Source organism: Dendropsophus ebraccatus, chromosome 10 (genome assembly GCF_027789765.1).
Source record: "Dendropsophus ebraccatus isolate aDenEbr1 chromosome 10, aDenEbr1.pat, whole genome shotgun sequence".
Lineage (NCBI taxonomy): Eukaryota > Metazoa > Chordata > Amphibia > Anura > Hylidae > Dendropsophus > Dendropsophus ebraccatus.
Window position 1 is genome coordinate 43151134 of NC_091463.1, and position 144179 is coordinate 43295312.

The window sequence follows — 144179 nt, forward strand, 5'->3', positions numbered from 1 at the left end:
TTTTGTGTATGTTGTAAAAAATCTACGCAAGATTTATTAAAGGCTTTTGGCCTTGGAGGGCGCATGTTTTTCGATTATCTACTTTTTTTCATTAGATTTATCTTGTATGAATTTTTATTTTTTATGTAAAATAATTCGCAGAATTATTCCACTTCTACCCTAGTGCCTTTTTTTATCCAAACTGTTTTAGGCAAAACTTGTGCACATAATTGCGCAAGATTTATTAAAGCACCTAATGATAATTTTTGTGCAACAAATGTAAACACGTTTAACCCCTTAGTGACCAAGTCTATTTGGACCTTAAAGTGACACTGTCACCCCCTTTGTGCATTCTGACATCTCTACACAGGTGTAAAGGGTAAATTCAGCGGTTTTTATACCGTATTTTATCTTTATACCCTAAGTCATCTTTTATCAACTGCAGATTGTGTTAAGTGGGCGGGGCCTCACGGCATTAGCACCACTTAGCCCCGCCCACAACACCACCGTTGGCCCAGCGCCCTTACCAGCCATTGGAACAGGCTGGCCTAAAGGTCTAGGCCCCACCCTCTCTAGGTCGGCCCACCAATGGCCACCGAGGGGGCGGGGCCAACGGTTTTGGGCGAGGCTAAGTGGCGCTAATGCCGCAAGGCTATGCCCACTTAATACAATCTGCAGTTCATAAAAGATCACTTTTTACTTAAACAAGCCCCATGACGTAGACGGCAGAGCCCATCGAAATAAAGCCCATTAGTGACCGCCGTTAAAATACATATTGGGGATAAAGGGGTTAAAGCCCTTTTAGAGCCCATTTTTAGACTTGAAAACAGGATCTAAGGGGTTAATCCATACATGTAGTAACAGGGGGCCGGCCTTGTTACAGTCAGGGCCGGCGTTACGGTAGATGGCGCCCTGTGCGAAACTTTCTTTTGGTGCCCCCCCGCCTCTGCTGATACCCCCTGACATAAACTAAATATTACAGCCTCCCACCCCTCCAGACAACCCCCACTGCCCTCCCCCCTTACTGTTATATATGTAACCTTTTCATCACTTTTTGAATTTTTTTCTGGGATGTGATTTCACTAAAAATCTGTAACTTTGGACTTCAGAATATAAGGGTATGCTGGGGGTAATAGTTATGCACCGTTTTGGCTGTTGGGAGTAGTAGTTATGCACTGTTTCAGCTGTTTGTGTATGCATGGGGTAGTAGTTATGCACGGTTTAAGCTATGAGGGTATGCTGGGGATAGTAGTTATGCACTGTTTTATCTGTTGGGGAATGCTGGGGATAGTAGTTATGCACTGTTTAGTTGTTGGGGTATGTTGGGCGTAGTAGTTATGCACTGTTTTAGTTGTTGGGGTATGCTGGGGCAGTAGTTATGCACTGTTTAGCTGTTGAGGTATGCTGGGGATAGTAGTTATGCACTGTTTAGCTGTTGAGGTATGCTGGGGATAGTAGTTATGCACTGTTTAGCTGTTGAGGTATGCTGGGGATAGTAGTTATGCACTGTTTAGCTGTTGGGGTATGCTGTGGTTGTAGTTATGCTCTGTTCAGCTGTAAGGGTATGCTGGGGATAGTAGTTATGCACTGTTTCAGCTGTAGGGGTATACTGGGGGCAGTAGTTATCCACTGTTTCAGCTATGAGGGATGCTGGGGTAGTAGTTATGCACTGTTTCAGCTGTCTGGGCATGATGGGGGTAGTAGTTATGCACTGTTTCAGCTATGAGGGATACTTGGAGTAGTAGTTATGCACTGTTCCAGCTGTCGGGGTATGCTGGGGCAGTAGTTATGCACTGTTTCAGCTGTAAGTGATGCTGGGGGTAGTAGTTATGCACTTTCAGCTGTTGAGGTATGATGGGGGTATTATCTTTTTATTTTACAAAAAACTCCTAGAAGGCAAGGAGAGGAGAGATGCCAGTGTCTGTATATACTGTGGCAGTGCATGTATACACAGCAGCAGGGTCAGAACAGTGTACATGAAGTAGATTGCCACAGTGTATACAGACTCTGCACAGAGAGAGAAAGAAAAAGAAGATAGAATATACACAGGTAGATAGATAGATAGATAGATAGATAGATAGATAGATAGATAATAGATAGGAACAGGGCCGATTCTAGCTTTTCTTCCGCCTGAATTGACAAAGCGTCCCCCCCCCCCCCCCCCAACCACCACTACCACTAAAGATCATAAGTAAGTGGACTGGATCCTCTGCAGACAATGCCCAGGGAAGATAAGAGCCTCCTGTGTCCTTTTGCTTAACCCCTTATTTACTGCAGTGTGTAAGTGACCAAGTGTTCTCTAACATGCTCCAAAGCAAAAAAAAGGGTTAATACAGAAGACAATTAGCTCTCTGCCTGACTACTCTGATAACCTCTGACCTCTGTTCTCTGAGTTCCTGCAGAGGTCAGGGGTTATTAGTGCAGGAGTAGCAGAGGTAATTGTTTTCTGTATTAACCCTTTTTTGTGTTGCAGCATGTAAGAGAACACTGGGTCACTTATACACTGCAGAAAATAAAGGGTTAAGCAAAAGGTAGTCTGCTCCTGCACCTATGTATATAACCATAGGATTCTGCCTCTGGCCAGAGAATTTTTTATTTTGGCCACATCACCGAGTATGTATATGTGTGTATATATGTATATATATTAGTGTGTAGGGGAGGGGGGCGCCCATACAGTTTTTTGCTATGGGGCCCCATGAATCCTAGCTACGCCCCTGGAGACACTGACTGTGCTGGGTGTCCTTGCAGCCTCTATAATTCATGATAGAGGCTGCAGGACACTTCCGGCACAGGCTGCGTCTCTGTCTCCCGCTGCCCGCACCGGAGGATGCTGGGAGTGCGCGCTCTGCCGGAACAGGAGCTGCTGGGAACAGGGAGAGGTGAGTAGCTGTTTTTTATTTTATTTTCCTACTGGGGGAAGTGCTGGGGATGGGGAGATGGGCAGGTGTCACTGGTGGGGGCATTGGATGCTATATGGGGACCTACTGGGGGGATTTAATGCTATATGTGACACTACTGGGGTACTATATAGGGCACTACTTGGGGCATTGGATACTATATGCTGCACTATTGGGGGGTTGCATACTATATGGGCGGATTGCATACTATATGGGCACTATATGGGCGGATTGCATACTATATGGGCACTATTGGGGGGATTGGATACTATATGGGCACTATATGGGCGGATTGCATACTATATAGGCAGATTGCATACTATATGGGGCACTATTGGAGGGGATTGGATACTATCTGGGGCCCTATTGGGGGCATCGGATACTGTATGGGGCACTATTGGGGGGATTGGCTCACGTATTGGGTGCTATGGCGGGGATTGGCTACCATATAGGGCACTATAGGGGGCCTTACAACTATATGGGCCACTATTGGGGAGTAACTACTATATGGGGCAGTACAGGAAGGAGTTAGCTACCATATTGGGCACTAATGAGAGGATTAAAAACTATAGTATATAGGGTACTATTGGGGGGCTAACTACAATAACTACAATATACAATATAATCTTTTCCCTCCCTACCCCACCCTGGGATGGTGTCTCAGAGGAGCAGCTCGCATCCTTCATCTATTACCTGCTGCCTGTTGTGCTAAGGTAACCTGGTGGGAAGACCTGTGATAGAGACAGGGTAGTCAGGGTAGGCGGTTGATAAGAGCCTTCTATATGCTGTGCTTCGTGTTGTGCGTAGGGGAGGGGGGGGGGGGCCCTTACAGTTTTCCTTGCTATGGAGCCCCTTGAATCCTAGCTACGCCCCTGTCTGCAACTGCTGACCTCTGACCTCAGGAGCCGGAGAAAAGCCATAAAACAGGCTGCTCTGTTAACTCTTTCATTACTGCAGAATGTAGAGTATTACTGTGCATCACTTACATTCTGCAATACAGAAAGAGTTAACAGCAGAGCAGAATGTTACTTTTATGCCTCTTCTCCTGCTTTTGTACTGTGCTGAGGTCAGCTGCTGCTGTTAACTTTTTCTTTTCTACAGTGTGAAAGTGATGCAGAGTATAATAACTCTGCATTATTGAAAGGGTTAACAGCAGAAGACACTATATCTATGTCTTATGTGATGTGAATACCTATGAATACGAAGCTTCCAGTGCCTCCTTAGCGCTTCTCATAAGGCAACTGACAGGAAACACGGCTGGGCACTGAGCCATAACTAGTTGTAATGATAATGACGCAGGACGCTGATGCTGCCCCCCTCAAGGGCTGTGTGATCTGCCGCCTGAGGCGAAGTCTTCACTTCGCCTCATGCAGATACAGCCCTGGATAGGAGATAGTAGAGATGAGCGAACCTCGAGCATGCTCGAGTCCATCTGAACCCTAGCGCTCGGCATTTGATTAGTGGTGGCTGCTGAAGTTGGATAAAGCCCTAAGGCTATGTGGAAAACATGGATATAGTCATTGGCTGTATCCATGTTTTCCAGACAACCTTAGAGCTTTATCGCTAATCAAATGCCAAACGATCAGGTTTGGATAGCCCAGGAGCTGCCAGGTTCTCGCAGCATAATGAAAAATCTACTGCAAGTATGTAAAGCCATAGAAAATTACAGGACAGAGAATTGCAGTGAATTTTGCTGCTGACCTCACAGAGTGAAATCCGCTGTGATAAGGTAAGTGAGAAAGCACCCTTATAAAACGTGTCTTTGTCTTCTTTGTGCTCAAAAATTGCTTTAGTGGCATTGTCCATCAATAGTAAAAGTACACATGAAAACCGAGGTGACAATATCACTTAAACCCCTTTAGAACTGGACTGATTTTGGCCTTCAGGACCAGAGCCCATTTTTTTAAAATGCAACCTGTCTCACTTTATGCGGTTGCAGCTACACGATGCTATAACTTTTCTTTCGGATTCTGAGATTGTTTTTTGTGACATATTGTAGGTTAGAAATTTTGGCCAATTTGCAAAAAAATTTTGTCCAAAAAGCAATTTTTTCATGAAAAAAAAATTAAAAAAATTGGCATTTTTCTCATTTACAATTTAATTGTCTTGCCAGCGACATTTAATTGTATTGCCAGCGACATTACGCACGTGGCGGTACTAAATATGTGTACTTTTTTCAACATTTATTATTGTATTGGGGCTAGGGGGATTAAATATGAATTTAACTTTATTATAAATATTTGTGTGTGTGTGTGTGTGTGTTTTTTACACTTTAATTTATTGCCCCATCATGGGGACTTTACTGTACAATTGCCTGATTACAGGCATATTGCATTGCAATGCTGATCAGCTAGGGGGCTCCCTCTCCCACCTCACTCAGAAGGAGCAGTGGCAGACATATTGTTTGTGCTAGAGCAGAGGGCTCAGTGTCTAGTGTGCCCCTACATGCAGCACCTGGCTCCTGGGAGCACAATCTTTTATGTCCTGGAAGCTGGTTAGATTGTCCTGTGAAGAGTAGAGTGGAGCAGAGCAGGGATGGTGTGACCCTGCACACAGGCAGCAGCCCGGGAGTGAGAGCGTCTCCTTCCCTGACCCTGCCACAGCATGAGAGCCCCTGCGTAAGTCCTGTTCTCTCTCCTTTATCTACTTACAGCTGATTTGGGGGGGGGGGGGGGGGGTCACTAGGAAGACAACAGTGTCAGGGTCCTGATGTGAGTGGGGAGTGGGAGGGGGGATGGGCAGCTTCTCTAGTTTCTCCCTATTATGACTTGTATTTTACTGCTGAAAGTTTAACCCTTGCACTGCCTTCCCATGGGAGTGTGCATGGTGTCCATGATGAGAGTGTGCATGGTGTGCATGATGAGAGTGTGCATGGTGTGGATGATGGGAGTGTGCAGGGGCGTAACTAGAAATGGCTGGGCCCCATAGCAAACTTTTGATTGGGGCCCCCCCCTACCCCCAAATCCACCCCCACGCCCGACCGACCACTACGCCATCAACACCCCCAGATCTACACAGACTCTGTACTCCACATAAATTACAGTGCAGTTATGTTAAGTGACTCACAGGGGACGTCTTCTCTCATCAGAGTTGTTTCCTTTTCATCATCTTCTCCATCTGCCCTGGGCCATCATGAGAACTTCTCCGAGCCACGAATCCACAGAATCTGCCAGAGAAACATATTAGGCTCCTCACTCTGGCACCATCCTCATCTCTCTACAAACTGCACATCTGTTTTGGCCCCTTTTTGCCCTCTTTCAGTGGGTAGCCCTGACTCGTTGTAGTATATGAATATATCTATCCTTTATAATATATGCCCCCCTCTGTGTAGACACCTTATAGATGGTCCCTTGTTCAGTCCTCCATATAGATGGCCCAATGTGCATCTACTATAGTAGAGATCCCCCTCTGTGTAATCCCTTTATAGTAGATGACAACCTCTGTGCATCCTCTATACCAGGGGTAGGGAACCTCAGCTCTTCAGCTGTTGCACAACTACAATTCCCATCATGCCTGGACAGCTAAAGCTGTAGTTTTTCAACAGCTGGAGAGCCAAGATTACCTCTGTGTAGTCTCCTTTTAGATGACCCCTTATGTTGTCCATTCCCTCATATAGCCCCTTATGTTGTCCATTCCCCCATATAGCCCCTTATGTTGTCCAGCTCCCCCATATAGCCCCCTTATGTTGTCCAGCCCCCCTTATGTTGTCCAGCCCCCCCATATAGCCCCCCTTATGTTGTCCAGCACCCCCCATATAGCCCCCTTACGTTGTCCAGCTCCCCCATATAGCCCCCTTATGTTGTCCAGCTCCCCCATATAGCCCCCTTATGTTGTACAGCCCCCCCCATATAGCCCCTTATGATGTCCAGCTCCCCTATATAGCTCCCTTTTGTTGTCCAGCCCCCCACATAGCCCCCTTATGATGTCCCCTCTGATAAAAAGAAACAAAACACAACTCACCTAACCACACGCTCCCCCGTCGGTCGCCGGTCTCCTCTTCTCTCTTCCTCCGTCCGATGTGCAGCTCTCTGGTGAAGTCCCGGGCAGCGCCACCACTGAGCTCAGTGTGTGCGGTGACGGCGGCTGGGACTTCCAGTACAGGGAACGCAAGCCGGAAGTCCCAGCCGCCGCGGCGCACTCTAAGCTCAGTGATGGCGCTGCCCCGGACTTCAGCAGGGAGCTGCTCATCGGGCAGGGGGGCGGGCAAGAACTCTTGTGATCACAGACAAAACGCTGCTTGCGGTCACAAGAGTGATTGACAGCGCGGGAAGCCTATGGTTTCTTGCGCTGTCAATCACAACACTGAACACCCGGGAGGCCCCCAGGTGCTTCAGGCTGTCAGCTCTGGGGAGCCCAGGCCACAGGCCCCCTGGTGCCAGGGGCCCCGTAGCGGCCGCTACGGCTGCTACGGCGGTAGGTCCGCCCCTGGGAGTGTGCATGGTGTGCATGATGGAGCACATGATGGATAATCAAAAACTGTCTAATACAAAAGACAAGTAAATGCACTGAGTAGCCATTGAATAAGGACCTACATTTCAGAGTTCAATCAACATAATTAATTTGTAAAAATTCTTAGATCTGTCTGTAAATTGTAGTTGATTTCAGATAGAACTAAGTTTCCTATGAATATATTTCAAAAGTTTATGAACAGTAAACTTGCTTCCTTATGATTGCAGAAGTAATAAATATGTCGACTATTAAAAAATTGTATTCTATTGTCACGGCCGCGGCGGCTTCCCGCGTTCCGGGTCGCCGCCGCGACCACCTTCTGTCCCATGCAGCCGCCGGGGTCCTTGTGTAGGGACCCGGCACTGCTGCTGCTAGTTCGGCCCCTGGGGCGCCTCACCTCTCCTCCGTTCCTGTCTCGGTCTGTGCCGGCCGGTGCGCGCGTCCCCGCCACCTAGGGCGCGCGCGCGCCGGCTGTCTCAGATTTAAAGGGCCAGTCCGTCCCTAATTGGTAGTTGCACCCAATCACTCCCTATAAATCCCAGCATGCCCTGTCCCTCGGGTTGGAGCCTCTACATGCTTTTCATAGCGTTTGGCCCAGCTCCCTGTTGTTCCTGACCTTAGTCCCTGTCCCTTGTTCCTGTCTTCTGTCCTTGTCCCTATCCTTGCCCGCTGCCTTCCCATTGTTCCTGAGTCCTGTCCGCCACCTGCGAGCACGTCTTCAGTCCTCTGCCTGTACGATCTCCTGCCTACTGCTCCTGCCACGCCTCGCCTGCCGTCACTAGCAACCAAGCCAGGGGTAGCGACCTGGGGGTCGCCTGCCGCAGCAAGTCCATCCCGCCTTGCGGCGGGCTCTGGTGAAAACCAGCGGCCCCTTAGACTCCGCTCCCTGGTAAGGTTAGTGCTATCGCTAGTGACGGTCCAGTGGATCCACTACTCCAGGCGTTACAGTAGGCTCCAACCATGGATCCCGGCGAGGTGCCTGATCTCCGTGACGTCGCCAGAGTGGTCGCTCAACAGGCTCAGCAAATCCAGCAATTGACTGCCGCCCTACAGCAGCATACTACAGCCCAGCGCCTATCACCACCTGCAGCTACCTCGAGACTTCTACTGGCTCTCCCAAGCAAATACTCTGGTGACTCCAAGTTGTGCAGAGGATTCCTGATCCAATGCACTATGTATATCGAACTTCTAAGCAGTCAGTTTCCCACCGAGCGCTCTAAAGTGGCTTTCATCATCAGCCTATTAGAGGGTAGAGCTCTGGCCTGGGCCACGCCGCTGTGGGACCGAGATGACCCTGCTGCTGCCAATCTCCGAACTTTCTTATTCGAGTTTCGCTCCGTCTTTGAGGAACCTGCCCGTGCTTCTTCAGCTGAAACTGCTCTCCTCAACCTCTCTCAAGGGAGCTCCTCTGTTGGCGATTACGCCATCCAGTTCCGTACCCTGGCGGCTGAATTGGACTGGAATGAAGCCGCTCTAATAGCCACCTTCAAGAAGGGCCTGTCTAGTCGGGTGAGAGACGTGCTTTCCGCCCAAGACCTACCCACCTCCCTGAACGAACTCATCCTACTGGCCACCAGAGTTGATACTCGTTTTTCGGAGAGGGAGCAGGAGGTTCGGCATGAACATCTACTAGGCTTGTCCCGTCGCCATCACCAGCTGGCGCCGGTTTTCCAGAATCCTGACTTTCCGGTGTCCCAGCCCTCTCCTGAGATTCCTATGCAGGTGGAACGGGCTCACCTGACACCTGATGAAAGAATTCGTCGTCTGGAGCTGAATCTCTGCCTCTACTGTGGTGGTTCGGATCACTTTCGGCTGAGATGTCCCCTACGTCCCCAAACGTCCGGGAAATGCTCGCACCTAGGTCCGGTGGGACAGGTGTCCCTAGGTGTGAATGCTACCTTTCCAAGTTTGTCTATGCCGGTTTCCATCCAGACACCCTCAGGACAAAATCACCAGACTACTGCCTTTCTCGATTCTGGGTCAGCAGGCAGTTTTATTGCGGCAACTTTGGTCCAAAGATGACGGCTACCCGTGATCCAACTAGCCAGGCCCCTGACTATCTCCTCGGTCACGGGCGAGATTCTTACCGACCAGGTATATTATCAAACCGCACCTCTAGCCCTCCAGGTGGGTCCTTTACATCAGGAAAAGATATCCTTCTACGTCCTGCCCCATTCTTCCCCCGCCATCCTCCTGGGACTCCCTTGGCTGCAATTACATGCTCCTAAGCTGGACTGGAGAACCGGGGAGATTATCAGTTGGGGTCAGGACTGTTCCAACCAGTGTCTCAAGTCACCTCAGACCTGTCTCGGTCTGTGCCGGCCGGCGCGCGCGTCCCCGCCTCCTAGGGCGCGCGCGCGCCGGCTGTCTCAGATTTAAAGGGCCAGTCCGTCCCTAATTGGTAGTTGCACCCAATCACTCCCTATAAATCCCAGCATGCCCTGTCCCTCGGGTTGGAGCCTCTACATGCTTCCCATAGCGTTTGGCCCAGCTCCCTGTTGTTCCTGACTTTAGTCCCTGTCCCTTGTTCCTGTCTTCTGTCCTTGTCCCTATCCTTGCCCACTGCCTTCCCATTGTTCCTGAGTCCTGTCCACCACCTGCGAGCACGTCTTCAGTCCTCTGCCTGTACGATCTCCTGCCTACTGCTCCTGCCACGCCTCGCCTGCCGTCACTAGCAACCAAGCCAGGGGTAGCGACCTGGGGGTCGCCTGCCGCAGCAAGTCCATCCCGCCTTGCGGCGGGCTCTGGTGAAAACCAGCGGCCCCTTAGACTCCGCTCCCTGGTGAGGTTAGTGCTATCGCTAGTGACGGTCCAGTGGATCCACTACTCCAGGCGTTACATCTATACAATTCACAAAACAGTAAAATGAGAACTCTTCAATATCATAGAACCAATTAACATTTTTCCTTGTGATATTTGAATTCAGCACATAAAAATCATTAAGAAATGGCTAATTTTATTTCTGAACCAAACAACTAACAACAAAATTTGTTGACCAGTGTAATCTGTTGGTGTTCCTTATGATTGCAGAAGTAATAAATATGTAGGCTATTATACAATTGTATTTTATACAATTCACAAAACAGTAAAATGAGAACTCTTCAATATCATAGAAACTAGAACCAATTAACATTTTTCCTTGCGATATTTGAATTCAGCACATAAAAATTATTAAGAAATGGCTAATTTTATTTCTGAACCAAACAACAAAATTTGTTGACCAGTGTAATCTGTTAGTGTAATAGGGCCCTTAAGGTCCATTTATACAGAAAGATTATCTGACAAATTATCTGACAGATTTGAAGCCAAAGCCAGAAACAGACTATAAACAGAGATCAAGTCATAAAGGAAAGACAGAGATTCCTCCTCTTTTCAAATCCATTCCTGGCTTTGGCTTCAAATCTTTGGCAGATAATCTGTCAGATAATCTTTCTGTGTAAATGGTCCCTAAGTGTCCCCCAGCATCAGCCCTTCCAGGAGTCCAGGACACATGTTCCTAATAGGGGTGCTCTGCAGTCTAGGTGCCCCCCTGGACCTCACACCTCAATCAGCAGTGATTGATGAGGTGAGATTGGTGAGGTTACTGTGTACTAACATCTCTCTCAGATTTTGCCCTTTTCTGAAAATGATACCTGGTTGTGTCCAAATCCTTTTCAGCTCTCAATACTTTCCAATGTTTTCTCAGCATAGATATTTTTTTGGTGTTACTATTGTAAGTACCTATAACTCTAATGATGTTTGTAGATGTCCTCTTGTTGTCTCAATAGCATATCTCTACTGCTTTGCAGTGCTCTTTTGTATGCGAACCTCTGATACAATTTGTGAAACTCTTCCTGGAATTTGTCCTCATTGGAACAATTACAATTCAAAGGACCTTGATGCCAGCTCTCCCATTGTGATAGTGAATTGGTAGCTGTAGGTTTTCTAAAAATGTTGGTCTGGATGTGGTTAGAGTCATCAATGAAAATATTAAGATTAATTGATTTATTTCCAAATTCATAGGTGAATAGCATGCCAATTTCATTATGAATCAGTGATGTGACAGATTCCCCTAACAGCGATGTATTCCCATACCAAAGGATGAAGATATCATCAATGTAACGTTCCCAAAGTAAAATGTGGTTAGTAAACCTATCATTTTCCTAACAACAGACAATAGTGTTCTCCCACCACCCCAAAAATAAATCAGTATACCCAGATGCGCAATAAGCCCCCATAGCGGTGCCTTGTGTCTGGTGGTAGAAAGTGGTAGAAAAAACTAATTATGGGTAAGGAGAAATTATAAAAAAAAATTTTTTAGTGGCTAACAAAGAAGTGACTGCTGAAAGACCCAAGTGATGTTGTATGTTACTGTATAGACTCTCCACATCCAGACTCACTAGCATGGTCGTGTTGTAATATTGGATAGTTTGAGAACCATATCTTTACTATCTTTCACATAAGACAGAAGTGTGGCATCCAGTGGAGCTAGGACCTGATCTTTATGTCCACCTGCTTTCTGGTGACACGAATAGTCTCCCTTTAAGGGTCCATAGATTTATGAGTCTTGGGTAAGAAGTAAAAAGTAGGGATGGGTAGGGTGGGGGTTGAACAATATCTTGTATTCATCTACACTGAAATGCAGAAACACATCACCACAATTTACTAAAACTCTTCCTTTGGAATCAGATTGAAGTGGCTCATATGTTACCGCAACCCACCTTGGTTGTTGTGCGCGCCATCCGCCCTCTGCACTTTAGTGGATCTAATGTGGTTTCTGTGGTCCAACAAGGAATCTACTTTTTTCTATTTATTGCTGCTGCGGTGGTAAGTTTATGCTATTTGCACAACCCCAGCAGATGAGTGTATGGGGACTAAGCACTCTCTCTCTCTCTCTACATATTATTGGAACCCTACAATATTGCACTAGGAAGCAACCTTCTCCCCTCTCTTCTTTCACCTGCTTTCTGGGTAAGACAATCATTCCCCAACACAGTTGGTTTAACTTTAATACATCCTTCACCCACGAAAATTGATCAAAATGTGGTGTGGTTGTAAACGATAAACCTCCTTTTCAGTTGTGTTAGGATTGTGAGAACATATATTGATAATTTGTAACTTCTCTATTATAGTCTCCCAGGGTCACATTCACTCTCTATGTTATTGCAGTCACGGGTCCTGGGAATGGCATCCATAAAAAAAAAAGTGGGCAACATAGTCATGTTGGATGTATTTGCCCCAGTGGGGGGAGTAGTCATATTTAGGGAGGGCATTCTTATTTGGCCTAATTGTGTACGATTGGTAATTGTTGCATTACTGGTTGCGATGTAGTTATTGCTGAAGTATTTGCAGTTCTCATAGGGGTGGGTACAACAAAATTGGAACCATCATTGGCTGGGACCACCACCGGCAGTGATTGACAATTTGTTGATGATTTTAGGTAAGGGCCTAAAAAAGCAATGAGCCAATAATCGTTTCATCAGCTGATTGTTCTCTCTATTACACGGAGAAATTATTATAATCGCTCTGTGTAATAGGGCCCAGGGCCGATTCTAGCTTTTCTGCCGCCTGAGGCGAGAATTGACAAAGCGCCCCCCCAACCACCACTACCACTAAAGATCATAAGTAAGTGGACTGGTTCCTCTGCAGACAATGCCCAGGGAAGATAAGAGCCTCCTGTGTCCTTTTGCTTAACCCCTTATTTACTGCAGTGTGTAAGTGACCCAGTGTTCTCTAACATGCTGCAAAACAAAAAAAAAGGGTTAATACAGAAGACAATTAGCTCTCTGCCTGAATACTCTGATAACCCCTGACCTCTGCAGGAACTCAGAGAACAGAGGTTATCAGTGCAGGAGTAGCAGAGCTAATTGTTGTTGCTAGTGATTTTTTACATCTAAGGCTATGTTCACACTACGTATATGTCCGGCCGCATATTTTTCGCGGCCGGACATATACGTGTAAAACTCCGGCCGAGATTTACGCAAGTTGCGGCCGGCTACGTACGGTCCGCGAACTTACGCCCGTAAGCTACGTACGCTTCCTGAGCGGCGTACGTAGCGATCTGACAGCGGTATTTTACTGGGATATCTTCGGCTAGCCCCGGACACCCCACAGAACCTTTTGGATCGGCAAATCAAAGTGGAAAAAAGAAGAAATCACCACTCCGTACGGGACCGCATGTTATGCTACGGGCATAAGTTACAGCATTTCCGTCCCGAAACAATGGTCTGGTTCATTTTTTACGGCGCCGCATATGATCCGGGCGTAAGTTCGTATGTAGTGTGAACTGTGCAGCCGTAGATCGTATACTTTCCTTTGTACGCAAACTACGTAAATCTCCAGCCGCTTATTCACGGAGCGTGCTATGGCCGGAACCTAGCCTAAGCCTGTAACCATTACACAGTCACTTTGTCTAGTGCAAATAAAGTTTCACCATTAAAATAGGTGGAGATTCTTTACTGCAAGAGCAGCATGGACATCCTTTTCTTGAGAGCGATAATATATGTCATGGGTACTAGATTTCTGGAGAGGAAACACTGATCAAGATATTTATTTTGATTGCCATACTTGGAATTTGGAAGGAATTCTCTGTGTGTGTCCATCCACCTTGGCAGAGATTTTGCCCTCCTTAAAGGAGAAGTCCGGCCAAAACTATTTTTTTATATGTTATTACTTATGGAAAGTTATACAATTTTCTAATGTAAATTAATTATAGGAAATGGTCATATACTGCTATTTCCCTTAATTTAGTGTATCAGGAAGTGTTAGAATTATCTCTGAAGCAGTGACGTCACGATGAAAGGTGTAGTTGGAGTGTCCAGCAGGGGGCGCTCTCTATACAGAAGTCAATGAGCGGCATGCAAGAGCAGAGAGCGGCGTCCAGATAGTGTGACGAACGGGGCGTGCGAACGGGCGGGCGGGCGAACGAGCGGGCGAGAGTCAGCGGCCGGCCGGATAGTGCGGAGCGGCGCGGGCAGCGGGGAATCAGCAGCGCGATAGTAAGTTTGAAGCCGGGAGGAGGAGGGGGAGCAGCGGGGGGCATGAAAAGCAGCTCCTGTGTGAGCGGCGGCGGCGGAGCGGGTGGTGATAGGGATAGCTAAAGGTACTACTCCTGCAGATAATGCAAAAGGTACTACTTATCCGCAGATAATGGGGGAGTAGTACTTTGTATATGTTCCCAGCACCGAGCAGGGAGGGAGGGGGAGGTACATGGCACCTCTCTCCCTCCCTGCTCGGTGCCCAGCAAATGTATTCATTGAATACATTTATGGGATACTTTGGGGAGCAAGGACACTTGCTCCCCAAAGTATTCCATAAATGTATTCATGAAGTCACAAAAGTACAGTGCATAACATTACATGCACTGTAATTCCTATGGAGTGTCCAGCAGGGGCGCACTATATATAGAAGTCAATGACTTCTATATAAAGAGCGCCCCCTGCTGGACACTCCATAGGAATTACACCTTTCGTCGTGACGTCACTGCTTCAGAGATAATTCAAACACTTCCTGATACACTAAGTAAAGGGAAATAGCAGTATATGAGCATTTCCCATAATTAATGTAGATTAGAAAATTGTATAACTTTCCATAAGTAATAACATATAAAAAAATAATTTTGCCCGGACTTCTCCTTTAAGACAAATACCTTGGGGTAATAGATTGGACTTGATGTACCAATGTCTTTTTTTAAACCCTTACCAAAATAATAATCTGCATTTCAGTTTTTATATAATATATACATAAAAGGAGTAAAAAATAAAAAAAAAAGAAGGATTAAGAACAGTATTTAAATATGTTATTTTATTTAGTCTCCACATATAAAATGGTAGGATCACAAAAACAGAGGTGAGACAATAAGCATAGAAAAACAACTGAGAGGCTGCAGTTACACTGTTTTCTTCATCAGTTCTGATCATGTGACCATTTTGTAAGTGTCCTTTTTGTCATTTCATAGGCCAAGAAGAGAGCAGCATTGGACGGAAAAGCCCTTATGACAGTAGGCATAAGTCCACTGTACAGATTGATGATTCCTGTGTACATAAATGGTAGACTGTAAAGGATGCAGGGTTATTAAGATGAACATTTCATATAATGCTGAACAAACACTTATGCATTTGCAGAAATACTGTCTACAGTGTGCTGAGTCCTCCTGCTGTCTACAGTACAGAACTGCAAGATGAATAACATGAATAACATGAGTACAGATTAGCGTAGGTACTATGAGGCAATAAATTAAGGAGCATTACAAAAAGACTAGAACATAGAGTCTTTCACAAATCCAGCACAAATCTACTCATATATCACCAGGAAGCCCGCTTAGCGTTGGCTCGCCAGCTCTCTGATCCGCACTGGGCTTCCAGCTTCCTGGTACGTCACAACCCAGGGGAAAAGTACCTGTTCAGCCAATCAGCGACTGCAGTGGTGTCCCGCACAAGTCAATACCTAGCTGAGCAGGCATTTCTGAGGCCAGGTCGTCATGTGGAAGAAGCCCGGCGAGGGTCCAGGAGCAGTGATGCAGCAAATGGGGCAGAAAGGGCAAGTAAAGATTCTTTATTATGCTTCCACACCCACCTGCCTTTAGCAGATTTTTCATTTTAACCAGACTTCTCTTTAAAAGACATGTTAAAGGAAACCTGTCATCAGGGACGCGGGCACAGAGAACCTGACCCTTTCAGGCGAGTCCCGCTCCTGGAGCCGGTCCCGGGACGAAGCGATCAGCGCCCTGAAGCCGTGCGCAGGCTGTATGCAAATTACCTGAGATTAGTCCGATGCAGAATGAATGGAGCCGTCATTCTCTATAGGCATCGTACTCACCTTGCACCGTGCACGGGTGCTGATATCTTTGTCCTGGGACCGGCTCCAGGAGCTGCACCGGGGGGGGGGGGGGGGGGGGGGGGGTCGGGCAGTCTCTGTGTCCGCGGTGACAGGATCCCTTTAAGCATAATGGAAAGTATTTGGGGCTGATCATATTAGGTTTGCTCTGGACTGCACCAGTACTTACTGGAAAAACCTAAATAAAAAACTTTTTAAACCCCGTTGCTTTACCGTGCTCTCTCTCAGAATACCTTTTTGATGGTATCCACAGTGTACAGCTACAATGTGATTGTCAAATTCACATCATATTTTGGGGGAACAGACACATCAAAATGGCACTTCATGAACAAGGTTCTTTACATATACAGGCTGGGTTCACACACTGTATACTTCAGGCAGTATTTGGTCCTCAAGTCAGGTCCTCATAGCAACCAAAACCAGGAGTGGATTGAAAACACAGAAAGGCTCTGTTCACACAATGTTGAAATTGAATGGATGGCCGTCATATAACGGTAAATAACTGCCATCATTTCAATATAACAGCCGTTGTTTTAAAATAACAGCAAAAATTTGCCATTAAATGACGGCCATCCACTCAATTACAACATTATGTGAACATAGCCTTTCTGTGTTTTCAATCCACTCCTGGTTTTGGTTGCTATACAGCCTCACAAATACAGCCTCAAATATACATAGTGTGAACCCAGCCATAAAGTGCATACAATGTTCAACAAAAATACCAGCACTCACCTTCTTTCTTCAATATGTGCATCAAGGAGATCAAGAAACCTCCAGAGCGAGATGCTATTGACAAAACTTGAATTCTTGACTTTACAGAGTCCACTGGATATACAGAGAGCCAAAAACAGGCCCCACCTACACCTCCACTTACTGTGACTACAACTGCACCTGTAAATAAACACAACCACGTCTTAGATACAGCCTCATAAGGAACCAAGTCCAGAATTCTTCCCCATTACCTGGCTGATCTCTAGAACTTGGACTTAGAATGCTTCTGCTCAGCTCATAGCCACCAAAAAAGAAGAAGTATCCTGGAATTTCCCGCAGCCATGTGCTGCTGAGTCCACGGTAAAGGCCAAAAACACCTTCTGTTTTCAGGATATCGCAAACAATGGACCAGGGTGTGCTAAGAGGTCATAAGAAACAGTGAACACTGAGAAGGCAGTGTGCAAGTAAGCAAACATCAGATGCCTAAAATACTTTGTAGCTGCAGCTTGTGTAACAAAGCAGTGATAAGACATGAATAAGAAATCACAGGTAAATATGTCCATTAGTCGGCAAACCAGCCTGGTAATGTATAAAATTTAAACAGCCTACAACCCATGGAGATAAACCCTGAGTTTGTCGTGGCCCGGGGTGCTGAGAATGTTATGCAAGAGGTGGGCTCTGTTGTTTGTACTGGGACACTTGTAACGGTGGCCTGGAGTGGTGACACCCACCCCGGGACACTCGGGTACTGGCACTTGAAAGGGTAGCACAGGTGTGGGTGCAAGTGCGGTGACAAAAATAGGACAGAGTCAAGCAATTAACCAGGAATGAACTTTATTCGTAAACTTCAGTTCAATATAGGGAACAATACTCAGAGCTTGACAGGTGCAGGTGATAGCAGTGACTAGAGAGGTAGTAGAGAGAGGTAGGAGTGTGATATGAGTAAGAAGCAGGTATAGGCACAGTCTTGGAGACCTTGTCCAATGTAGTAGTGTACTCTTCCGGGATTAGGGAGAAGAATAGTACAGAGGAAAAATACTCCTACTCACGTATAGATTTACAGTGGTACCTAGGTTTAAGAGTAACTTGGATTGAGAGTGTTTTGCAAGAAGAGCTCCCAGTTTTTCAAAATTGTGGCTTGGTTTAAGAGCATTGCTTTGGTTTAAGAGCTCCCTGTACTGGGTGGGAGGGGGAGTGGCACAATCTCCATATCAGGATATACAGCCCTGTACTCTGACTCAGGAAGTCACCCTCACCTTCCAAATCATAGCAGATCCTTTTCAGGCTAGGGCTTGCATCAGGGGACAGGACTGTGGAGGTAATCTCTTCATAGAGGTAACCCCTCTTTCCCCAGATAGAGAGTGCTCTATTTATGTGCCCACATCTGCCCTGCTCATTCCTTCATGCTCCCTGCAGTCTCTGTCTGCCCTTGTGTTTCCTATCCTATTGCTTTGGTTTAAGAGTGGATTTGGATTACAAGCACAGTCCTGGAACACATTATGCTCGTAATCCAAGGCACCACTGTATGTGTATATTTGACCAGCTACTGCCCAACCAGTTAAGAGAGTACAAGGTTGGTAAATATGAGCCCCAAGGCTTTACAACTGGGCGTAGAAGACTTCCCAGGATAGTCGTGCGAAACCAGTAAGATACGTCAGCTTTCTGCGCTTTGTCTTACAGAGGTTCAGTCCCTTGACTCTTTTGGACTCTCCTGACTAGTAAAGAGAAATCCCTGACGTGGACAAGGGGCTCCCCCCTCTTTTAGGTTTAGCAGTGCATCATAAAGAAAGTCTCTCCCTTATAAGAAATCTGTATCTTGGTCTTTAGGTTTTTATACATATTGATTCTAATGGAGCCGCATCATAGAGGGGCGGAGGTTCCTCCCACTGGGTCAGGGGCGGGCGGCCTCCAGTGCTTCAGCCCAAGCCTAATGGTACAATCAGTGGCGTCACTAGGCATTAATATTCGGGGCCGACGCCCCGAATGAATTCAGCCTAGCCCCCAACAGTGATTCCACCCGCCCCATGTACCACCCGGGCGCTGCTCCAGTGACGTCACCCAGCGGCTGTAGCGGCACCATGCTCCTGCCCCGCCGCGCTCCTTTATCTCAAATATTACGCCATCCAGATGACCTGAACCGCAACACCTTGGTGATTATTGTAACCGCGGGGGACGGGGAAATGGATCAGGTGGGGTAGTGTGTGTGTGTGTGTGTGGATGGGTACAGTTGGGGGTAGTGTGCGTGAAGATAGAGGTCAAGTGGGGTAGTGTGTGTGGAGAGGGGAGGGAGTTGGGGGTAGTGTGCGTGGAGATAGGTGTCAGGTGGGGTAGTGTGTGTGGAGAGTGTAGGGAGTTGGGGCTAGTGTGTGCGTAAAAAGGTCCTTGGTGATTATTGTAACCGCAGGGGACGGGGAAATGGGTCAGGTGGGGTAGTGTGTGTGTGTGGATGTGTACAGTTGGGGGTAGTGTGCGTGAAGATAGAGGTCAGGTGGGGTAGTGTGTGTGGAGATGGGGTCAAATGGGGTAGTGTGTGTGGAGATAGGGGTCAGGTGGGGTAGTGTGTGTGGAGAGGAGAGGGAGTTGGGGGGTAGTGTGTAGATGGGTGGAGTAGTGTGTGGGGATGAGGGTCAGGTGGGGAAGTGTGTGTGGTGGAGGGATTGGGGGGAGTGTGTGGGGATGGGGGTCAGGTGGGGTAGTGTGTGTAAGGATGAGGGTCAGGTGGGGTAGTGTGTGTGGGGATGGGGGTCAGGTAGAGTAGTGTGTGTGAAATCAGCTTCCGCTTGAAGTTCTGCCTGTCCCACTGATTCAGTTTTCTCAAATTCTTTGGGGCGGATTGCACAGCACTTGAGAAAACTCAATGAATCAATGGGACAGGCGGAACTTCAAGTGGAAGTTCCCCTAATAGTGACAGACTACTGGCTGGTACATAGTGACATTTTTTGTTTACTTTACACAAGCAGGGACTTCTCACACAGCATTCCTTTTTACTGACCGGACCCGAACCATTCTCCACGTTGGTAAGTATTGTAGCCCAGGGGTGGGGGGCGCAAATTGCGGGGGGGGGGGGGGGCGTACCCCGGATGTTTTAGGACCCTAGCAACACCCCTGGGTACAATCACTTTAATCTATCCATCAGACGCCCATGAGGGGCAGTGTCAAATGCTTTAGCAAAATCCTAAAAGAAGGTACACTATATGGACAGCCATTCCCCTTTCCAGGCTTTTACTCACCTCTTCATAAAAACATATCAGGTTGGCTTGAAAGCTTCTATCCTTAGTAAAACCATGCTGGTTATCACTTATAATACTAAGCCCCTCAAATAGTTTCCCCACAATGGACGTTAAACTTACCGGTTTATAGTTACCTGGGAAAGATCTAGAGCCCTTTTTGAAGATCGACACTACATTTACCTTACGCCTGTCCCTCAGCACAATACCAGTCACCAAATACTGAATATTTCATACACGGGTAGAGAAATTACAGAACTGAGTTTCCCATGAACTCTGGGTTGTCACCCATCACGTCCTGGAGCTTTGGTTACATTCAGTTTATTTAATTTATCGTGGACCATATGTATAATAATCCAGTTCAGTACATTAGAAGTGTTAGCAGCACTGGCCCCACCCACCCACTGTCCTCTCCCATCCTGCCTCCATCCTCTTTGTTTGTATATACAGCGCTGAGGAACCTATTCGGAAACCTTGTTTGTTTGTTGTTTTGCATTAATATATTTGAAGAATTTTTTAGGGTTTCTTTTGCCATCTATTGCCAAGCACCTTTTTATTGTGAATTGTTGCTGCTCTTATTACCTTTTTACAGGTTTTATTAACCTCTTTGTAATTTTTAAAGGACACAGCTGACCCCCCGATTTGTATTTTTTACTGCCCTTTAATGTAATTTAATAGCCTTTTTTTTTTAATTCCCTCAAACTAAACCACCACACGTTGCCCGTAACAACCGCACATTGCCCGTAACCAACGCACGTTGCCCGTAACAACCGCACGTTGCCCGTAACCACCGCACGTTGCCCGTAACCACCGCACGTTGCCCGTAATCATGCCAGATTGCCCGTAACAACCACACGTTGCCCCTAACCACCGCACGTTGCCCCTAACCACTCCAGGTTGCATGTAATGTAATGTAATGTTGCATGTAATCACAACAGATTACCCGTAACCACCCCAGGTTGCCCGTAATCACGCCAGATTACACTTAACCACCGCACATTGCCCGTAACAACCGCACATTGCCCGTAACAACCGCACGTTGCCCGTAACCACCGCACGTTGCCCGTAACCACCGCACGTTGCCCGTAATCATGCCAGATTGCATGTAACCACCGCACGTTGCCGGTAACCACTGCACGTTGCCCGTAATCATGCCAGATTGCCCGTAACAACCACACGTTGCCTCTAACCACCCCAGGTTGCATGTAATCACAACAGATTACCCGTAACCACCCCAGGTTGCCCATAATCACGCCAGATTACACTTAACCACCGCACGTTGCCCGTAACCACCGCACGTTGCCCGTAATCACGCCAGATTGCACGTAACCACCGCACGTTGCCCCGAACCGCCCCAGGTTGCCTGTAATCACACCAGATTACCCGTAACCACTGCACGTTGCCCCTAATCGCCCCAGGTTGCCCGTAATCACACCAGATTACACGTAACCACCGCACGTTGCCACTGACGGCCGCACGTTGCCACTGACGGCCGCACGTTGCCTCTAACCACCCCAAATTGCCAAAGACCCCCTCCAGATTGCCGTAACCAACCCAAATTACATATAAGCACTTCAGTTTATCCGTAACCAACCCAGATTGTCCGTAACCACCCCACGTTGGCCGTAACCACAGCAGGTTACCTGTAACCACCCCAGATTGTCTGTAACCACCGCAGATTACCCATAACCACCTCCAGATTACCCGTAACCACCTCCAGATTACCCGTAACCACCCCACATTACCTGTAATCTAATTTTTTTATTGTATTTTAGTAACTGCGCTATTCTAATAACTGTTTGTAGCTGCGGTTTTGCTCCAGCAAATTGGCGCTCCTTCCCTTCTGAGCCCGGCTGTGTGCCCATACAGTGGTTTATGCCCACATATGGGGTACCGTTCTACTCAGGAGAACCTACAGATTTTGGGGTACGTTTTCTTTCCTGTTCCTCGTGAAATTTAGAAATTTCCAACTAAAGGAACATATTACTGGAAAAATTCGAGTTTTTTTATTTTTACTGTCTACTTTTGAATACTTTCCTCTAATACCTGTGGGGTCAAAATGGTCACCACACCCCAAGATGAATTCTTTGAGGGGTGTACTTTCCAAAATGGGATGACTTATGGCGAGATTTTACTACGCTGGCACTACAGGTGCACTAAAAAAATGCACCTGGCGCTAAGAAACTTCTTCAGCAAAATCTGCACTGAAAATGCTAATTGGCGCTCCCTTCCTTCTGATCCCTGCTGTGTGCCCATAGAGTGGTTTATACCCACATATGCGGTACCGTTCTACTCACGAGAACCTGCGTTATAAATTTTTGGGTACATTTTCTCTCCTGTTCCTCGTGAAATTGAGAAATTTCAAACTAAACAAACATATTATTGGAAAAATTTGAGTTTTTCTTTTTTACTCTCTACTTTTAAATACCTTCCTCTAATACCTGTGGGGTCAAAATGGTCACCACACCCCAAGATGAATTCTTTGAGGGGTGTACTTTCCTAAATGGGGTGACTTTTGGGGGGGTTCTATTCTGCTGACACTACAGGGGCGCTGCAAACGCACCTGGCGCTCAGAAACTTCTTCGGAAAAATCTGCACTGAAAATGCTAATTGGCGCTCCTTCCCTTCTGAGCCCAGCTGGGTGCCCATACAGTGGTTTATGCCCACATATGGGGTACCATTCTACTCAGGAGAACCTGCGTTACAGATTTTGGCATGCAGCTTCTCCCCTGTTCCTCGTGAAATTGAGAAATTTCCAACTAAACGAACATATTAGTGGAAAAATTCTAGTTTTTCAATTTTACTGTCTTATTTTGAATACTTTCCTCTAATACCTGTGGGGTCAAAATGGTCACCACACCCAAAGATGAATTCCTTGAGGGGTGTACTTTCCAAAATGGGGTGACTTATGGGGGGTTTCTCGTCTGCGGACACTACAGGGGCGCTGCAAACGCTCCTGGCGCTCAGAAACTTCTTCAGAAAAATCTGCATTGAAAAAGCTAATTGGCACTCCTTCCCTTCTAAGCCCGGCTGTGTGGCCATACAGTGGTTTACGCCCACATATGGGGTACCGTTGTATTCAGGAGAACCTGCGTTACAAATTTTGGGGTACTTTTTTTCTCTTGTTCCTCGTGAAATTGAGAAATTTCAAACTAAACAAACATATTATTGGAAAAATTCGTGTTTTTCATTTTTACTGTCTAATTCTGAATACTTTCCTCTAATACCTGTGGGGTCAAAGTGCTCATCCTACCCAAGATGAATTCTTTGAGGGGTGTAGTTTCGAAAATGGGGTGACTTTTGGGGGGATTCTATTCTGCGGACACTACAGGGGCTCTGCAAACGCACCTGGCGCTCAGAAACTTCTTCAGCAAAATCTGCATTAAAAAAGCCAATTGTCGCTCCCTTCCTTCTGAGCCCTGCTGTGTGCCCATACAGTGGTTTACGCCCACATATGGGGTACTGTTGTATTCAGGAAAACCTGCGTTACAAATTTTGTCATGCTTTTTTTCTCATGTTCCTTTTGAAAATGAGAAACTTTAATCTAAACGTTTATATTATTTGAAAATTTTAATTTTCGATTTTTTTACGGCCTAATTGTGAATACTTTCCTCCAGCCCCTGTAGGGTTAAAATGCTCATTATACCCCTAGATTAATTCTTTAAGGTGTCTAGTTTCCAAAATGGGGTCACTTATGGGGGTTTCCAGTATACAAGCCTTCTAAATCCATTTAAAAAAAGAACTGGTCCCTAAAAAAAATCAGTTTTGGAAATTTTCACAAAATGTGATAATTTGCTAATAAATTTCTAAGCCCAGTAACACCCTAAAAAAGTAAAATATGTTTCCAAAATTATGCCAGAATAAAGAGGACATATTGGTAATGTGATTTAGCAACTAATTTATGTGCTATGACTTGCTTTTTTAGAAGCAGAGAATTTCAGAAGTTCATAAAATGCAAAATTTTAAAATTTTTCATGATATTTTGATGTTTTTCACAAAAAATACACAAAGTAGTGACCAAATTTTGCTACTAATATAAAGTGCCATATGTGACGAAAAAACAGTCTCAGAATCGCTAGCATACGTTACAGCATCACTGAGCTATAAGCGCATAAAGTGAGACAGGTCAGATTTTGAAAAATGAGCCTGGTCATTAAGGCCAAAACAGGCTTTAGAGGCAAGGGGTTAAAAGGCAATAGCATTTTAATTTTTTTTTACCTAGAGACCCACATGAGCCCTTATTTTTGCGGCACTAATTGTACTTTGCAAAGACAAGCTTAATTTTTGCATAAAGTACGCTGCCAAATTTTAAAATTTTTTTTTATGTGAGGTGAAATTGAAAAACAAAATGCATTTTTTTAATTTGGGGAGGTTTCGTGTTTACGCCGTTTGCCCTAGGGTAAAACTGACTTGTTATGCATGTTCCTCAAGTAGTTATAATTACAAAGATATATAACTTGTGTAAGTTTTATCTTATTTGATGTCTTTTAAAAAATTAAAACCTTTTTTAAAAAATATATGTTCCTTAAAATTGCTCTATTACCATGCTTATAGCGCTTTTATCCTTTGGTCTATGGGGTGTCATTTTTTGCGCCATGATGTGTTCTTTCTAATTGGTACCTTGATTGCGCATATGCAACTTTTTGATTGCCTTTTATTACAATTTGTCTGGATTTGATGTGACCAATAATGCATTTGATGCTGCAGCTGAAAGCAATAGAATGCAGAGCCGGGAACACCCCGGCTGGGTATAGATGCAGGGATCTCTCCTCTGCAATCACTTGGGGGGGGGGCATTAACCCCACCCCCACTAGACCACCGGGGACCGGAAAAGCAGCTTTTTAAATGCAGCTGGGACCTGGGATCACGGCGGTTCAGAGCGGGGTTGCTGCGCGGCCCCCCTCTGAAATCCCTTAACGACACCAGGGCATACAATTACGCCCTTGATCGTAAGGGGTTAATCCAGGGTAAATGGCCTTTTTAAAATTGTATTTGCCCTCCCAATATTTCTTTGTTTTCTACCCTATAATGGTCACTGTTAACCCAGGTTGGTCACTGGTACCCGTGGACATTGGCAATGTCAATCAGCTCAGCATTTTTAGAAATAACCAGATCCAACAGTTCATCACTTCTTGTAGGCTCCTCCACAAACTGGCCCAGAAAATTATCCTGCATCAGATTAAGAAATTCTCTCCCCTTTGCAGTTTTAGCTTCACCCATTATTACTACTGTCCCCTCCAGGGCAGCCTGCTATTTGTGTATGCAGCTGACCATCAATCACCTCAGTAATGTTTGGGGGGTCTATAGATAAAAACATTTTTTTTATTGTTAACCTAACTCTGTAGTTCTACTCACAATGATTCCACATCCTCACAGTCACCATTTACTATGAAATCTTTTACACTGACATTATAGTTTTTATAGTTTCTAACAAAAAGACATACTCCTCTTCCCTTCTGTCCACCCTGTCCCTTCTGAACAATGTAAATCCCTGAATATTGACAGCCCAGTCATAAGACGAGTCTAGCCATGTCCCAGTCACTCCAATTACAGTGGTACCTCGGTTCTCAAACTGCTTGGAACTCAAACTGTATTTTCAAGGAAAGTTTGCTTTGGTTCTCAAACTCTTGCTCGATTCCCAAACACTTTTCAGGCACCCAGTCTTGAAGTACTCGATATCTGAACATTTTTGCAAGCGTAAATTGTGGGTTGTAAGTGGTGAGTTTAGGACTGGTGAGGCTTCACATACAGTACAGTACTGTATAAGACTGCGGAGTGCATATACAGTACAGTAGTAGTACAGGCAGTGCACCACCATCTCCCATCTGTTACAGTGCTGCTGGGGGGGCACTATACAGTAAAGGATGAGTGAGGATGAGTGAGGAGTACTATAATTGCTGGTTTTGTTGAATGTTTCTTGTGTATAATGTATTGTACAGTATAGTGCTGTTCGGTACTGTAGAGATTAAACCAGGGCTGTGGAGTATGTAAGCCGCAGCTCCGACTCCAACTCCTGAATTTTTTCCAGGACCGACTCAGACTCCTGCTCCTTCATAAATGGCCAGTCATATACCAGGGGAGTTATTTATCACACCGGCTCAGCAGCTTCTTCCTAATGTCCTACATCAGTCATGCCAAACTCTGGCCCGCCATGCCATTATTTTTGGCCTGCCTAACTATTCTCCTGTTTTAAATCTGGCCCGCCGACATTGCAGATTATAATATGGGAGGTCCAAATGGCAGTTTAGACCTCCCAAATTATAATCTTGTAGGCTGCAGGCAGTTTTTTGCCTGGAGCCTAGCAGTATGTGAGCAGCGTCCAGACGCCGGCAACATGGTGACTTCATTGTGCGCATCCAGTGCTGGGCACCTCATGCACCCTCTGTAGCCGCAGAAAGGGTGAGACTATGGGGGAGGGCTGGTAACAATATAGACGGCGGGGGAGGGTTGGCTACTACATAAGAGACTGTGGGAGAGTTCTGGCTTCTACATAAGAGACTATGAGGGAGGGCTTGCTACTATATATGAGACTATTGGGAGGGCTGGCTTCCATATAATATACTATGGGGGAGGGCTGGCTACTATAATAAATAGTAAAAATAAAACTATTAATAAATATCAAGATTGGCCCACTGTGTATTTGAGTTTGACACCCCTATTCTACATGATCCTGGGGCGATTTCTGAGGAAATGAGAAAAGATATAAAGCAGCTTCTCCTGTGTGTGCAGTGGATGCAGCCAGCCTCCAGCCTCCATGTCACTGAACTACTCACAACTAGACTAGATGGAGCAGGTGGTCTTTTCCTGCTGACAATCTTCTAACTTAATATTCACCATACACACAGAAATACTGCTAACAATGCAAGATCCCTGTGATATAGAGGGGGTCACACACAGTGATATACAGGTGTCACTGTGTGTGTGGGGGCACGCCACAGCACACACACAGCCTGCTGCAGCCATAGCGCATACACACACACACACATACACACAGCCTGCTGCAGCCATAACACGCACGCACGCACGCACACACACATACACACAGCTGCAGCCATAAAACACTGAAGAAAAACACCACATTGAGGACAGCGGTTACTGCTACACTACTTATGTCTTCTCCTCCTCCTGATCTATATTACACAGGATATCTTCATATTACACTGCTGCTCATATACAATCATCCAGCATCCAGGAAGAGAACAGCACAGATTTCCCCACACACAATGGACTCTTCCAGCTCAGAAACAAACTGCCAAATAGTGACAGACAACTTTTCCCTGACCACCCTTACCTAATAGGGCCAGTGTCCTATTAGAATGTTGTTCATAATATATAATGATGAGCAAAACATAAAATTCATATCAAAACTCAATTCTTAATTGTTCTAGGATTTTTTTTTTGTTCTAGGTACATTTTTTCCGACTCCAGCCACAACTAGCTCCGACTCCGACTCCACAGCCCTAGATTAAACTGGGCACTTTGCAATGTAATATATGGGTACTGTAGGTAATTATTGGTGGCTGCTGGAACCAATTAAATACATTTACACTATTTCCTATGGGAAGACACTGCTCTGTTCTCAGACTGCAAGGTTCTCAAACTGCCTTCCGGAACCAATTACAGCGACTCTGTACCCACAATCTGACCCCCCCCCAAACCACTTGTACCTTCGGATAGCTGCTTTTAATCCAAGATCTGTCCTGCGGTCCGTTCTGCAGGTAATGCAGTTATTGTCCTAAGAAACTACTTTTAAACTAGCAGCCCCGTGCCCAACGGGAGTATCTGTGCCCTAACTTTGCACCACCCCTCTGTCCCTCCTCCCCACCCTCTTCATAATTAAGAATGCTCCAGGCAGATTGCCTCCTATTCCCCACCTGTGGCAGCCCGGCATATGGGCTGGATCGTTAAGCAGCTGTGCAATGTTCAGCATGGAGAAAATGTTCCAGTGGCATTCCTAATGATGACTGTGCAAAGTTAGGGCAAAGATACTCCCATTTGGCACGGGCTATTTGGCACGGGCTATAAGTTTAAAAGTTCTTTTTTAGGACAATAACTGCATCACCTGCCAAACAGACCCCAGGACAGAACTTGGATTAAAAGCAGCTATCCAAAGGTACAAGTGGTTTTGGGGGGTCAGATTGTGGATACAGAGTCGCTTTAAGTTCTCAATGCCTCAAGCTTCCCTATTTTGCTGGCTAGACTTTGGCATTAGTAAACAAGGTGATTTATTGAAATCCTGTGGATACAATCATTTTCACTGCTCATCTGCAATAAATGGATCTGCTTATCCATTGCTCTTATCCTCCCCCTCCCACCTCAATGTTCTGTCCCCTCTCTAACCTCTCAGCCACTTTATTAAATACTTCATTGTTATAGTGCTTGAAAAGCACTATATTGTAATCCGTATTCTTCTTCTTCTTCTTCTTCCAGCCATTTTTCTGCGCGTAATACAGCCCGAACCGCTTTGTGCACACACTCCGTTCGTTTCGAAGCCCTCGGCGGTGTGTGGTGTGCTATTTTTCGTTTCGATCGGATTTGTCGTTTTTAAGAAATTTACGTTAAACGACCCCAAATTTCCCATAGAAAATAATGGCCCATTGCAAATAATGGCCACACTCTAACCGTAACAGCCAATCACAGCACATATGCAAATAGCTGAAATATAGCAGCCAATAGGAACTCTAAGGTCTCGTCATGCAATGTATCACACCATCCACAGTCACATGTCCACTATTGGCCAATAGAAGATGTAATATATGGAAGGTCCTTAACGATTTTGTCTCCCCGACATGAGTAAGATTGTCATGGTAACCGAGCAATGGTCTTTACCATTATAAGTACTCAGATCGCTCTTAAAGAGCCCAGGTCACCCTTAAAGGAACGCAAGTCGCTCTTAAAGGGACCCAAGTCTCTCTTAAAGGGACGGGAGCCATGTCGCTCTTAAAGGGACCCAAGTCGTTCTTAAAGGTACCCAAGTCGCTCTTAAAGTGGCGGGACCCAAGTCGCTCTTAAAAGGACGGGACCCAAGTCGCTCTTAAAGGGTCCCATGTAGCTCTTAAAAGGGATCCAAGTCGCTCTTAACGGGACGGGACCCAAGTCGCTCTTAACGGGACGGGACCCAAGTCGCTCTTAACGGGACGGGACCCAAGTTGCTCTTAAACGGACGGGACACTCCAAAAGGTATGGGACCCATGTCGCTCTTAAAGAGACCCATGTCGCTAGAGCGACCTGGGTCCCTTTAAGAGCGGCCTGGGTCCCTTTTAAGAGCGACCTGGGTCCTTTTAAGAGCGAAATATGTCCCTTCAAGAGCGACCAAGGTCCCTTTAAGAGCGAAATTGGTCCCTTTAAGAGTAACCTGGGTCCCTTCTAGAGCAAAATATGTCCCTTTAAGAGCGACCTGGGTCCCTTTAAGAGCAAAATATGTTCCTTTAAGAGCGACCTGGGTCCCTTTAAGAGCGAAATTGGTCCCTTTAAGAGCTAAATTGGTCCCATTAAGAGTGAAATTGGTCCATTTAAGAGCGACCTGGGTCCCTTTAAGAGCGAAATATATCCCTTTAAGAGCAACCTGGGTCCCTTTAAGAGTGAAATGGGTCCCTTTAAGAGCAAAATATGTCCATTTAAGAGCGACCTGGCTCCCTTTAAGAGCGAAATATGTCCCTTTAAGAGCGACCTGGGTCCCTTTAAGAGCGAAATATGTCGCTTTAAGAGCAAAATGGGTCCTTTTAAGAGCAACCTGGGTCCCTTTAAGAGCAACCTGGGTCCCTTTAAGAGCAAAATGGGTCCCTTTAAGAGCAAAATGGGTCCCTTTAAGAGCAAAATGGGTCCCTTTAAGAGCAAAATGGGTCCCTTTAAGAGCAAAATGGGTCCCTTTAAGAGCAAAATGGGTCCCTTTAAGAGCAAAATGGGTCCCTTTAAGAGCGACCTGGGTCCCTTTAAGAGCGACCTGGGTCCCTTTAAGAGCTAAATATGTCCCTTTAAGAGCAAAATATGTCCCTTTAAGAGCAAAATATGTCCCTTTAAGAGCAAAATATGTCCCTTTAAGAGCAACATGGGTCCCTTTAAGAGCGACCTGGGTCCCTTTAAGAGCGAAATGGGTCCCTTTAAGCGTGAAATTGGTCCCTTTAAGCGTGAAATTGGTCCCTTTAAGAGCAACATGGGTCCCTTTAAGAGCAACATGGGTCCCTTTAAGAGCGACCTGGGTCCCTTTAAGAGCGACCTGGGTCCCTTTAAGAGCGACCTGGGTCCCTTTAAGAGCGACCTGGGTCCCTTTAAGAGCGACCTGGGTCCCTTTAAGAGCGACCTGGGTCCCTTTAAGAGCGACCTGGGTCCCTTTAAGAGCGACCTGGGTCCCTTTAAGAGCGACCTGGGTCCCTTTAAGAGCGACCTGGGTCCCTTTAAGAGCGACCTGGGTCCCTTTAGGAGCGACCTGGGTCCCTTTAAGAGCGAAATATATCCCTTTAAGAGCAACCTGGGTCCCTTTAAGAGTGAAATGGGTCCCTTTAAGAGCAAAATATGTCCATTTAAGAGCGACCTGGTTCCCTTTAAGAGCGAAATATGTCCCTTTAAGAGCGACCTGGGTCCCTTTAAGAGCGAAATATGTCGCTTTAAGAGCAAAATGGGTCCTTTTAAGAGCAACCTGGGTCCCTTTAAGAGCAACCTGGGTCCCTTTAAGAGCAAAATGGGTCCCTTTAAGAGCAAAATGGGTCCCTTTAAGAGCAAAATGGGTCCCTTTAAGAGCAAAATGGGTCCCTTTAAGAGCAAAATGGGTCCCTTTAAGAGCAAAATGGGTCCCTTTAAGAGCGACCTGGGTCCCTTTAAGAGCGACCTGGGTCCCTTTAAGAGCTAAATATGTCCCTTTAAGAGCAAAATATGTCCCTTTAAGAGCAAAATATGTCCCTTTAAGAGCAACATGGGTCCCTTTAAGAGCAACATGGGTCCCTTTAAGAGCGACCTGGGTCCCTTTAAGAGCGAAATTGGTCCCTTTAAGCGTGAAATTGGTCCCTTTAAGCGTGAAATTGGTCCCTTTAAGAGCAACATGGGTCCCTTTAAGAGCGACCTGGGTCCCTTTAAGAGCGACCTGGGTCCCTTTAAGAGCGACCTGGGTCCCTTTAAGAGCGACCTGGGTCCCTTTAAGAGCGACCTGGGTCCCTTTAAGAGCGACCTGGGTCCCTTTAGGAGCGACCTGGGTCCCTTTAAGAGCGACCTGGGTCCCTTTAAGAGCGACCTGGGTCCCTTTAAGAGCGACCTGGGTCCCTTTAAGAGCGAAATATGTCCCTTTAAGAGCGACCTGGGTCCCTTTAAGAGCGACCTGGGTCCCTTTAAGAGCGACCTGGGTCCCTTTAAGAGCGAAATATGTCCCTTTTAGGGCGAAATATGTCCATTTAAGAGCAAAATGGGTCCTTTTAAGAGTGAAATGGGTCCCTTTAAGCGTGAAGTTGGTCCCTTTAAGAGCTAAATGGGTCCCTTTAACCCCTAGACGACCCTGGACGTAGGGTTACGTCATGGAAGTCTGTCCCCAGACGACCCATGACGTAACCTTACGTCATGGGTGTTATTCCCGCTATGAAGCGCGCTCCGGAGCGGAGCGCGCTTCATAGGAGGTGGGGGCCGGCTGCAGTGAGCAGCCGGGACCTCACCGGTAATGACACGCTGCAGCGATCGCGCTGCCGCGTGTCATTAACCCCTTAAACGCCGCGATCGCGGCGCGACCGCAGCGTTTAAGTGTAAGTGAGAGGGGGAGTCCCCTGTCACTTACCAATCGGGACCCCCGCAGTGTGACTGCGGGGGTCCCGATCGGTAAAACGGACTGCCGGCGGTCTCTCACCTGCCTCCGTGCAGTCCGATCGGCGATCTGCTACACTGAGCCTGCACAGGCAGGCTCAATGAGCAGATCGCCGATAACACTGATCAATGCTATGCCTATGGCAGAGCATTCATCAGTGTATAAATCAAAGTAATGTATGTAGAAGTCCCCCAAAGGGACTTCAAAAGTGTAAAAAAAAAAAAGTTCAAAACACTTTTACACTACCCCAAACCCCTCCCCCAATAAAAGTCTAAATCACCCCCCTTTCCCATTATATAAATAAAACATATAAAAATAAATAAATAGATAAACATATAATATACCATAGCGTGCGTAATTGTCCGATCTATTAAAATATAACAAGCGTCATTGCGACCGGTAAACGGCGTACACGAAAAGAGGGGAAAAAGTGCGCAGATTACCGATTTTATGTTACATTATATATTAAAAAAAATCAATAAAAAGTGATCAAAATGTCCGATCTTCACAAATATGGTATTAATAAAAACTAGAGATCATGGCGGAAAAAATGACACCCCATACAGCCCCGTAGGTGAAAAAATAAAACCGTTATAAGCGTCACAATAAGCCCATTTTATTAATATTTAATTGCCAAAAAAAAGGATTTCATAAAAAAAAAATATATAACATTAGAGAATCTGTGTAACCTGCATATGGTTGTGTTCGGACTGACCTATAGAATAATAGTGTCATGTCGCTGTTACCATATAGTGCATTACGTAGACACAGGAACCCCCCAAACGTTACCATATTGCATTCTTTCTTACGATTTCACCTATTTATATCTTCATAAATAATATATTTGGAATTCCATCATACATGTTATGGTAAAATGAATGACGCCATTACAAAGTACAACTATTCCTGTAACAAATAAGCCCTTACATGGCCTGTAGATAGAAAACTGAGAGTGCTGGAGCTCTTAGAAGGGGAGGAGGGAAAAACGAAAGCACTAAGATCAAAATTTGCGCGGTCCACTGGGTCATTTTGGGCCTGGTCCTCAAAGGGTTAAGAGCGACCTGGGTCCCTTTAAAAGCCATTTGGGTCCCTTTAAGTGCAACGGGGGCCCTTTAAGAGCGACCTGGGGCCCTTTTAGAGTGAAATTGGTCCCTTTAAGAGTGATCTGGGTCCCTTTAAGAGCGAAATGGGTTCCATTAAGAGAGACCTGGGTTCCTTTAAGAGCGACCTGGGTACCTTTAAGAGCAACCTGGGACCCTTTAAGAGTGATCTAGGTACCTTTAAGAGCGACCTGGGTCCCTTCAAGAGCGAAGGGACCCACGTCGCTCTTAAAGTGACCCAGGTCGCTCCTAAAGGGACCCATGTCGCTCTTAAAGGGACGGGAGCCAAGTTGCTCTTAAAGGGATGGGACCCAAGTCGCTCTTAAAGGGACGGCACCCAGGATTAAAGTTAAATGGAAGTCACTGGTAAAGGGGCGCTCTTTTCAAGCACTATGTATTTCCCTGGAAATGCAAATCTAGTTTGAATTGTCCTACCTCCACATGCCTAGTTTAAAAACCTTTCCACCCCTTCTAGGATTCTCTCCCCCAGCACAGTGGACCCCCTTCCATTCAGGTAGAACTCCAGAGAATACAACCTTGGAGGTCCTTCCCTTCAAGTTGAAATCTAGTGCTCTAAAATTATTCTTAATGGACCTCCACCTACCTTTTATTCTGTCAGTGGTTCCCACGTGGACCACGACAGCTGGGTCATCCCCAGCTCCCCCAAGTAATTTGTCCATCCTTTCCACTGCATGCCAAACTGTGACACCAGGGGGACTGCAAACCATTAGGTTAAGGTCGTCTTAGTGAGAAATAATTCTAGCCCCTAGAACCACTAGCTGCCTTGACCTACCTACAATACCATCCCTTCCACTTCTAGTTGGACTGTTCTCCCGGGTGTTAGAAAGAAAAGGATCCACTAGCGTTGCCATCTGAGATTGATGCCCTTGCATCATCACCCAACTTGGCAATTTTGCAGGAGAATTGGCTTCCTTTTCCTGGAACCCTTTCCAGTCCCTCTAACTACATTAACCCAGGGGGAATTCTCACTATGATCTAAACAAATGTATAGAAAGTTGTTGTCATGATGAGAAAACCTATAAAAAAAAAATGGGAAAATGATGTAACTGTAAATAAAAAACAGCTATGATTTAGCATGCTTTGCCATGATACACTAACCTCTTATGAGTTATGCCTTTGTATCCAGAAACTTGCATTTCATGCTGTGTCTGCATACGACACTTCACTAGTTCTGTTGGACAAAGGACCAGTGAGGAGAAGACAGAAGCCAAAGAGCCTGCGGTAGCCTTATGGTAGTCTCTAGAGGAATAAACACACTGTAAGATACTGCCTCACATTACAGTCTAGATTGTTATGGCAAACTAACTATTTCCATTTGATGTACTGTACCAGAAATGTCTCCTTACCTGCTCTTAAAGTATTGGCCACTGTGTGTCTGCCTTTCCTACAATCCACTTGCCTGTTATGGTGTGTTTACACAGAGATTTAGCTGAGAGATCACTTCCTGGCTTTGGCTTCAAAAATCTATCAAATAAATCTCTCTGTGTAAATGCACCATTAGGTTTAGAATGTCTATAGTAAGGTCCTAAGCAAGATGGATTTGTAGAAGCAGGAATAAGAACAGTCAAAGATGTAATGTTAGGTAATGATATTAAAGACTGGACCACTCTTAGAAGGGAATATAAACTAGAGGAGAAACACTGGTTTGACTATGCGAGGTATACAGCGATAGTACGAGGGAACCTAAAAAGATACCAGGGTAATATATGCGAACCGGGCCCAATAATAGGAAAACTTAGAAATGGGACAATATATAAAAATGAGGTTAAAACCCTATATTTACACTTCATGTCGGACTATGAATTAGGTGAGAAGGGGAGGAGGAAATGGGGAATGGAGTTTGGAGAATTGGGTAACGATCAATGGGTAAGGATTCTTAAAGGAATTAAGGAAGTTTCTAGGGCAGGTTCCCATAGAGTTGTTCAATTTAATATTGTCCATCAGCTCTACTACACCCCACTTTTTCTATGTAAAATCAAAAGGTGGGAGGAGGATAAATGCCCAAGGTGTGGTGTAAGCCGGGCCGGTTATGGGCATATGTTGTGGTCGTGTGGGGCTCTGGTCTCCTTTTGGGAACTGGTACACAGAAAAATTATGGATATGTTAAAGATAAAGTTTGAATTAAGTCCAGTGATGGCCGTTTTGGGAGACTCTTCGTCTGTACCATGTAAGAGGAAAAGTAGGAGTAAAATCCAGAGAATGTTATTTTATGCTAGACTTGTGATCGTGAGAGGATGGCTAGCACCGGAAACCCCTAATATAAAACACTGGGAGAACTGTATAGAGAAATTTGAAAAATGCCAATGAGTTTTTTTTTTTTTTCCTCTCTTTGTTTCTTTGGCGGGGGTGGGGGGGGGGGGGGAGGGGGAAAGGGAAGGGAGGGTGGGCACCAAGGGATTGGTTTTGTTGATTAAAGAGGTTAGAGATTTAAAGGTTTTGTGGGGGAGGGTAATAATAGTTAATTTATTGAGATATTAATAAGGTTTATAGACATCCAGATATATATTGTTAATGTGTAAAATTTATATGTTTATGTACCTTATTTGTGATTAAAAATAAAAAATTTTAAAGATAAAAAAAAAAAGCAAGATGGATTACAGGAAGTGGTGGAGCTTAAGAGGGTTATCCAGGATTAGAAAAAAATTTTAACTTTCTTTCAAAAACAGATAAAAACGGATTGCAAAAACGTAGAGTGAACCCAGCCTGGGGTAAAACAAGGTTTCTAAAGATGTCAAAATGCTTACATTTAATAAAAGACATGCATACTGTTTTATCTACATTATATATATGTATTTTCCGGCGTATATGACGACTTTTTAACTCCGAAAAATCTCCTTAGAAGTCATCCTATATACGCTGAGTATAGTCGCTCCATATGGTGGTGGAGCTTAAAGGGAATGTACCATCAGGCCCGGGCTGAAGCACTGGAGGTGGGCCTATCCACCCCCAGTAGGGGGAACCCCCCGCCCCTCTATGATGCGGCTCAATTACAATCAATGAAGTTGCATCATAGAGGGGCTGGGGTTTTCTCCCACTGGGGGTGGGTCGGCCTGCCCCCAGTGCTTCAGCCTGGGCCTGATGGTACATTCACTTTAAAAACGGGCGACCATTATAAAAACAAAACAAAAAAAACTGTTAACTCACCAGTGACCCGTTCCTAGCAGCCGCGCTTCTCCTGTCCCGTTCTAGGCAGTGTAACGTACACTGCCTGCGCCGGAGATACACAAAGCTCTCCCGGGCAGCCGAGCGTCTCATCGGAGAAGGCCCGAGAGGCTGGGCTGCCAGGAGAGCTTCCGGAGAATGATAGAGGCGGCGGAAGTTCCCAAAGCCTCTGTCATTCTCCCGAAGCTCTCCCGACAGCCAAGCGTCTCCGAGCTTCTCCGCTGAGACGCTCGGCTGCCCAGGATAGCTTAGGGGATCTCCGGAGCAGGCAGACACTGCCTGCGCCAGAAACAGGACAGAAGACGCTGGGCTGCTGGGAACGGGTTGCAGGTGAGTTAACTGTTTGTTTTTTTCTTTAGCTGCGCTTAAGCAGCAGGGCTGGGGTCAGGCAGGCGCAGGGGCGCCGCAATCATGAGGCGACCTGAATCGTCTGCCTCAGGCGGCGCCACCAGCTATCTTCATGGGGGCGGCATTCAGTGGCAGATTATAATATGAGCGGTTCGGGCGGCCGCCCACATTATAATCCGCCACTGACTGTACCCAGGGCCGCTTTAACCAGAGGGCACATGGTGCACGTGCACCGGGCCCACTGGTTAAAGGGGCCCCCCCGAGCAGGCCGGCCGTTGCTATGTGCGACCAATGCGGTCGCACAGGGCTCCGGCCACCAGCCTGTCATGGGGGAGCGCCATGGATGGGTAATCTACTTACCCCTCCATGGCGCCCCCTGCAGGGCCCCCCCGTCCGCCGCTGCCCCCGTCCGCTGCTGCTGCGGCGCTTCAGCGCTGCAGCAGCAGCGACACTGACAGAGAGAGAGCCATTGGCTCCCTCCCTGTCAGTCACTCTTGTGGCCGCACTTTCTGCGGTCACAAGAGGCCGCACTCTCCCTCTAGCGGCCGACGTCACTGGAGCGTCGGCGCGAGGGTGAGGGGAGTGCAGCCTCTTGTGACCGCAGGAAGTGCGGCCACAGGAGGGAAGACAAGAGGAACGCGTGGACCCAGGTGAGTAACAGTGTTTGTTTTTTTCAATGTTATATGGGAGGGGGAGCTATATACTATTGGGGAGCACAGGGGGCTATATACTATGGGGGAGCACAGGGGGCTATATACTATGGGGGAGCACAGGGGGCTATATACTATGGGGGGGCACAGGGGGCTATATACTATGGGGGAGCACAGGGGGCTATATACTATGGGGGAGAACAGGGGGCTATATACTATGGGGGAGAACGGGGGCTATATACTATTGGGGAGCACAGGGGGGCTATATACTATGGGGGAGAACGGGGGCTATATACTATTGGGGAGCACAGGGGGGCTATATACTATGGGGAAGAACGGGGGCTATATACTATTGGGGAGCACAGGGGGGCTATATACTATAGGGGAGGACAGGGGGCTATATACTATGGGGGAGCACAGGGGGGCTATATACTATGGGGGAGCACAGGGGAGCTATATACTATGGGGAGCACAGGGGAGCTATATACTATTGGGGAGCACAGGGGGCTATATACTATGGGGGAGAACGGGGGCTATATACTATTGGGGAGCACAGGGGCTATATACTATGGGGGAGCACAGGGGAGCTATATACTTTGGGGGAGCACAGGGGGCTATATACTTTGGGGGAGCACAGGGGGCTATATACTATTGGGGAGCACAGGGGGCTATATACTATGGGGGAGCACAGGGGGCTATATACTATGGGGGAGCACAGGGGGCTATATACTATGGGGGAGCACAGGGGAGCTATATACTATTGGGGAGCACAGGGGAGCTATATACTATTGGGAAGCACAGGGGGCTATATACTATTGGGGAGCACAGGGGAGCTATATACTATGGGGGAGCACAGGGGAGCTATATACTTTGGGGGAGCACAGGGGGCTATATACTATGGGGGAGCACAGGGGGCTATATACTATGGGGGAGCACAGGGGAGCTATATACTATGGGGGAGCACAGGGGGCTATACACTATGGGGGAGAACGGGGGCTATATACTATTGGGGAGCACAGGGGGCTATATACTATGGGGGAGCACAGGGGGCTATATACTATGGGGGAGCACAGGGGAGCTATATACTATGGGGGAGCACAGGGGGCTATACACTATGGGGGAGCACAGGGGAGCTATATACTATTGGGGAGCACAGGGGAGCTATATACTATTGGGAAGCACAGGGGGCTATATACTATTGGGGAGCACAGGGGAGCTATATACTATGGGGGAGCACAGGGGAGCTATATACTTTGGGGGAGCACAGGGGGCTATATACTATGGGGGAGCACAGGGGAGCTATATACTATGGGGGAGCACAGGGGAGCTATATACTATGGGGAGCACAGGGGGCTATATACTACTGGGGAGCACAGGGGGCTATATACTATGGGGGAGCACAGGGGGCTATATACTACGGGGGAGCACAGGGGGTTATATACTATTGGGGAGCACAGGTTAGCTATATACTATTGGGGAGCACAGGGGAGCTATATACTATTGGGGAGCACAGGGGTCTATATACTATGGGGGAGAGCACAGGGGGCTATATATTATGGAGAGCACAGGGGGGCTATATACTATTGAGGGGGAGCACAGGGGGGCTATATACTATTGGGGGAGAGCACAGGGGGGCTATATACTATTGTGGGAGAGCACAGGGGGGCTATATACTATTGGGGGAGAGCACAGGGGGGCTATATACTATTGGGGGAGAGCACAGGGGGGCTATATACTATTGTGGGAGAGCACAGGGGGGCTATATACTATTGTGGGAGAGCATAGGGGGGCTATATACTATTGGGGGAGAGCACAGGGGGGGCTATATACTATTGTGGGTGAGCACAGGGGGCTATATACTATTGTGGGTGAGCACAGGGGGCTATATACTACTGGGGAGAGTGCACAGGGGGGCTATATACTAAATGGGGAGCGCACAGGAGGGCTGTATATAACTGGAGGAGCACATGAGGGTCTATATACTACAGGGACACCTTAAAACTATGGAGGCATAGAGGGGTGTAACTATGTAGGAGTACAGAGGGGTGTAACTACTGTATAGGAGTACAGAGGGGTGTAACTACTGTATGTGTTGGAGCCTAAAATATTTGTCTGGCAGATTCTGGAGAGAAGATTCACAGCCAGGAGAAGACTTCAAGGTGGCCCACGCTGGATGGAGAGAAAAAGAAAAGGTGACAGACTCTGATCGGAGAAGACGCCTCCGGTGAGTCACTGGATGTAACTTCACTCTGTTATAGGCTTGTACTGATAGGGGTCATGGTATGGCGGTATTATGTAATGGTATCATTGGTAATATCTTTCTGTTTTGTTTAGTGCAGTTTTTATGTAATATGTAATCACTGTATGGTGGAAATAGTGTTATAAGGTAACTACTGTATGTATTGGGGCTCTTGATACAGTGTGGGGGCAAATTCAGTACATTATACAATGTGCAGAAAGGTAAGGGGGGGCCCACTCTTGAGGGCTGTGCACTGGGCCCACCAATGTATTAAAACGGCCCTGACTGTACCATGTACTGGAGCCCCCCCGCCCCCGGGCAGTATCTGTAATGAGATGCTGTGAGCGGGGGAGACTGTATTCATAAGCGCCGCGCTGTACTAAATCAGCCGTGCGGTGCTGATACTACAGCGCGGCGCTTATGAATACAGTCTCCCCCGCTCACAGCATCTCATTACAGATACTTCCCGGGGGCGGGGGGGCTCCAGTACATGCATTCCACGTCCGTGATCCGTCAGGATCACGGAACGTGGGAATGCAGCCTTAGTCCCCCGGCTGATGTGCGGCTGCCCGGGGTGTCCCGTCCTGTCCCCGGCAGCGCGCGCATCAGAGAGCTCCCCGTGCGCCGGAAGTCACAGGCACAGGCGCACGGGGAGCTCTGTGATGCGCGCGCTGCCGGGGACAGGACGGGACACCCCGGGCAGCCGCACATCAGCCGGGACCAGACCAGAGAGGCTCGACGGGGGAACGGAGGGCAGGTGAGTTGTGTGCTGTTTTTTTGTTTTTGTTTTATCTGCTGTGCAGGGGGGGGGGGGGAGAGGGGGACCATCTATAAGGTAGGGGGGGAAGGGGGCCATCTATAAGGGAGGGGGGAAAGAGGGGGACGATCTATAAGGGAGGGGGAAAGAGGGGGACGATCTATAAGGGAGGGGGAGAGGGAAGAGGGGGACCATCTATAGGGGGGGGCCATCTATAAGGGAGGGGGGGAAAGAGGGGGACCATCTATAAGGGGGGGCCATCTATAAGGGAGGGGGGAAAGAGGGGGACCATCTATAATTGGGGGACCATCTATAAGGAAGGGGCGGGAGGGGGACCGTCTATAAGGGGGGGGAAAGAGGGGGACCATGTATAAGGGGGAGAGGGGGACCATCTATAAGGGAGGGGGAAAGAGGGGGACCATCTATAAGGGGGCATCTATAAGGCAGGGGGGAGAGGGGGACCATGTATAAGGGGGGGAGGGGGACCATCTATAAGGGAAAGGGGACCATCTATAAGGGAGGGGGAGAGAGGGAAGAGGGGGACCATCTATAAGGGGGGGGGGAGAGGGGGACCATCTATAAGGGGGGGAGAGAGGGAAGAGGGGGACCAACTATAAGGGGGGGGGAAGAGGGGGACCATCTATAAAGGGGGGAAGAGGGGGACCATCTATAAGGGAGGGGAAAGAGGGGGACCATCTATAAGGGGGGGGAGAGGGGGACCATCTATAAGGGGGGGAGAGAGGGAAGAGGGGGACCAACTATAAGGGGGGGGGAAGAGGGGGACCATCTATAAGGGGGGAAGAGGGGGACCATCTATAAAGGGGAAAAGAGGGGGACCATCTATAAGGGAGGGGGGGAGAGGGGGACCATCTATAAGGGAGGGGGGAGAGGGGGACCATCTATAAGGGGTGGAGAGGGGGACCATCTATAAGGGAGAGGGGACCATCTATAAGGGGGGGAAGAGGGGGACCATCTATAAGGGGGGAAGAGGGGGACCATCTATAAGGGGGGAAGAGGGGGACCATCTCCTAAAAGATCAGCACCCTCCTCTCCTGACATCCTCTGTGCTGCTGGGACTTCTCCTATAGGATTAGCACCCTCCTCTCCTGACATCCTCTGTGCTGCTGGGACCTCTCCTATAGGATTAGCACCCTCATCTCCTGACATCCTCTGTGCTGCTGGGACCTCTCCTATAAAGTCAGCCTCCTCCTCTCCTGACATCCTCTGTGCAGCAAGGGACCAAACATTATGTTTATTGGGGACAGCAGTGGGGGGGGGGGGGCAGTAGTGGATTATAATGTGGGCGGATTGACGGGGGGGGGGGGGGGGCGTCATTCTATAGTTCGCCTCGGGCAGCAGAGAGGCTAGAATCACCCCTGGGCAGGCGTTAACATTTTCCTGCATATAGGCGAACCCCTGACAATCTTGTTAAAAGTCAGGGGTCATCTTATTCCCTGGAAAATACGGTATCTCTAACAAGCATTAGAATAACCAAATGTGCCCATTCAGATCTATTAGACACTTTACATGGAACTAAATTACCTACACTACCGTTCAAAAGTTTGGGGTCACCCAAACAATTTAGTTTTTTCCATGAAAAGTCACACTTCTTCACCACCATACATTGTGAAATGAATAGAAAATAGAGTAAAGATATTGACAAGGTTAGAAATAATGATTTGTATTTGAAATAATACAAACTTTGCTTTTGCCAAAGAATCCTCCTTTTGCAGCAATTACAGCATTGCACACCTTTGGCATTCTAGCTGTTAATCTGTTGAGGTAAGCTGGAGAAATTGCACCCCACGCTTCTAGAAGCAGCTCCCACAAGTTGGATTGGTTGGATGGGCACTTCTGGCGTACCATACGGTGAAGCTGCTCCCACAACAGCTCAATGGGGTTCAGATCGGGTGACTGCGCTGGCCACTACATTACCGTAAAATGCCAGCTGCCTGCTTCTGCTGTAAATAGTTCTTGCACAATTTGGAGGTGTGTTTAGGGGCATTGTCCTGTTGTAGGATGAAATTGGTTCCAATCAAGCGCTGTCCACTGGGTATGGCATGGCGTTGCAAAATTGAGTGATAGTCTTCCTTATTCAGAATCCCTTTTACCCTGTACAAATCTCCCACCTTACCAGCACCAAAGCAACCCAAGACCATCACATTACCTCCACCATGCTTAACAGATGGCGTCAGGCATTCTTCCAGCATCTTTCATTTGTTCTGCGTCTCACAAACGTTCTTTGTGATCCAAACACCTCAAACTTGGATTCATCCGTCCACAACACTTTTTTCCAGTCTTCCTCTGTCCAATGTCTGTTCTTTTGCCCATCTTAATCTTTTTCTTTTATTGGCCAGTCTCAGATATGGCTTTTTCTTTGCCACTCTGCCCTGAAGCCCAAAATCCCGCAGCTGCCTCTTCACTGTAGATGTTGACACTGGTGTTTTGCGGGTAATATTTAATGAAGATGCCAGTTGGGGACCTGTGAGGCGTCTGTTTCTCAAACTAGAGACTCTAATGTGCTTATCTTCTTGCTTAGTTGTGCAACGCGGCCTCCCACTTCTTTTTCTACTCTGGTTAGAGCCTGTTTGTGCAGTCCTCTGAAGGGAGTAGTACACATCGTTGTAGGAAATATTCAATTTCTTAGCAATTTCTCGCATGGAATAGCCTTCATTTCTAAGAACAAGAATAGACTGTCAAGTTTCAGATGAAAGTTCTCTTTTTCTGGCCATTTTGAGCGTTTAATTAACCCCCCAAATGTGATGCTTCAGAAACTTAATCTGCTCAAAGGAAGGTCAGTTTTGTAGCTTCTGTAACAAGCTAGACTGTTTTCAGATGTGTGAACATGATTGCACAAGGGTTTTTTAATCATCAATTAGCCTTCTGAGCCAATGAGCAAACACATTGTACCATTAGAACACTGGAGTGATAGTTGCAATATCTACACCTATGTAGATATTGCACCAAAAACCAGACATTTGCAGCTAGAATAGTCATTTACCACATAAGAATGTATAGAGTGTATTTCTTTAAAGTTAGGACTAGTTTAAAGTTATCTTCATTGAAAAGTACAGTGCTTTTCCTTTAAAAATAAGGACATTTCAATGTGACCCCAAACTTTTGAACGGTAGTGTACGCCAAAACCTTGTATTTTCACCGTACTATATTACAAAATAACAGTTAAAATAAGTACACACCTAAGCTGTGATGGATCTTGCTTCCCAAGGACATGGCACACAAGATTTTGACAAAACCCATAGCATGCAAACAGGACTGCATTTTCGGACACATTTGCCAACAAAGCAGGAACAGTGCCATGATACAGCCCACGCAGCCCCTCCATGTGGTATGTGCGTACTGCACAGTCCGTGAAGCTTCTATACATCGATGGGAAGGTCTGCATCTTAACCTTGGCTGTGTCAAATGGCTGTCCACTGAGCACACAGGCCGCACCGCCTAAAGGAATAATAAATAAAATAAATAGAAATGCTGTTTTGGTAAGTGTGTGAGTATTTGCTTTTGTTTCGCAGTTATGGCAGCGTGTACCTGTGTACCCTGTTTTTTAAGGTGCTGATCCATCCATGCATTTTTTTAATCAAATTTCCCTTTATTTTAACATACTAGATCAGTAGTGGTCAGTGTTGCTTTTTAGGCTGCATTCACACTACGTATATTTCAGTCAGTATATGTAGATTTCAGTCAGTATTGCAACCAAAACCAGGAGTGGATTAAAAACACAGAAAGGCTCTGTTCACACAATGTTGAAATTGAGTGGATGGCCGCCATTTAATGGCAAATATTTGCTGTTATTTTAGAACAACGGCTGTTATATTAAAATAATGGCAGTTATTTACTGTTATATGGCGGCCATCCACTCAATTTCAACATTGTGTGAACAGAGCCTTTCTGCGTTTTTAATCCACTCCTGGTTTTGGTTGCAATACTGACTGAAATATACTGACTGAAATATACGTTGTGTGAACGCAGCCTAAGATTGTTTACATGGGGGAGTAATCACATCTATCTATATTAGTAGCGCTCTCCATCTGTCCAAGGTTGTTTTTAAAAAAGGCAGTATATAGTTGCATCTTTTATTCCCTGAGTAAATTTTGGAAGTCCAGGTAAGGCAGCTTTGTTTAGTGTCAGGATGCCATCTGAACTGAAACTGCCTTGTCACTGGAGGATGGGTACACACAAATTAATCAAAATGTACTCCAAGAACCTTACTTTTACATGTATAGTAAATACAGCAGTAATGCAACACAAAGGCTTTAGTATTTATTGTGTGCTGCTGTATTTCTTGGGTGTTTCACATTGGTAGCATATGCCATAATTTCCATCAGGGCCATTTAACAAGCCTATTTTGTTTTGCTTTGTCAATTTTTAAGTCTATTTTCTATTAGGACTATCGTGTAGTAGATTACCTACATTACCTGTGGATTATTCTTAATTATAAAGTTGTTGTTTTTTTTTAATGTATGGATAGTTGGGCACAAAGAGCTTAACAAAATATTAGAACTTAAAGGGGACCAGTCAGCCCAATTGGGCTGATATGGTTCCCTGTAGCTCTGTATACAGCTCCTGAGCAGCCTGCGGCACGTACCGGCTGCAGCAGAAGTTGTATAACAGAGAAAAAGAAGTTTTATTACCGGGGGGCGTGGCAGGCAGATGAGGGGAGGTAGTCATCTGGGCGGCTCCCCGTCCGTGTCTAGTCACCGCTTTTTGTCTGTCAGTGCTCTGAGGGGATGATTGACAGGCAGAGGCTAGTTACTGGCCGCTCTCCCTGTCAATCATCCCGTAAGCGTGATGACAGGCAGAGAGCGGTACAGTGATCCCTCAACTTACAATGGCCTCAAGATACAATATTTTTAACATACGATGTTCCTTTCTGGACCATCGTAACTTGAGACAAGACTCAACATTCAATGCTACAGACAGTCCAGATCTGCAGAAAAGATATCTCCTCTCTACGGGACAGTGTGATAATACATGTCCTGCATTGCTCTTTATTTGCCAGAATGAGTTGCACCTTTGGGCACCAGGTGAGAGCGGCTTTATTTTATTTTTCTCAGACCCTGTGTGATCCAATTAAAACCCTGAAAATGCTCCAATCCGCTACACAGAAAGTAATTTACAGTCTTTTGTAGCTCTTTCTGACTGTAATATGTGAGGACTTGCTTTATCCATATTAGTTAGCTGCTTATTGTACTTTAACCTCTTAACCCCTTAACCCCTTCGTGCTGCAGCTAGTTTGGGCCTTAATGACCAGGCTAATTTTTCAAAATCTGACCTGTCTCACTTTATGCTCTTATAGCTCAGTGATGCTTTAACGTATGCTAGCGATTCTGAGATTGTTTTTTCGTGACATATGGCACTTTATGTTAGTGGCAAAATTTGGTCACTATTTTGTGTGTTTTTTGTGAAAAACATAAAAATATCATGAAAAATTGAAAAAATTTGCATTTTATGAACTTTGAAATTCTCTGCTTCTAAAAAAAGAAAGTCGTAGCACATACATTAGTTACTAAGTCACATTACCAATATGTCTTCTTTATTCTGGCATAATTTGGTAAACATATTTTACTTTTTTAGGGTGTTATGGGGCTTAGAAATGTATCAGCAAATTATCACATTTCGTGAAACTGATTTTTTTAGGGACCAGTTCTTTTTTTAAATGGATTTAGAAGTCTGGTATCCTGAAAACCCCCATAAGTGACCCCATTTTGGAAACTACACACCTTAAAGAATTAATCTAGGGGTATAATGAGCATTTTAACCCTACAGGGGCTGGAGGAAAGTATTCACAATTAGGCAGTAAAAAAATTGAAAATTTTAATTTTCCAATAATATATACGTTTAGATTAAAGTTTCTCATTTTCAAAAGGAATATGAGACAAAAAGCACGCCAAAATTTGTAATGCAGGTTCTCTTGAGTACAACGGTACCCCATATGTGGGCGTAAACCACTGTATGGGCACACAGCAGGGCTCAGAAGGAAGGGAGCGCCAATTAGCTTTTCCAATGCAAATTTTGCTGAAGAAGTTTCTGAGCGCCAGGTGCGTTTGCAGTGCCCTGTAGTGTCAGCAGAGAGAAAACCCCCCATAAGTCACCCCATTTTGGAAAGTACACCCCTCAAAGAATTCATCTTGGTGTGTGGTGACCATTTTGACCCCACAGGTATTACAGGAAAGTATTCAAAAGAAGACAGTAAAAATGAAAAACTCGAATTCTTCCAATAATATGTTCGTTTAGTTTGAAATTTCTCAATTTCACGAGGAACGAGAGGAAAAAAGTACCCCAAAATTTGTAACGCAGGTTCTCCTGAGTACAATGGTACCCCATATGTGGGCATAAACCACTGCATGGGCACACAGGAGGGCTCAGAAGGGAAGGAGCGCCAATTAGCTTTTTCAATGCAGATTTTGCTGCAGAAGGTTTCCGAGCGACAGGTGCATTTGCAGTGCCCCTGTAGTGCCAGCGGAGTAAAATCTCGCCATAAGTCACTCCATTTTGGAAAGTGCACCCCTCAAAGTATTCATCTTGGTGTGTGGTGACCATTTTGACCCCACAGGTATTAGAGGAATGTATTCAAAAGTAGACAGTAAAAATTAAAAACTCAAATTTTTCCAATATTATGTTCTTTTAGTTTGAAATTTCTCAATTTTATGAGGAACAAGAGGAAAAAAGTACCCCAAAATTTGTAACGCAGGTTCTCCTAAGTGAAAAGGTACCTCATATGTGGGCATAAACCACTGCATGGGCACACAGGAGGGCTCAGAAGGAAAGGAGCGCCAATTAGCTTTTTCAATGCAGATTTTGCTGAAGAAGTTTCTGAGCGCCAGGTGCGTTTGCAGAGCCCCTGTAGTGTCCGCAGAGTAAAATCTCCCAATAAGTCACCCCATTTTAGAAAGTGCACCCCTCAAAGAATTTATTTTGGGGTGTGGTGAGCATTTTGACCCCACAGGTGTTTGAGGAAAGTATTCAAAAGTAGACAGTAAAAATGAAAAACTCGATTTTTTCCAATAATATGTTCCTTTAGTTTGAAATTTCTCAATTTCTCGAGGAACAGGAGAGAAATGTCACCCCAATATATGTAAAGCAGGTTCTCCTGAGTAGAACGGTTCCCCATATGTGGGCATAAACCACTGCATGGGCACACAGCCGGGCTCAGAAGGGAAGGAGCGCCAATTAGCATTTCAGTGCAGATTTTTCTGAAGAAGTTTCTGAGCGCCAGGTGCGTTTGCAGAGCCCCTGTAGTGTCAGCAGCATAGATTCCCCCCAAAAGTCACCCCATTTTGGAAAGTGCACCCCTCAAAGAATTCATCTTGGGGTGTGGTGACCATTTTTACCCCACAGGTATTAGAGGAAAGTATTCAAAATTGGCCAGTAAAAATGAAAACTCTAATTTTTCCAATAATATGTTGGTTTAGTTTGAAATTTCTCAATTTGACGAGGACAGGAGAGAAAACGTACCCCAAAATCTGTAACGCAGGTTCTCCTGAGTACAACGTTACCCCATATGTGGGCATAAACCACTGTATGGGCACACAGCAGGGCTCAGAAGGGAAGGAGCGCCAATTTACAGGAGCAAAATTGCAGCTAGTAATGGTTATTAGAATAGCGCAGTTACTAAAATAGAATAAAAAAAATGAGATTACAGGTAAACTGGGGTGGTTATGGGCAACCTGAGGTAGTTACAGGTAATCTGGGGTGGTTACGGACAACATGGGGTGGTCACGGGCAACCTGCTGTGGTTACGGCAACCTGGGGTGGTTACAGGCAACGTGGGGTGGTTAAGGGCAACGAGGGGTGGTTATGGGCAACGTGTGGTGGTCACGGGCAACCTGCTGTGTTTACGGCAACGTGGGCTGGTTACAGGCAACGTGGGCTGGTTACAGGCAACGTGGGCTGGTTACAGGCAACGTGGGCTGGTTACAGGCAACGTGGGCTGGTTACAGGCAACGTGGGCTGGTTACAGGCAACGTGGGCTGGTTACAGGCAACGTGGGCTGGTTACAGGCAACGTGGGCTGGTTACGGGCAACGTGGGCTGGTTACGGGCAATCTGCTGTGCTTACAGACAATCTGGGATGGTTACGGGAAAGGTGGGGTGGTTACGGGCAACCTGCAGTGCTTACAGACAATCTGGGATGGTTACAGGAAACGTGGGGTGGTTACGGGCAACCTGCAGTGCTTACAGACAATCTGGGGTGGTTACGGGCAACGTGGGGTGGTTACGGGCAACCTGCAGTGCTTACAGACAATCTGGGGTGGTTACGGGCAACGTGGGGTGGTTACGGGCAACCTGCAGTGCTTACTGACAATCTGGGGTGCTTACGGGCAACGTGGGGTGGTTACGGGCAATGTGGGGTGGTTACGGATAAACTGAAGTTCTTATAGGCAATCTGGGGTGGATACCTGTTATCTGGCATGGGCACCGCAATCTGGAGGGGGTCATTGGCAATTTGGCGTGGTCAGAGGCGACGTGCGGTGGTCAGAGGCGACGTGCGGTGGTCAGAGGCGACGTGCGGTGGTCAGAGGCGACGTGCGGTGGTCAGAGGCGACGTGGCGTGGTCAGAGGCGACGTGGCGTGGTCAGAGGCGACGTGGCGTGGTCAGAGGCGACGTGGCGTGGTCAGAGGCGACGTGGCGTGGTCAGAGGCAACGCGCGGTGGTTACGTGCAATCTGGGGGGGGGTTACATGTAATCTGGCATGATTACGGGGAACCTGGGGGGTTATGTGCAACCTGGAAGGGTTACAGACAATCTGGGGTGGTTACTGATAAACTGAAGTGCTTATAGGTAATCTGGGGTGGGTACATGTAATTTGGGGTGGTTACGGGCAATCGGGAGGGGGTCACTGGCAATTTGTGGTGGTTACGGGCAACGTGCGGTGGTTACGGGCAACGTGCGGTGGTTACGGGCAACGTGCGGTGGTTACGGGCAACCTGCGGTGGTTACGGTTAATCTGGGGAGGGGTTAGGGGTAATTTGGGAGTAAACTGCAATTCTTACTATAATAAAAAGTGTGTGTTTTATTTTTTTGTATGTTTGTCACTTTTTGTACTTTACACATTCATTTTCACTGTATTACTATGATTACTGTGATATTTTCTATCACAGTAATCATAGTTCAGTGACAGAGACCAAATTGGTCTCTGTCACTTTAAATTTTCAGAGTTGGCTGGTTGTGAAGCGCATGCGCACTTCATAACCAGCCAGGACGTCGAGGAGGAAGGAGCTCCGTGGATCCGGTGAGTATATGGGGAAGGGGGGGTGACTGGGGGACGGGGGTGACAGGGGGGGGTGGGGGGCGACTTGGGGGGTGGGGGGACATCACTTTTTATCCCCTGTCACCAATCATTCATGGTGACAGGGGATAAAAAGTGCCTGGAGCACATGGCACAAGCGATCAGCGGTATATACTATATACCGCTGATCGCTTGTACCGGGACCAAACAGGGGGGTCCCCGATGACTGCCCCATGCTCTCCGCTACCTCCGGTGGCGGAGAGCATGGGGCTTTCATTCATTTTAACTTTTACATCGCTGTGAACCGACATTAGTCGGTTCACAGCGATGGCGGCGGCCATCTTGGAAATGATGGCCGCCGGGGGAGGGGGGTTAGTTATTGGGGCACTAGGGGGGGCTGATCTGAGGTCTGGGGGACAGTTATTTCATCTCCCCCCGCCGTGAATCTACGGCGGGGGGAGATGAAAGGCGGCGGCGGCACCGGTAATCTCCTTTACCGACGGTCGCCGCTATAACGTTAATAGCGGCGATCGTCGGTAAGGGGGGGGGCCGGGACGGACCTCACACACTGCCCCAACCCCTCAGCTACCTCCGGTAGCCGGGGGGATGGGGTGGGGGCCGTCCCGGCCCCGCAGCCTTATTCTCTGCCATCGCCGTAAAAAGCTGATGGCAGCAGAATAAGGACCATTAGTGACCGCCGTAGAAAGCCGTATCGGCGGTCACTAAGGGGTTAAGGACGAAGCCAGTTTTCATTTTTTCGCTTTCGTTTTTTCCTCCTCATGTTTAAAAGGCCACTGGGCTTGCATATTTCCCCTTACAGACCCACATGAGCACTAATTTTTTGCGACACCAATTATATATTTGCACATACAGACTTAATTTTTCTATAAAATATGTTGCAAATGCAAAATTATATGTGCAGTGAAATTTGAAAAAAAAAGGTGCAATTCCTTTTATTTTGAGGGGTTTCGTACTGTATTTACGCCATTCGTCCTATGGTAAAACTTTAAACCTTTTAAAGAAAAACTAAATGTGTTTAAAATTGCTCTATTCCCATCCTAAGGGTAAATTCACACGGGCGTCTCGCACAAGAAATCCGCAGCTAATCTGCAATACACATATTATTCTTCTTATTATTAATATATGTATTGCGGATTAGCTGCGGATTTTTTATGCGAGACGCCCGTGTGAATATACCCTTATAACGCTTTATTGTTTGGTCTATGGGTCTGTGTGAGGTGTCTTTTTTTTTTTGGTACCTTGTTTGCGTATATGCAACTTTTTGATCACTTTTTATAAAATTTTTTCTGGATTTAATGTAAACAAAAATGCGCAATTTTACACTATGGCGGGTTTTTGCGCTTACGCCGTTTTCCATGCGAAATCAGGAATGTCATCATTTAATAATTCGGGCGGTTACGCACACGGCGATAACAAATATGTTTATTTTTTTATTTATTTTTATTTATAAAATGGGAAAAGGGAGGTGATTCAAACTTTTATTAGGGGAGAAGGTTATTTATTAATAACAGCACTTTATTTTATTTTCACTAACAGTAATTAGAAGCTCCCTGGGGGACTTCTATATACACAGCACTGATCTCCCATTGAGATCAATGTTGTGTATATAACAGAGCCCCGATCCATCAGATCGGTGCTCTATTATAATGGTTTGCTGCTTACCATGTAAATGGATTGCAGAGCCGGGATCAGCATCATTGTGACGCTGAGCCCCGGACAGCTCATTACAATTGATCCCCCACTAGACACCAGGGAGAGGGGCCACATACACTATTCAAATGCAGCTATCAGCTTTGACAGCTGCATTTGAATAGTTAATTAGCGTCTGCTTGTAGCCTATCTTTATGAAAAAAAACTAAATAACGTGAAAAATTGCATTTTGCTAACTTTGAAATTTTCTGCTTGCAAGGAAAATAGTTATGCCACATAAATTAGATATGAAATAGCATTAGCAACATGTCTACTTTATATTGGCAGCATTTATTAAACTTGCCTTCAATCTTCAAAATCAGATTTTGCAAGGAAGTGGATTGGAGGGGACTGTATGTTATGAAGCCCCACAAAGCACCCCATTTCAGAAACTGCACCCCCCAAACTGTTCAAAATCAATTCCAAAAAGTTTTTTAACCCTTTGGGTGAGTGACAGAAATAAAAGCTAAGTGTGTAAGAAAATTGAGAATTTCAATATTCTTTGCAGAAGTTATATTGTGATCCAATATCTTTCATAATAGAAACCCTATTTCCAGAGAAATGTACCACAATTTTTATTACCGTTTCTGCAGTTTATAAAAATTATGATATGTGGCCATATTGCGCTATTTGACGCAACCACAAGCCTCAGATGTAAAGGAGCACATAGTGAATTTTGAAGCCTCTATTACAATTGGCCAATTTCCACTTCTGGATGGCAGAGGCTCAGGTGTGCCAAAACCTAACAAACACCCCTAAAGGGACACCATTTAGGAAACTACACCCCTCGAGGAATGTAACAAAGGGTATAGTGAGCATATGGACCCCACTTGTGACAGACACAATGTGGAACAATGTGACGTGAAAATGAAAAATGAAAATATTTTACACTAAAACGTTGGTGTAACTTTATTTTTTCTTTTAACCGCTTGTGAACATGAAAAATTCAAACCACTAATCATGTAGAGCAATTTTCCCCAAGTATAGGAGTACCCCACACGTGGACACAAAGTGCAAAGCTGGTGCACTGAAAGCCTCCAAAGGGAAGGAGCGCAATTTGGATTTTGGAAGCTGGATTTGGCCAGAATGGAGGACGAAGGCCATGTCGGGTTCGCAGAGCCCCCGTGCTTCAAAACATTGGAAACTCCCCACAAGTGACCCCATTATGGAAACTACACCTCTCAAGGAACGTAACAAGGGGTATAGTGAGCACACGGACTCCACTGGTGACAGGCACAATGTGCCGTGAAAATAAAAATCAGAATTTTTTTTACACTAAAACTTGGTCTAGCCTTAAATTTTATAGGGTTCACAAGGGTTTAAAAGTAAAATAAAACATAAAACTTGTAGATCAATTTCCCCTGAGTACAAAAATACCCCACATGGGGACATATTGTGCCATGACAGCACAGGACACTCCTCCAAAAGGAGTGTGTCATTTGGCTTTTGGAAGCTGGATTTTGCCAGAAAGGAGGACAGACTTAAATTTTTTAGGTTCACAAGGGGTTAAAAGAAAAATAAAACAAAGCTTTCAGAGCAATTACACCCCCCCCCCCCCCACACACACAGAGTACAAAAATACCCCACAAAGGGACATAATATACCATGTGGGTGCAGGACATGCCTCCAAAAGGAAAGCACGCATTTGGCTTTTGGAAGCTGGATTTTGCCAGAATGGAGGGCGAAGGCCATATCGGGTTCGCAGAGCCCCCATGCTGCCAAAACAACGGAAACCCCCACAAGTGACCCCAACGAACTCAGGGACTTGGATTCAGGTGGGGTCACTTAAGGGGGCTTATCATCACTACATGATGATGACGATGAGGAAGAAGAGGAGGGGAGGGGAGAGGGCAAGAGAGGGTGGCAAGAGAGGGAAGAGGGTAAGAGGAGAGCATGGCAGCGGAGAAGGGAGAGGGTGGCAGGAGAGGGGAGAGGGTAAGAGGAAAGTGGGGAGAGTGGCAGCGGAGAGCATAAGAGGAAAGAGTGGCAAGACGAGGGGAGAGGGTGGCAAGAGAGGGAAGCAGGAGAAAGTAGAGGGTGGCGAGAAAGAGAGCGTGGCTGGAGACGGGAGAGGGTAAGAGAAGAGAGGGTGACAGCAGAGAGGGAAGAGGGTGGCAGGATGGAGGATGGCAGGACAAAGGGAAGCAGGAGAGAGTAGAGGGTGACAGGAGAGGGAAGAGGGTGGCGGGACGGAGGATGGCAAGAGAGGGAAGCAGGAGAGAGGAGAGGGTGGCAGGAGAGGGAAGAGGGTGGCAGGAGAGGGTAAGAGAAGAGAGGAGAGGGTGGCAGGGCAGGGGAGAGGGTAAGAGGAGAGGGTGGCAGCAAGGAGAGGGTGGCAACAGAAAGGGTGGCAGAAAGAGGGTGGCAGGAAGGAGAGGGAGGGTGGCCGAAGGGAGAGGGTGGCGGCAGGGAGGGTGGTCGCATGGAGAGTGGCGGCAGGGAGAGTGGCAGCAAGGAGAGGGTGGCAGAGGGTGGTGGCAGCGAGGAGAGGGTGGAAAAGGGAGGGTGGTAGACAGGAGAGGGTGGCAGGGGATAAGGAGGCGAAGGCAGCACGGGGGACACACAGGCCGGCACGTGGGACACGGAAGAGGGAGGAGGCAGTGGCCGCTAACGAAAGGGGGAGGTGGAGGCCGCATATCAGGAGGTGGAAGGGGCGGAAGCGGCCACACATCAGGAAGAGGGAGGAGACGGGAGCGCCGGGGGTAAAGGCGGCATCAAGAAGAGGGACATGGGGGCAGAAGGGGGACACACCGAGAACAAAAAGGGGGCCACACTCCTCCTCTGCTCGCCGATTCTTCGCGAGCAGAGAAGGATGATTCGCCCGTGATTGGCCGGCCGGTGGCTTCTGGCCAATCACGGTCGATCGGTGCACGGTGCTATGGGCACATGACGTCCAGCCACTGTGGTGATTGGTGCTGTCTGAGACAGCACCAATCACTGCTCAATTCCCGTATATCGGAATATTGCTGTGATTGGTCGCTCAGAATTGAACAGCCAATCACAGCGATTGCAGTCTCGGGGGGGGGCGGCGTGATGATGCCCCCTACAAGACTCAGGTAGATGGCTGCTGTAGTAAACAGCAGCCATCTTCCTACAATCGCGACCCGGCGGCCTCTTAAAGGACCAGAGTACAGGTACGGCATGCGTCCTTAAGTGATATGATTCTATGCCGTACCCGTAAGGCATGGGTCCTTAAGAGGTTAAACTTTCATTTTTTTCTCATTTGGGGGTCTTCAGGACCAATTACCAGTTTTCCATAGAGTTTTGGTCTCAACACACAATGGTCGTCCTCAGGGCCGCCATCAGGAATTCCAGGGCCCCATACTGCCAACTTGTCTGGGCCCCCACCTTACCAAAGACATTAATCCAAAAAATCAGGACATACGTTTGGCTATTTAAAGCCCATAATATGTGTTAAATTACGAGTCAATTAAGTCATGTTTTCAGCCTTAAAAATAACTATTGTTTTATAAAAGAATGGCTGAAAAATGTCATGTTTTTTTTCCACAAATAATACTGACACATCATAATCACAATAATGTTTTGCCTGACTTCTCCTTTAATATACTGTATATAGACAATAGATGCACAAACCCATAATGTACAAATAGGCAGATACACACATGTATGCACACACACTCACACAGATACATATAGATCCACAATACATGTATACACACATATAGGCACATTACAAGATGTACAAATATACCAACATAGAGAAATTACACAGATACAAACACATGCAGATTCCATATATACCTCTACACAGACACATAGCATAGATGCAGACACACACATGCAGATTCCATATATACCTCTACACAGACACATAGCATAGATGCAGACACACACATGCAGATTCCATATATACCTATATACACAGACACATAGCATAGATGCAGATACACACATGCAGATTCCATATATACCTCTACACAGACACATAGCATAGATGCAGACACACACATGCAGATTCCATATATACCTATATACACAGACACACAGCATAGATGCAGATACACACATGCAGATTACCCAGATACAAACACATGCAGATGACATATATACATCACACACATGCAGATTGCACAGATATATGATCAGAGGCTCAAACACACATACACACACACTCTCACACACACTTTTTATCCTTGAGGCCCCCAGTGATACAGTGCTCAGATACACACTCACACACACTTACTTTTAATCCTTGAGGCCCCCAGTGAGTGAAGTCTCTGCTCCCAGTCAGCAGCCTGCAGCCCCTCCTCCTTTGCCCCGACTGCAGAGCTGTATACTGGAGGGAACAGAGGTCACAGCTGGGAGGGAGGGGGGGGGGGGAGGAGAGAGGAGAGGGGCCCACTGCATCTTCCTGTCTCCTGGGAGAGTACACAGGCCGGAAGTCACCAGCTCCGCACCAGCCTGGGAGCTGCTGAGGAGGGGGCTGGTCCATTGTGTAGGGGGGGATTCTGCAGCCCGGTCCACAGACAGTGCAGGGGGGAGGAGGGCCTCATGATTTTAGTTAAGTAGAAGGGGCCCCTTGCATCTGTGGGTGCTCTCCCCTCTCCCTGCACTGTCTGCATACCAGGCTTCTCATAAAAGTGAAGTGTGTGGGAGACCCGGGCCCCCCCATAGGCCGGGCCCCATACACCTGTACTGCCAGTAATTCCCTGTTGGCGGCCCTGGTCGTCCTGGAACCAATTAATATTGGATGTTGAGGGACCACTGTATACAGCTTCAGCCGCAACCAGTACATGCGGCGGGCTGCTCTGGAGCTGTATATAGTGCTCCAGGGAACCATGTCGGCCAAATTGGGCTGATAGCTTCACTTTAAGTGGGTGGTGGGATGAATATATATTCGATAGGTGAAATTGTTCTTTATATGTCAAAATTAATAAACACCATTCTATGGCCCGGTGTATTCCGCTATCCGCCAAAAGAAGTGACATGTCACTTCTATCGGCGGAATACGCCGGCCCATAGAATGGTGTCTATGGAGTCAGCGGAAAGGCGTGTGCACATACTGCGGAATTCCGCTGAGTTTATCCGCGAGAATTCCTCAGTATGAACCCACCCTCGTACTGTTGCGATACTGCAGTGTGTTCACAAATATGATGCAGTAATGCAATGAAACTGCAAGGTGTTAACACAGCCTTATAGGCTTTGATATAAATGAATCAAACTGCCTGATCGCTCTTCTTTGCCTCTTTATATTTGATAGATAATTGTTTTATCTCCCTACCACTCACCCATGGCTCCAGATATCAAATCAATCAGAACCGGCACAAAATGTGAGGGATGGCTTTGATCCAGTGACATAACCTGGAAAAAACAATAAAAAGATCACATTACACAGCATATATTGATTGTGAACTTTTGGACGATGCAGCTTATTAAAAATGGTACAGATAAAACGTGAAGCAGTTGCCCATAGCAACCAATCAAGTGCTCTAATGCAGTGTTTCTCAACCTTTTCAAGCCAAGTACCCCCATGCGACAAGAAGCTCCAGCCGAGTACCCCCAAGGATACGATTCATTATAATCTTTGCCCTAGGGAAGATACACCCATACATTTTGCAGCAAAATCCACTGCAATACTCTGTACTGTTGTGGCCCATAGTTTTGCATTTTTGCAGCAGATTTTCATTCCATTACGAGAATGTAGCCACTGCCTATTTAACGTATTAGCTGCCTGGCCTTACAGCTCATACTTACCTGACAATGCTCCCACCTGCTTCTCAGTCTCGCAGGTCACAGATCAGTGGCTGCAGCAGGCAGTCAATAAGTTGGGAGCTAGGGAAGCAGGCAGAAGCTTGGACAAGTAATAATATGCCCCTTTCAGCTAGGTATGTCCCTGCAGCCACATATGCCCCTTTTGGCTAGGTATGCCTCTTGCAGCCAGGTATGTCCCATGGAGCCAGATTTGCCGCTAGCCAGATGTGTCCCATTGAGCTGGATATGTCTCCCTGCAGCCAAATAACACCTCCAACATAGCCAGATACCTTCCCCATGTAGCCAGATACCCCCCCCCCCAACGTAGCCAGATACCTCCCCCATGTAGCCAGATACCTCCCCCTATGTAGTCAGATACCTCCCCATGTAGCCACATACCTCCCCCATATAGCCAGATACCTCCCTCCATGTAGTCAGATACCTCCCCCCATGTAGTCAGATACCTCCCCCCATGTAGTCAGATACCTCCCCCCATGTAGTCAGATACCTCCCCCCATGTAGTCAGATACCTCCCCCCATGTAGTCAGATACCTCCCCCATGTACAAGTCCAATAGCATGGTAACAGCATCTCACTTAGGCGGTAATATGAAAAAAGAAAAACTTTATTCCAGCATGGCACACAGAGAGACGTTTCAACCTTAGTGGTCTTTTTCAAGCATGCTTGAAAAAGACCACTAAGGTTGAAACGTCTCTCTGTGTGCCATGCTGGAATAAAGTTTTTCTTTTTTCATATTACCGCCTAACAGGGGCGGATTAACTTTACCATAGGCCCCGGGCTGTCCACCAAGCCTGGGCCCCCCCCACCCCACTGTAACTATGGAAGCACTAGCCTGGCGTTCATAGTACAGGATAGATAATGTCATGATGTCCTGATTTGTGCAAAATTGCCATTAAAAAACAGTGATTTTTTGCAAATCATGGCAGAAGTGTAGCCAGGAGACAGTACACCATTGAAAGAATGAGTCTTTTTGGGTGGTCATGGGCCCCCCAGGAGCTCAGGGCCCCGGGCTGCCGCCCAAAACGCCCCTATTATAATCCACTACTGCCGCCTAAGTGAGATGCTGTTACCATGCTATTGGACTTGTACTATGATGTCCCTATAGGACACAGGGACGGGCAACTATTGCATCTACATTCCTAAACCGCTTTTTTCTCATGTTATATTTAGACCGGATGGTCTTTGTGGGGAAGTGCTATAGTATCTCCTTTTTTACATACCTCCCCCCATGTAGTCACATACCTCCTCCATGTAGTCAGGCCCGCTCCTGCCATGAGGCAGACTGAGGCTTCAGCCTCAGGCGGCAGCTCCTGTGTTCCTGCAGGGGGCGGCACAATCTTCTCTGCCACTGTCATTTTAGTGAAGTTTAACTTCACTAAAATGACAGCAGTCCGGACCCCTATCAGTGCTGAGTGCCTGGCCGCCCCCTGCCGCCCTCCCCAGGAACTGCCGGGCTACGTCTCTCTGATGTGTGACGTCACCCAGCAGTCTTCCTGAAGATTGGGTAGGAGCCTGCACAGCCGGCCACAGCGGCTCCACATGCTGATCCCTCCTCCTCCCCAGTACTAGTGAGTATAACAACGAGGGAAAGGGGGGAGGCTGGTGGCTGAGGGTCATGATTGTTTGTAAGGGGGAAGGGGGAGGGTCTGGAGGGGGGGTCCCGACAATTGGGGGTGGGGGAGCAGGTCTCAGACCCAGGAGGGAGCCATGTGCCAGGTCTGTAGCTCTGGGATTACAACTGTGTGGTGCTCTGTGTGGATGTGTGAGATACAGGCAGTGCAGTGTGCTTCTAGGAGAGTGTGCACACTGAAGAAAGCACATAATCCGTCTTTGTGACAACAGACTGATAACAGCAGCAAACACAAGACTCGGCTCCTCCAGCAAGTTGTATCCTGTCAGTGTGTGCTCCCCCTCCTCCTGCCTGTGCTGGACTCCAGCCCCTTCATTACTATAGTGTACAGACTGGGGCATAGTGCTGGAGGTGGTGGTATATAATGTATATGTACACTGGGGCATAGTGCTGGAGGTGGTAGTATATAGCAGCACATGTGATATACTGTATATGTACAGACTGGGGCATAGTGCTGGAGGTGGTGGTATATACTGTATATGTACACTGGGGCATAGTGCTGGAGGTGGTAGTATATAGCAGCACATGTGATATATACTGTATATGTACTCTGGGGCATAGTGCTGGAGGTGGTGGTATATACTGTATATGTACACTGGGGCATAGTGCTGGAGGTGGTAGTATATAGCAGCACATGTGATATATACTGTATATGTACTCTGGGGCATAGTGCTGGAGGTGGTGGTATATAGCAGCACATGTGATATATACTGTATATGTACACTGGGGCATAGTGCTGGAGGTGGTGGTATATACTGTATATGTACACTGGGGCATAGTGCTGGAGGTGGTAGTATATAGCAGCACATGTGATATATACTGTATATGTACTCTGGGGCATAGTGCTGGAGGTGGTGGTATATACTGTATATGTACACTGGGGCATAGTGCTGGAGGTGGTGGTATATACTGTATATGTACACTGGGGCATAGTGCTGGAGGTGGTGGTATATAGCAGCACATGTGATATATACTGTATATGTACTCTGGGGCATAGTGCTGGAGGTGGTGGTATATAGCAGCACATGTGATATATACTGTATATGTACTCTGGGGCATAGTGCTGGAGGTGGTGGTATATACTGTATATGTACACTGGGGCATAGTGCTGGAGGTGGTGGTATATAGCAGCACATGTGATATATACTGTATATGTACAGACTGGGGCATAGTGCTGGAGGTGGTGGTATATACTGTATATGTACACTGGGGCATAGTGCTGGAGGTGGTGGTATATACTGTATATGTACACTGGGGCATAGTGCTGGAGGTGGTGGTATATACTGTATATGTACTCTGGGGCATAGTGCTGGAGGTGGTGGTATATACTGTATATGTACACTGGGGCATAGTGCTGGAGGTGGTGGTATATACTGTATATGTACACTGGGGCATAGTGCTGGAGGTGGTGGTATATACTGTATATGTACACTGGGGCATAGTGCTGGAGGTGGTGGTATATACTGTATATGTACACTGGGGCATAGTGCTGGAGGTGGTAGTATATAGCAGCACATGTGATATATACTGTATATGTACACTGGGGCATAGTGCTGGAGGTGGTGGTATATACTGTATGTACACTGGGGCATAGTGCTGGAGGTGGTAGTATATAGCAGCACATGTGATATATACTGTATATGTACACTGGGGCATAGTGCTGGAGGTGGTAGTATATAGCAGCACATGTGATATATACTGTATATGTACACTGGGGCATAGTGCTGGAGGTGGTGGTATATAGCAGCACATGTGATATATACTGTATATGTACAGACTGGGGCATAGTGCTGGAGGAGGTGGTATATAGCAGCACATGTGATATATACTGTATATGTACACTGGGGCATAGTGCTGGAGGTGGTGGTATATAGCAGCACATGTAATATATACTGTATATGTACTCTGGGGCATAGTGCTGGAGGTGGTGGTATATACTGTATATGTACACTGGGGCATAGTGCTGGAGGTGGTGGTATATAGCAGCACATGTGATATATACTGTATATGTACAGACTGGGGCATAGTGCTGGAGGAGGTGGTATATAGCAGCACATGTGATATATACTGTATGTGTACACTAGGGCATAGTGCTGGAGGTGGTGGTATATAGCAGCGCATGTGATATATACTGTATATGTACACTGGGGCATAGTGCTGGAGGTGGTGGTATATAGCAGCACATGTGATATATACTGTATATGTACACTGGGGCATAGTGCTGGAGGTGGTGGTATATAGCAGCACATGTGATATATACTGTATATGTACAGACTGGGGCATAGTGTACATGTATATCCACTTGTGCTGCTATATATCACCTGAGAAGCTGAGGTGTGTATGATGAGGTCCTGCAGCAGCTGAGGTGTGTATGATGAGGTCCTGCAGCAGCTGAGGTGTGTATGATGAGGTTCTGCAGCAGCTGAGGTGTGTATGATGAGGTTCTGCAGCAGCTGAGGTGTAGTATGAGGTCCTGCAGCAGATTGGGTGTAGTATGAGGTCCTGCAGCAGATTGGGTGTAGTATGATGTTCTGCAGAAGCTGAGGTGTATTATGATGTTCTGCCGCAGATAGGGTGTATAATGAGGTTCTGCAGACCATCATAATACAGAATGTGAAAATAATTAATTTACCAATAGTACACAATTGATGAATTGATGGGGGGGGCGCCATTTATTTTTTTTGCCTCAGGCAGCAGAAAAGCTAGAAACGGCCCTGCATGTAGTCAGATACCTCCCCCATGTAGTCAGATACCTCCCCCATGTAGTCAGATACCTCCCCCATGTAGTCAGATACCTCTTCCAATGTAGCCAGATACCTTCCCATGTAGCCAGATACCTCCTCATTTAGCCAGATACCTCCCCCATGTAGTCAGATACCTCCCCCATGTAGTCAGATACCTCTTCCCATGTAGCCAAATACCTCCCATGTAGCCAGATATTCCCCCATGTAGTCATATACCTCCCCCATGTAGTCAGTTACCTCCTCCCATGTAGCCAGTTACTTCCCGATGTAGGTAAAGATACCTGCCCCATGTAGTGAGATTCCTCCCCCATGTAGCCAGAAACCTCTTCATGTAGCCAGATACCTCCCACGTGTAGCCAGATACCACCTAATGGAGCCAGATAGCCAGATGTAGTCGGATACCCTTCCATGTAGCCAGATACCTCCCATGTAGCCAGATACCTCCCATGTAGCCAGATACCTCCCATGTAGCCAGATACCTCCCATGTAGCCAGATACCTCCCCCATTGTAGCCAGATACCTCCCACGTGTATCCAGATACCTCCTAATGGAGCCAGATACATCCCCCATGTAGTCAGATACCTCCTAATGGAGCCAGATACATCCCCCATGTAGTCAGATACCTCCCCATGAAGCCAGATAACTCCCCATGAAGCCAGATAACTCCCCATTTAGCCAGATTCCTCCCCCATGTAGTCAGATTCCTCCCCCATGTAGCCAGATATCTGGCTACATTGTAGCCAGATACCTCCCCCCCCCCCCATCTAGTCAGATACCTCGCTATGTAGCCAGATGTTTTGATGGTTGATCTGATGTTGCTATTAATGCTGAACAGAGAGGTCTGTGATGGGGTCACCCCTTGGAAATTTCTTTTTACCTTGGGGCACCCCTACTAAATAACTTTCTACGAAAAAAAAAACATCATTTAGTGACAAGTGACGTCTTTTGTCATCTCAGGGGTCACTTGTGAGGAGAATGAGGAGAGGGTGGGGAAAGAAGAGGAGAAGGGGGGAGAGAGGAGGAGGAGGAGGAGGAAGAAAAGGGGGGAGAGAGGAGGAAAAGGGGGGAGAGAGGAGGAGGAGGAGGAAAAGGGGGGAGAGAGGAGGAGGAGGAGGAGGAGGAGAGAGGAGGAGGAGGAGAAGGGGGAGGAGGAGAAGGGGGAGAGAGGAGGAGGAGGAGAAGGGGGGAGAGAGGAGGAGGAGGAGAAGGGGGGAGAGAGGAGGAGGAGGAGAAGGGGGGAGAGAGGAGGAGGAGGAGGAGGAGAAGGGGGGAGAGAGGAGGAGGAGGAGGAGGAGGAGAAGGGGGGAGAGAGGAGGAGGAGGAGGAGAAGGGGGGAGAGAGGAGGAGGAGGAGGAGGAGAAGGGGGGAGAGAGGAGGAGGAGGAGAAGGGGGGAGAGAGGAGGAGGAGAAGGGGGGGGAGAGAGTAGGAGAAGGGGGGAGAGAGGAGGAGGAGGGAGAGAGGAGGAGGAGGAGAAGGGGGGAGAGAGGAGGAGGAGAAGGGGGGAGAGAGGAGGAGAAGGAGGGGGAGAGAGGAGGAGAAGGGGGGAGAGAAGAGGAGAAGGGGGGGGAGAGGAGGAGAAGGGGGGGAGAGAGTAGGAGAAGGGGGGAGAGAGGAGAAGAAGGGGGAGAGAAGAGGAGGGGGCGAGAGAAGGAGAAGGGGGGAGAGAGGAGGAGGCGAGAGAAGGAGAAGGGGGAGAGAGGAGGAGAAGGGGGGAGAGAGGAGGAGGCGAGAGAGAGGAGGAGAAGGGGGGAGAGGAGGAGAAGGGGGGAGAGAAGAGGAGAAGGGGGGGGAGAGGGGAGGAGAGGGGAGGAGAAGGGGGGAGAGAAGAGGAGGAGGCGAGAGAAGGAGAAGGGGGGAGAGAGGAGGAGAAGGGGGAGAGAGGAGGAGGCGAGAGGAGGAGAAGGGGGGAGAGAGGAGGAGGAGGCGAGAGAAGGAGAAGGGGGAGAGAGGAGGAGAAGGGGGAGTAAGGAGGAGAAGCGGTAAAGAAGCGGAGGGGGCGAGAGGAGGAGAAGGGGGGAGAGAGGAGGAGAAGGGGGGAGAGAGGAGGAGAAGGGGGAGAGAGGAGGAGAAGGGGGGGAGAGAAGAGGAGAAGGGGGGAGAGAAGAGGAGAAGGGGGGGAGAGAGGAGGAGAAGGGGGAGAGAGGAGGAGAAGGGGAGAGAGGAGGAGAAGGGGGAGAGAGGAGGAGGGGGCGAGAGAAGGAGAAGGGGGAGAGAGGAGGAGAAGGGGGGAGAGAGGAGGAGGGGGAGAGAGAGAAGGAGAAGGGGGAGAGAGGAGGAGAAGGGGGGAGAGAGGAAGAGAAGGGGGGAGAGAGGAGGAGAAGGGGGAGAGAGGAGGAGAAGGGGGGAGAGAGGAGGAGAAGGGGGGAGAGAGGAGGAGGAGAAGGGGGGAGAGAGGAGGAGGAGAAGGGGGAGAGAGGAGGAGGAGAAGGGGGGAGAGAGGAGGAGGAGAAGGGGGAGAGAGGAAGAGGAGAAGGGGGGAGAGAGGAGGAGGTGGAGGGGGGAGGAGGGGGAGAGAGGGGGGGAAGGGGGGGAGGAGAAGGGGGGGGGAGAGGAGGAGAAGGGGGGGGAGGAGGAGAAGAGGGGAGAGAAGAGGAGAAGGGGGAGAGAAGGAGAAGGGGGAGAGTAGGAGAAGGGGGAGAGAAGAGGAGAAGGGGGGAGAGAAGAGGAGAAGGGGGGAGAGAAGAGGGAGAAGGGGGGAGAGAAGAGGAGGGGCGAGAGGAGGAGAAGGGGGGAGAGAAGAGGAGGGGACGAGAGGAGGAGAAGGGGGGAGAGAAGAGGAGGGGACGAGAGGAGGAGAAGGAGGGGAGAGAGGAGGAGGAGGAGGAGAAGGGGGGGGTGAGAGGAGGAGAAGGGGGGGTGAGAGGAGGAGAAGGGGGGAGAGAAGAGGAGGGGGCGAGAGAGTAGGTGAAGGAGGGAGTGGGGGAGGGAGAAGAGAGGGTTTGTTGGAGGCGCAATCGCCCCATAGCACCCGCGGGTGGTTGATACTGGTCGATACATAGTAGTGAGAGCAGTTCCTTTCAGCCGGCTACCACGGGAGACGCTGGCAGTGACATTCCCCGGACCCCACTCAGCCCTTGATAGGATCCCGACTCCCCTTCCCTCCCGGACCACACTCTGCGGATAGCGGCAGCCCGCCCTTCCCCTGGCTCATTATCAATCGGGTCCCGGGATGGAGGGCGCCGGACGTGCTATGCGGCGCTTGGTGATTGCGCTCCTGACACAGAGGGCGCATAGCACCGGCACCCTCCATCCCGGGACCCGATCGATAATGAGCCAGGGGGAGGGCGGGCTGCCGCTATCCGCAGAGTGTGGTCCGGGAGGGAAGGGGAGTCGGGATCCTATCAAGGGCTGAGCGGAGTCCGGTGGATGTCACTGCCGGCGCATCGCTCTCACTACTCTTCTTCCTCTTAGCAGCATCACCAGTGTACAGAGCTGCTGCAGCTGGGAGGGAGATCGGAGCCGCTGCGGGCATCGGTGCCGGGACACTGCTGTGTGATAGCAGTGTCCCGGCACTGAAAACTAAATTTTATTTCCCCCCGCGTAACCCCTCAACTTGCGCCGCGTACCCCCTGGGGTACGCGTACCACAGGTTGAGAAACCCTGCTCTAATGGATGGCCTCCAGGAGGAGCCTGGCAGCGGATCCGCAAATACAGATAACATAGGGTGGTAATATTCATGCAGTCTGTATTCTCCACTGACCAATTGACTTACATGGGCACCTCTATTCTGCAAGTATGGATGGTAAAAATGCAGAGCTCTGGCTGTTCAGGAGCTCAGTGCACCATAATGAGCTATAATGCAGTGAATCCCATTATACAATAGATAAGTGTTCAGTCTGTGACATGCTGCTTGCACACAGGTTGTATACGGAGGTGTGTTTTTAACCCCTTAAGGACAGAGCCTGAAATGGCCTTAAGGACCGGAGCAAATTTTATGAATTTGACCAGTGTCACTTTATTCATTAATAACTTCGGGATGCTTTTACCTATCCGGCTGATTCTGAGATTGTTTTCTCGTGACATATTGTACTTCACATTTCTTGTAAATTGGAGTCGATACTTATAACGAATCTTTATGAAAAAACCCAAAATAGCGTGAAAAATTGTGAAAAAATGCATTTTTCCAACTTTAAAACTTTTCTGCTTATACAGAAAATGGTTATACCACATAAATTATATATTAAATAGCATTAGCAACATGTCTACTTTATGTTGGCGGCATTTATTAAACTATATTTCATTTTTTTTAGACAATAGGAAGCTTAAAACATTAGCAGCAAATTTCCAAATTTTCAGTAAAATTTCAAAATCAGATATTTTTAGGGAAACTGTTCAGGTTTTAAAGTGTATTTGAGGGGACTGTGTGTTAGAAAGCCTCACGAAGCACCCCATTTCAGAAACTGCACCCCCTAAACTCTGCAAAAGCACATCCAGAAAGTTTTTTAACCCTTTAGGGGAGTCACAGAAATAAAAGCTAAGTGTGTAAGAAATTTGAAAATTTTAATTTTCTGTGCAGAGATTTTATTGTAATCCAATATTTTTCATAATTATAAACCTATTACCAGAGAAATGCACCCCAATATTGATTGCCCCCATTTCTGCAGTTTATAGAAATACCCCATATGTGGCCCTATTGCGCTATTTGACGCAACCACAAGCCTCAGATATAAGGGAGCGCCTAGTGAATTTCAATGGCTCCGTTATTTTTGGTCATTTTTGACTGTACCACTTCAGGTTGGCAGAGGCTCTGGGGTGCCAAAACCTAAAAAACACCCCTAAAGGGACACCATTTAGAAAACTACACCCCTCAAGGAATGTAACAAGGGGTGCGGTGAGCATCTGGACCCCACAGGTGCTTCACAGATTTTCCAAACAATATGGCTTGAAAAAGACTAAAGTATTTTTTACACTAAAATGTTGTTCTAGCCTTCAATTTTTCATTTTCACAAAGGGATAAAAGGAAAAAAAAACACAAAACATGTAGCACAGTTTCTCCCGAGTACGGAAATACCCCACATGTGGACATAAAGTGCCAAGCGGGCGCAGGACGAGCCTCCAAAGGGAAGGAGCGCCAATTGGCTTTTGGAAGCTGGATTTCACTGGAATGGATTTCAAGGGCCATGTCGCATTTACAGAGCCCTCGTGCTGCCAAGACACTGGAAACCCCCCACAAGTGACCCCATTCTGGAAACTACACCCCTCAAGGAATCTAACAAGGGGTGCAGTGAGCATATGGACCCCACTGGTGACGGGCACAAATGTGGAAAAATGTGACGTGAAAGTGAAAATTTTCATTTTTTCACTTTCATGGCACAAATGTGCCCGTCATCCAGGGGTCCATATCCTCACTGCACCCCTTGTTAGATTCCTTGAGGGGTTTGTAGTTTCCAGAATGGGGTCACTTTGTGGGGGTTACAGTGTTTTGGCAGCACAAGGGCTCTGTAAATGCGACATGGCGTTCATCATCCATTCTAGCCAAATCCAACCTCTAAAATCCAAATGGCGCTCCTTCCCTTCGGAGGCTTGCCCTGCACCCACATGGCGCTTTATGTCCACATGTGGGGTATTTACGGACTCGGCGGAAATTGCTCTACACATTTTGTGTGTTTTTTTCTCTTTTAACCCTTGTGAAAATGATAAATTCAAGGCTAGTACCAACATTATTAGTGTAAAAAATTTAATATTTCATTTTCACGCCACATTGTTCCACATTTGTGCCCGTCACCAGTGGGGTCCATATGCTGACTACACCCCTTGTTACATTCCTTGAGGGGTGTAGTTTCCATAATAGGGTCACTTGTGGGGGGTTTAACTGTCTTGGCAACACAGGGGCCTTTTGAATGCAACATGGCCCCTCGAAATCCATTCCATCCAAATCCAGCCTTCAAAAACCAAATGGCGCACCTTCCCTTTGGAGGCTTACCCTGCACCCGCATGGCGCTTTATGTCCACATGTGGGGTATTTCCGTACTCAGGGGAAATTGCTCTACACATTGTGTTTTTTTTATCTTTTAAACCCCTTGTGAAAATGAAAAAATCAAGACAAGATCAATGATTTAGAGTAAAAATTTTAAAAAATTACACTAAATGTTGGTCTAGCCTTGATTTTTTTCCATTTCCACAAGGGGTTAAAAAGAAAATGAACACAAAACGTGTAGGGTAGTTTCCCCTGAGTACGAAAATACCCCACATGTGGACATAATTTGCCATATGGGCACAGGGCAAGTCACCAAAAGGACAGAGCGCCATTTAGAGGCTGGAATGGGGGATGGAGGCCATGTCGCAATTACAAAGCTCCTGTGCTGCCAGAACAGTAGAAACCCCCGACAAGTGACCCCATTCTGGAAACTACACCCCATAAGGAATCTAACAAGGGGTGCAGGTGAGCATATGGACCCCACTAGTGATGGGCACATGTGTAGGACATGTGCCGTGAAAATAAAAATACCATTTTTTTCATTTTCACGTCCCAAATGTGGCCGGTCACCAGGGGGCCATATACCCGCTGCCCCACTTGTTAGATTCCTTATGGGGTGTAGTTTCCAGAATGGGGTCACTTGTGGGGGGTTTCTACTGTCCTGGCCGCACAGAGGCTTTGTAATTGCATCATGGCATCCTCTAATGAGAATGGCGGCCATACCTACTTAGCTGGGGAAAAGGGACAATTCTAATTTATTTGGGGGTATTAGGCCAATTATTAGTTTATAAGGTTGGAAATGACAGGTGTCCATCAAATTCAACCTGTGTTGATCCAGAGGAAGGCAAAAACCCCTCGTGAGGCAGACGACAGTAGCCTCATCACAGGGGAAAAATTCCTTCCCGACTCCATAATGGCGATCAGAATAATCCCCGGATCAACGTGACCCCTGAAATAGGAATAAGGGACAGAATTTAGATAATGTAGAACCCCAGTGACGTGTGGTGCGCCTTGAAGCGATCCTGTATGCAGAGGCCGGGGTGATCAGGACAGGTGTCACACTGGTAAATGGTGTCCTTCCTGATCCCCCTGTTACCCCACACTCTGCACTTCTTCTGGGGTCTCCCGTTCTCCAGTGTGGGGGACGTCACCTGGAAAATGTTGTCCTGGTGCGATACGGGGTCCTTCATATCCAGAAGTGCTGGGTCCGCTCCATGGCTACTAAATATTAGGGCGCTATTACTACTTCTGATATGTTCGGATCGTTCGGATCGAAGCTACAGTAGCTCGGGCAGCGAGGGACCGGAAGAGGGGGTGCTGGTATAAAGGTTATCCCCGTACGGGTGGTGGTGACCTTTATCCAGCAGTGGGAAGATCAGTTCCCGGACGATCTCCCCACTAACTCCGAGGATGGGGGGGGGGGGCATCTGGCGGCTGGATTCGAGTGTCCCTTCCTTCATACACTCTAAGGGTACGTGCACACTGCGGAATCGCGAAGGATAACCCTTTGTGCATTCCGCAGTTGGCACCCGCCGGCGGACTGATGCAGGCGCACGTCTCCGTCCGTGTCGTAGACTCCATTCTATGCACGGGCGGATTCCGCTCTGCGTCCAACGTGTTGATGGAATGACGGATAATGGAATCCGCCCATGCATAGGATAGAGTCTATGACACAGGCGGAGACGCGCCCCTGCATCAGTCCGCCGGCGGGTGCCAGCTGCGGAATGCACGAAGGGTTATCCTTCGCCATTCCGCAGTGTGCACGTACCCTAAATCTGTAAGTGTACCCAGAGGTACTCTCACAGAGTTTGTAGAATTTCACGCCATACCGTCATCTCTTATTGGGACGGTACTGGCGGAAAAGACGTGTCTGGGGGGCAGCGTACGCTACGCTACCCCCAGACACGTCACTGGATGATGAGGATGAATGGAGGAAAGAAGGATCCCCCCAATTCATCCTCACTGGCTGTTTCGGTGTCGGAGGCAATAATAATGTATGCGTCCGACACCGAAAACACCCTGGGGGCCATCTTTATATGGGGATTGGTATATGGGGTATGTAGTGGTGTAGTGTAAAACTTTATTCAATGTAGTGTGGTGTAATGTAGTGTTTTTTTACGTGTTTTTTACAGTAAGTATACAAAAAAAACCTACGCCAAAAATGGTGTTGCTGATGAATGCCGCACTTATGTTCGGCACTTATAAGCAGACCGTGGCAGTAGGATATAAAAAAAAAACACCCTACGCCAAAAGGAGGAGTTGCTGATTAGCAGCGCACTTTCGTGCGATGCTGATCAACACTCAGCGGCGATAGGGTGCAGAAAATAGAAAAAAAAAAATTGGGAAAAAATTTTTTTTTTTTTACTACATTCTGAACATCCCTGTAGTGGCTGATACGTGTATTACACTTATCAGCCGCTAGGGGGCAGCAGAGCGCAAGATCCGAAAATAGACGACGCTGGAGCCGGAAAAATACGAAAATAGACGACGCTGGAGCCGGGAAAGAGACGATCGGGACTCACGGAAGAAGCCGAAGTCCCGACAAGATGAAGAGGACGCCTGGAACCCGGAAGACGCCGATCAGGACCCCGGGACAGGTGAGTAATGTACAAATACCTGCTCCGGACCCCTCAGCTACCTAGCTGAGGGGTCCGGAGCAGGTATTTATTACTTGTGGGGACTTTGATCGCCGTGAACGGCCGGCCGGCTGGCCGGCCGTTCACGGCGATCGGGACGGTGGTACCGTGACCACCATTACTTTTTACAGTAATGGCGGTCGGTGCCGTCCTCGGACAGCACCGACCGCCATTTTTTTCCGGGTCATCGGGCCACCGATGGCCCGGAAAGGTTCCGATCGCCGCTATGGGCTTATCAGCCAATAGCGGCGATCGTCGGCATGGGGGGGGTTAACAACCCTCCATGCCGACAGGGAGAGATGGCCTGCTATGTATTATAGCAGGCTATCTCCCCCGATCGGGACCCGGCCGGCCGCGGCGCCCCGTTTAAAGGGATGACGTACCGGCACGTCATGGGTCCTTAAGTGACAGTGATCCATGACGTGCCGGTACGTCATGGGTCCTTAAGAGGTTAAAGTGTCACTGTCGTGAAATTTTTTTTTGCAGAAATCAATAGTCCAGGCGATTTAAGAAACTTTGTAATTGGGTTTATTATCCGAAAATGCATTTTTATCATGAAAAAGCAGGTTTGAAGCTCTCCCCCCTGTCTTCATTGTTCTCCTATGGAGAGAGCTAAAGAAAAGACCAAAACAGGACAACAAAGAGTTAATCTACAAATCGCTCACCCGTTATCTGTTCTGACCATCACCAGTGACCTGTCTGAGCTCGGATTACAGCTGTCACCCAGCTCTGTGCCTGTAATCCTCTGTTATCTGCTTTCTGCTGCCGGCTAACTCCCTCCTTCCTCCTCCCCCCTCCCCTCTCCATAGAGCAGACAGGGTACGTATCCTGCAACAAGTCACAATTTTCAGATTTTTCAGAGTGGATGAAAAAGAGGAAGGAGGGGGGGACCTGGGAAAAGGCTTTTTACATGCAGATAATGGCAGATTTGGCTAATAAACCCAATTACAAAGTTTCTTCAAATCGCCTGGACTATTGTTTTCTGCAAAAAAAAAAAATACGACAGTGACTCTTTAAGGCTGACAGCCATGGGTGATGGCCATGCAACCCTTGCTTTAACCCTTTCATGACCAAGCCCAAAATGACCCAGTGGACCAGGCAAAATTTTATAGAGATCACTTTATTCATTAATAATGTGTCAATGCTTTTACATATCCTAGTGATTCTGAGACTGTTTTCTTGTGAAATATTCTACTTTATATTACTGATACTTATAGCATATCTTTATGAAAAAACTCTAAATGTGAAAAAATTTTAAATCTTTTTCCAAGGCTGGGTTCACACTACGTTTTTGCAATTCGTTTTTTTCATCAGTTTTTTGCAAATAACTGATGAAAAACGGATGCATGTGTGTGCATCCATTTTGATCCATTTTTCCATTGAATTCCATTATTTAAAAAAAAAAAAAATGGATGTTTTTTGGGTTTTTTTTACAGACACAAAAATGAGGACGACTACCATTTTGATTTGTTTTTTTATAATGGAATGCAATGGAAAAATGGATCAAAATGTATTCATCCATTTTTCATCCATTTTTTGCACTTTTTTTATACCACATAATATAAATATTTAATAACTTTAGCAATATGTCTACTTTATGTTGGCAGTAGAGATGAGCAAATCAGATTTGTTTTGCTTCATACAAAGCAAAACTTTTTTGCGCTCATCTCCCTCAGGTTGCTGGCTCTGTGCAGAGGGAGTACACTGCCCAGGGCGTGTCTGGAAAATATAGATACAGCCTCCTTCTATGGGCCAGCGTATTCTGCTATCCGCCGAAAGAAGTGACATGTCACTTCTTTCGGCAGATAGCAGAATACGCCAGCCCATAGAATGGTGTCTATGGAGCCGGCGGAAAGGCGCGCGGCCGTGCGCACGTACAGCCGGCGGAATACCGCTGAGTTTATCCGCGAGGATTCCGTAGTGTGAATCCACCCTAATTCTGTAAGAACAATCCTGTAGCATCAATGTTTTTATCATCCCCGAGGACACAGAAAACAATGATGCTGCAAGATTGTTCTCACCAAGTGAGCTAGGAGGTCAGGCTGAATGGCGCATGCGCAGGAAGCAGTCCATCTCCGACGGGACATCTTTCCTGCACAGACGCAGTAATTAGAGGCCTCACTATGCATATATGAAGGGGGCAGGCTGAGGGGTGCTCCGGGCGGATGGGAAATGCCCCAAATGCCCCTGAGCCCCGGATTAGCATAGGGGCAACTAGGGAATATCCAAAGACTGCGGAGTAGAAAATAATTATTAATGGTGCGTTCACACCTACAGGATCTGCAGCAGATTTTCTGCAGAAGATTTCATTTAAATAACTGAACACAGCATCAAATCTGCTGCAGATCTGCTGCAGATCCTGTAGGTGTGAACGCACCCTAACTGGGTTCACACTACGTATATTTCAGTCGGTATTGTGGTCCTCATATTGCAACCAAAACCAGGAGTGGATTAAAAACACAGAAAGGATCTGTTCACACAATGTTGAAATTGAGTGGGTAGCCGCCATATAACAGTAAATAACTGCCATTATTTCAATACAACAGCCGTTGTTTTAAAATAACAGCAAATATTTGCCATTAAATGGCGGCCATCCACTCAATTTCAACATTGTGTGAAAAGAGCCTTTCTGTGTTTTCAATCCACTCCTGGTTTTGGTTGCAATATGAGGACCACAATACTGACTGAAATATACGTAGTGTGAACCCAGCCTAAGAGTGATCAACTTGTAAGGTAAACAGCTTCTAGGACATATCAGCAGGTGCATTAGGCAGAACCAGCTTTAACAGTGACATCCACAGCATCCTTATAATGGTAAAGAAAACTGCTCGGTTACCATAACAATCTGGTGAAAATCTGTATATATGTCAGTGAGGCAAAATCATTAAAGGGGTTGGCCACTTTATAGTAAAATAGGTCAGTACAAAGTATTAGTAAGTGTGCTCAAAATCTGACAAAAGTGTACTCTGACAGTAGCTTCCTGTGTACCTCATAGAATCAGACTCCCCTTCACCAGGCTGTACTGCCCTGCTCTGTTTTGTTTCAGTCCATAAAATGGCCGACATGGAGGAGCATGTGACCCTGCCCTGTCCACTGTGTTCTCTATAGACATATACAGGCTCAGTGGTTGACATGGGGGGCGGGACATGGTCACATGCTCCTCCATGTCAGCAATCTTATGGACCAAAACACCACAGAGAAGGGCAGCACAGCCTGGAGGAGGGGAGTCTGATATTAGCTCTATGAGGTACACCAGGAGCTGCTGTCAGTATATACAGTGAGTACAGTTACTAATACTGTACACTGAATTATTTTACTATAAAGAGGACAACCCCTTTAAGGACCAGCTATCTTTTATTGGCCAATAGGGAACATGTGACCTGCAAGTTTCGATTGGCTGTTACATTTTAAGCTATTTGAATATGTGCTGTGATTGACCACCCTTTCTTGCAAGTAGTGGGGACTGGTACATTACAGGGACCTTCAGTTGCAGAAGTACTTGGGCCAGCTCCTTCTTGGTTACCCAATATAAGGGCGTTGATTATTGCCTCCTGGAATTGAAGGTATTTCCCAGGGTGGCCGGCACATCGGGAAAGCAAAAAAGCATTGTTCAACACCATGTGGACCACATGCATGGGGTAACTTGTGCGGGGGCTGTCCGAGATACTCTTCTTCAATGCCCTCTTGGGTACTCATCATCACTGGATCATGAGCAGGAGGAAGAAATGAGCCCTTGCTGATCAGTAATGTGTGTTACTGCAGAAGAGCACAGATGATTGTCTGGCCACACAGAACTGTTTGGTTGCTGGTGGCTTGGACAGGGATCCTCAAATTACAAAAATAAAAAAAAAAAAATAAAAAAAAAAAATCGCCCACAGAAGGTACGCTGAGAAAAAGGTGTGTGTGGTAGGTACGTTTGCACAAAGGCAATAGCATCATTGATGTAGAAGAGGCATATTATACTTTAATAGCTACCTTCCTTGTGCATTATATATGAGGTAGACTAGTGACAAGGCACTAAGTGTACATCTAGCCTTGATATATTACACATCAGTTAGATATATGCACAGAGGTCTGCAGATGTTAATATTTTTGTTATTTATACCTTACCAGGGATGTTTTATATTGAAACAATAAAAGCTATTTTTTAGGGGTGCGCTAACTAAGTGGGTTTTTGTCCCCCCCTATTGCCCTGGAGATTGGTGATTATATTGTACACAAAGATACACAAAAACATTCTCTGAGAAGTAGAGTAGGTTCAGAATAGCTGAGTAGAATAGGTCGTGAGAGTTCAGAGTAGTGGAGAGGAGTTTGTCTTGAGAATCCCAACCCAGGGTAGAAGTGTGCTCTGCTGGAAAAGAAGAAGAAAAAGAAGAAGAAGATTACTACGTAGTACTACATAGAGTATGTAGGCTTTTAGCAACTTTGTTATATCCTGATCAGTTCCTCTTGTTTCAGGATACTGGCCTGCACCTTTAGAGATGTTCACGGAGTGGGTTGGGGTGATCTCTGACTTGTCCTCTCTCGAGTAGTTTAGCACTGCATAACTAGAGTAAGAGTTGCTTTTAGGAAGAAAGTCTCTGCGTCTCCCATGTGTGTCCGTTCACTACTGCACTCCAGACTAGACTGCACTGAACTGTACCAAGTGTGGGTGTGTACTTCCTCCCCCAATGTGACAACAGGGTGTATAACACCTCCTGTGAGTGGTGGAAAAGAGAGTGTAAGAAAAGAAAGGAAAATAGAGTTAGGTGGAGAAGAGAAAACAGCTCTTATTGGTGCACAGATTAAAAAACAAACAATAGCCCCTTGTTCACTACAGCTGTGCAATATAAAAGTGCATAGACAAATAACAGCGACATCTAGTGGCAAAACTTAGGCATAACTTCATTACCACTTTACTTGAAGTACAGACTTTTGCAAGGGGTGTATAGACTAGCAACACCCAAGAGAATTGCAGGCAGAAAGGGTGGTCAATATTTTGAACTTGACGCTTCAGCCATGATTGGACAGTCAGTACTGACCGTCCAATCATGACGATCGGGGGCTGGGACCACTGCCACCTCAGGACCAATGGTGAGTGGAGCTGTCTCGGACAGCTACGATCATCTTTTTCTGGGTCATCAGTGGCCCTTTCCACCATGATTGGCAGGTCAGAACCCCCTCGGGCACATGTAAAGAGGGTCTGCTGTGAGTAACAGCAGCCATTTTTACATAAAAGAATTTTTTCTTCTCCCGGCAGCCTGACCAATACGGAGTGTAAATTGCAAACATGCTTTATTTCACATTCCCTGTTGATTTAGATTATGACAGTTATAATAACAGTGCCCAGGGGCTGGCTGGCAAATTTTAGCCCGGGGGGGCAAGTACACAGGGCAAGCCCATGAGTAGCAGGCTGGCGGCCCATCCTTTAAGGAACACTCTGGCCCTTACCTATAACATTTTCGGTCCTTCCAGTCATTTGTGACCAAATAACCTACTGTGCCCTGTGAAGGGGTCAGAAGTCACTTTCCTGTATAACTCTATGAGGTGGCTCAGTGATGACACAGAATGGGACCATAGACCCATGCTAGGAAAGCTGGGTGACCTCCATCATACTGAGTATAAGATGCTGGGAAAGCTGGGTGCCCTCTATTATACTGAGTATAAGATGCTGGAAAGCTGGGTGACCTCCATCATACTGAGTATAAGATGCTGGGAAAGCTGGGTGACCTCCATCATACTGAGTATAAGATGCTGGGAAAGCTGGGTGACCTCCATCATACAGAGTAAAGGATGCTGTGAAAGCTGGGTGACCTCTATTATACTGAGTATAGGATGGTGGCAAAGCTGGGTGACCCCCGTCATACTGAGTATAAGATGGTGGGAAAGCTGGGTGACCTCCATCATACTGACTACAAGATACTGGGAAAGCTGTGTGACCTCCATCATATTTAGTATAAGATGCTGTGAAAGATGGGTGACCTCCATCATACTGAGTGTAAGATGGTGGTAAAGCTGGGTGACCTCCATCATACTGAGTATAAGATGGTGGGAAAGCTGGGTGACCTTCATTATACTGACTACAAATACAAGATGCTGGAAAAGCTGGGGTTTCTGTATTCTTACAATAGTTTATATCACTCGATGTACTTCTGTATATATATGTATCCTCTATGTACTCCTGTGTAGGTCTCCTCTTGTATATACTGTATGTATCATCTATATACTCCTGTATATATATGTATCCTCTATGTACTCCTGTATATATATGTATCCTCTATGTACTCCTGTATATATATGTATCCTCTATGTACTCCTGTATATATATGTATCCTCTATGTACTCCTGTATATATATGTATCCTCTATGTACTCCTGTATATATATGTATCCTCTATGTACTCCTGTATATATATGTATCCTCTATGTACTCCTGTATATATATGTATCCTCTATGTACTCCTGTATATATATGTATCCTCTATGTACTCCTGTATATATGTATCCTCTATGTAGCAGGGACACATGCAGGCAGGGGCATTTCCAGGATAAGCGAGGGGGTGGGGGGATAGCGGGAAACATGGTGCCTCCATCTAGGTAGAGTGTAGTAGTGGAGGTATGGTGGATAAGGGGTGTAGTAGTACAGGTAAAGATGAGGGGTGAGGTAGTACAGGTATAGATATGGGGTGTATTAGTAATACAGGTGAGGGGGATTAGTAGTAGTAGTACAGGTAAAGATGAGGGGTATAGTAGTACAGGTATAAATGAGGGGTGTATTAGTAGTACAGATGAGAGGGATTAGTAGTACAGGTATAGATGTGGGCTGTAGTAGTACAGGTATAGATGAGGGGTGTAGTAGTACAGGTAAAGATGAGGGGTGTAGTAGTAATAAGGGTATAGATGAGAGATGACTGGGGCAGACTGGGGGAAACTGGGGCAGCTGGGGATGACTGGGAGAGCTTGGGTGTACGGGGCAAACTGCGGGTGACTGGGGCAGCTGGGGTGACTGAGGGGGACTGGGGCAAACTGGGGTTGACTTAAGCAGGACTGGGGCAGTTGGAGTTGACTGAAGGAGGACTAGGGCAGACTGGGGGTGACTGAGGGGGACTGGGGCATCTAGGGGTGACTGAGGGGAACTGGGGCAGCTAGGGGTGACTGAGGGGAACTGGGGCAGCTAGAGGTGACTGAGGGGAACTGGGGCAGCTAGGGGTGACTGAGGGGAACTGGGGCAGCTAGGGGTGACTGAGGGGAACTGGGGCAGCTAGGGGTGACTGAGGGGAACTGGGGCAGCTAGGGGTGACTGAGGGGAACTGGGGCAGACTGGGGGTGACTGAAGGGGACTAAAGCAGACTGGGGGTGACGGAAGGGGGACTGGGGCAGCTGGGGGTGATTGGGGCAGGAGTGCACATAGCCCTCCTCCTCCTCTCACCCCGACACACAGGTTCCCCTCCCAGCCACACGTGCAGGTCCCCAGTCTCTGGAGGAGGCCGCAGGGACTGTAGTGGCGATAGCGTCGTAGCCATTACTGGAGCTGTACGGCGGCATCGGGGGATGCAGATCCTGCTCTACAGCTCCAGGACCTGAAACAACCCGTCGGATGGGAGGGGGAAGTATTTAGCAGGGACACATGCAGGCAGGGGCATTTCCGGGATAAGCGAGGGGGTGGGGGGGGATAGCGGGACACATGGTGCCTCCATCTAGGTAGAGTGTAGTAGTGGAGGTATGGTGGATAAGGGGTGTAGTAGTACAGATAAAGATGAGGGGTGAGGTAGTACAGGTATAGGATATGGGGTGTATTAGTAATACAGATGAGGGGGATTAGTCGTAGTAGTACAGGTAAAGATGAGGGGTATGGTAGTACAAGTATAAATGAGGGGTTTATTAGTAGTACAGATGAGGAGGATTAGTAGTACAGGTATGCATGAGGGGTGTAGTAGTACAGGTAAAGATGAGGGGTGTAGTAGTACAAGTAAAGATGAGGTGTGTAGTAGTACAGGTAAAATGAGGGTTGTAGTAGTATTACAGGTATAGATGAGGGGTGACTAAGGCAGACTGGGGGCAGCTGGGGGTGACTGGGAAAGCTTGGGGTGTACAGGGCAAACTGGGGGTGACTGGGGCAGCTGGGGTTGACTGAAGGGGGACTGGGGCAGTTTGAGTTCACTGAAGGAGGACTGGGGCAGACTGGGTGTGACTGGGGCAAACTGGGGGTGACGGAGGGGAAATGGGGCAGACTGGGGGTGACTGAGGTGGACTGGGGAAGCTAGGGGTAACTGAGGGAGACTGGGGCTGACTGAGGGAGACTGGGGCAGCTGGGGGGGACTGAAGGGGGACTGGGGCAGACTGAAGGGGGACTGGGGCAGGAGTGCACATATCCCTCCTCCTCTCACCCCGGCACACAGGTTCCCCTCCCGGCCACACGTGCAGGTCCCCGGTCTCTGGAGGAGGCCACAGGGACTGTAGTGGTGATAGCGTCACTGCCATTACTGGAGCTGTACAGCGGGATCGGGGGATGCAGATCCCACTGTACAGCTCCAGGACCCGAAGTGACGCTATCACCACTACAGTCCCTGCAGCCTCCTCCAGAGACCGAGGACCTGCACGTGTGGCCGGGAGGGGAACTGGACGTGATATGTATAGCTGGGGCAGGTCAGTCGCGGCTCTGTTAGGCGGACTGCCCGACCGCCCTGCACCTCACCTCCGGCCCGACACTCCACGCACCGCCGCCTGCCATGCACCTCACCTGCGCGCCACCTGCTTGACCTGCACCTCCAGCCCAGCCGCCAACCAGTCACTCTACGCTGCTCCACTTGCAATGATTTTTTGTGAAAATTGAATTTACGATTTTAATCGAAATCGATTCTAACCTTCTGAGTGAATTAATTTGATTAATCACCCAGCCCTAACTCATCTGTATGTCTCCTCCTGTATATATGTATCCTCTATGTACCCCTGTATATATGTCTCCTCCTGTATATATGTATCCTCTATGTACCCTTGTATAAATGTCTCCTCCTGTATATATGTCTCCTCTATATACCCCTGTATACATGTATCCTCTATGTACTGCTGCGTATGTCTCCTCCTATATTTATGTATCCTTTATATACACCTCTGTATGTCTCCTCCTGTATATTTGTATCCTCCTGTGTAGGTCTCCTGTATATATGTATCCTCTATGTCAGGGAAAGGGAACCTTGGCTCTTTAGCTGTTGCAAAACTACAACTCCCATCATCCATGGACAGCCTATGGTTCCCAGGTATGATGGGAGTTGTAGTTTTGCAACAGCTGGAGGGCCTTAGTTCCCTACCCCTGCTCTATGTCCTGCTGTGTAGATGTCCTCCTGTATAGGTATCTTGCTTCCTGCAGACACCATCTTCTCTGTCTCCAGGGTCTTCTAGCCCAGACGCAGGAGAACCAGCTGGAAGGAGAGAGCGGCCTCTGGTGGCCAGAGGAAGATACTGCCTACAGCAGTTTGCTTTTTACCATAAGCCTCATAGCTAGCCTTATAGTTAAGCATAATGGCCATACAGGGGGCGGGGCTTCAGCGGCCGCTTCCATCACAGTCCGGATCCACAGCCACAGGTAAATAAAACTGAAGAGGGCCGGGGATGTAAGCAGGGGAGGCACGGTACTGAGGACTCCAACCAGCTGTCAGCAGCCATGCGGCCCAGCCCGCCCCTGACAGTACCCATTAATCAGCCATTAGCCATGCATCAGCTATTACATGGAGCAATATGAGCTGGGAGTAGATGATTATTTGACATGTTGAAAGACAACGATCAGCCAACATAGTATTTAACATGTGTTTTAATTAGTGCTTCATATTATAGCTATATATTATTGCTATTTAACTAGCAATATTTTTGCTGAAATTTTGACGAAATTGTGTCAAAATATCAATATTTTATTGTGAACTGCACAATTTGTGGCAAAATAGAAGTCTGTCGATTAAAATAAAAAAAATAAAATTGCGGGGCAAACATAATAAACAATCACTACTCACCTCTTCTTGTGCCTTTGCAGCGCTGTATTGCTGCATCCGGATCTCCTTCACAGCAGACATCACAACCTGACAGAATGATGGACTTTCCGCCCGGTCAGTAACTGGAGTGAGTGGGACACAGATGCAGTCACTGATTGGCTGAGCAGTTAGGTCAGGCATTTTCCCCCAATTTATGACATCATCGGAACTCGGAGGGAAACTTTCTTCCGTTAAGGGTCCAGGAGCTGGTCATGCAGATAACATTTTTTTTTTTAATCACTGGACTTTTTCTTTAAATGCATGTTAAATACCATGTGTGAATGTAGCCTAACACAGGGAGATATCGCCAGATTTACCAGATAGTCGCTCAGTGTAATAGAGCCTTTACTCTCATAGTATAAGGCTGCATTCACATGTCCGCAAATTTAGTGGACCTGTAGACAGTGAATGCCTGTCCTGGATGGTTCCCCCGCCCGGCATGATGTATCAATATCATGCCAGAATCGGGGAAACGGTTTGAATCTCTGTGGCACTGTAATTACAGTGACCTTCCCGGACAGGCATTCACCGTCTGAATGCAGCGTAAGGCTATGTTCACACTTAGTAAGAGACCTGCCGTTCCGTGATCATCCCTGAAAAGATCATGCCGTACTGCAGTACCGGCCGGATGATTTTTTGGGCCGCAAAGTTCTGATGTGGGCGCATCAGTGCGCGCCTGCATCAGAACTCCCCACAGCACACAATAGAGTGAGCAGCCAGAGCCGCTCACTCTACTGTGCGAACTGACAGGGTTTTCTGCAGCCGCTTTTCACTGAATAGCGGCCGCAGAAAACTGACATGTCAGTTTTCTAAGGCACCGCTAGGGACCCCGGCCGGAGTGTATGCTATGTTACCCCAGGCTGCAGCATTACATAAGTGCCACAAGAATCACTGCCATTGTAACAATGGCCGTGATTTCCACGGCTGTTACGTAGTGTGAATCTGATATGATAAATATAAATTCACAGATGACAGAGCTTTTGCATGGCTGGCATGGAGCTTCTATGACAAGTGGCTTCTCCACATGCGATGGTAACCACATCCCCATTTGTTCACCAAAAGCCACATGATGTTCCTGGGATAATCGTGAACACTGGAGACGTCCTTTTGGCAGCATGTGGGAACGTGCTCTAGTGAACTCTGTGTAGTTAGTGCAATGAATTTTATACAGAGGAATATATGGCAAAGAGGACTCATACCTCTTTGGAAATTCAGCAAGGTTAGACTAAAGGGTCCTATTACACGGAGCGATTTTTAACGATTAACGATAACCGATCGCAAACAAGATTGTTTATCGTTAACCTGAAATCGTTCACCATATTACACAGAACGATGGTCGTTAGATACGATCTTTATTATGATTGTTTTCCTGAGATCAGAAGGAATAAACAATGGGCAATGCGCTATTACACTGAACTTGTGAATTGTGAAAATTGTGAAAAAATGCGGAACTTGAGCGAACGAACATGGAATTACAGCGAACGATTAACGATAATTTTAGGTTCAGATCTTAATCAACGCCATACATACGATTTTTCAATCGTTGCCTGCAATTACACAGAACGATTATCGTTTAACCTCTTAAGGACGCATGACGTACCCGTACGTCATGCGCCCGTAAGAGGTGTTCAGAGCGGGACCACGCTCTGAATCGCAGCAGTTCCGGGTGCCCTTTGTAGCCCGGGACCGCGGGTATTAGCGGGCATGGTCCGATCGCCATGCCCGCTAATACAGTAATCAGTTGTCCCGGAGGAGCGATCTCTGTACCTGCTGCCGGCCGATCTCTGTACCTGCTGCTCCAAGATGGCGCTGTCCCCTGCTCGGCACTCGTTTGTTTTCGGCTGCAGCACAGTAAACGGCGTAAGCACAAAAAAAATCCCAAAGTGCAAAACTGCGCAAATCCATAAACAATTTAATAAAAAGCGATCAAAGGTGCAATCAAGGTACCGATAGAAAGAACACATCATGGCGCAAAAAATGACACCTCACACAGGCCATAGACCAAAGTATAAAAGCGTTATAAGCCTGGGAATAGAGCGATTTTAAGGAACGTATATTTGTTACAATGGTTTGCATTTTAATGTAATTTTTTACAGGCTATCAGATACAAAAAAAGTTATACATGTTGTATATCATTTTAATCGTAATGACTTGAGAAACATATATAACAAGTCAGTTATACCCCAGAGTGAATGGCGTAAAAACACATTCCTCCCAAATAAAAGAAATGCGTTTTTTTTTTTTCAATTTCACCACACTTTGAATTTTTTTCTGGTTTTGCAGTATACTTTATGCAAAAATTCAGCCTGTCATTGCAAAGTACAATTAGTGACGCAAAAAATAAGGGCTCATGTGGGTTTCTAGGTGGAAAAATGCAAGTGCTATGGCCTTTTAAGCACATGGAGGAAAAAACGAAAACGCAAAAACAAAAAATTGGCCCCGTCCTTAAAGGGTTAAATTTGAACGATATAATGATTTTTCACACGATAATCGTCCCGTGTTATAGGGCCTGAAGGGTCCATTTACACAGAAAGATTATCTGACAGATTATCTGCTAAAGATTTCTAAACCAAAGCCAGAAACAGACTATAAACAGATCAGGTCATAGAGGAAAGACTGAGATTTCTCCTCTTTTAAAATCTATTCCTGATTTTGGCTTCAAATCTTTGGCAGATAATCTGTCAGATAATCTTTCTGTGTAAACGGACCCTAATCTAACCTGCTAATGGTGCATTTACACAGGCAGATTTATCTGACAGATCTTTGAAGCCAAAACCAGGAACAGACTATAAACAGGGATCAGGTCATAAAAGAAAGACTGGGATCTATCCTCTCTTGAAATCCATTCCTGGTTTTGGCTTCCAAAATCTGTCAGATAAATCTGCCTGTGTAAACGCACCATAATATGTCCCAGTTGCGAAGTAGACGCCAAGGATGAAGGTATGTCTCTGACCTTTATCATCTGTGCCGTTCCCATGCACTTAGTCATTTAGTCCTTGGGCAGGACAGGGGTGTATCGGCGCGCCTAATGGTCCGTTTACACGAAGCGATAATTTGCCCAATCAATCGTTTAACGATTTTGAAGCACCGATTTTTTTTTTTTATTAAGATCAGTGTTTAGACAAATAAATTGTTAGAAAAATCCCTATTGCGATTGTTTTTAAGATTGCTTAACCCCTTAAGGACCGGATCAATTTTCATTTTTGCGTTTTCCTCCTTGTGCCTCAAAGGCCATAGCACTTGCATTTTTTCACCTAGAAACCCACATGAGCCCTTATTTTTTGCGCGACTAATTGTACTTTGCAATGACAGGCTTTATTTTTGCATAAAGTACACTGCAAAACCAGAAAAAAATTAAATGTGTGGTGAAATTGAAAAAAAAAAAGCATTTTTTTTTATTGGGGGGGTTGTTTCTACAGGGGTAAAACTGTCTTGTTATATATGTTTCTCAAGTCATTACGATTACAACGATATGTAACATGTATAACTTTTATTTTATTTGATGGCTTTTAAAAAATTCAAACCATTTTTAAGGGTATATTCACACGGGCGGGCTCGCAGCGAGATTCTCGCTGCGAGCCCGGCAGGTCCCATACATTACATACTTGCTGCGGTCTAAACGACCGCAGCGAGTATGTAATTATACCGCCCTTAACCCCTTCTACTCCCGCCGGCTCCCCCGCTGTAAGCAGCATACATTACCTGTCCTCGCTGCACGGGTCCGGCGTCCTGCTCTCCCGCCCGGCCAATCAGTGGCTGCGGCTAAGCAACACACTAATTGGCCGGACGGGAGAGCAGGACGCCGGACCCGTGCAGCGAGGACAGGTAATGTATGCTGCTTACAGCGGGGGAGCCGGCGGGAGCAGAAGGGGTTAAGGGCGGTATAATTACATACTCGCTGCGGTCGTTTAGACCGCAGCAAGTATGTAGTGTATGGGAACTGCCAGGACCTGCCGGGCTCGCAGCGAGAATATGCCCGTGTGAATATACCCTAACAAATATATGTTCCTTAAAATCGCTCTATTACCTTGCTTATAGCGCTTTTATCCTTTGGTCTATGGGGCTGTGTGAGGTGTCATTTTTTGCGCCATGATGTGTTCTTTCTAGGGCTGGGCGATTAATCGAATTAATTCGATTAATTCGCCCAGAATTTGAGAATCGATTTGACTTTTTTGGAAAATCGAAAATCGATTTTCCCAAAAAATCATTGGATTTGGGCGCGCGGGCGGGCTGCTCGCATCCTCCAGCTACTGAAACAGCGTGAGGAGCGCGAGCGCCCAGCAGCGTCCTATGTCCCCGCCTCTGACCCGCCCCCATAGCCGGACGTGTACGCGTGCTTCCTCCCGGCCGCACATGGAGGTCCCCGGAGGAGGCTGCAGATACTGAAGCATCGGGTGATCGCTGCGGGTGCTGGAGCTGTACAGCAGCGACACTATCACCCGATGCTTCAGTATCTGCAGCCTCCTCCGGGGACCTCCATGTGCGGCCGGGAGGAAGCGCGCGTACACGTCCGGCTATGGGGGCGGGTCCGCTGCGGGGAGTAGTGCGGGCGGGAGGAGAGCGCAAGTGCCGGTGGTGTGCGCCCGCGCAGAGCGGGTACACCAGGTATGTTCCCTCCTGCCCCGGTCTGCTCCATGCCCCTGCCGATCTGCCCTATTCTCCCCCCGATCTGCCCCATGCTCCCCCCAGTGTGCCCCATGCGTGTCCCCCAGTGTACCCCATGCCTTTCCCCCCTAGTCTGCCCCTTGCTCCCCCAGTGTGCCCCATACTTGCCCCCCCCAGTGTACCCCATGCTCTCCAGCCCAGTGTACCCCATGCATGTCCCCCAGTGTACCCCATGCTCTCCAGCCCAGTGTACCCCATGCCCTTCCCACCCCAGTCTGCCCCATGCTCTTAGCTATGTCCCTGACCCTCATCTTTACCTGTACTACTACTGCACCCCTCATCTATACCTGTACTACTACTACTACACCCTCATCTATACCTGTACTACTACTACACCCCTCATCTTTACCTGTACTACTACACTCCTCATCTTTACCTGTACTACTACACCCCTCATCTTTACCTGCACTACTACTACTGCACCCCTCATCTATACCTGTACCACTACTACACCCCTCATCTTTACCTGTACTACTACTACTGCACCCCTCATCTGTTCCTGTACTACTACTACTACACCCCTTATCTGTACCACTACTACACCCCTCATCTTTACCTGTACTGCTAATCCCCTCATCTGTACTACTACTAATACACTAGTACATAGGGCACATATTTGGGAAAACTACTTATATGGGGCACACAATGGGCTTGTCTACTACATAGGGGCACGGGAGGAGCACTGTTACACTGGGAAGCAATATGGTTGTTGTCTCAAACGTCTATAAAATAGTTTCTGATGCTGCAGGGAGAAAAATGTCCTGTTTGTTTAGCAAAAAGAGAAAAAAAATCGAGATTTAAATCGAGAATCGTCCAAAATTTTTAAACAAAATCGAGATTTTATTTTTTGGCCATATCGCCCAGCCCTAGTTCTTTCTATCAGTATCTTGATTGCGCATATGCAACTTTTTGATCGCTTTTTATTACAATTTTTCTGGATTTAATGCGACCAAAAATGTGCAATTTTGCACTTTGGAATTTTTTTTTCGCTTACGCTGTTTACTGTGCGAGATAAGGAATGAAATAAATTAATAATTCGAGCGATTATGCATGCAGCGATACAAAACATGTTTATTTATATTTATAAAATGGAAAAAAGGGGGTGATTCAAACTTTTATTAGGGGAGGGGATAATTTATTAATAATAAAGCACTTTCTTTTTTTGTACAATTATAATAGATGCCCCCCCTGGGGGACTTCTAGTATATCCACATTGATCTCTCAGTGAGATCTATGCAGTATAGTTATACTGCATAGATCAATGAGATAGGCACTCTATTGCTTTCGGCTGCTGCAGCCAAAAACAGTGGAGTGCCGAGCCGGGATCAGCGCCATTACGGCGCAGACCCTGGCCCAGGTCAGATATGGGGATCGCTCCTCCGCAACCACGTCCACCAGGGATGTGGAAAAGCTGCTTTTCAAATGCAGCTGTTAACTTTGACAGCTGCATTTGAAAAGCTAATTAGCGGGCACAGCGATCGGACCATGCCCGCTAATAGCTGCGGGCTAAAAGCGGCACCTAGGATCGCTGCGGTTCAGAGCGGGGTCGTCATGCAGCCACCCTGTGAACTCCCTTAATGACCTCAGGGCGTAAATATATGCCCGTGGTCATTAAGAGGTTAAGCCCATCTCACACATAGAGTGAGTCTTTGAAACACTGTCTACATAAAGTGATCTGTGAATTTATAGCGAAAGACCAACGACGATTTGAGAACATGTTGAAAGATCACAATGAATTATTTTTCGCTCGTTGCTTGATCGTTCGCTGTGCTTACACGAGCCGATTATCGCTCAAATGCGAACTTTATTTTGGAAATTTGAACGATAATTGTTCCGTGTAAACGCACCATAACGGTGTTACCAGACCATGGAGTGAATGACTAACTGCACCACAGGCAGTCACAGTTAGTCACAGGGAACAGGGGATAAAGGTAACAGACATACCTTCATCCTTGGCGCCTTGTGTGCAATAGAGATATCAGCAGGTTAGATTAGCCTCTTCAAATCAGTTTTTCCTACAATTTTTGCAAAACTACTGTAAGTAGAAAAAAAAAAATCTATTGATTGCACCGTGTCAATATACCCTAATGCTAGGACTACACCTTTTATTGTACTACTGGTTAATTATAACGCCTGAATGACAAATGAATAGTTCACAAGATTGCATACAACACAGTGTTTTGTTTTGGACTGCAGCTTGCAAAAGTCAGCATAGCTGTAATACAATAGGGATCCCAAATAGAGCTGTAAATGAGGGTCTTGGAGCCATACCCACACCTCCATGACTGCAATATGTGCAGGTGAAGGACAGCAGAGCAGGAGCAGTTTTGCATGGACAGAGCCTGGCTGTGGGATGGCATGGTGAGGTCACTTATTAGCCTTTGACAGTTTGTGTACTTTGTTATTGTACAACTTTATTCAAATTCTAGAAAGGCATAAAACATTACAAAAAAATAATTAACATATAAACATTATGTCAGCAGCATTGCTAAACAGGTCCTACATGGTCTGGAGGTTTTTCTTATATTTCAATCAAATTAAAAGCACTTAAAATAAGATGTAATTCCTGCAGCATGCGTGTGTAACATCAACCTTGGTACATGCAGGTAAGCATATATATTTCATATGAGGACTTTGTACTTACTGCAGCACTCTGGAAGCAGATCTGTTAAGTAGCAGCTAATTGGTCATGGGTGAGCAGTCCGTTCATGTGGTCGCACCTTCCTGCATATACTCTGTCTGAGACACTTCTACAAGTCACCACTACTGTGGCTATTCTTTTCTCTCTATTTCAAAAGAAACCTGAAGAAAAGAAAATCTCTCCAAACTTATCACAATCAACTCAAATCATTTACTCCTTTGTCAGTCACGCCCTTTTTCTGTAAGGTACCTCCTCTTCTGGACATAAACAGGGCCAGACAGAGTGTAAAAATAGCCCTGGTGTTCCCACACAGTATTTTTGCAACCAAAAGCAGGAGTGGATTGAAAACACAGAAAGGCTATATTCCCACACTGTTAAAATTGAGTAGACAGCCGCCATTTAATGGCAAATTATTGCTGTTATCTTACAACGGCCATTCTTTTGAAATAATGTTCGTTATTTGCCATTAAATGGTGGCCATCCACTCAATTTTAACAGTGTGGGAACATAGCCTGTCTGTGTTTTTAATCCACTTCTGGTTTTGGTTGCAAAATACTGACCAAAATACTGAGCAAAAACACTGTGTGGGAACATAGCCTTAGGCTATGTTTACACAACGTAAAAATAAGGACAAAATAGGGCCATATTTGGATAAATATGGCCAGAAATAAAGAACATGATCATTATTTCTGTCCGTATTTATCCAAATACGGACGTATTTTGCCCTTATTTTTAGTACATTAGTCAATATTTTGCAACCAAACCCAAGAGTGAGTTGAAACACAGAAAGGCTACGTTCACACACTGCTGAAATTGAGTGGATGGCCGTCATTTAATGAAAAATAACAGCCTTTAGTTCAAAACAACAGCGGTTGTTTTAAAATAACAGCAATTATTTGCCATTAAATGACGGCCATCGCTTCAATTTCAACAATGAGTGAACATAGTCTTTCTGTCTTTTCAATTCACTCCTGGTTTTGGTTGCAAAATACTGAGCAAAAATACTGTGTAGGAACATAGCCTACTAAGGCCATGTTCACACAATGTATTTTTTTATTAAATGGCCATTGTTTAAAGCAGGTTCTCCCCAATGAACCTGCTGATATGCCGCAGACATACTTATGTCTGCAGTTCAATGTTAATGAATCTTCTCCTCTTTCTTTAGATATTCCCTCATTGCCCCTATGCTAATGAGGGGCTTAAGAGCATTTGGGGCGTCACCCAATGGGCCGGGGCACCAGCTTGGTCCGCCCCCTCCATTGCCGCTCACTATGCTTATATGAATATGCATAGTGGGCGACCCTGAGCAACCCTCTCAGCCAGCCCAGCACCCCCTCCCTTGCCGCTCAGCTGACAGTTAGGAGAACCAGGAAAGTATGCTGCTCATTGCCATAGTTTGCAGGTAGCAGAAGTGTGATTGACGCTGGGAGCCTGGGCTGAGCTTTACCATCCACCTCAACCCAGGCTCCCAGTGCCAATCCGACTTCTGCTATCTGCAAACTGTGGCAATGAGCAGCTTTCCTGGGCTCCTGATCGGCTGTCAGCTGCGTGGCAAGGGAGGGGGCGTGCTGGGCTGGCTGAGGGGGTTGCTCAGGGCCGCCCACTATGCATATTCATATAAGCAAAGTGAGCTGCAATGGAGGGGGTGGCACAGGAGGGGGCAGATTGGGCGGGCCGAGCTAGTGCTCCGTCCCGTCAGGGGATGCCCCAAATGCTCTTAAGCTTCTTCATTAGCATAGGGGCAATTAGGGAATATCTAAAGAAAGAAGTGAAGAAGAGAACATTCATTAACATTACTGGAGACATCATGGAAAGTACGTCTGCGGCATATCAGCAGGTTCATTGGGGAGAATGAACGCTTTAAAGGAGTTATCCAGCGCTACAAAAACATGGCCACTTTCCCCCTACTGTTGTCTCCAGTTTGGGTGGGGTTTTGAAACTCAGTTCCATTGAAGTAAATGGAGCTTAATTGCAAACCACACCTGAACTGGAGACAACAGTAGGGGGGAAAGTGGCCATGTTTTTGTAGCGCTGGATAACCTCTTTAATCACAGTGGCCGATCGATGTATTCACTCTGGCCATTGCTATTCATTGAACAGCAGCCACACAAAATAGACTGCAGTAGCGGAAGGGTTGAACATCTCAGACAGCAGCCGTTCTGTGACACGGCCGTGTCACAGAACATTCGTTGCTTTGCCATGTGTGAAAATGACCTAAAGGGGTATTCCCATCAGGGTTAGTTAAACCCAGAATAAGGCATAACTAAAAGATTGTGGGATGTCTGACTGTAAGCCCTGTCTGACATTTACATGCATGCAGCAATAGTGATAAAAAGCCTCCCCTATGCATTAGAATAGACATTAAACTTGGATAGCAGCCTGTTACAGGCTACACTGTATTGCAGCTGGAGTGCATTCTTTGGATGGATGAAGGAATCCGCCCATAGAATGGAGTCTATGACACAGGCGGAGAGGCGCGCGCCTCAGTCTGCCGGGGGGTGCGAGCTGCGGAATGTGCAACCAGTTGTCTGTCGCCATTCTGCAATGTGCACTTACCCTTAAATATACTTACCACTGGTCCCTATTACATGACATATCAGCATTTTGTATGTCTAGTACCCACTGGACATATTTAAAGGGGAACTCTGGATAAGAACAACTTGTTTTCTATTAAAAGTACATTAAAAGTTATATAGATGTGTCTATACAATGTATTACTGTATCTGTACGGTTCTGCCACACTGGTAGCTGATAGAAATCCAGGAAGTGAAAAAAAATTGCCTCTGTGTCAATCCACATTGTCTCCTGCCCTGTCTTCTGCTGTCCCCCCCTAGGAGACAAATATTCCATGCCTCTGTCTCACATTGTGTGTGTCTGTTATGGTACTTTTACACGGTGCGATAATTCGCCCGATCGCACGATTAACGATTTTGAATGAACAATGTTTTTTTAATAACGATCAGCGTTTAGACGGAACGATACATCGTACAGAAAATTCGCTATGCGATCGTTTTGCGACTATCTCACACATAGGTGAAATCGCTGAAAGAATGTTTACACGAAACGATCTGTGAATTTTTTGCGAATGATCAACGATGATTTGAGAACATGTTGAAAGATCAAAATGAACGTTTTTTGCTCGTCGTTTGATCGTTCGCTGCGTTTACACGTACGATTATCGCTCGAATTTGACCGTTATCGTGCAAAAACGAACTATCAATCGTCGCGTGTAAAAGGACCATTAGTCTCAGTCTGCCAGTCTCAGCAGGTGTTTCAACTTTCGCTGATTGTGCAAAAGTCTACAGAGAAATTAGGGCTGTGTTCACACATGTTGGAGTGTCATTGCAGTACTGCAGCATCTGCACAAAAATGATGCAGTAACACAATTAGATAATGCTAAACAGCAGAGAGGATAAGATCCAACACTGCCAATCCCACCTGCACAAAAACAAGGCATAAACAGTGTATCCCATGTAAGATAGTATCGGATAAAGTCCTTTTTGTGGGAATCAACTTCAAAGATAAAAGATGCTTGATCATAATATGTGTGTGGAAAGGGGAAAAAAAATATTGAAAAAGTTCTTTGCTTTATTCCAATATCAGCATTACAGGTAGAGAATACAGCGTGCTGTGCGGGTGGGACCACAATGAAATGATAAAGTACTGCAAATAATTCAGTAACACAATGAAACTGCAATGTGTGAACACAGCCTAGATGTTCTGCAACAGCTTTGGGCGGGAAATAGACAGGGTGGGGGGCTGTGATGGAACAGCTGAGGGAAAGCATTGCATTCTGGAACCTGTAGTACTGAGTACATCTGCTCAACCAGGAAATACAGAAACACAAAACAGAATAAAACCCCCCAAAACAAATGGATTTTTGGTAGTTTCAAAACTGGGATAGATAGGTAAGTATTGTTGTATGCTTCTGCAGAAGTTTCATTTTTTTTTACCTCTACCCAGAGTTCCCCTTTAAGATATCACCATATATTTGGTGATCAACTGTCTTTATTGTTAAAGGGGTATTCCCCCCAAAATTATTTTTGCATTAATACGTTGCTTTCCATCTTTCCAATATAAATTTATTACGGATTCTGCACAGTTTTGCTGTTATCTAGGTGCCCCCACTCCCACAGATTGCATAGAATCATCAGCTCTTAGTCCACTCCGACACACTCCCTGCTCCTGGCCCGCACCCTCCGAGACGGCATCACGTGTCCTGCATCTCTTCAATGGGCCGGGTTTGCGCTTCTAACCCGGCTCACTGAAGGGAGGGAGGACAGTGAGACGCTGCAGCTGTCTGCCTCTCTGACAGCAGCACCCCCCACTGTGTGCCCCTCGCACACGTCTCCCGGTGGCCGCTCGCAGCCTCCGATAACTGCAACTGTGTAGCGGCGCCCCCTATAGAGATCACCCGTATCATACATCCCCCCCCCCACATTGTGTGCACGACCCCTTCACTCCTCCCCCATCCAGCTCACCCAGTGGCCGCCCGGTGCTCCTGTGGATGCAAACCCTGCACCACCCGCCCGCCGCCGAGCTCACCCGCACGCACATCTCCATCATGCTGTGCATTTGACCCACGCCCCCCCCCACTCACCCAGTGGCTGCCCGCAGCGCTCCTGTGCCTGCAGCCCCAACTGTGTGAAGCCTCCAGCCCCCTCACCCGCCCGCAGCCCTCTCACCCCTGGACTCCCGCAGCCCTCTCACCCCTGGACCCCCGCAGCCCTCTCACCCCTGGACGCCCGCAGCTCCCTCACCCGCGGCCGCCGGCAGCCCCCTCACCCCTGGACACCCCCAGCACCCTCACCTGGGGCCACCGGCAGCCCTCTCACCCGCGGCCGCCGCAGCCCTCTCGCCCTTGGACGCCCCCTCAACCGCAGCCGCCGGCAGCCCCCTCACCCCTGGACGCCCCCAGCCCCCTCACCCGGGGCCGCCAGCAGCCCTCTCACCAGCGGCCGCCCACAGCCACCCGCAGCCTTCTCGCCCGCAGCCTTCTCACACCTGGACATCTCAGCTCTGCTACATGGTTTTCCCTATCTCAGCTCTGCTACATTGTTCTCAGTATCTCAGCTCTGCTACATTGTTCTCAGTATCTCAGCTCTGCTACATCATTTTCTCTATCTCAGCTCTGCTACATCGTTCTCAGTATCTCAGCTCTGCTACATCATTTTTCCTATCTCAGCTCTGCTACATCGTTATCAGTATCTCAGTTCTGCTACATTGTTTTCCCTATCTCAGCTCTGCTACATTGTTCTCAGTATCTCAGCTCTGCTACATTGTTTTCCCTATCTCAGCTCTGCTACATTGTTCTCAGTATCTCAGCTCTGCTACATCGTTTTCCCTATCTCAGCTCTACTACATCGTTCTCAGTATCTCAGCTCTGCTACATTGTTTTCCCTATCTCAGCTCTGCTACATCGTTCTCACTATCTCAGCTCTGCTACATCCCCATTACATCTCAGCTCTGCTACATCGTTCTCACTATCTCAGCTCTGCTACATCGTTCTCACTATCTCAGCTCTGCTACATCGTTCTCGCTATCTCAGCTCTGCTACATCATCATCATTACCATCATCAGGCATAAGCATTGCATGATGGGAAATGTAGTTTCCTATTTTGATTATAGACCATCTTTTAGAAAAACTTGTATCTCAGGAACGGAAGCAGCTAGAAAGACGGGAGACGGCTCAAAATTCTCAGGGGGACTTGGTGAGTAAGACCAGCTAGGTTTGGAGGCATTTCATTTTTTTAGCTCTTGGGGGGAATACCCCTTTAATATTATAGCAATTTACATTTTGACCACTAGATTGCTATCTAGGATTATAAATATTGAGCTGTGTATAGGCAGTTTCCCTCTTTGTCAGGGTGGCAGGCCTGTATTTAGAGTTCATCCTGCCCTAGGCACTTTGCATGCTGAGGCGCCCCCAGGTACCATGCATGGTATATACCCTGGCACTTGGGTTCCGCTCTGCTTGATGCCTGCTGTTCTCATCAAACAGACGTGATGGAGGAAGGAAGGAGGCCGGGGACCGGTTCTGTCCAGTGTCGGACTGGGGTACCTGGGGCCCACCAATATAGAACCAGTGAGACACGACATGCTGACCCGCTCCTTTCCTGAATTCATCTGTATCTGTGACAAATCTCAGAACACCCTACATTTATACAGCTCTCAGGGTATGCTGGGAGTCGTAGTCTCTGAGAGGACAACACTGTAATAAATCACTGCGTGCAGAGGCTCCTGTGGCTGCGATCTGTGGGTGACAACCATCAGTCCTGAAGGTCCAGCAATACATCTGTCTACAGCGGCAGCTATCAGAGGATTGTACTACTGTACTACAACTCCCAGCATATCCTGAGGGCTGAAGACTGCAGTAAATGCTGGGAGTAGTGCCTGCAGCTGTTGTAGTTTGGTCCTATACACTGGATGCTTTGTGGCATATAAGAATACATAGATCTGTGGGGGCTCAGTGTAGGGAAGTGACCCCAGAACATCACTAATAGGGGATAGGGGTAGATGTTTTTGTTTTATCCACTATTAGTGATGTTCTGGGGTCACTTTCCTACACTGAGCCCCCACAGATCTATGTATTCTTGTATGCCATAAAGCATGCAGTGTATAATGCACCTAGGACCCAACTACAACAGCTGCAGGCACTACAAATCCCAGCATATCCTGAGGGCTGCAGACTGTTCTGGCAGTTGTAGTTGGGCCCTGGAGGCGTTGTGGGAGATCAGAATACATAGATCTGTGGGGGCTCAGTGTAGGGAAGTGACCCCAGAACAGCACTAATAGGGATAGGGGTAGATGTTTTTGTTCTATCCCCTATTAGTGCTGTTCTGGGGTCACTTCCCTGCACTGAGCCCCCACAGATCTATGTATTCTTATATTCCACAAAGCATCCAGTGTATAATGCACCTAGGACCCAACTACAACAGCTGCAGGCACTACAACTCCCAGCATGTACTGACAGTCTGCAGCCCTCAGGATATGCTGGGAGTTGTAGTGCCAGCAGCTGTTGTAGTTGGGTCCTAGTTTAAAAGTTTGCGCTAGTGTACTGTAGTGACCACGGGGTTGTGTCAGTACACTACCGCAACACAGGCTCGGCACACTATAGAAGTGATTACAGTGCAGTTACTAATGACTCACAGATGACGTTGTCTCGAATTGCCGTAGGGGGGCAAGGGAGAAGCTGGGGTTCAGGGGAGAAGCTGGGGGCAGGGGTAGAGGTTGGGGGTCAGGAGGAGAGGCTGGGGGCAGGGGAGACGCTGGGGGGTCAGGGGGAGAGGCTGGGGGCCAGGGGAGTCGCTGGGGGTCAGGGGGAGAGGCTGGGGTCAGGGGAGAGGCTGAGGGTCAGGGGGAGAGGCTGGGGTCAGGGGGAGAGGCTGGGGGTCAGGGGGAGAGGCTGGGGGTCCGGGGGAGAGGCTGGGGGCAGGGGAGATGCTGAGGGTCAGGGGGAGAGGCTGGGGTCAGGGGGAGAGGCTGGGGGTCCGGGGGAGAGGCTGGGGGCAGGGGAGAGGCTGGGGGAGAGGAGGCAGGTTGGGCAGGATGGTTGCCCCCCCCCCAATGCAGCGCCGGGGGCCGGGGCCCTGCCGTCCCGGCTTCTTCCCTGCTCGGCGGCGCTCACGTGATGTGACGTCATCGCCGAGCAGGAAAGAAGATCGGGCATCGCGGGCTGCAGCTCAGCTTCCGGCCTCTGTCAGGCTGTGTGTGCCGGAAGCTCACCCTGGACCCGGACCCCGGCAGTAAAAGATACCCCCCCCTCCTGCGGCCCGTCCGTGCCCTACGGGCGTATCTGTGCCCTAACTTTGCACAACCCCCTCCTCCCCACGCTCTTCATCATTAGTAATGCCACTGGAACATATACTTCTGTTTGAACATTGCACAGGTGTCTTAATGATCCAGCCCATGTGCTGTGGTAACACAGGTGGGGAATAGGAAGCAATCTGCCTGGAGCATTCCTAATTATGAGGAGGGTGTAACAGACTGCAGGACAGATCTTGGATTAAAAGCAGCTATCCGAAGGTACAAGTGGTTTGGGGGGGGGGGGTCAGATTGTGGGTACAGAGTTGCTTTAAAGGGTTTTTTTCTGGACAAAACAGACTGATGAGCTTTCCAAGGGAAAGGTCATGACGCAAGCCATCCCCAACAATCAGCAGTTTATCGCCTACACTACACGATAAATGAGGCCAGAAGCAGTTGGCTACGTTCACTGTGTAGCGTTCGCAACACGCAAGTTCAGCTCAGACCCTAATCCAGTGAATGCTAGAAATAATGTATAGAGCAGTGCTCATCCAAATTTTAAGAATAATAAGCGAAGAGTAACACTCACCTGGTGATTGTGGGTATTGCTTGGATCACCTCAAGCCAGGTAGGTACAATGATCATACATCCACAGAGGGAGAGCGCAGGTCCAGTACCCGAGCGTAGAGGTCCACACCAGTAACAAAACCGAAAAAGAGAAAACAAAAGGAAGGGACCGCGCTCAAAATGAACCAAAGTGCTGAATATAGTGCGGAATTCACTTACTTCACTTGGGGGATGGATACCCAGTATCTCATCCCCCTCCAAGAAAGCCAATTAGGGAGAATGGTCCCAATCCATGTGATACCACGCCACAACTTGCAGTGGACAACGCGTTTCAGTGGCATAGCGGCCACCTTTCTCAAGCCAAGAGTGCACAACGACAAACTGACTGGCCAGTTGCATCATCACACCACTAAATAACAGGCAAAATGAATATACATAGAGGAATATGAGAAATACCAGACTTGAACACTGGGGGGCAACATAACACAACCCGTTTGCAGTGGCCATTAACCCTTTCCAGTACAGGTACAAATAAAATACAGATATACACAAAGATACACAGAGATTTAGAGAAAAACCTGTACTGGGACACTGCATACCTCCCCACTAAGAATGAGCCGACCTCGGCGAATCAGAAGTTTGAGGTACATGTATGAACAAGACAATAAGACAAGAGGAAGGAATTTGGGTGTTTGTGTGTTTTCCTCGAGCAAAGGAATAGGTGATGAGAAGAAATACAAAAGAGAAAACCCTAGTGGCAGGACTTCACCTAAGGGTGCCTAACGTACTCTGGTGACCAGGTAGCTAGTGTGTGAACCATCTCACATGTGAGTCAGGACTACTCATCTGCTGGCGGGCGACCCTCAAATTCTAGACAGTTTGGACAGTAGGTTTACAATGGAAACAGGTTACCCTACTGGAAAAAGAAACACGCTGCAACCTGTGTTAAACCGTGGGTGTTTTGACAACTTGAGCAAATATGTGCATGGAGTGACTTGGACACCTTGAAGAGAGAAAGAACAAAACAATAAACACAATGATACATTGGGAGCTCCCTTACATACCAAACAATCAGAAGGCCCAATTATGCGATAGGCCATGTACACGAAAAAGGTGCCAAAGGTGAGGTATGTGTGAACTAGTGTGAGTGTTGAATGTCTCTATGTGTAGCAAATACTATGTTGGCAGGGTGTGTGATGGGACAGAACAGGGATGGACAAACAATGAAAGACAAGGAAGGGAAACATGGAAGACAGAAATACTCTAAGGTCCTGAGGAAAACTGGCATCAAAGAATCTTTCCAGTTGAAAATACAATACTACAATATATGATGGAAACACAATACTCTTTAGAAATCTAATTTCCCTAAGGCTATCTAAATAAACTTGCTTCTCATCAGAGGAGAAAGAAAATATAAGACTCTGATATGAAAATAAACTCTGGTTACTGAAGTGCAATACTGGAGTGCCATAATCAACTTTTATAACCACATACTCTTGAAAGTGCTTTAGGAAGAACTGAACAAGTCTCTGTATTGGGAGAGTCTCTTTTGGCAATTAGAACCATCGTCCATGAAAAGGCTCTAAGAACAGGCACTGAAAAACTGTATAGCAACTGAGTGTCCTTTCAGCTCATGGCTGGATAGTAAACAACAAGAGCTTGGTCTGGAGGACCAGGAACAAAGCTTAAACGTTACAGATGAACTAATATGGCACACAAACAAACAAGAACAATGGAAACAGTTAAGATGGCCACCTTGGCCTAGCTTCCGGATGAAGCCTAGTAGGAGTATGCAGGAGGACCCCAGGTGGTCTCTCTCTTCTTCTCCCACAGGTAATAGTAACGAGAAGATGATGGAGCAGGGGCGTCGTTTGACGCAGTGGTTACCACAATGCTGGGTGTCACCGTGGTGATAGGGGAAATGATAGGGGCCACATGATAGGTAACGGTAGTAGTGAGAGCAGCGGCTTTAGCCACAGCAGTGCTGGTCGCTGTAGTGGATGAACCGGCTGTAGTGGCAGGAGCAGCGATGGGCATGGCGGTCGCAGCTTTATTGGCATGCGGCAGGGCAGCGAGGGCCTGCTGGATGTCCTCGATCAGCTGCAGAATCTTAGGCTCACGCCCGAACATCCATTGAGGCAGGGGCGCCGAATCACACCCGGGAGGCTGCCATAGGCCCGGAGATATGGGGCCCTTAACGAGAGTCTTTCCCCCCCGGTTCAGGATCTGGGGGCGATGGAGGTGACTCGTCTATGATTCGGTCGTCTTCAGAGGAGACGGATGGCCCCGTGGAGAAAGTGAAATTCGAGGAGCCGGAGTGATTGGGACCCGGGGAGATGCTGACCTCAGACGTGGTCTCCTCACCTAGATCAGCGGAGGTCGGAGTAGAGGCCCGGCTGTGACTCTCATCCTCGGATCAGGCGGACCCCCAGCTGCTGTCTTTGTCGGACGGGAGCATTGCTAGCAGGCACGCAGGATCTAGCGCCGGTAAGGATACTGGTAGTTCCGGTAGCACAGGAGTAGCGGCGGCAGGCACGCACTCCTTGCAGGTCACCATCTTGCTGCGCACAGGTGGGCTTTTTAGGACCTGGAGGGAGGAGCATGGAGACTGGAAGCCCGACTGGTCAATATGCCCGGCAACCCTGACGTCATCCGGCTAGAACATCCAATCAGGAGAAACTGCAGCAAAGTCTATGGCGCCGGCCGATTCCCGTGCTTTGGCAGCGTGGTAGTTAACCCCCTCCTCTCTGGGGCATGGCGTAGCAAATAATTCTCGGCCAGTAGGCTGCAATAAAGAATAATAGACATCCTCCACACTGACGGGGATATGGGGCGCATCTCTAAACGCCATGGCGGCACAGCGAAATATCCACTTTAGGCACACTAATTTGAACAGTCTTTTTGAGAGTTGTACTACACGTTATATCATGTTATATCACGAGGGGAGGTGACTAACCCACGGGAACCCGACCATGCGGGGCCCCAGCAATTCTTCGTTGCTCTTAGTCAGGGCACCAATAACGAGACCAATGCCAGGGTTCAGAAACAACGGTGGTTTTGCGTTTATTAACACGGTGCTTGTCAATAGCAACAGTCTCTCTCTAGATGCAACCAGGAAGAGGTAAATTTGAATATAACTAAGCAAATGGGTGATGCTACAATAGGCCGTGGTGTGACAGAGTTACTTGGAGTGAAAGGAATCTTTAACGGAGAATGAGGGTAGTAGTTCCCTAAGAATGATGCTGGGCGGAATAGACTGAATAGGATACTTGCTGTTAATGATGATGAAGAGATAGTGACTTGAGAACGACACCCAGATCTTGAATATACTGCAGAATCTTGCAGATGAGACTGGTCAGGACTGGACCAGAATCTGTCTCTGGAACAGGGGAGCGAATCACCCTGAGTTGCAGCCTTGCTTGGGAAGCAGCAGAGCACGTTCTCTCTCCTGAAGGTGGAGGAGAGAACAACACGACCTCCTCTCTTGAGGGTAGAGAGAAGACTACTGAGGTAGAGAGGAAGTGACTGACCCCGGTCAAAAGCTCGACAGTTATTGGGGTTACTATGGCAGCTGGGGAAGTCACATGACACTGGCCAGTTGCATCATCACACCACTAAATAACAGGCAAAATGTATATACATAGAGGAATATCAGAATTACCAGACTTGAACACTGGGAGGCAACATAACACAACCCTTTCCAGTGCAGGTACAAATGAAATGCAGAGATACACAGAGATATAGAGAAAAACCTTCTGTACTGGGACACTGCACAGTGACTAGGCGGACCAGGCTTAGGCCAGTGCCCTGAACAAGGATTACACCTCTTTTCTTAGCTAAGAGCTAACTAGCTAAGATGCAGTGCTAAACCCAAGAGGTAGTGTAAATGGATCATAGGAGGAACACCCCTGCCTACGACGTGGATATCAGACAGTCAGGACAGTCACCCCCTAAGTAAAAGGCAGAGGGACTAATCCCCAGTAGGTCAAAGAAGCTAAGAGCCGAGGCAACTTACGTTTACTCATTTACTTGAGGTTAGGCTTCAGTGGAAGCTACACCTAGAGACAAAGTCCACCAAAACAAATACATGGGCAATAAATTCCTTTATAAAATATTAATATCTTTATTTAATACCATTAAAAAACGTAACAAAACTAGAATGTAAATCGTGCTCAAAGACAGAAACTCAATAAATAACAACCACCTACACAGTACATATGGGAATACGACACAACATGTAATAATTGCACTATGTCCGATTATATACTCAAGATTATATGTATAATAAATGGAGCGTGACAGAGGTAAACCTTAACACTATCCGGCCCTTCACGTCCAAAAATATATATTGTATATCCTATATTGCGTATCCTATCTTATCATCGTAGTCACTCAATTCAAATAATTTAACATATGTGCAAATAGTAAAATTGTAAAGTGGTCTTACCCATATTGGACTATGGAGATGGCGATCACCCCGACGCGCGTTTCGCGTATGATGCTTCCTCTAGGGGGCCTAGAGGAAGCATCATACGCGATGCCCCCTAGAGGAAGCATCCTACGCGAAACGCGCGTCGGGGTGATCGCCATCTCCATAGTCCAATATGGGTAAGACCACGTTACAATTTTACTATTTGCACATATGTTAAATTATTTGAATTGAGTGACTACGATGATAAGATAGGATACGTAATATAGGATATACAATATATATTTTTGGGCGTGAAGGGGCGGATAGTGTTAAGGTTTACCTCTGTCACGCTCCATTTATTATACATATAATCTTGAGTATATAATCGGACATAGTGCAATTATTACATGTTGTGTCGTATTCCCATATGTACTGTGTAGGTGGTTGTTATTTATTGAGTTTCTGTCTTTGAGCACGATTTACATTCTAGTTTTGTTACGTTTTTTAATGGTATTAAATAAAGATATTAATATTTTATAAAGGAATTTATTGCCCATGTATTTGTTTTGGTGGATAATGTTTTGATGGGTTTCCAATAACTGCATAATAGTGACGGATTTATAGGATGCTGGATTCAGTACGATTGAAATTATTACGGCACTACCGTCACACAGAGCTATTTTGTATAACCTAGAGACAAAGGCCTAGAACTCATACTACCACACAGGGTGGTCACCAATACTGAGAGGCAGAAGGCGTCAGATAACACAGATTTATCTAAACGTGAGTACGAGAAGTTCACTACAGTCAAGTATTTCTTCACGCATCCTGGCAGAGTATTGTACTAATAAGGCATGAGCTCCTACCTGGTGCCTACACCACTCTCTCTCTCTTATCACTGTCTGCTCAAGTCTACCTCTAAATTTCCTATAGCAAAGTATTTTTGCACTAGTACTTGTATGAGAGTTTTTTCTATTTTGTATTGCACAGAAGTATTTTCAATAAAATTTTGTACTGTTTAAGTCCAGTCATTTCTGTTGCTGCACCTGCACCCTCACCTGCACCTTACAATTGTTCTACTAAAGGTCTGGTGCCCCTGTGTCCGGGGGTGGGTATTACCACTTCTGGCCACCGTGACAAGTATCTCCAAAAGACCAGAGCCCACCAGCTGCACACAACATCTGCATTAGCACCCTGGGCCACGGCATAATGGCAACCAAGTGTAATGCAAAGATTCCAGGATTTTGCTCGTTACTAACATTTGACTAGCCAATAGTCATATACATATATGCAGGGCCGTCTTTCCCATTGGGCAGGGTAGGCGGCTGCCCGGGGGCCAATGATTCAAGGGGGGCCCCAGTGGCAGTCGCCTACCCTGCAGAAAGGGATTTCCCCGGTGGGCCCTGAGCAGGAGTGGGCCCCGCCCCCCAGTCAGGGGACACAGGGCTGGAGACCACATCAACGTGGTCTCCACCTAGTAAGCCCAGCGGGGCCCCCTGTGCTCCTGGGGGGCCCACTCAGCCACTGATTGCTGCACCTGCCCTTTTAACGCTTCACAACGATCGCTTCCAGTTAAATGTAGCAGTGTTACCATTGACAGCGCGAGAAGCCATAGCCTTCCCGCCCTGTCAATCACTCTTGTGACCGCAAGCAGCGAGTCTTGGTTGCGATCAGAAGCGTGCCGCCCCCGACAGACGAACAGCTCCTGGTCCCGGCCAGCGTCATCACCACTGAGCTCTGTGAGCGGTGCGGCAGCTGGGACTTCCGGTACATGTAGCGCATACTGGAAGTCCCAGCCTCTGCGGTGCGCACGGAGCTCAGTGGTGATGACGCTGCCCAAGACCAGGAGTTTCTCATCTGTCGGGGAAGAGAGAAGAAGAGGCGACCGACGGCGGAGCGTGGTGACAAGTAAGTTGTGGGGTTTTTTTTATCAGCACTGGGGGCTATAGGGGGGGTGGGGGCTGGGGTGGACAACATGAGGGGGGGGGCTATAGGAGAGATGGACAACATGAGGGGGGCTATAGGAGAGATGGACAACATGAAGGGGGGCTATAGGAGAGATGGACAACATGAGGGGGCGCTATAGGAGAGATGGACAAGATGAGGGGGGCTATAGGAGAGATGGACAACATGAGGGGGCTATAGGAGAGATGGACAACATGAAGGGGGGCTATAGGAGAGATGGACAACATGGGGGGGCTATAGGAGAGATGGACAACATGAGGGGGGCTATAGGAGAGATGGACAGCATGAGGGGGGCTATAGGAGAGATGGAAAACATGAGGGGGGCTATAGGAGAGATGGACAACATGAGGGGGGCTATAGGAGAGATGGACAACATGAGGAGGGGCTATAGGAGAGATGGACAACATGAGGGGGGCTATAAGAGAGATGGACAACATGAGGGGGGCTATAGTAGAGATGGACAACATGAGGGGGCTATAGGAGAGATGGACAACATGAGGGGAGCTATAGGAGAGATGGACAACATGAGGGGGGGATATAGGGGAGATGGACAAAAGGGGGGCTATAGAAGGATGGACAACATAAGGGGGCTATAGGGGAGATGGACAACATGAGGGGGGCTATAGGGGAGATGGACAACATGAGGGGGCTATAGGGGGGAGGGACAACATAAGGGGGGCTATAGGGGAGATGGACAACATAAGGGGGGGCTATAGGGGAGATGGAAAACATAAAGGGGGCTATAGGGGAGATGGACAAAATAAGGGGGACTATAGGGGAGATGGACAACATAAGTGGGGCTATAGGGGAGATGGACAACATGAGGGGGGCTATAGTGGAGATGGACAACATGAGGGGGGGCTATAGGGGGGATGGACAATAGGGGGGCTATAGGGGAGATGGACAACATAAGGGGGGCTATAGGGGAGATGGACAACATAAGGGGGGCTATAGGGGAGATGGACAACATAAGGGGGGTATAGGGGGGATATACAACATAAGGGGGGCTATGGGGGAGATGGACAACATAAGGGAGGCTATAGGGGAGATGGGCAACATAAGGGGGGCTATAGGGGGAATGGACAACATGAGGGGCTATTGGGGGATGGACAACATAAGGGGTCTATATGGGGGGATGGACAACATGAGGGGCTATATGGGGGAAATGGACCACATGAGGGGGCTATATGGGGAAATGGACCACATGAGGGGGCTATATGGGGGGAATGGACCACATGAGGGGGCTATATGGGGGGAATGGACAACATAAGGGGGCTACCTATATTGAAGGACAACATGAAGGGGCTATATATATGGGGATGGACAACATAAGGGGTCTACCTATATGGGGCATGGACAACACTGGGGGCTATCTATATGGAGGACTGAACAAAGGACATCTATAAGGTGTCTACACAGAGGGGGCATATACTATAAGGGATATATATATATATATATATATATATATATATATATATATATAGAGAGAGAGAGAGAGTCAAACGAGGGTGTAACGGGGCCAGTACAGATGTGCATTGTGTAGAGAGATGAGGATGGTGACAGAGTGAGGAGCCTAATAGGTTTCTCTGGCAGATTCTGTGGATTCCTGGCTCGTAGAAGTTCTCATAATGGCCCAGAACATATGGAGAAGAAGATGAAAAGGGAAGAACTCCGATCAGAGAAGACGTCCCCTGTGAGTCACTTCATATAACTGCACTGTATTGTATATAGAATACAGAACCTGTGTAGAGCTGGGGCTACCTCTATGTGACTGGATGAGGTGATAGTGATCCGTGTACAGATGATCTTATTCAGTAGCAGCGGTGGTGTTAGTCAGTATGTGGTGGTTTTAGTCAGTAGTGGCGGTGGTGTTAGTCAGTATGTGATGGTATTAGTCAATATGTGGTGGTATTAGTCAGTATGTAGTGGTATTAGTCAGTATGTGGTGGTATTTGTCACTTGTAATCCGGTACTGTGTTTTATTGGTCTTAGTATACAGGATTTGGTCAGTAACAATATAGTAATGGTATTGGTTGTGGTGTGGCGGTAATATTTGGGTCGGGGGGCCCAGTTCACAGCTGTGCCCAGGGGCCCATAGTTTTGTTAAGACGGCCCTGCATATATGCTAACATATTGTAATGTTAATGTGTTTTCTCTTGGTACCCTTGGCTGCACAACTTATGGCATATTCACCCCCTTGTGAACCTGCTGGAGTTGAGGAATATCTTAATGAAATTAAAATAGGTATCTATATCATAAAAATCAAAGTCTGTCTGTCTGTCTGTCTGTCCTTCTGTCTGTCTGTCTGTCTGTCTGTCCTCTATAGACTTCCAAACGCCTGAACCGTTTGACCCCAAATTTGGCACACAGATACATTGGGTGCCCGGGAAGGTTATTGCGAAGGTCCCGTCCCCGCCAGATGTACAGGAGGGGAGGGGGAGGGGAAAGAGCGGCGCCCTATAGAGATGAATGGGAAAATCTCCTCACTGCAAACACAGGTGATATAATTAGCTGCAGCAGACACGGCAGTTGGAGCCTTAGCAACCAATAGGATTACTGCTTTCATTTTCACAGGGAGCAATGGTTGCTAGGGAAGCTGCCTCACAACATCCACAGTAATAACTGGTAGACCCCCTACTCCATCTATACAGTACATGTATATACAGGGCCCCCTACTCCATGTATACAGTACATGTATATACAGGGCCCCCTACTCCATCTATACAGTACATGTATATACAGGGCCCCCTACTCCATCTATACAGTACATGTATATACAGGACCCCCTACTCCATCTATACAGTACATGTATATACAGGGCCCCTACTCCATCTATACAGTACATGTATATACAAGACCCCCTACTGCATCTATACAGTACATGTATATACAGGACCCCCTACTCCATCTATACAGTACATATATATACAGGACCCCCTACTCCATCTATACAGTACATGTATATACAGGACCCCCTACTCCATCTATACAGTACATATATATACAGGACCCCCTACTCCATCTATACAGTACATGTATACAGGGCCCCCTACTCCATCTATACAGTACATGTATATACAGGACCCCCTACTCCATCTATACAGTACATATATATACAGGACCCCCTACTCCATCTATACAGTACATGTATATACAGGACCCCCTACTCCATCCATACAGTACATGTATATACAGGGCACAAAAGGTATACCAAACTGTGACTGGGTAACACTGCTACACCAGACCTGACCATTACCGCCATACTGTGCTGGATAACACTGTCATACCAGACCTGACCAATACTGCCATACTGTGACTGGATAACACCTCCATACCAGACCTGACCAATACCGCCATACTGTGACTGGATAACACCTCCATACCAGACCTGACCAATACCGCCATACTGTGACTGGGTAACACCGCCACACCAGACCTGACCAATACCGCCATACTGTGATTGGATAACAGTGCCACACCAGACCTGACCAATACCGCCATACTGTGACTGGATAACACTGCCACACCAGACCTGACCAATACCGCCATACTGTGACTGGATAACACTGTCATACCAGACCTGACCAATACCGCCATACTGTGACTGGATAACACTGTCATATAAGACCTGACCAATACCGCCATACTGTGAATGGATAACACCGCCACACCAGACCTGACCAATACCGCTATACTGTGCTGGATAACACTGTCATACCAGACCTGACCAATACCGCCATACTGTGACTGGATAACACTGCCATACCAGACCTGACCAATACCGCCATACTGTGCTGGATAACACTGTCATACCAGACCTGACCAATACCGCCATACTGTGACTGGATAACACTGCCATACCAGACCTGACCAATACCAGCAAACTGTGACTGGGTAACACCGCCACACCAGTCCTGACCAATACCACCATACTGTGACTGGATAACACCATCATATCAGACCTGACCAATACTGCCATACTGTGACTGGATAACACCGCTATACCAGACCTGACCAATACCACCATACCGTGACTGGATAACACCGCCACACCAGACCTGACCAATACCGCCATACTGTGACTGGATAACACCCCCATACCAGACATGACCAATACCTACACACTGTGACTGAAAAACACTGCCATACGGGTAAATACAACCCTGCAGGTATACAGGACACTACAGGTATACAGGACCCCAAATATATACACTACAAGTGCACGGGACCTCCACAAAACTATATACTTCAGGTATACAGGACCCCAAACTTTACACTACAGGTATACAGGACCCCAAAACTATATACTACAGGTATACAGGACCTCCACCAACTATATACTTCAGGTATACAGGACCTCCACCAACTATATACTACAGGTATACAGGACCCCAAACTATACACTACAGGTATACAGGACCCCAAAACTATACACTACAGGTATACAGGAACTCCACCAACTATATACTACAGGTATATAGGACCCCAAACTATACACTACAGGTATACAGGACCTCAAAACCATACACTACAGGTATACAGGACCTACACCAACTCTATAATACAGGTATACAGCACCTTCAGCAACTCTATACTACAAGTATACAGGACCCCGAATATACTACAGGTATACAGGAACTCCACCAGCTATATACTACAGGTATATAGGACCCCAAACTATACACTACAGGTATACAGGACCTCCACCAACTCTATACTATAGTTATACAGGACCCTCAAACTATTTACTACAGGTATACAGGACCCCCGAACTATATACTACAGGTATACAAGACCTCCACCAATTATACACTACAGGTATCCAGGACCCTCAAACTATAAACTACAGGTATACAAGACCTCCACCAACTATACATTACAGGTATACAGCACCAACTATATACTACAGGTATACAGGACCCCCGAAAAATACAGTACAGGTATACAGGACCTTCACCAACTGTACACTGCAGGTATACAGGACCTCCCTCAACTATACACTATAGGTATACAGCCCCACCAACTATGCACTACAGATATGCGAGACCCCTAAAAACTATACATTGTGGGTATAAAGAACCCCTCCAACTATGCACTACAGGTATACACTAATTCCACGGATTAACTCAGATAAAACAATACCTTTAGCTTGGCCTCCTGGGCACCTTAGAACAAATCTAATTAACACACTGACAATTTATACCCGGGCAGCGCCGGGTACATTTTCTAGTATATTATATAAAACACATAGACCAACTAAGTAAAGTATACAGTATCAAATAAGGGATGGAGCTTCGCGCTGCCAAGTATACTATGGCTGCATTCATATGTTCCGTGTTCACTCTCTGAATCACAGACAACACGGACGATGAATACCTGTCCTGGACTGTTATGTTATGTGTATATACACAGAGATGACATCTAGGCTTACCATACTAGGGACCTCCGTGTATTTTTGGATAGTAGATGAACACTGTATAGATCCTTCAGATTACAGCTTCAGGCCTGCAGAACCTTGTTCCTTTATAGCCTCATGTGCCACAAGGACCATGGTACTGCTTCTGCAGCAGATGGCCTAGGAATCCTATTAAAGGGGTTATCCAGCGCTACAAAAACATGGCCACTTTCCCCCTACTGTTGTCTCCAGTTTGGGTGGGGTTTTGAAACTCAGTTCCATTGAAGTAAATGGAGCTTAATTGCAAACCGCACCTGAACTGGAGACAACAGTAGGGGGAAAAGTGGTCATGTTTTTGTAGCGCTGGATAACCCCTTTAAGGTCCCGAAAGTGGATTTGCAGAAAATGACACGCCTGCTGGATTATTAGTACCCTTTGAGGTATAAGGTAAAATCTCATGTAAGCAGAACCTTTAACAAAGCCCAGGAATTTATTTGTTGTGGTTGGAACCACCAGTTTTGATTTCTCATTGTTGATGACTCAACCAAACTGAGCTAAAAGGTCCAGAGTAATCTTCATCTAGGCTAGAAAAAGATTTAGAGACAAGGCCATAATTAGCCATTTGTCCAAGTAACGGATGATTCTTATATCCTGGTTTCTTAAAGAGGACCAATCACCTAAAAATCACTATCCCTATTATCAAAGGAAATCTCTCCCTAAGTCTATCTAAGAAGATACAGACTGCCTGTGCAGTCTGTATCTTATCCCTTTACCCAATTCTCTTGCTTGCTGAACGAAGGCCGGGCGCCGCCATCTTGATGACGTCACTTTGCGTTTCACCGCTGGAACGCAAGTGACGTATTCAAGATGGCGTCGCCCGGCCTTCCAGCACCGAACAAGAGGATCAGGTAAAGTATAAGCTACAGACTGTAAAGGCAGTCTATTTATGAAGATACAGACTGCCTTTGCAGTCTGTATCTTATACTTTACCTGTTCCTCTTGTTTGCTGCAGCAAGGCCGGCGTCGCCATCTTGATTACGTCGCTTGCGTTCCACCGCTGGAACGCAAGTGACGTATTCAAGGTGGCGTCGCCCGGCCTTCCAGCACCGAACAAGAGGATCAGGTAAAGTATAAGCTACAGACTGTAAAGGCAGTCTATTTATGAAGATACAGACTGCCTTTGCAGTCTGTATCTTATACTATACCTGTTCCTCTTGTTCGGCCCGGCCGCCGCCATCTTGATTACGCTACTTGCGTTCCACCACTGGAACGCAAATGACGTAATCAAGATGGCGGCGGCCTGGCATTGCTGCCGCTGTGGATGACCGGAGCTTCCTGTCTCGAGCCGGCTCTTTTGAAAAGAGCCGGCGCGAGACAGTGAATTAAAAAGTGAATAAAACAAAAACGCGGCCGAAAAAATAAATAAAAGTATTTACAAATGTTAATTAAATAAATAATTACATTGAATTAGAAAATAAAATTTTTTTAAATTTCTTCCGTGATTGGTTCTCTTTAAAGGCAACCTGTCACCCCCAGCCAGAGACCTTTATACTTACTCTGGTGCACGGTGCAGTCCGATGCCCATAGAGAATGACGGCTCCATTCATTCTCTAAGAGCATCGGACTCATCTCTGATGCGTGCGCACCGGGCTTCTGACGGTGATATCTCGGCAGCGGGAGTGGCTCTAGGAGCGGGACTTCATGCACCGGGGTAAGTATAAGGGTCCCAAACTGAGGGTCGGCCCGACTCTGCCCCGGCACAGGGGGTGACAGGTTCCCTTTAAGAAGACCATAATGGCAGCCATAGTAACATAATTAATAATACTTATCACGGTGGTCTGGAGTAGAATAGTGACCCACCCAGACTATAGGCACTGCCACCCACAGAAAGAGGAGATGACCCAAGGAGTGTGTATGTACTGTGTTGGTGCTTGACGAGGAGTCTCTTTATCATAAATAGAATCTGGTTTACTCTGAAGATACTTGTATGCAGCAGATCATACAGCTTTGCATTGATATAATACATTACACTTGATAAGATACTTGATAGTTTAGGATCCAGATCTGTAGTGAGAGTATAGAGAGTGGTACAGTCGTGCCGACTGGGTTGCGTGTTGAGAGGTATAAAGAAGATGTCAGGAATCTGCAGTAGCCTGTGTGAACTGGACCTGGTGTTTTGCCTTTGTGTGCCACACCCGATTGCTTCTCAGCTTCTGGCTTTGCAGGAGTTAAGCTGAGAAGCTCCTGGTCTTGATTTTACACCTGTGTTGTTGCTGTGAGTGACAGGTTTCTCTGCCTGTCTGTACCTGGAAGATCAGAGCGCCGATCCAATGAGGATCCAGACCGGGCTCTTGGTCAGCATAAAAGCTAAGCACAGACTGAGTCCCAGCGCTGGCTAATTAGGTGTATTCCTGGTCCCAGCTCTCCCTTGTATATTCCTGCGCTCCCCGTCCTATCCCTCCTACTGCTCGACTCGTTTTTCTGACCTCCTGCCTGACTTGTGACTACTCTTTTGGATTACTGATTTTGTACTACGTTGCCCGTGTGGTTTGACCCGGCCTGGTTTACTATTCCTTATTGTGTTCGTCTGTCCGTATTGTTTTGTGTATCACGTATATAGCGCAGGGAACGTCTCTGTGGTTGTCCGCGACCGCCTAGGGTCGGCTGAGGCAATTAGGCAGGGACAGTGGGTGGTTCAGATAGGGCCCACTGTCTGGTTGTGTCTGTGTTAGTCTGACATATTAGCCAGCCATATATACTGCCATTGCCCCATGGACAATAGGACCGCCATGTCGAACATCGTGGACCAAATGCAGCGGCTCAACACCATGGTGCAGGAGCTTGCTGTAAGGGTTCAGGATCAGGAGACGACACCCCGACAAATCACGGTGACCCCTCCGCCACCTCCTGAGCCACCCGTTCAGCTCCCGGATAAGTTCTCGGGGAACAGGAGGAGGTTCCGTGTGTTCAAGGAGGGGTGCAAGCTGTTCTTTAGATTACGCCCCCGCTCATCGGGAGACGAGTCTCAGAGGGTCGGCATTATCATATCCCTTCTCCAAGGGGCACCTCAAGAGTGGGCATTTTCTTTACCACCTGCTTCACCAGAATTACTCTCAGTTGACCAGTTTTTTGGGGCTTTGGGTTTACTATATGATGACCCTGACAGTGCCACCAATGCTGAGCATCAGCTGACAGGGTTAAGGCAGGGCAGGCGACCCGTAGAAGAATATTGTTCTGAGTTCAGAAAGTGGAGCGTCCTCTCCACTTGGAATGACTCAGCCCTCCGATTCCAGTTCCGGGCAGGGTTAAGTGACCGACTAAAGGACATGCTGGTAGCTTACCCCACTCCTGACTCACTCGAGGAGAGTATGACGTTAGCCATCAGGGTTGACCGACGTCTGAGAGACAGGCAGAGAGAGAGAGGTACCCCAGACCTTCCCAGAACCCCAGTGACTCCAGGCTCCTACCCTAAACCTTCCCCTCCTGTTACGCCCACACCAGAAGAACCGATGCAGGTGGACTCTACTGAAGCCAAGGCCAGACGAACACATCGGTTACAGAACAACCTATGTCTGTACTGTGGAAAGGCAGGACATCCGGTGCGGCAGTGTCCGTCCAGGCCCGGATCACCGCCGGAAAACTTCAGCGCCTGAGAGACTATCGAGGGGGTCTCTCAGGCGCACAGGTAACCTTCAAGAATAAATTGTTGTTACCTATTTCTTTGGTAATAGGGAATCGGAGTGTTTCAGGTTACGCCCAGATCGATTCTGGGTCGTCAGCGAACTTTGTTAACCCCATGTTTTTTTCCGGTTTAGAGGTATGTCCCCTCCGGCTCAGGTGCCCAGTGAATGTTACTGGGGCTGACTCGGCTCCTTTTGCCCAGGGGGACGTACGATACATAACCCCACGCTTGGAAGTCAAGGTGGGATCTGTTCATGTGGAACATCTTGATTTTCTCCTTATGCATAATTTGTCATCAGATGTGATTCTGGGATTTCCTTGGCTGAAACTACATAACCCTGTTTTTGATTGGTCTAGTAGGGAACTTACTCGGTGGGGTCCTGAATGTAGTTCCCATTGTATCCCGGTGTCGCTGGCAGAATGTTCCCCTGGGGAGGGAGAGATTCCAGAATTCCTGTCTGACTATGCGGATGTGTTCGATGAAAAGGCAGTAGAAGTATTGCCTCCTCATAGACCGTATGATTGTCCTATCGATTTAATTCCTGGTGTAAAATATCCTAGAGGTCGTATTTTTAATTTATCATGTCCTGAGAGGGAGGCCATGCGAGAGTACATAAGGGATAGTTTACGTAAAGGCCATATTCGTCCTTCCTCCTCTCCTTTGGGGGCGGGCTTCTTTTTTGTCGGCAAAAAAGACGGTGGGCTTCGGCCTTGCATTGACTACCGGGAGTTGAACAAAATTACGGTTAAAAATCAACACCCGTTACCTCTCATTCTGGATTTGTTTAACCAAATTGTTGGTGCCAAATGGTTTTCTAAGGTGGATCTACGTAAAGCTTATAATCTTATAAGGATCCGGGAGGGGGATGAGTGGAAGACCGCCTTTAATACCCCAGAGGGCCATTTCGAGTATCTTGTTATGCCCTTTGGGTTATGTAATGCTCCGGCGGTCTTCCAACACTTTGTGAACGATGTATTTCGTGAACATTTGGGACGATTCCTTGTTGTCTATTTGGATGATATTCTGATTTTTTTCACCTGATTGGGCTTCTCACATATTACATGTACATACAGTAATGGAGCTTCTGAGGCAGAATAATCTGTATGCCAAGTTATCGAAATGCCAGTTTGGTATCCAGGAAGTCTCGTTTCTTGGTTACTACATTACCCCTAATTCGTTTGGTATGGACCCCCTTAAAGTTACTGCCATTGAAAACTGGGAGCGACCCAATAACCTGAAGGCCCTGCAAAGGTTCTTGGGATTTGCAAATTACTATCGAAAATTTATTAAAAACTTCTCACTGGTAGCCAAACCCCTTACGGATTTGACTAGGAAGGGGGCGGACTTAGTTAACTGGTCCCCAGAAGCAATCATGGCATTCGATAAACTTCGGCGATGTTTTACAGAAGCCCCAGTGCTGGCTCAGCCTGATTTTGAGCGCCCCTTCATAGTGGAGGTGGACGCATCTGAGGTGGGTGTGGGAGCAGTGTTATCCCAGGGATCTAGCACTTTTACCAACCTTCGTCCTGTTGCCTACTTCTCCAGGAAGTTCTCCCAGGCCGAATGTAATTATGATATTGGCAATAGAGCATTATTGGCTATCAAGTTGGCGTTTGATGAGTGGAGACACTTCCTGGAGGGTGCCAAAAATAAGGTGGTCGTGCTTACTGACCATAAGAATTTGATGTACTTAGACAGTGCTAAACGTCTCACCCCACGTCAAGCCAGGTGGGCCCTGTTTTTCTCAAGGTTTAACTTTGAGATCACGTACCGGCCTGGTTCCAAAAATGTCAAGGCTGATGCCCTGTCTCGTAGTTTTGACATAGTAAATTCTCCCATGAACCAGCCCGATACGATTTTAAAACCCGGTGTGGTGGTGTCTGTCCTACAACAGGACCTGGTGACCCAGATCGCTGAGTCTCAGTCCTTGGCACCCCGAAATACTCCGGACTCCTGCTTGTTTGTACCTCCGGATCTTCGTCTCCGGGTCTTGGAGGAGATTCATAGCTCTGTGTTGGCTGGACACCCAGGGGTGGCAGGAACCAGGTTCTTGCTCTCGCGCCACTACTGGTGGCCTTCCTGGGCCCGAGATGTGAAAGCTTTTGTTGAGGCATGTGAGACTTGTGCTAGGTCCAAGGTCCCTCGAAGGCCACCTGAAGGATCATTACATCCGCTACCGGTGCCTACGAGACCATGGACACATATATCGATGGATTTCATTACTGACCTGCCCCTGTCCAGGGGAAAAACTGTCATTTGGGTAGTTGTGGATAGATTTTCCAAGATGTGCCATCTTATTCCTCTGTCTAAGCTACCAAATGCTCGTACTTTAGCTACGCTATTTATTAATCATATTCTACGTTTGCATGGCATCCCTGAGAATGTTGTTTCCGATAGGGGTGTTCAGTTTGTGGCAAAGTTTTGGAGAGAATTCTGTGAAAAGTTGGGTATCTCGTTATCTTTCTCGTCTGCCTTCCATCCGCAGACGAATGGCCAGACCGAGAGAATTAACCAGTCCCTAGAGCAATTTCTGAGGTGTTTCGTGACTGATGCCCAGGACAAATGGAGAGACTTTATATCTCTAGCTGAATTTGCCTTAAATAATCATGAACCGCGCTCACTTGGTATGTCGCCATTCTTTTGTAATTTTGGTTTTAATCCTAGGTATTCCTCTACTCATGCTGCTGAATCAGTTAACCCTTCCGCTGAAGCCATATTCTCTAAACTGTGCACAGTTTGGGCCCAAGCTCATCAGAGCTTGGTTAAAGCCCAAGAGCAATACAAAAAACATGCTAATAAAAGACGCATACCTGGCCATCAATACATAGTAGGGGAAAAGGTCTGGTTGTCTACGAGAAATCTGAGGTTAAAGGTACAATCCGGTAAACTGGCACCTAAATATGTTGGACCATACACTATTGTGGAAGTGATTAACCCTGTTACCTTTAGATTAAAACTGCCTGCATCATTTCGCATACATAATGTGTTCCATAAAGCACTTCTGAAAAAGTATGTTCCTCCGGTTGCGCCGTCTTCTCCTCCTGCTCCCCTGGTCATCCAGGGGGAGTTGGAGTATGAGGTAGAAAAAATTCTAAATTCTCGCTGGGTACAAGGGTCTTTGCAGTACTTGGTCCACTGGAAGGGTTTTGGCCCAGAAGAACGGACGTGGGTTTCTGGGAAAGACATGCATGCCCCACGTCTGGTTCGACAATTTCATGCACGTAATCCGTCTAAGCCAGGTCCGTTCAATAAGGGTCCTGAGGCCCCTCATAAGAGGAGGGGTACTGTCAGGAATCTGCAGTAGCCTGTGTGAACTGGACCTGTTGTTTTGCCTTTGTGTGCCACACCCGATTGCTTCTCAGCTTCTGGCTTTGCAGGAGTTAAGCTGAGAAGCTCCTGGTCTTGATTTTACACCTGTGTCGTTGCTGTGAGTGACAGGTTTCTCTGCCTGTCTGTACCTGGAAGATCAGAGCGCTGGTCCAATAAGGATCCAGACCGGGCTCTTGGTCAGCATAAAAGCTAAGCACAGACTGAGTCCCAGCGCTGGCTAATTAGGTGTATTCCTGGTCCCAGCTCTCCCTTGTATATTCCTGCGCTCCTCGTCCTATCCCTCCTACTGCTCGACTCGTTTTTCTGACCTCCTGCCTGACTTGTGACTACTCTTTTGGATTACTGATTTTGTACTACGTTGCCCGTGTGGTTTGACCCGGCCTGGTTTACTATTCGTTATTGTGTTCGTCTGTCCGTATTGTTTTGTGTATCATGTGTATATAGCGCAGGGAACAGCTCCGTGGTTGTCCGCGACCGCCTAGGGTCGGCTGAGGCAATTAGGCAGGGACAGTGGGTGGTTCAGATAGGGCCCACTGTCTGGTTGTGTCTGTGTTAGTCTGACAGAAGAATCAGAAGAGTAGAGAGGAGGATGTCCTGAAAGTCCCAACCTAAGTAGTACTGTGCTCTGCCGGGATGTTGGAGGTAGAAATAGAAGAATACTTGAAAGAGAAAGAATACTTGTGCCTGTGTTTTGACTCTTTGGTCATTGCACCATCTATTGTCCTACCAGTGTTGGGGGACCCGTCCTAGTGGGTGAAACAAGCCCCAGACCTTCCTACCTGGGATGAGCGGAATGCTGAGGGTTCCCTGCTTACACCCACGCTGCGAGATACAGTTCATAGGCTTCTAGCAACTTTGCTCTATCTGGATCAGTTCCTTTACTTTCTTTATACATACTGTCCCGCACTGTGTCTCCCCGTGTCCACTGCGTAGGTTGAGATGATCTCTGACCTCTCTAGTGATGGTTTTACACTCCATAGTGTTGAGTGGAATTACTTGAGAAGAAACTGTAGGTTGCATGTGCCTAGGTCTGCTTCTAGATTGCACAGGGGGGGGGGGGCTTCTAGATTGCCCAGGGGGGCTTCTAGTATATGTGTAAAAAAAAAAAAAAAGTATTGTTATAAGTAAAAAGCCCCCTCCCCTAATAAAAGTCTGAATCACCCCCCTTTTTCCAGGTTTTAAATAAAAGTAAATAAATAAATAAACATGTTTGCTATCGCCGCGTGCATAATCGCACCAACTATTAATTAATCACATTACTGATCTCGCACGGTAAATGGCGTAAGCGCAAAAAAATCCCAAAGTGCAAAATAACGCATTTTTGGTTGCATCAAATCCATAAAAAATGTAATAAAAAGCGATCAAAAAGTCGTATATGCGCAATCAGGTACCGATAAAAAACTAAACATCATGGTGCAAAAAATGACACCTCATACAGCCCCATAGACCAAAGGATAAAAGCGTTATAAGCCTGGGAATAGAGCGATTTTAACCCCTTCAAGACCGAGCCTATTTGCACCTAAAAGACCAGGCTCATTTTTCAAAATCTGACCTGTCTCACTTTATGCGCTTATAGCTCAGTGATGCTTTAACGTATGCTAGCGATTCTGAGATTGTTTTTTCGTCACATATGGCACTTTATATTAGTGGCAAAATTTGGTCACTACTTTGTGTGTTTTTTGTGAAAAACATCAAAATATCATGAAAAATTGAAAATATTTGCATTTTATGAACTTTGAAATTCTCTGCTTCTAAAAAAAGAAAGTTGTATTACATAAATTAGTTACTAAGTCACATTACCAATATGTCCTCTTTATTCTGGCTTCATTTCATAAACATATTTTACTTTTTTAGGGTGTTACGGGGCTTAGAAATGTATCAGCAAATTACCACATTTTCGTGAAAGTTTCCAAAAATGATTTTTTTTAGGGACCAGTTCTTATTTTAAGTTGATTTAGGAGGTTTGTATACTGGAAACCGCCATAAGTGACCCCATTTTGGAAACTAGACACCTTAAATAATTAATCTAGGGGTATAATGAGCATTTTAACCCTACAGGGGCTGGAGGAAAGTATTCACCATTAGGCTGTAAAAAAATGAAAAATTAAAATTTTCCAATAATATATACATTTAGATTAAAGTTTCTCATTTTCAAAAGGAACATGAGAGAAAAAGCACCCCAAAATTTGTAACACATGTTCTCTTGAGTACTACGGTACCCCATATGTGGGCGTAAACCACTGCATGGGCACACAGCGGGGCTCAGAAGGGAAGGAGCGCCAATTAGCTTTTCCATTGCAGATTTTGCTGAAGAAGTTTCCGAGCGCCAGGTGCATTTGAAGTGCCCCTGTAGTGTCAGCAGAGAGAAAAAAAACCATAAGTCACCCCATTTTGGAAAGTACACCCCTCAAAGAATTCATCTTGGGGTAGGATGAGCAATTTGACCCCACAGGTGTTAGAGGAAAGTATTCAAAATTAGACAGTAAAAATGAAACTCAAATTTTTTCCAATAATATGTTCCTTTAGTTTGAAATTTTTCAATTTCACGAGGAACAAGAGAAAAAAAGTACCCCAAAATTTGTAACGCAGGTTCTCATGAGTACAACGGTACCTCATATGTGAGCATAAACCACTGCATGGGCACACAGCGGGGCTCAGAAGGGAAGGAGCGCCAATTAGCTTTTTCAATGCAGATTTTGCTGAAGAAGTTTCTGAGCGCCAGGTGTGTTTGCAGAGCCCCTGTAGTGCCAGCGGAGTAAAATCTCGCCATAAGTCACCCCATTTTGGAAAGTGCACCCCTCAAAGAATTCATCTTGGTGTGTGGTGAGCATTTTGACCCCACAGGTATTAGAGGAAAGTATTCAAAAGTAGACAGTAAAAATGAAAAACTCGAATTTTTCCAATAATATGTTCCTTTAGTTGGAAATTTCTCAATTTCACGAGGAACAGGAGAGAAAATTCACCCCAAAATCTGTAACGCAGGGTCTCCTGAGTAGAACGGTACCCCATATGTGGGCATAAACCACTGTATGGGCACACAGCCGGGCTCAGAAGGGAAGGAGCGCCAATTAGCATTTTCTTTGCAGATTTTTCTGAAGAAGTTTCTGAGCACCAGGTGCATTTGCAGCGCCCCTGTAGTGTCTACAGAATAGAATCCCCCCCAAAAGTCACCCCATTTCGGAAAGTACACCCCTCAAAGAATTCATCTTGGGGTAGGATGAGCATTTTGGCCCCACAGGTATTAGAGGAAAGTATTCAAAATTGGCCAGTAAAAATGAAAAACTTGAATTTTTCCAATAATATGTTGGTTTAGTTTGAAATTTCTAAATTTCACAAGGAACAGGATAAAAAATGTACCCCAAAATCTGTAACGCAGGTTCTCCTGAGTACAACGGTACCCCATATGTGGGCATAAACCACTGTATGGGCACACAGCAGGGCTCAGAAGGGAAGGAGCGCCAATTTGCTGGAGCAAAACCGCAGCTAGTAACAGTTATTAGAATAGCGCAGTTACTAAAATACAATAAAAAAAATTAGATTACAGGTAATGTGGGGTGGTTACGGGTAATCTGGGGTGGTTCCGGGTAATCTAGAGGTGGTTTCGGGCAGTCTGAGGTGGTTACGGGCAGTCTGGGGTGGTTACGGGTAATCTGGGGTGGTTACGGATAATCTGGGGTGGTTACGGATAATCTGGGGTGGATACGGTCAACATGGGGTGGTCACACGCAACCTGCTGTGGTTACGGCAACCTGGTGTGGTTAGAGGCAACCTGGTGTGGTTAGAGGCAACCTGGGGTGGTTATGGGCAACGTGGGGTGAATACGGACAACCTGCTGTGGTTACAGACAATCTGGTATGGTTACAGGCAACCTGCTATGGTTACGGACAATCTGGGGTGGTTGCGGACAATCTGGGGTGGTTACAGGCAACCTGCTGTGGTTACGGATAAGCTGAAGTGCTAATAGGTAATCTGAGGTGGGTACCTGTAATCTGGCGTGGTTACGGGCAATCTGGAGGGGGTCACTGGCAATTTGGGGTGGTTAGAGGCAAGGTGCGGTGGTCAGATGCAAGGTGCGGTGGTCATAGGCGATGTGCGGTGGTCATAGGCGACGTGCGGTGGTCAGAGGCAAGGTGCGGTGGTCATAGGCGACGTGCGGTGGTCAGAGGCGACGTACGGTGGTCAGAGGCGACGTACGGTGGTCAGAGGCGACGTGCGGTGGTCAGAGGCAAGGTGCGGTGGTCAGAGGCAACCTGCGGTGGTTGCGTGCAATCTGGGGGGTTACATGTAATCTGGCATGATTACGGGCAATCTGGGGTGGTTATGCCCAACCTGCGGTGGTTAGGGGCAACCTGGAGGGGTTACAGACAATCTAGAATTGTTACGGATAGAGTGAAGTGCTTATAGCTAATCTGGGGTGGTTACATGTAATTTGGGGTGGTTACAGGCAATCTGGGGTGATTACGGACAATCTGGAGGGGGTCACGGGCAACGTGTGGTGGTTACGGGCATCGTGCAGTGGTTACGGGCAACGTGCGGTGGTTATGGGCAACGTGCGGTTGTTACGGGTAATCTGGGAGGTTACATGCAATCTGACGTGATTACGGACAACCTGGGGTGGTTATGGGCAACGTGCGGTGGTTACGGGCAACCTGCGGTGGTTACGGGTAATCTGGGGGGGGGGGTTAGGGGTAATTTGGGAGTAAACTGTAATTATTACTATAATAAAAAGTGTGTGTTTTTTTGTATGTTTGTTACTTTATACATTCATTTTCACTGTATTACTATGATTACTGTGATATTTTCTATCACAGTAATCATAGTTCAGTGACAGAGACCAAATTGGTCTCTGTCACTTTAAATTTTCAGAGCTTGGCTGGTTGTGGAGCGCATGCGCACTTCATAACCAGCCAGGACGTCGAGGAGGAAGGAGCTCCGTGGATCCGGTGAGTATATGGGGAAGGGGGGGTGACTGTGGGACGGGGGTGACTTGGGGGGTGGGGGGACATCACTTTTTATCCCCTGTCACCAATCATTCATGGTGACAGGGGATAAAAAGTGCCGGCGGCACATGGCACAAGCGATCAGCGGTATATAGTATATACCGCTGATCGCTTGTACCGGGACCCCACAGGGGGGGTCCCGATGACTGCCCCATGCTCTCCGCTACCTCCAGTGGCGGAGAGCATGGGGCTTTCATTCATTTTTCTTGCTTGATCACTGTGAACAGACATTAGTCTGTTCACAGTGATCGCGGCGGCCATCTTGGATCCGATGGCCGCCGCGGGAGGGGGGGTTAGTGACTGGGGCACTAGGGGGCTGATCTGGGGTCTGATTTTTACTTATTTCATCTCCCCCCACCGTGGATTCACGGTGGGGGGAGATGAAATACAGCGGCGGCACCGGCCCATTAGTGACCGCCGTTTCGGCGGTCACTAAGGGGTTAATGGGGGTCAGCTGCGTGATCGCAGCTGATCCTCATTATCTCCGGTGCTGTACACAGATGAGAACGGGATCGCTGTCCCTGCAGCGATCCCGTTCTCATCACAAAGCCCCGTCAAAGTCGGAACGTATATGTACATTCCTACTGCACGGGGCATGTGCAATAGGAACGTATATATACAGATGGCTGACGTGAAGAGGTTAAGGAACGTATATTTGTTAACAATGGTTTGATTTTTTTACCGGCCATCAGATAAAAGAAAAGTTATACATGTTATATATCATTTTAATCGTAACGACATGAGGAATATGCATAACAAGTCAGTTTTATCCCAGGGCGAATGGCGTAAAAACACAGTCCCCCCAAATAAAAGAAATGCGTTTTTTTTGTTCAATTTCACCACACTTTGAATTTTTTTCTGGTTTCGCAGTGTACTTTATGCAAAAATTCAGACTGTCATTGCAAAGTACAATTAGTGACACAAAAAATAAGGGCTCATATGGGTTTCTAGGTGGAAAAATGCAAGTGCTATGGCCTTTTAAACAAAACTGAAAACGCAAAAACGAAAATTGGCCCCGTCCTTAAAGGGTTAGGGTTAAAGGTGAGCTGGGAGTGGGTGAGGAGTGCATAAGTAAGAAGTAAAGAGAAAAATGATAGGATAGAAGAAAAGTGTACTCTCATTGGTGTACAGATCTATGCGACATATAAACAACCAATAACCCCTTCAATACTACAGCTATGCAACAACTGAATACACATAGGCCTCATGCACACGTTCAGTATTTTTTTCTGGTCCTGAAACAACCCGTGAGAAATTGCGGATTGGACATCCGTATTCCATCCGTTGCTGGACCAGACTTCAGAAGGGTGAGAGGTGTCTAATATGCATGCTGCTTAGTGAATCCCTGTGGAAATCGCCGATCTCACAGCACAGAGAGCTACAGCGTGTGTAGGAAAAGATGCAGAGATTTGCTACTTACACAGCCCTATGGCTCTGTGATGCGATCTCCTTCTTGTCCTGTGCCGATCTCTCTCTCTCTCTGCCATTCCTTCACTGCTCAGTAACTCTTAATTGATTCATTCATACTTTTCCTTACCACATTGTAAACACCAATTTATTATGCTAATTGGTAATGATGAGTGACAGCTGGGCTACAAACGTACAATAGCTGTCCTGTCAGTGTAGACAACTATGGCAGGGCAGCATTAACATTAAAGACTGAACCCCATAGAAAACCATTAGGACAGATAGAGTAGCCTAGCTGTCACTCATCATTACCAATTAGCACAATAAATTGGTGTTTACAATGTGGTTAGGAAAAGTATGAATGAATCAATAAGAGTTACTGAGCAGTGAAGGAATGGCAGAGAGAGAGAGATCGGCACAGGACAAGAAGGAGATCGCATCACAGAGCCATAGGGCTGTGTAAGTAGCAAATCTCTGCATCTTTTCCTACACAATGTTAGGACAAGGCTCTGTGGTAAGATAAGACAATAGTTTGGGAGAAAAATTAAGGTAATTGATTTCAGGCACCGGGGGTTGTGTAAGGTGCTGGGAACAGCTTTCATGCAGTACTGGTGGTTGGGGAAATATCAGGTCTGCATATGGGACTGACATCTACTACATTGTCTGATATCACTGTGTCACTGTGGTGTTACATAGGACTGCAGGTGACAGCAAGAATGTGGCAATACAGTGGAGTAGTTTATGGCAGAAGTTACAAAAGTTAGGGAGGTGCAGCTCACTATCAAGAAGATCGTTCCTGGAACTGTGTCATCATTGAGAGGGTGAGAGGTGCCACCAGCAGTGTTTTTTCCAACTATGTCTCCCCAGATCTTAGAGCAGGCACCCTGGTCTTCACCTTGTGGAGTACTACAGATCCCAGCTCTCTGATTATATAATCACCAACACTGCCTAGGATTCTGCTACAATCGGCACACCATACTGTAACTAGGATTCTGCTACAATCGGCACACGATGTGCAGCAACAGGGATCCGGAGAACTAAAGATCCCAGCACTTCTATAAACTGCTGTGCAAATAGGAGCATGAGTTATCCATATTTTTTTACGGAAATACGGATGCCAAACATGTTGCAATCCGCAAACAATCCGTAGACAATTGATGTCAATGAGAGCATCCGTAAATAAATCAGGGTCCGCACTGGGTCCGTACTAGGACATGTCCTTTTTTTTTTCAGGATTGATTTTCATCCATTTCTGCTACTGATAGTGTGAATAGGACAATGGACATCAATGTGCACTAACTCGGATCCGTAATTACGGATCCGTAAATTACGGGACGTGTGAATAAGGCCATACTTGCAATAGCGACATCTTGTGGCAAAACTTTGGCACTACTACATCACCACTTACACTGAAAAAAGTACAGGCTTTTACGAAGGGTGTAACTAATAGCAACACCCATGGTGGGACACCACAAATGCTGCATTTTCAACTTGTCCCCCCCCCCCCCCAGAGTGATAGTCAATCCGCCAGTACATACAGGACAGTCTGAGGAACGGTCATATTCGTCCATTGGTGTCCCCTTTGGGTGCTGGCTTCTTTTTTGTGAAAAAAAAGGTGGCGGGCTGCAACCCTTTATAAAAAAAAAAAAACCTTAAACAAACAAACGTATGAGTCTCTTGTGTTTGTTTGAGGGGATTTTTGTTTAGTGGATTGGCACGTTGAGTTGGTGCATGCATTTGTACATTCAGGCACTACTTGTTAGGGGGTCTTTACAACCCTGTATAGACTACAAGAAGTTGAATAAAATTACCATCAAGGACCAGCACCCACTCCCTCTGATTCCGGATATTCTGATACAGGTGGTAGGCACCTTGTGGTTCTTTAAGGTTGGCTTTCGTGGCTCTTACAGTTTGTCCTGAACCAGAGAGGGTGACGAATGGAATACAGTGTTTAATATCCCCAAAAGGCACTTTGAGTATTTGGTGATGCCTTTCTTCTTTGTGACTTATTTGGTCGTTATGTGGTTATCTATCTGGATGACATGCTCATCTTCTCTCTAGATTGGGAGTCACACCAGCAGCATGTGCAAGAAGTGTTATCCAGATTACGTAAGAATTCTTTACGTGCAAAATTATCTAAGTGTTTATTTTGTGTCCAAGAGGTTCAATTTCTCGTCTACATTTTAACCCCTGACTCTATCCACTTTATTGAAGAAAATTCCAAGATTTTTAGGGTGTTCTAATTTCTACAGAAAATTCATTCGAAATTTCTTCTTGATAGTTAAACATCTTACCGAGTTGACGAAAAAAAGGGGCTGATCCCACCTCTTGGACACCAAAGGCAGAGCAAACCTTTAATATTTTAAAGAAAAGCTTCTCTCCCAACCCAGTGTTGGTACATCCAAGTTTAGAATTGCTGTTTATGGTTAAGGTAAACCTCTCAAAGAGTAGTGTTGGGGCAGTACTACAGGGCCGGCCTCACTAGCATCAGGCACCCGCTGCCAACTAATGGCCCCGCACCGCACGTGCAGATGGAGAGCTCCCCTCTTGACTCACGCAGGCCCCGATGCCACAGCTGAGCTCCTCACGTATTTCCCGCTGCGTGATGTCACCTGCCTCGGCCAGCCGCAGTGGCACCTCGTTGTTATCCCGCCTCCTGCAGCAAGGACAGCACCCGTGAGTATTCTTGAAGGGGGGAAAGGAGGTGTGTATGATTAGAGGGGGGTGAGATGTAGGAGGTGAGGGGGGTTAGTTGTAGGATAAGATGGGGAAGTGAGGTGTGGGAAGGTAGGGGGTGAGGTGTAGGATGAGAGGGGGGTGAGGGGTTTGAGGGGGTGTTTGTGGCATTTTCCATTGTAATTATTAGGGTGTTTCAGCAAAAGCTGGAGAGGGAAAAAACCTCTGCTGAGACCCTCTAATAGTGACAGTAGATTATTCCTTGCTACACAGTGAATGTGTAATTTATTTATTTATTTTTCTTTACAGGTTGAAATAAAGAAGACGTGACTACTGTGGACAGAAGATTATTACTTTTTTATATAATAAAAAGGTCAGTGAGGGTTCCCTGGGGAGTTTTACTTCAATAAAGAGCTTTTTAAAGTTGTGTTTTTTAACTTATTTTTGCTTAGTAGTGGAATCCGTCTAATAGATTGCATCCATTACTAAGCTGGGGATTAGCGTTAGCCAGTAGAATGGCTAACACTAACTGCCCCACTTATAACCCTGGTACCCACCACCACCAGGGGTACCGGGAAGAGCCAGATACCCTCAGGCCTGGAGCATCAGAAAATGACGGCAAAGGTCTGTACGTAAGCAGGCTGCTATTATTAGGCTGGCAACGGCCAAAATATATGGCTCTTGCCACCCTGATAGTGTCAGACTGCTGCTTGGTTTTGTATCTGGCTGCTTAGGGAAAATAGGGGGGACCTTGTTTCTTTTTCTATAATTAAACTAATGCATGCTCCTTTCCCCCATTTTCCATAGCCAGCCAGATACAAAACCAGGCAGCAGCAGCCTGACACTATCAGGGTGGCAAGGGCCATTTATTTTGGCCATTGCCAGCCTAATAATACCAGCCTGATGACGCTCAAGGCCTGATGATATCTGGCTCTTCCTAGTGCCCCTGTGGTGGTGGGTATCAGGGTAATAAGTAGGGGGGTTAGTGTTAGCTGTTCTGTGGGCTAATGCTGAGCCCTGGCTTAGTAATGGACGCCATCTAATAGACTGCTTCCAATACTAAGCCAAAAATAAGTGTGTGTGTGGGGGGGGACAAAACAACTTTATAAAGCTCATTATTAAAATCAAACTCCCCATAGAACCCTTGTTGACCCTTTTATTATAAAAAATAAAGCAATAGTCTTCTTTCCAAAGTAGTCTGGTCTTCTTTATTTTACCCTGTAAAGTAAAAATAAAGACACTCTCACTGATTGGCAACTGTTATTCTACTGTTACTAGTAGGGGGTCTCAGCAGAGGCCCTTGATCCCTTCCCCCCACCTCGTCTGAGATCCTCTAACAATGATGCCACATGATTTGTTATACAAAGGGGCCCGCTGAGGCTCTTTCGCCCAAGGGCCCACAGAAACCTGGAGCCGGCCCTGCAGTACTATCTCAGGGTAGGGAACCCTACACCAACCTTAGACCTATGCCATTATTCTCCAGAAAATTCTCCACTTCTGAGGTCAAATATGACATTATGAACAGGAAGTTGTTGACTACTAAGTGGGCCTTTAAGGAGTGGAGACACTTTCTGAAGGGAGCTTGACATCAAATAATGGTCCTTACTAACCTCAAAAAACCTTCTGTACTTAGACATGGCTAAGAAATAGTTGTAGAAAGCCAGCAATCCAGGATATCATCCACGAACATTTTATTAAAGTCTTCACATAAAAACAGATTTAACAGCAGTAGCTGATATGTTTCGGCCACAAGGCCTTACTCATAGCTAAATAAACACATGCAGAGCAAATGTTTTATACACGCCCCTCCAGAAGCCAATATGGGACTACATGGGAGTGGTTATTCACATGGTGGGCATGTACAGAATAAATTACGTCACATATGTAAATATATACAAGCTTACCCATTACAAAAATTAGTACAAAAAAGTCACAATAAAAATATATACAAAAGCACACAGATAAAATCATGTCATAAATTAGACTGGTGTGTGTGTACATGGAGTGTGTACTGGTGTGTGTGTCACATGGAGAAGGATTGCTGAAGAAAACACAACATTATCACTGCACCACCAGTATCTATAATGCATATACTGTACATATGTAATCGTGTTCATAAAGTTATGAGGTTGCAGGGATGATCCGCATACAAAAAAAAAAATACATATATATATACATACACACACACACACACACACACATATATACACACACAAGCATACATATGCATAAAAATTATGTGGAAAAAGACATGATTCCTCGGGGCTTGAGGATCAAAAAAGCTACCTCAACCATTATCTCGGAGGAGTTTATAAAGGAATGGTATGAATCTTTAACCGATAGCTCCATGAGATTGATGAAAGTGATAATCAAACATGAAGAAATTGCTTTGGAACGACAATTCAGCATTGAGCATTGAGGAGTCGGATGGGGGAGCTACCTCTGAAGCAGCAGCGTCTACAGATGAGGAGCAGGACAGAGTTCACACTAAGCCAAAAAAATCCTCAAAAAACGCCAAAGGCAGGCGGGGGCAAACACTCCAAAAGGCCCTCCCCGCTATCCAACACGTCAGCTGAACAAACATTGAAAGTGGTGAATTTGTCTGCCTGCATTCTCTCAACTGCACAAATCCAGGTATTGTCCAAGGGTTTATCCTTTACCCAGGGCCGGATTAAGGTTGGTGGAGGCCCTGGGCGACAATTTTTTTTGGGCCCCCCCCCCATTCCCCCCCCCCTCTCAAAAAAAAAAAAATAACTATACTGCAATCTATACAGGTGGCTGATTACTGTAGGCGACTTAGCACAGACCCCTTCTCACTCCTGGCTGTGTGGCTACGCATCCTCCTATGTTGTGCATGTGATGGTCACTGGAGGCTGCAGTGCAGAGGAAGATGCCAGGCCTAGAGACAGGAGCGGGGAAGGCTGACTATCAGGGTGTGTTCTCACATTGCATTATTATCACAAACACAATGTGAGAACCCAGCACCTTCTGTGTGTTCTTACCCACTGGGTAAGTAGCGTTTTTCTGCTAGATTGGCGCTCACTTACAGAGCCTTTTATAAGGCTGGATCAGCCATCGGTCGCACATCACTATTAAATGTAGCGATGCACGGCCGGTGGCCGATTTTTGAACATGTGGGGACATTTTGCTAGGGAGAAGCAGTGTGGGTATTATGGCTTAGAGCAATATAGTCTAACATTTTTTCTCCTCTCGCCCTATGACGGCACCCCTGGAGAGGACCACCTCCTCCCATTGGACAGGAAACAGGACCACTGGACCTTTAAAAGAAGCGCTCCGCCCCAAACACACCAGTATCTGTTTCCTGTCCCATGGGAGCAGGTCAGCAGGTGGTCTTTCCACCTGCATACTGGATTCTTTTTAGATTGAGCTGAGGCACCCGGCTTTTACCTGGCCGACATCCTGAGCTGTGTAAGACTCCGCTGCTGGAGCCACGGCTGAGTCTGAGTCCTAGCCCCCACACCTCCAGAAGAGGGTCCCTGTGCTCCCCCGGCGCCTCCAGGACCTGGGCTGTGGGTCTCCGGCTGCTTGCCTGCCTGAGAGCCATGGCGTGCGCGCGGCGCGCACGCTCCGGCGGCCCATGTGACTTGCGGCCGGGTGCGTGTGCGCGAGCGTGAGGACGTCACTCGCCGGGACGGGGTCGCGGCCGGATGACGTCGGCCTGGGCTCCCTGTGAGTAGGGATTACCCGTAGGCCTTGCCGTCGGTATCCGGGCTGCGGCCTGTCGGGGGGCAGGATTGCTTCCGGGCACAGGAGGGTGAGCCGCATCAGTGCCGCGGCAGGGGGCGGGGCCAGCCAGCTCTGACATTTTTTTTGGCGCCAGATTTAAAAGTGGACGCAGGGCCTTTGCTCTGGGTAGGTCCAGGATTATCTGGTGTACTGAAGTGCTTCCCTTGTGGTGGTACTCTGCTGTGGCTCCTATCTACTCTGCAAGTGTGTGTCATGGAGTCCCTGGGCGCTGAGACATCTGGAGACCCTCAACCTGTGGCTGCTGCGGTATGGTTGGGTAAGTGGGGTCCCCCCCCCAGTCTTATCATCTATGCTTTTTTTCTAATGCATGATTGTTTGTTATACACAGGAGGAAGCTAAGAAATCTAGGAGTAAACCTAGAGAATGTCCTATTTATAAGAAGCGTCTCAGTAGCGCTTATAATAAAACTTTGTGTGGCGGATGTATGAACAGGGTTCTGGATGATCAAGGGCCAGCATTTTTTGAGAAGTATGAAGGGGTTAATTAAGAGGCAAATTCGGGCCTCTCTCCCTTCTACAGCTACTCCTACCCCACCTACGGTGGTTATTCCTGTTCACGAAGCCCCAGTAGAGATTCCGGGGCCTAGTGGTGAGGCTCCCCCCTCCCAATATGATGATGAGGAGGAGGAGTTGGAGGAGGAAGAAATAGAGGGGGATGAACAATTGTCTGGCCTAGAGGAACCTGGAGAGCTTCCAAATACCATAGAAGCCTCAGGGGAGGATTCGGCTAAAAAGCTTATGCCGATTGAGTTGGTTGACAGTATTGTAAAGGCTGTGAGACAGCTATGGCCATTGAAGATAACCCTCAGCCTAAGACTATTCAAGACAGCATGTTTGAAAGCCTGGCTCCTAAACAGCGGTCTGTCTTTCCCATTCACCAAAGTATAAAGACTTTGATCTCCAATGAGTGGTCTCGCCCGGATAGAAAATTCTTTGTTCCTCGGGCTGTAAGTTCTATAAGACTCCAATCGTTCTTTCCTTCCCACAGTATTCTTTTATTTCTTTTTTTTTTTTTCAGTACAAAAGAAAATATACATTTGATATGGCGGAATCGGCTTCTTGGGACTCCACCACTGGGAAGCCACCACCGCCTCATTCAAACCTCTTATTGCAACAACTTCGGTTGCCAGGGCGACAGAGGTCTGGCTTACACAACTAAAAGAGGATATCAGATCCGGTGCTAGTAGTGGGGAACTGTTATCAAAATTTCCTATTATTGAAGGTTCAGTAACATTCATGGCTGAGGCTTCCGCGGACGCCCTAAGGTTGTCCGCCAGATCAGCGGCTCTTTCCAACTCGGCAAGGAGAACCTTATGGCTTAGAGATTGGAAGGGTGATGTAACCTCTAGAGCTAAGCTCTGTGCTGTTCCCTGTCAGGGCGATCTCTTGTTTGGCTCAGCTCTGGGAAAAAGTTCTAGAAAAGGCCTCAGACAAGAAGAAGGGCTTTCCACTTGTCTCTAGCCAGACAGCCAGACCTTCCAGAGGTAGAGGCAGAAGAGGCAGAGGTGGCACTCAGCCTGGAAGAAAGGATTGGAGACCCCCCAAGAGAGGTAGAGGTCTCATGTTCTCAGGGGGGGACACCTCTAAAAAGCCGTCACAATGACGCCAGATTCCTGTGGGAGGGCGACTTCAGTTTTTTTGTTTGGAATGGTGTGCAATTTCAAACAGTGCTTTTGTTGCAATATAATAGAGTATGGCCTTAAAATTTCTTTTTTGTCCTCCCAAGGAGAAAGATTTGTTATCACCAATCTTACCTCTAACCCTGATAAACATGCGGCTATGGTAACAGAAGTTAAATCCTTGTTAGACAAGATAGTCCTAATACCTGTACCAGATGAACAGAAGGGCAGGGGGTTTTATTCTACCCTCTTTTTTGTTAAAGAACCTAATGGTTCGTTTCGAACCATTATTAATCTCAAACCGCTTAACCAGGTTCTTACTTATGAGAAGTTTGGGATGGAGTCAATTTCATCTGCTATCCTAAACTTATCTCATAATTGTTTTATGGCAACAATAGACCTTAGGGATGCATATTACCATATCCCTATTCATCCGGATCACCAGAGATTTCTTAGGGTGGCTGTGAAGATAGATGTATCAGTTTGCCACTACCAGTACACGCCCATGCCCTTTGGCATCTGTCAGGCTCCCAGAATCTTTACCAAGGTCATGGTGGAGGTTATGGCACACGTCAGAGTAAAAGACATTATCATAATCCCATACCTTGATGATTTTCTTATTGTTGGTGATTCTGTTTCCACAGTAGCATCTAACATTAACTTGGTCGAGGAGATCTTTGCTAAGCTTGGATGGGAGGTGAACAATGAAAAATCTAATAAAATCCCATCCCAATATTGCAAATTCCTGGGGATCTGCCTAGATTCTGTGTCCCAGAGATCTTTTTTACCCGAGAGTAAGATAACCCTTGTCACTCAGAGGGTTCAGGGTCTGATAGATAACTCACAAGTTTCTATTAGAGGAGCCATGTCAGTTTGGGTCTGCTCACCTCTTGTATCCCTGCAGTTCAGTGGGCTCAATACCATTCAAGATCTTTACAGGCTCAGGTACTAGAGGTCTGGAATGGAAATAATGACAATCTGGACGATGTATTTATTTTGTCTCCACAGACCCTCAGGTCTCTATCCTGGTGGACAAAGAGGGACAATTTAGACAAAGGACTGCCATGGAACATTCAGGATCTGCTGACAATAACAACGGATGCAAGTCCTTACGGATGGGGGGCTCACTCAGACTCCCTGGTGCTCCAAGGGGTCTGGAGCCCAGAACACTCCAGAGACTCGCAGAACACGAGAGAGCTAAGAGCAGTGTTCCTAGCATTAGCACAATCCCTTCCAGTCATCAGGGAAAGAAATGTAAGGATCCTCACAGACAATGCCACCGCAGTAGCGTATCTAAACCATCAAGGGGGCACAAGGTCAGTGGAACTAATGAGGATTGCGCATTTCATTTTCAAACTTGCAGAGCTTCACCTTCTCTCCCTGACAGCTCTACATCTCAGAGGGGTGGACAATGGCAGAGCGGACTTCCTAAGCAGGCACCAGCTCCATCAGGGGGAGTGGGAATTAAGTCAGGAAGTGTTTCATCGGATTGGTCAGCTATGGGGAACCCCACAAATAGACCTGTTCGCCTCCCGGCAGAACAGAAAGTTCAAAGCCTTCTATTCCCGATGTCAGTCAGACAGACCACTAGCCCTGGATGCTCTAGCGCAATCGTGGCAGACAGGCCTGCTATACGCCTTCCCTCCGATAAGGCTCCTGCCCCGAGTAATCAGGAAGATCAGGTAGGACCAAGCAGAGGTGATATTGATTGCCCCATTTTGGCCAAGGTGGGTGTGGTTCACCTGGCTACGCAAGATGTCAGTGACGGATCCTTGGGTTTTGCCAGAGCAAGTGGATCTCCTGAGCCAGGGCCCAGTATATCACCCAGGAGTAAAGAACCTCCATCTAACAGCCTGGCTTTTGAGAGGCAGCTTCTAAGAGATCGTGGTCTGTCAGAGGAAGTGATATCCACTTTGTTAGCCAGTAGAAAGAGAGTCACCTCGGACATCTATTTCAGAACCTGGAGAACTTTTCTTAAGTTCGTTGGTCACCCGGTTAATGTCTTGGAGCCACCCAACATTCCGTTAATACTGAATTTCCTTCAGGAAGGTCTCAATAAGCATTTAAGACCCAGCACCATTAAAGTGCAGGTGTCTGCCTTAAGCGCTCTTTATGATTCTAGACTGGCAGAACACCCTTGGATCAAGCGTTTCATTAAAGCAGCAGTGAGGCTTCACCCTTCCATTAAGAGCAAGCTTCCACCTTGGGATCTAAATCTGGTCCTCTCAGGATTAACATCAACCCCATTCGAACCAATATCAGATATACAGATGAAATTCCTTTCCTGGAAGATGGCATTTCTCCTAGCCATTACTTCTGCAAGGAGGGTTGGAGAGATCAGAGCCTTCTCCATAGCTCAACCATACATGGTCATTAGGGACGATAGGGTCACTCTTTCCCCTGACCCAGCCTTCCTTCCTAAGGTAGTATCAGACTTCCACAGATCCCAGGAAGTGGTCTTACCGTCCTTTTGTGCACATCCATCGAATGACAGAGAGGCCTACTTTCACTGTTTAGATGTTAAACGTGCATTAGTTCACTACCTAGAAGTCACTAAGGAGTGGAGGAAAGATAATAATATTCTGATAGCTTTTTAAGGGAAGAATAAAGGTAGAGCAGCCACCTCTCAGACTATTTCTAGGTGGATTAAGCAAGCTATTAAGGAGTGTTACAGGATCAGTGGTAAGGACCTTCCTATCTCCATTACTGCTCACGCTACGAGATCAGTGTCTACCTCGTGGGCAGAGAGGGCTTCAGTATCTATAGAAGAAATCTGCAGAGCAGCTACCTGGAGCACACCGCATACATTCTTTAGACACTACAGATTACAGCTCTCTCCTTCAGAAGACCTCAGATTTGGGCGCAGAGTGTTAGAAGCAGTGGTCCCCCCCCCCCAGGCGGTTATTCCTAGTCTAATCTCCAGGGGTGCCGTCATAGGGCGAGAGGAGAAAATATAAAATTACTAACCGGTAATTTCTTTTCTTTGAGCCTATGACGGCACCCCGCCTAAACCCACCCATTAGGGGAATTTACATATATAATGTAAAGCTAGATTTAATATAGATTCATATGTATATAAAATAGAATACTTTCATTTGAACAGACTTATAATTTGGTCTGGTTGACACGTGTTACACTTTTTTGCTGTGTGTTTTTCTACATGTGTGTTTTTAAGCCTTCGCTCCTAGGTTCTTGCTGACAGACTGGTGTGTTTGGGGCGGAGCGCTTCTTTTAAAGGTCCAGTGGTCCTGTTTCCTGTCCAATGGGAGGAGGTGGTCCTCTCCAGGGGTGCCGTCATAGGCTCAAAGAAAAGAAATTACCGGTTAGTAATTTTATATTTTTTATTTTACCCTGGGGCACCCCTACTGAATAATGTGCTAAAAAATACCAAAAAAAAAAACATCATTCAGTGACTCACAGGTGATGTCTTCTTTGATCTGAAGTGTCACTTTCCTTTTCCTCTCCATCTGGCCTGGACCACCATGATGATTTCTTCCAGCTACAATTCGTCTCTTTAGAACCTGCGAGACAAACATCTTAGGCTCCGCACTTTTTCAACAACTTACTTCCTTTTTCCCAACCTATAAGGTCTCAAACAGTAGTAATTCCACTTTTTGGTGTGATTTCCAGTAAAGTGAGTAAGTACTGTATGTGAGTTGCCCGTGTATGTAGAATTCCCTTGTTGTGCGCCCAAATAGTTATAAAGTCCCTATGTCCCCATATAGTAGTAATGTCTCCCACTGTGCCTCCATATAGTAGTAATGTCTCCTGCTGTGCCTCCATATAGTCATAATGTCCCTGGCTGTGCCCTCCATATAGCAATAATATCTTCTGCTCCTGCTGTGTCCGCACTTAATGTTATACTGTGTGCAGATGTGCTGTGTGTGTGGGTTAGCTGCACCTGGGGCAAGGAAAAGTACTTGAGCCCCCAGTGCCCCTAGCATTGTAATTAATGATTTAGTGGTGCTCATGTAGCTATCCCCTGTGGTGCGCTGATAGCTGTAGTTCCCCCCCCCCCCCAATGCCCTGTGGTGTGCTGAATGCTGTAGTTCTCCCCCCCCCCCCCAATCCCCTGTGGTGTGCTGATAGCTGTAGTTCTCCCCCCCCCATCCCCTGTGGTGTGCTGATAGCTGTAGTCCCCCCCAATCCCCTGTGGTGTGCTGATAGCTGTAGTTCTCCCCCCAATCCCCTGTGGTGTGCTGGTAGCTGTTTCCCCCCCCCCAATCCCCTGTGGTGTGCTGGTAGCTGTTTCCCCCCCCCCCCCCCCAATCCCCTCTGGTGTGCTGGTAGCTGTATCCCCCCCCCCCAATCCCCTCTGGTGTGCTGGTAGCTGTATCCCCCCCCCCCCAATCCCCTCTGGTGTGCTGGTAGCTGTATCCCCCCCCCCAATCCCCTGTGGTGTGCTGGTAGCTGTATCCCCCCCCCCATCCCCTCTGGTGTGCTGGTAGCTGTATCCCCCCCCCCAATCCCCTCTGGTGTGCTGGTAGCTGTATCCCCCCCCCCAATCCCCTCTGGTGTGCTGGTAGCTGTATCCCCCCCTGGTAGCTGTATCCCCCCCCCCAATCCCCTCTGGTGTGCTGGTAGCTGTATCCCCCCCAATCCCCTGTGGTGTCCTGGTAGCTGTATCCCCCCCAATCCCCTCTGGTGTGCTGGTAGCTGTACACCCCCCCCCAATCCCCTGTGGTGTGCTGATGTAGTAAAAAAAAACAAAAAACACTCCACTCACCTTTCCTCGCTCCTGAGCTGGCCGGGCCCTCTGCCATCTTCTGCAGCGCACGTCTTCTCCGGGAGGCGGCGCGCGATGAAATGACGTCATCGCGCGCAGCCCGCCAGAGAGAAGAGGCGTGCGCCGCCTCACAGGAGCTCACAGGCACAGCGCTCTCCTGTGTCTAGCGGCAACCGGACACAGGAGAGCGCTGGATGCCATAGGCTGCATTCCCACGTTCCGTGATCCTGACGGATCACGGACGTGGAATGCCAGTACCGGAGTCCCCCTGCAGCCGGACAGCATCTGTAATTAGATGCTGGGAGCCGGGGAGACTGTATTCATAATTGCCGCGCTGTAGTAACAGCTGATTTATTACAGCGCGGCGCTTATGAATACAGTCTACCCCGCTCCCAGCATCTAATTACAGATGCTGTCCGGCCGCGGGGGGGGCTCCGGTACATGCATTCCAAGTCCGTGATCCGACAGGATCACGGAACGTGGAAATGCAGCCATAGATGCACCAATCTGAACCCGGAACTCTGCTTCCGGGTTCGGGTTGGTGGGGGCCCAGAGGCACGTGCCCCTGGTGCCCATTCCTTAATCCGGCCCTGCCTTTACCCCCACTGTTCATTTCAACATTTTTAATACTATTCTGGACATCAATCGTTTTGTTAGAATGTTAACAGTAAAAAGACATTTTAACTTGCTAGATAGCCATGTGTCTGATACAGAGGTAATAGCTGTTTCTGATACCAGTATAGATCAAAGAGGCGCGTCACATGTATTAGACATGAATGTTATATCTGATTCAAGTGTGAACATGGCTCATACTGATGGTTCAATTACCAGAGGGGAGAGTGTTTCTGATGTACATGGGGGGGATGTACATAGAAATTCTTTATACTATAATGATGAGGTTGTTGTCTCACACTTACAGCATCTCAGCAGTGAAAATAGACAAGAATGTACTCTACACCGCTCAGAGGATTTTAAAATGTAAAATAAAAAAAAATCTACCCCCTACAATCCAGAACCCCAACCCTTGATATCTTTCAGGAAGCAATGGAAAGAGACCTGGTGGAATTGTCTAAGCAACAACATTCATCTGCAAATAACCTTGCTCGTGATGAACGACAGGCCCTTGGTGAGCTGCAAAGAAATCCAAATCTGGTAATAAGACAAGCTGATAAGGGGGGCTCTGATGTTATCCTAGATAAAGGTTTATATTGTAAGTTAAATTTTGAACTGTTGCCAGACACTAACACCTATATCACATTGTCATGTAATCCTGTTTTGAATTTCAGGACGGCCCTACAAGGGTTAATAAAACATGGCGTGAGATGAGGAGTTTTAACCAAAAACCAATCTGATTTAATGATTCCCGACTTTCCCAAGACCCCCATCTTCCACTCTCTCCCTAAATTGCATAAGGAGGTGTTTCCCCCACCAATGCGCCCAATTGCGGCACGTATTGATTCCCTTAATGAGAATCTCAGCGCTTGGGTGGACTCCCTTCTACAGCCCATGATAAAAAATATCCCAGGTTACATCAGGGATTCCAAACATGTGTTAGGGTTGCTAGAACATATGGAATGGAAACCGCACTGTGTGGATAACATGCGACGTAACATCTTTATACACCTGCATACCCCATGACATGGGTCTGAGGGCCCTGCATTGGTTTTTAGAGGAGTACAGTAACTTTACTGCTCCTCTCAAGGAGTTCCTGATTGTAGCGATGGAATATCTCCTTACCCATAACTTTTTTTCTTTTGATACATCTTTTTTCTTGCAGATAGCAGGCGCAAGTATGGGCGCAAAATTCTCACCATCGTACGCTATAATCTATATGGCATGGTGGGAGAGCAGGTATTTATTTTTGACAGACAATTTTCCGTTTAGGGACGCACTATACTGGTATGGCTGCTTCATCGATGATTTGATCATTATTTGGTCGGGCGATGTGGCGGCCATTCTAGAATTTGAGAGGTATCTGAATAACAACCCATTGAATTTAAAATTTACCTTTCAGTCCTGATCTGGCACACCCCAACAAGTTTGCCAAATTGGCGGATGAGGGGGATGTTGATTTAGGGGTGGCATTGCTGCAGCAGGACACTGCCTCTGAAAGCCAGGGGGATGTCTGCTCCAGTAAGATGGGAAACAGGAGTTCAGGGCAGGCCAGGCAGGTACTGGTAGTGGGGGACTCAATTATTAGGGGGACAGACAGGGCAATCTGTCACAAAGACCGGGATCGTGGAACGGTGTGTTGCCTTCCTGGCGCTCGAGTTCGTCACATCGCGGATCGGGCTGACAGATTACTGGAAGGGGCTGGTGATTGACCCAGCAGTCATGGTGCACATTGGCACCAATGATAAAGTTAGAGGTAGGTGGCGGGTCCTTAAAAACGATTTCAGGGACTTAGGCAGGAAGCTTAAAACTAGGACCTCCAAAGTGATATTCTCCGAAATATTACCTGTACCACGAGCCACACCTGAGAGACAGCGGGAGATTAGGGAGGTAAATAAGTGGCTCAAGAGCTGGTGTAGGATAGAGGGGTTTGGGTTCATGGAGAACTGGGCCGACTTCTCGGTCGGTTACAGGCTCTACGGTAGGGACGGGCTGCATCTCAATGGGGAGGGTGCAGCCGTGCTGGGGGAGAAGATGGCTAAGAGGTTGGAGGAGTGTTTAAACTAGGGACCGGGGGGAGGGCAACTACAATATAGTAAGTGAAGACAGAGTAGATGGAGAGCTGGGCCTAGATTATGGAACTGGGGGTGGAGCGGCGGGAAGGGTTAGAACAGTCACTAGTGACAAGAGGAAAGGGAATATGGACAAACATATTAAATGTATGTATACTAATGCTCGAAGCCTCACTAATAAAGCTGAGGAATTAGAACTCGTAATGATTGAAGAGATATATGATATAGTGGGGATAAGCGAGACCTGGCTGGATGAGATTTATGACTGAGCTGTTAATATCCAGGGTTATAGTCCATTCAAAAATGACCATAAAAATAAGAAAGGGGGAGGGGTCTGTCTATATGTTAAATCATGCCTTAAGTGATGATAATGTGGAATCTCTTTGGGTAGAAATAAGGGGAGGGACAAAGAATAATAAAATTCTTATAGGAGTGGGTTATAAACCTCCAAGTATAGTGGAAGAGTCAGAAAATCTTCTTATAAGACAAATAGATGTGGCAGCGAAGCAGGGGGAAGTCATTATTATGGGAGACTTTAACTACCCAAATATAAACTGGAAAGCAGAAACCTGCAGCTCCAGGAAGGGAAGCGGGTTTCTGGAAATAGTAAAAGATAATTACCTTTCCCAACTAGTACAGGAACCAACAAGAGGGGGGGCACTCCTGGACCTAATCTTAACCAATAGGCCAGACAGAATATCAAAAATAGAGGTGGGGGGTCACCTAGGTAATAGTGACCATAACATAGTAAGTTTTCAATTATCCTTCAATAAAATGATTAGTAGAGGGGCTACAAAAACATTAAATTTCAGGAAGGCTAATTTCCAAAAACTAAGAGAGGACCTTGGGAACATAGACTGGGACAATGCCTTCAGAAATAAAAGTACACAAGAGAAATGGGACATATTTAAGAGCATCCTGTGTAGATCGTGTGAACGACACATACCATATGGGAATAAAAGTAGTAGAAATAAGAAAAATCCAATGTGGTTAACTTCAGCTGTAAGGGGTGCAATAAATGATAAGAAACAAGCATTCAGACAACTAAAACAAGAGGGTAGTGGGGAAGCATTGAGCAACTATAGACAGAAGAATAGAATATGTAAAAAGCAAATAAAAGAAGCAAAAATAGCAACAGAAAGAAGGATAGCCACAGAAAGTAAAACGAATCCCAAAATGTTCTTCACCTAAATAAACAACAAAAGACTTAAAACTGAAAATGTTGGTCCCCTCAAAAATAATCTGGGTATAATGGTGGAGGGGGAAGAGGAAAAGGCCAATCTATTAAATACATTTTACTCTACTGTATTCACAGAGGAGAATCCCATAACAGACGACATGACTAGGAATAATATAAATCCTCCCATAAATCTCACCTGCCTAACACAACAAGAAGTGGGGAGACGCCTTAAAAACATTAAAATCCATAAGTCACCGGGCCCAGAAGGTATCCATCCTAGAGTTTTGCTAGAATTAAATACTGTGTTAGACAGACCGTTATTCCTAATATTTAAAGATTCTATTACGACAGGGATTGTTCCACAGGACTGGCGCATAGCTAATGTGGTACCAATATTCAAGAAGGGGTCAAAGAGTGATCCTGGAAACTACAGGCCCGTAAGTCTAACATCTATAGTAGGTAAAGTATTTGAGGGGTTTGTAAGAGATGCTATACTGGTGTATCTTAATGAAAATGATCTTATGATGCAGCGCCAGCATGGATTTATGAGGGATCGGTCCTGTCAGACTAATCTGATTGGCTTCTATGAAGAGGTAAGTTATAGACTGGACCTGGGGGAGGCTGTGGATGTTGTGTATCTGGACTTTTCAAAGGCATTTGATACTGTGCCGCATGAAAGGTTGGTCTACAAAATGAGGATGCTGGGACTCGGGGAAAACGTATGCAAATGGGTAAGTAACTGGTTGTGTGATAGAAAACAGAGGGTGGTCATTGATGGAACATATTCAGATTGGGTTTTAGTTACTAGTGGGGTACCACAGGGGTCAGTGTTGGGTCCACTTCTTTTTAATATTTTATTAATGATCTTGTTGAGGGGCTACAGAGTAGAATCTCCATTTTTGCAGATGATACTAAACTGGGTAAAGTAATCAGTACAGAGGAGGATAATATCATATTACAGAGGGATTTGGAGAAGCTGGAGGCTTGGGCAGTGAAATGGCAAATGAAGTTTAATGTGGATAAATGTAAGGTTATGCACTTGGGCCATAGAAATAATAAGTACAGTTATGTGCTAAATAATAAAACACTGGGTAAAACTACTTCCGAAAAGGACCTGGGGGTATTGGTGGACAGTAAACTCAACTTTAGTGATCAGTGCCAGGCAGCAGATGCCAAGGCTAATAAAATAATGGGATGCATCAAAAGAGGTATAGATGCTAAAGATGAGAACATAGTTTTGCCTCTTTATAAATCACTGGTCAGACTGCACATGGAATACTGTGTACAGTTTTGGGCACCGGTATATAAGAAGGACACAGCTGAACTGGAGCGAGTGCAGAGGAGGGCAACAAAGGTCATTAAGGGAATGGGTGGGTTACAGTACCAGGACAGGTTATCAAGCTTGGGGTTATTTACGCTAGAAAAAAGACGTCTTAGGGGCGCTCTGATCACAATGTACAAATATATGAATGGACAGTACAGAGATCTTTGTAGTGGTCTTTTTACTCCTAGGTCTGTAAACATGACAAGGGGGCATCCTCTACGTCTAGAGGAAAGAAGATTTTATCATCAGCATCGACGCGGGTTCTTTACTGTACGAGTGGTAAGACTGTGGAACTCTCTGCCACATGATGTTGTCATGGCCGATTCATTAAATAAGTTCAAGGGAGGCCTGGATGCTTTTCTTGAACAATATAATATCACAAGTTATGGGCATTAGATTTCCGATGATACGTTGATCCAGGGATTATTCTGGTTGCCATTGGAGTCGGGAGGGAGTTTTCTCCCTGTGATGGGGCAATTGTCGTCTGCCTCATAGGGGTTTTTGCCTTCCCTGAATCAACACAGTAGGATTTCCCTAGGTTGAACCTGATGGACTCTTGTCGTCTTTCAACCTTACTTACTATGTTACTATGTTACTGTGAAAAAGAATGTATTTCTTTCCTGGATCTTTGTCTCATGGCTGATGCAGAAAGGGGCGTGGTCACCACTAAAACTTTCCGCAAAAATACAGCGGGTAATACTATTCTAGATGCCACGTCCTGTCACCCTAACCATGTAATTAGGGCTATTCCCCAGGGAGAATTCATTAGAGCGAAAAGGAATTGTTCTGACATTCGACTATGGGAAGAGGAAAAACGCAATGTGTACTCGACTAAGGGGATACAAACAGTGGATGTTAGAGAGAGCAGAGAGAAGAGTAGCGGGGAGGAGTAGGGAAGACCTGTTGTGTGATAAGAGTGAAGGCACCCAATTAGAACAGCTAACACAAAATAACTGGGAAGGTACAAAGAAGAAACCCACATTTAGCAGACCTAAACTTATTCTTACCACTCCATATAGTGTAGAGTTTAATAAAATAAAGATGATTTTTCATAAAAATTTTTCCATCCTCTCTAGAGATAAAGACTTGTTTGATATCATCCAGGAGGGAGTTATTATTGTCCCCAAGAAAGCGACTACTATAGGGCAAATTGTGTCACGCAGCTCATTTCAGAATGATAGCAGCCATATAAACAGGACCTGGTTGGGAACAAAGGGAAATTACAAATGCGGCCACACTAGATGTAAGACCTGCAGTCAGATGTTGGTAGCTAAGAACTTCACATCATGTAGCAATAATTCAATTTTTTTTATCAAACAATACATCAACTGTAGTTCTACATACATAGTATACCTGATCACATGTACTGCTTGTTCCATCCAATACGTAGGTTGCACCATTTGCCCTTTGAAGGTCCGGATCCGACGACATTTATCGGACAGTCATGCAGTAAACATTTCAGCTGTCTCGCAAAAACACTTCCGCACATGCCACCAAGGGAATCTGTCTAGCCTCAAGTGTATGGGCATAGAACAAGTAAGCAATCCCACCAGGGGAGGAGACAGGAGGAGCCTCCTCCTAAGACGGGAGTCATATTGGATATTCAGGCTTGGGACTCGTGCTGCGGATAGCCTGAATTTAAGGCAGGATTTAATATACCAGTGCTAGCTTGTAGCATTTCTAGTCTTCCCTCCCTTACACATGTGTTTGATGTATATGTATATGTATATATATATATATATATATATATATATATATATATATGTTTTTTTTGTATGCAGATCATCCCTGCAACCACATAACTTTATGAACACAATTACATATGTATATGCATTATAGATACTGGTGGTTCAGTGATGGTGTTGTGTTTTCTTCAGCAATCCTTCTCCATGTGACAGTGTGCACACCAGTCTAATTTATGACATGATTTTATCTGTGTGCTTTTGTATATATTTATTGTGACTTTTTTGTACTAATTTTTGTAATGGGTAACCTTGTATATATTTACATATGTGACGTAATTTATTCTGTACATGCCCACCATGTGAATAACCACTCCCATGTAGTCCCATATTGGCTTCTGGAGGGGCTTGTGTAAAAGATTTGCTCTGCATGTGTTTATTTAGCTATGAGTACGGCCTTGTGGCCAAAACATGTCAGCTACTGCTGTTAAATCTGTTTTTATGTGAAGGCTTCAATAAAATGTTCGTGGATGATATCCTGGATTGCTGGCTTTCTACAACTATTTCTGGGTGAAGCTTGCACTGGCGAGCACCGGACAGGTGAAAGGATTGCAGGTGTGCTGAGCTGGATCTCCTTCCCATAGACATGGCTAAGAGATAGAATCCTCGCCAGGCGTGTTAGGCCTTGTTTTTCGCCAGGTTTCATTTTTTAGTAACTTATCGTCCAGGGGCCAAAAATTTTAAAGTCAATGCTTTATCTAGGAGTTTTGGTGTCCGCAATATTCCAGAAGGTGAACCTGAGGGCATCCTTTCACCCAGTGTGGTTGTTGCTAGCTTGTCTGCTGATTTAAGGTCTTCTATTCTGGGGTCAATGAACATTGCGTCTGCGACTTTACCACCTGATAAACTTTTTGTACCAGTTCACCTAGAAGTGTCTAGAAGTGTTGAAAGAAACACATTCTTCTGTGTTATGTGGTCATCCAGTAATTGCGGGCACCAGTTACTTATTGTCACATTCCTTCTGGTGGCTGTCATGGCAACAAGACATCCAGGAATTCGTTAAGGCATGTGAGACCTGGGCCCGGGCAAAAATTCCTCAGTCGCTTCCTGGGGATTTATTACAACCACTTCCCCTGTCCAGTAGGCCTTGATCTCATGTGTCCATAGACTTCATTACTGATCTTCCTCCCTCCCAAGGGAGGATCTGGGTCATTGTAGATCAGTTCACTAAAGGCCCTATTCCACGGAACGATTATCGTTCGTATCGTTGAAAAACAAGCGACTGATATAGCAGCGATCTGCTGCCGTCGCTCCGTTGAATAGGAGCATCGTCAGCAGACGCTGCCATATCCTATGGACTGCCCGGACGATCAGCGATCCCCCGGGCAGCCCCCCCGCAGCTCCCCACCGCCCCCTCCCACACTCACCCGCTCGCTGCAGCAGCGTTAAATAGCGGCGGCAGCGAGCGGGGAACGAGGAGCAAACGAGCGCTGAGAGCGCTCGTTTGCTCCTCTAAACGACCTGTGGAATAGGGGCATAAGATGTGCCATTTGGTTGTGTTAAAAAAAACTGCCTAATGCCAAAAAGCTTGCAGGTCTGTTTGTGCGTCACATTCATAGGCTACATGGTATACCTACTAACATTGTGTTGGATAGGCATGTACAGTTTGTGTGGAGGTTCTGGAGCGCCTTCTGCAGTAAGCTGGGTATCTCATTATCTTTCTCCTCGGCCTTTCACCCTGAGACTAATGAGCAGACTGAAAGGCTTAACTAACCTCTCGCACAGTATCTGAGACGCTACGTTTCTGATTGCCAGGAAAGGTGAGCTGAGATTTTACTCATGGCAGAATTCGCCCTCAACAATCACGTCAACTCCTTGACACAACTGTCCCCCTAATTCTGCAATTATGGTTTTCCTCTGTACCTAATCAGGAAACTTAGTTCTAGACAGCCCCGTAATGACCAGCAAGGTTAATGAAGGGAGCCCATGACAAGGGGAGATTGCAGGAGTGTAGTGGGATAGGAAGGGGTTAACTAAGGCTCGAGGAGATGGGGGGCGGAGTGGAATCTAATTGGCTATATATAGTGGGAGGGGGGGACTGCGTGATCAGTCAGTTAGTCACAGCGGGTAGCAGAAGTGTGGACGGACGTACTGACCTGTGATAATGTTGTCTGCAGAGGAATTGGTGAGGCAGGTTCGCCTGCTGGAAGCTCAGCACGGTCCTGGATGGATGGCCCAGCAGCTGCAGGGGCTCCCTTCTGCTCCCCTTCCAGAGGTTCCTGTGGGGAGAGCACCGAGGACTCGCCGCTCCAGGCCCCCTGAGAGACTCAGCCCGGACGCTGCTCCATGCTCCCGGCGCCGCTGTCGGAGCCCCTCACGGGACCCTGCTTCCTCTGACCCCTCGGTAAGCATTGCGGTGCCGGGGGGAAGCGGGGGCAGGAATTAAGGAAGGCGGCGGGGAGCGCTGGATCGGAAGGCCGCGCCGGCGGGATGCGAGGCCTCCGGACATCGGGGCCGGCGGCTGGGGAAGACGGCTGTTCCCCCTGCAGAGGTCCGGATTGGGGGGAGAGCCCGGCAATCGGTGAGTGGAGACGGTCCGGAGCGGTCACCATCGGCTTCGGCACGGGCTGGGATGAGGGCGGCAGGTCGGGCCGGGAAGAGTAGGCCCAGAAGACGCGCTGCACGCCGTGGCCACGCCTCCCGGCGTGCGCCGGCGGCATGACGTCAGCGCTCGTCGCCGGGACGAGCGGGGATTGGCCGGACAAGCTTTCACTCCTCCAGGGGGAGGGCAGGCTGGGAGGGGGTCGGAGGTCGGAGGTCGCGGGCTGCAGGAGGCCTTCCCGGATCCGGGGAAAGGTGGCTACGCCCCCCGCTGGGGGTCCCGTTCGGGGAGAGCTGCGTCCAGGCAGTGAAGAGGCAGTTGGGGACGGAGCCAGCCCTTCCATCAGTACCGACAGCCTGGAGATGGAGGATGACGACGCCGGGGGTCTGCGGTTGCCTTCCCCGGTGGTTCGGGGGCCTGCCTCCCCTAGTGATGTGCGGCCTGGTCCCAGTTCGGAGTCCAGGATCCCTGGAGCGGCTAGGCAGGAATTGACGGGCGTGGAGGTCGTTCGGCCCGGGTCGGCAGTCCAGGAGTTGGTTGACGCAGCAGGATCATCTAGATTCAGTGATGCGACGGCTGCCGCAGGGTCTCCAGCGGCGAGATCGGGTGAGTCTACCACCACTGCACTACACACAGAGGGTGGGGGGAACATTGCTCTCAATTTAGCTGGGGTGCAGGCTTTTTTGCAAGGGGTACAAGCGCTGTTAGGGCAGGGCGCGGCATCTGCGCAGGCTTCTCCGGGTATGGTGTGGGGCGGCGTGGGGGCTGTGGGGTCTGGGCCAGTGTCTGGTGGCGGAGTCACGGCTGGGGGGCCAGGGGTGACGGGGGCTGTGTGCAGGAGTACTACGGTGGCCGGGAGGGCCCCGACTGCGGGGGAGAAGGTGGCGGACGAGGTGCGCCTGGGCGACAGTGCACGGGGCGAGGTGTACGTCTGCTTCGAGGGCCCGTTGGGGGTGCACTTGAAGCCGGAAGTAAAGGAACGCATTTGCAAGGGGGAGTATGTGGAGATTTTCTCCCTCCTCCCTCTGGAAAAATTTTATTTGGATAGGATTAAGCCGGATGAGAGCAAGAAGGAGGAGGAGGAGCGTCGGCGGTATAGGCTTATCCCGCGGACCTTCTCAAATTGGCTCCAGGCTTTCGGCATTTTGGCCAGTGTGGTGGGGGAAAAGGCCCCGGAACATTGTTCCGGGCTTTTCTGTTACCTGGATTCCATAGGGGAGGCATACAGGACGTACGGGGGTGTCGCGTGGCTCAGATACGATGAGCAGTTCCGGCAGCGGATGGCGGTACGTCCTTCGCTACGCTGGGATCACAAGGACATCAGCCTGTGGATGCGGCTCATGTCCACTCCTAAGGGGCA

General features: G+C 47.1%; 1 protein-coding gene across 1 annotated transcript; it reads right to left on the reverse strand.

Moving 5' to 3' along the window:
* Window positions 1-15092: 15092 nt before the first annotated feature.
* Window positions 15093-72857, reverse strand: LOC138802622 (mitochondrial ornithine transporter 1-like). The gene is made up of 7 exons (XM_069986125.1): window positions 72742-72857; window positions 56343-56415; window positions 43334-43592; window positions 34079-34219; window positions 17102-17268; window positions 16872-17030; window positions 15093-15337 (listed from the first exon to the last, which is right to left on the reverse strand). The coding sequence occupies exons 2-7, from the start codon at window positions 56410-56412 to the stop codon at window positions 15210-15212; spliced, it is 924 nt and encodes a 307-aa protein (XP_069842226.1). The 5' UTR covers window positions 56413-56415; window positions 72742-72857; the 3' UTR covers window positions 15093-15209.
* Between the last annotated feature and the right edge of the window lie 71322 nt (window positions 72858-144179).

Coding starts and splice junctions, on each gene's coding strand:
- LOC138802622 (XM_069986125.1), bottom strand. CDS start 56,412: ATGTCACTGGATCAAAGCCATCCCTCACATTTTGTGCCGGTTCTGATT. Junction 34,220..43,333: donor CAAGATCCATCACAGCTTAG/GTGTGTACTTAT, acceptor TTATTCCTCTAG/AGACTACCATAAGGCTACCG. Junction 15,338..16,871: donor GCACATATTGAAGAAAGAAG/GTGAGTGCTGGT, acceptor TTATGTACACAG/GAATCATCAATCTGTACAGT.